Source organism: Scyliorhinus torazame, chromosome 8, assembly GCF_047496885.1.
Source record: "Scyliorhinus torazame isolate Kashiwa2021f chromosome 8, sScyTor2.1, whole genome shotgun sequence".
NCBI lineage: Eukaryota > Metazoa > Chordata > Chondrichthyes > Carcharhiniformes > Scyliorhinidae > Scyliorhinus > Scyliorhinus torazame.
The window spans coordinates 74,463,000-74,607,178 of NC_092714.1; the positions used below are offsets into that span (position 1 = coordinate 74,463,000).

General features: G+C 49.1%; 1 protein-coding gene across 1 annotated transcript; it reads left to right on the forward strand.

Annotated features, from left to right (window-relative positions):
• Positions 1–69,291: 69,291 nt before the first annotated feature.
• Positions 69,292–119,381, forward strand: dipk2b (divergent protein kinase domain 2B). Its single transcript, XM_072513831.1, has 5 exons — positions 69,292–69,645; positions 83,918–84,182; positions 86,131–86,304; positions 102,844–103,132; positions 119,028–119,381. Exons 1-5 carry the CDS (start codon positions 69,449–69,451, stop codon positions 119,372–119,374), a joined length of 1,272 nt encoding a protein of 423 aa, XP_072369932.1. The 5' UTR covers positions 69,292–69,448; the 3' UTR covers positions 119,375–119,381.
• The last annotated feature ends 24,798 nt before the right edge of the window (positions 119,382–144,179 follow it).

The following is a 144,179-nucleotide window of genomic DNA, read 5'->3' on the forward strand; positions in this document are numbered from 1 at the left end:
AGGGAAGGGCCCTGGAACTGGCTGGCGGACCTGAGGACCGGGAGGTTGCTGACGCAGAGGTCGGGGGCCCACCAGCAAGTGAGCCACCGACAGCCCGTCCCCATATCCCCCCTCCCCCATATCCCCCCTCCCCCATATCCCCTCTCCCCCATATCACCTGATCACTGCCTGCGTGTCTAACCATGCATGCTTCATTGTGTATCGCAGGAGTAAACGTCGAGGCACCAATCCCCGCAGATGCAGACCGCCCGCATGATGCCCCTCGGAGACCACGGGAGACGGAGAGACCCGGACCCTCTGGCATGCGATGCCCGCACGATGCCCCTCGGAGACCACGGGAGACGGAGAGACCTGGAGCAACAGGGAGACGGCGCCCCCGTCTCATGCGGGTGCGGCGACGCAGGCGTGTGCCACCCAGCGACGAGAGGGGCAGCCACAGGCCCCCGTCACAGCCGAGCCACGAAACCACAATTCAGGACACCCCTACCCAGGAAACTGAAATACAGGACAGTGACACAGATTGGATGGGCGGAGACGAACCGCCACCCCAAAGTGCCATGGACTCAGAGTCGGACGATGCGCACGACACAACGCCACTGCTGTCACCAACACCCTCCACCATCGCAGAGACGCTCACCTCGGTTGGGCACTTTAGTGATGAGGCGTTTGGTACACTCACTGGTGCGCACAACACAGCCGTCCCGGTACAGCAGGTGGAGGTAGGAGCAGCAGAGGGGCCGGGCGGTCGGAGGGCAGCCCAGCCCAAGCGAACATCTGCCGCCCAGATGGATCCCGGGTTCCTGGAGTTACCACACCCACACATAGATCCGATGCAACCACCGACCCGGAGACGAGCGAAGAGGGTGACGGGCGGCTTGCGGCGGCTGCAGTCGCAGGTGGAGGAGTTCACCCGCGTCCAGGAGCTGGGAGTGGTGCCGGTCATACGTGCCACCCAGGCCGACACCGCATGGGTGGCGTCCGCGGTGGAGGCAATGGGTGCGATGGTGTCAGACATGGGGAGCGGTTTGCGAGGCCTGGGGCTTTCCGTGCAGGCGGCGTCTGTGGCCCAGGACATGGCTGCCCTCTCACAGGAGGCCATGAGCCAGCGCCAGTGGCAGATGGCAGAGGGGCTCAACTCCGTGGCACAGTCTCTGCAGGCCATGGCCCAGTCTCAGCAGGCCATGGCCCAGTCTCAGCAGGCCATGGCCCAGTCTCAGCAGGCCATCGCTGAGGGCATCGGCACCATTGCCCATGTGCTAGCCGGCGTCGCACAGTCACAGACAGGGGTGGCCAACTCCCTCAGCTCCATGGCTGCAAACCTGCAGACCCTTGTCGATACCAGCACGGGCCTCCAGGACTGGCAGCGCCAGATGTCGGGGGGGCGTCGGGTGGCCAGTCCGTTCGCATCCCCCACCCATGTAGAGGCCTGGGGGCCATCGGGCACCCCGAGGGAGGAGGAGGTGCTGGGGCCTGTACGGGTCCCATTGTAGGGGAGGTCCCGGAACACCTCAACACCTCGGGCTCCCCCCCTTCCGTCCCAGGTGCATCGGGTGGGCAACGGGCAGGACAGGCTGGCAGCTCGCCATCCCAGTCGCCCGGGCCGCAGCCTGGCCCATCTAGGCCAGGACGCCCCAGGAAACGGCCGCCAAAGGGATCCCGTGTCAGAGGGCAGGAATCACAGGAGTCCACCTCCAGTTCTGCTCTACCGTCTGGGGAACCACCTAGGCGTAGTCAAAGGGCCCGTAAGGCCAAACAATTAGACACTGAGTAAGTTGGCACGGGTGCAGGGCACAGATGAGTTTTAGGGGCTAGGACACGTGCATGAACTCCTTTCATTATCAAAGTCAATGTTACACCTACAGAAGCTGCCTTTGTGCTCTGTCCAAAGCGTGCGGGGGTGTCATGTATGTTGAGCGCAAGTCTGTGTGTGAGGGGTGGTCTTACCTCAGCCCCAGGTGAGTCTGCCCCCTTCCCCCTGGGCCGCCATCAACATCCCCCCGGGCAGAGGACGGGACCGTGCGCTGCAGTGTCACAGCCGCATGCAGGGATGGTCCGGGTGGATGGTGGTACTGTGGCCATGGGTCAGACATAGTCCGACGATGTGGAGCCAGGAGCTCATCGCAGGGCGGGTTGTCATCATCCTCCATGGCCTGAAATAGACACGCGTCCACCGGCAACTGTGTGAGCCCGGCCGTTGTGCCGCAGGTGGATCGGCAATGGGGGGGTGGTGTGCACGCGGGTGGGGTGGGTGGGGGAGGGGGGTGAGGGTGCTGGGTGGGTGGATGGGTGGGGGGTGTGGGTGGTCGGGTGTTGCCATGGTGTGCGGTCTGTGGCCATACTACACGATTCCCACGCCCATCGAGTCAGTGAAGTGGGCGGCTATCAGCCTGTCCCGTGACCGCTGGCCCAGCCGGTAATGGTGGACAGCCACCCGCCCATGTCTAGCCCATCTGCCCTGACCATTGCCCCCATCCCCCTCATCTGGGGAGGACTGCGCCTCTTCCTGCTGCTCCTCCACTCCGCCCTCCTCTGCCTGCGGCACATTGCCCCTCTGCTGGGCTATGTTGTGCAGGACGCAGCACACCACAATGATGCGGCCGACCCTATCTGACCGATACTGGAGGGCGCCCCCAGAGAGGTCCAGGCACCTGAAACGCATCTTCAGCACGCCAAAGCACCTCTCTATCACTCCCCTTGTCGCTACATGGGCATCATTGTAGCAGTTCTCCACCTCATTGCGTGGCCTCCGTATAGGCGTCATCAGCCACGATCGCAATGAGTAGCCCCTGTCGCCCAGCAACCAGCCCCTCAGCCGGGGATGGCGTCCCTCATACATGCTGGGGATGTATGACCGTGACAACACGTATGAGTCGTGTACACTGCCCGGGTAACGGGCGCAGACGTGCAGGATCATCATGCGGTGGTCGTAGACCACCTGTATGTTCATCGAATAGGTCCCCTTCCTATTGGCAAACACGGCCGTTATCTGCAGGTGGCCGCATGGCGACGTGCATCCCATCAATCGCGCCCTGGACCATGGGGAACCCGGCCACGGCAGAGAAGCCCACGGCCCGGGCATCTTGGCTGGTCCGGTCCACAGGGAAGCAGATGTAGCGGTGCGCAATGGCATATAGGGCGTCTGTTACTGCCCGGATGCACCGGTGCACCGATGTCTGCGATATGCCGGACAGGTCTCCACTCGGTGCCTGGAATGACCCCGTTGCATAAAAGTTCAGGGCCACCGTAACCTTGACGGACACGGGGAGAGGGTGTCCCCCGCCAGTGCCACGCGGTGACAGGTGCGCCAGCAGGTGGCAGATGTGTGCCACAGTTTCCCGGCTCATCCGGAGTCTCCTCCTGCATTCCCGGTCCGTGAGGTCCTGGTATGACTGCCGGGGCCGGTACACATGGGGCGCCCTCGGGTGCCTCCGTTGCCGTGGGGCCGCTACGTCCTCCTCCCCCTCCTCGTCCTGTCGGTCAGGTGTCCCTCCAGCCTTGTCGGCTGCCGCCTGACCCTCTGCGGCAGCCTGCGCCGCCTCTCTGGCACGCTCCTCCTCCTCCTCCTCCTCATCCAGGGCAACATGGACATTAGCGGCTGCCGCCACGGCGGCCAACACGCTGGCTGACCGGAAAGCATGACGGCCTGTGCGGGGGGTGGGGGGGGGGCACGTGTCATCATTGCCCATAACCCCTCCTCCCCCCAGCCAGGTGGCATGGACCGCATGGGTCCGGCTGTTGGAGGCTGGCACCTGGCCAGGTGGACCAACTCGCTTGCCCTCGCACCCCCCCCCCCCCTCCCCGGCACGGACCCTGTTCCCCGTCCCCGGCACGGACCCCCCCGTCCCCCTCCCCAGCACGGACACCCCCCCTCCCTCCCCGGCACAGACCCCGTCACCCCCCCCGTCCCCCTCCCCGTCACGGACCCCGTCCCCCTCCCCGGCATGGACCCCCATGCCCCACTCCCCGGCACGGACCCCCCCCCCGTCCCCCTCCCCGGCACAGACCCCCCCCCGTCCTCCTCCACGGCACGGACCCCCGTCCCCCTCCCCGGCACGGACCCCGTCCCCCATCCCCCTCCCCGGCACGGACCCCGTCTCCCATCCCACTCCCCGGCATGGACCCCCCCCCCCCGCCCCACTCCCCGGCACGGACCCCCCCCGTCCCCCTCCCCGGCACGGACCCCCCCCCCGTCCTCCTCCCCGGCACGGACCCCCCGTCCCCCTCCCCGGCACGGACACCCCCCGTCTCCCTCCCCGGCACGGACCCCGTCCCCCCGTCCCCCTCCCCGGCATGGACCCCCCCGACCCCCTCCCTGGCAGTCATCCTCCCGTCCCCGGCACTCACCCCCCCTCCCGGCCCTCCCCCGGAGCCCAGCCCCCTCTCACCACCCACCCCCCGCCGCACACACACACACACAACCCTACACACACCTCTCCCCCGCACATACAGACTGCGGCCACGCCATCGCCTCTCCAGCGGCCAACCCCCCAGGCCGTCACTCACCTCCACGCTGGTCGGCGTCAACCATGAGCACTGGTTGACGCCAATTAATAGGTGGTCGACTTTTCTCCCTTCGGAGAATTCGGCGGGCGACGGGGGCGGGATTCACGACGGCCCACGGCGATTCTCCGACCCGGTGGGGGGTCGGAGAATCTCGCCCCATGTGCGCATGCGCAAGGATGACGTCAGCAGACGCTGACGCTCCCACGCATGCGTGGACCCGCGCCAGCCGGCAGAGTCCCTTCGGCCCCGGCTGCCGCGGCGCCAAAGGCCTTCCACGCCGACCGGCGGGGCGCAGACCGCTCTGGCGTCGCCCTAGCCCCTGAAGGTGCGGAGGATTCCGCACATTTGGGGCGGCCCGACGCCGGAGTGGTTCCCGCTACTCCACTGCGCCGTTTCTGCCCGCCCCGCCGATTCCCGGAGAATCCCACCCAGTGTCTGTGTTTAACCATTCATGTGCTAATTGCAAAGAAACAAGTCTGATAGACTTTATTGAAGTTTAAAATAAAAAGAGCTTTGTTTTCATTAAGTTAAAAACCCACCCAGGTAATGATAGCAAAATACTTAAAAAGGTAATCCCACATGAAGGGCAGCACGGTAGCACAAGTGGTTAGAACTGTGGCTTCACAGCACCAGAGTCCCAGGTTTGATTCCCCGCTGGGTCACTGTCTGTGCGGAGTCTGCATATTCTCTCCGTGTGTGCGTGGGTTTCCTCCGGGTGCTCCGGTTTCCTCCCACAGCCCAAAGATGTGCAGGTTAGGTAGATTGGCCATGATAAATTGCCCTTAGTGACCAAAAAGGTTAGGAGGGGTTATTGGATGACAGGGTTAGGGTGGAAGTGAGGGCTTAAGTGGGTTGGTGCAGACTCGATGGGCCGAATGGCCTCCTTCTATACTGTATGTTCTATGTTCTTTAACCTTTCGTAACCCACATACATGCAAGCAAGCAAAATTTACAAGTTATACTGTAGACAGTTACTTTCATAGCCAAATTAAATTTCAATGCTGAAACAAAATTGCGAATTCACTGTTTCTGAGTTGTTTGCTGGTGACAATGGCTGCGGGAGAAGTATTTTCAAGTTTGCCTTTAGGTTTCAGGAGTTGAGTTGATGCCCGAGTAACTGAAATTGCTGGAGACAATTTAATTTTAAAACGTAACCTATCTTTTCCAAAAAGCTGATAATTCTTGCACCTGAGATTTCTTTTGATGGAAATTCATTATCTCTGTGCTAGATTTTTAAACTAGAAAGATGGAACCTTAACTTGGGAGAGGAGAGAAGGGGCCTCCTTATTGCTTCACTGGCACCTTTTCCAAACTATTTACTTCTTCTTAGCAGCTTGCCTGCTGTATCAAAGAGCTTTGAAAATGTTTACTTCAGTCACATGACCCCACAGACTAGGGGCGAAATTCTCCTACGCGCCCCGCCACATTTCTGCGCTGACCGGCCGGCGGGAGTCTCCGTAACACCGGCCGGTCAATGGGGTTTCCCATTGTGGGGCAGCCCCATGCCGTCGGGAAACCCCCGGGCGCCGGCAGAACGGAGACTCCCGCCGGCGGAGAATGACGCCCAAGATGTCAGGGGTGGAATTCTCCAGTAATGGGGCTATGTCCCCACTCCCGCGAAACAACACGCGCAAATCACTCTGAACTTACCTGGGGTAAGTCCAGGGTGATTCTGCGATTTCCAGGGGCCTAGCAGGGCCCTGGAGTACTCCTCACAGCTCAGATGCCGATACGGGGCCCTGCACTTCCGGTCGGGGGTCCGCGAATATGCATGGCTGCAGCCTTGGTCGGCCGCGCTGTGCAACATGGCCGGCCCACACCGCGCACCGGCACCAACAACATAGACCCCCCCCCCCCCCCAGATCGCGTGCGCCTGCTGATCGGAGGCCCCCGATCGGAACCCTGGGCATCCTGGAGGCCAACCCCGGTGTAGGATCCCCCCCGCCCCCCACCAGGGTGGCGCAGACTGTGTCCACAGCCGCCACGCCGAGTGCCCGCCGGGTGGAACCATGAGAGTGCCCGCCGGGTGGAACCATGCCGTTGTGTCAGTATGCGTAGAGCGTTGTTTGAGAGGGAATTCCAGGATGTTGACCCAGTAAGGGAACGGCAATGTAGTTCCTACTCAGAATGGTATGTGACTTGGAAAGGAATGTGGAGTGTGACTTGGTGAGGTTCCCATGCATCTGCAGCTCTTGTTCTCCAAGGTGGTCGCTGGCTTTGAAGATGCTGTCAAAGGAACCATGTGAGGTTACTGCAGTGCATCTTGTAGGTGGTACACACTTCAGCCACTGTGCACTGGTGGTGGAGAGCGTGAATGTTTAAGATGGTGGATGGTGTGCCAATCAAGCGGCTGCTTCGTCGTGGATGGATCCAGTTTCCTGAGTGTTGTTGGAGCTGCACTCATCCATGCAAGTGGAGAGTATTCCATTATCCCGCACACGTTTCTTGTGAAACATCTTTTCTTGCTTTAAAAAAATCCTTTTCATACAGTTCTGACTTTCTGGTGTCAGGAGGTGAGCTGGTTGTCACAGAAGCCACTATATCTAAATGGCTGGTCCAATGGTAACCCTTGGGATGTTGATGGTGGTGCAGTTTGTGGAATTTAAAAATTCCTGCACTGACCTTTACCCTTTGTGTGAGATCACTGAACACCTTCGGACACAGCATCAAAGGCCTTGGGACTAGACCTTGGCATTGACCATCACCTGCTTCCACTGCCTTTGCACAGTTGGATGGCGTACCTCCCAGCCCCCTCTGTATAGAGCACCTCTCTCCTCCTGCTCCCCTATGCAGCACAGTGTTAAAGCAGCTTCAAAGAACCTTTCAACCATTCTCTCTGTCCTGTTGCAGCATTATTCAATGTTCTTTTTGATGACACTGTCTTTTGTAACCAATTGCAGTACCTACTCTAGTCAGAGTACACCTTCCCTTTACAAGGGACAGGCTGGCTTTAAGTAGTGCTAGCGTCATGCAAACTGATGTACACAGCCGCTCAGCAGCAGGTTCAATATTGGTTCCACAAAGTTTGTGTGCCGCCTGTGTCGGAAGCAACGGGCACAGGTTAATTGAACATTGTTGCACTTGCACTCATTTTCCAAACCTGGTCAATTTTGTGGTCAAGGCCTCCTGGGATTCACACTGTTGAGATCCAGGCTGTTAGTCATTGCACTAGGCCCCACCCCGAGGTAAATCAAGAGCAATGGTCTCTTCTTCAAGCTGGTAAGACATTATACAGTCCTTCAGATCATAAGAAATAGGAACAGGAGCAGGCTGTTCGGCCCCTTGAGCCTGCTCCGCCATTCAATAGGATCAAGGCTCATCTGACATTCCTCACGTCCACTTTCCTGCCCTGTCCCAGTAATCCTTGATTCCCTTACTGATCAAGAATCTATCCCAGCCTTGAATATACATCAGCACTCTGCGCCGACTGCTCTCTGCAGCAAGAGGTTCCAAAGAACTCCCTCCTCATCTCAGTCTTAAATGGCACCCCTTTATTCTGAGACCATGACCTCTGGTCCTATACACTCCCATGAGGGGAAACATCCACTCAGCATTTAAGTGTTAAACCCCTTAAGAATTCTGGATGTTTCACTGAGATCACCTTTCCTTTTTTCTCCCCTCCAAAATCCCTTGCATTTAATCGTATATTTCCTTCTTTTTCTTCACCCCTTAATCATTAGGAGCAATCTGCTTCCATCTGCTCTGTATCAAAGGCTTCATAATTTGAAACACCCACTGTCAAATCACCTTTTCATCCCCTCTGCGTTAACAAAAGCAGACGTAAAAAACTTGCTGCTTTACTAATGTGCTTCAAAATGGTCCTGTTTGTACCTGACAGAAACCGTCAATCCACCCAGCAAAAAATACCTGCCAATATGGGACAACAATCTGTGTTTTTAACCTCATGCTGTGCTACAAACTATTTAATAACGATACAATGTTCTTGCAGATAAACACATCACAGAGTAAAACATTGGTTAAAAAGCATTGATAAAGGGAGAGTTTACTGATTAATATTTACAGTTTCAGAGGACAATGGTTTACTTTAAAATATTATTTAAAACAATACGCACAGAATCTCCAAAATAACATCAATGAGATGACACAGGTGAAAGATCAGTTTTACCATTAGATAGCAACTTCAAACTGACAGCAAACCCATTTATTTTCTTCTAGGGGCTGGTTTAGCACACTGGGCTAAATCGCTGGCTTTTAAAGCAGACCAAGACAGGCCAGCAGCACAGTTCCATTCCTGTACCAGCCTCCCCGAACAGGTGCCGGAATGTGGCGACTAGGGGATTTTCACAGTAACTTCATTGAAGCCTACTTGTGACAATAAGCGATTTTCATTTTCATTTCATTTTTTCATACCCATGTCCCCTTCCCAATTCATCACTTCCCCCTCTGCTCCTAATTGTTTCATGCTGAGGTTCCCGGGACACCAGCAGTTCTCCAGTACTTCAATCAGCCTTCTGTGCAGTGAATATTGGTCTCAGCTGTGACTCAGTGGTAGCACCCCAGCCTCTGAGTCAGACTGATGTAAGTTCAAGTCCCACTGTACAGGGAACTGAAATCCAAGCCGTGCCTCACGGCAGTACTGAGGGAGTGCTGCCCTGTTCAAAGTGCCAGCTTCAGGTTGAGATAGTAAATTGAAATTTATCTTCCATCTCAGATTAATGCAAAAAGATCTCATGGCACTATTTGAAGAAGAGGAAGGAAATTCTCCTGATTAAAATGTGACTCTCAGGCATAACTTAAAAAGAAAAAACAGTTATCCAGTCATGATGTCAGTTCTGTTTGTGGGAGCTTGCTGTGTGCAAATCCCCTGCTACATTCCCTACAACAGTGTGTTACGAAAACCAGATTTTATCAGATTTTAAACTTCTTTAACTCAAGGTAAAGTGGAATCAATTGGCGAGGGAGATGTGACCTTCCATGAAATTTGCCCAGACAGGCCCACGTGACCTGGTTGCCAAGGGAACAGAGGCCCAGTCAAAACGTACTGAACACAGGGTGCAAGTGAGACACAAAGGAAGAGGCACCCGATTTTGCTGTACATAGCCTCGCAGACGCCAGGAGTCAATCAGACAGGTAGATCTGGAGATAAAACCCTCAACAGGTGCAAGAAAAAAGGAATGTTTTTGGGTAAATTACCAAACAGAGTGTTGGTGAGGGTGAATCCTCTGTTTGAAGAAATGAGACTTGTGAAGATTTAAAAACCAAAGAATCGCTAGTGGGTGCCTTGCTACTTGAAGCCAAGTGGATTATGCTTAGAATATCAAATGGAGGGAATATGTTTAAAAGAACACTGGAAAATTTACCGTGGTGATGCAGGGAGAAGATATTCTGTTAGAACTGAGAGGATTTTAAACACAAAACTACAGGTGGAATCTTGTAGTGGCATTAGGGATTTCACGTACCAGCTGGAGGGCTGCCACGTGCTGCCTCTTTTTAAAAGAAAATCCAATTAAGGGGCAATTTAGCGTTCCCAATCCGCCCACACTGCACATCTTTGGGTTGTGGGGGTTGATGCACGATCAATGACCCCTAAAGCGAGGTTGTAGTCCAACTGAAGGCTTTAATAAGCTAGATGTTTCCCCCAGCAGCTCAGGTACAGAATGAGGGCTGCTGGGGTGGCACGGGTTCTTATACCCCACCTATCAGGGCGGAGCTATCATACGCTCTAGCCAATAGAAAGCATACAGTTTCCACCAATGGTGCTTTAGCCTATCAGGTACCGTAATACCTATAATACCACCTTCACCCCCTGTTAAAAAAAAGAGTCCGGCGGGGGTGGTGGCCAGAAACTACAAAACATAGCAACATGGTATAATTAGTATGGAAGTACCTAAATACCTCCATTCAGTGTTTAGTAACTATTTACAGGTCTGGTAGCTATGTACATTTGATGGTTTATATTTACAGATTACAGTTAAAATGAAGCAATCAGTCGATCGGGGGCCCTGGTCGACCTTTGTGATCGTCGGAGCTTCGGTGGTGACTCTGGTGGAGGCTCGGGCGTCTGTGACTCCGGGCGCATGGCTTCGATCTCCATGGCAGCTTCGTCACCCCTAGACGGCGCTGGTGGGGAAAACGGCTGACCTGGGAAGGGAGCACCTGCGGGGGACGTCGGCGGGTGGGGGGGCCTAGACAGGGGCGGCGGAAGGACCGATCCTCCTGTAAGGTGCTGCGGTGGAGGGGTGGGTGGGACTGGTGGCTGGAATGTGCGTGGCGGTCCGGCGGGCGCCAGGTCCCGTAGGGAGACCGTATCTTGTCGGCTGTCGGGGTATGCCACACAGGGGGTTAGCATGGAGCAGATGGACCCTCTCGACCAACGGGTCCGACTTGTGCTCCCGCACATGTTTTCGGAGCAGGATGGGTCCGGGTGCTGCCAGCCAGGTCAGGAGCTAGGTCCCCGGGGAGGACTTCCTAGGGAAGACAATGAGACGTTTGTGAGGTGCCTGATTGGTGGTCGTACAAAGCAGTGACCGGATGGAGTGGAGGGCATCCGGGAGGACTTCGTGCCAGCGGGAGACTGGGAGGTTCCTGGACCGTAGGTCCAGTAGGACGGTCTTCCAGACCGTTCCATTCTCCCTCTCTACCTGTCCGTTACCCCGGGGGTTATAACTGGTCATCTGCTCGAGGCGATGCCCTTGCTGAGCAGGAATTGACGCAGTTCGTCGTTCATAAAGGAGGACCCCCTATCACTGTGTATGTAAGCAGGGAACCTGAACAGTGTAAAGATGCTATGGAGGGCCTTGATGACGGTGGTTGCGGTCATGTCGGGGCAGGGGATGGCGAATGGGAACCGGGAGTACTCGTCAATCACGTTCAGGAAATACGTGTTGCGGTCGGTGGAGGGGAGGGGGCCTTTGAAGTCCATGCTAAGGCGTTCAAAGGGACAAGAAGACTTTATCAGGTGCGCTTTCTCTGGCCGGTAGAAGTGCGGTTTGCACTCCGCGCGGATTTGGCAGTCCCTGGTGGCTGTCCCGACCTCCTCGATGGTGTAGGGCAGGTTGCGGGTCTTGATGAAGTGGAAAAATCGAGTGACCCCCGGGTGGCAGAAGTCCTCGTGGAGGGCTCAGAGGCGGTCCACTTGTGCGGTGGCACATGTGCCCCGGGACAGGGCATCAGGAGGCTCGTTTAGCTTCCTGGGACGATACAAGATCTCATGGTTGTGGGTGGAGAGTTTGATCGTCCACCGCAAGATCTTGTCGTTTTTTATCTTGCCCCGCTGTGCATTATCGAACATGAAAGCCACCGACCGTTGGTCAGTGAGGAGGAGAGTGCTGGCCAGGTAATGCCTCCAATGTCGCACAGCTTCTACTCTGGGCTGGGCCTCCTTTTCGACTGAGGAGTGGCGGATTTCGGAAGCATGGAGGGTACGAGAGAAGAAGGCCACGGGTCTGCCCGTTTGGTTGAGGGTGGCCTCTATCGAGTGGGGCAAAACTGTGGATTGGATCAGGGGACGGGCCTTGTCCGCGTAGTTGGGGACCCACTGAGCGTAGTAACTGAAAAACCCTAGGCAGCGTTTCAGGGCCTTGGAGCAGTGAGGGAGGGAGAACTCCATAAGGGGGCACATGCGTTCAGGGTCGGGGCCTTTCACTCCATTTCGCACTACATAGCCGAGAGTGCCGAGACGGTTGGTGCTAAACACGCATTTATCCTGGTTGTATGTAAGGTTAAGGATCTTTGCGGTCTGGAGACATTTTCGGAGGTTGGTGTCGTGGTCCTGCTGGTCGTGGCCGCAGGTGGTGACATTATCGAGATACGGGAATGTTGCCCGTAAACCGTACCGGTCAACCATTCGGTCCATCTCGCGCTGGAAGACCCAGACCCCGTTGGTGACACCGAAGGGAACCCTTAAGAAGTGGTAGAGCCGCACATTTGCCTCGAAGGCAGTGTATTTGCGGTCACTAGTACGGATGGGGAGCTGGTGGTAGGCGGACTTGAGATCCACTGTGGAGAAGACCTTATAATGCGCGATCGGTCGGATATGCGGGGGAGAAGGTAAGCGTCCAGCTGCGTAAACCTGTTGATGGTCTGACTGTAGTCGATGACCATCCTATGCTTCTCCCCGGTCTTTATCACCACTACTTGAGCTCTCCAGGGGCTGTTACTGGCTTCAATGACCCCTTCCCTCAGTAGCCTTTGGACCTCTGACCTAATAAAGATTCGGTCCTGGGCACTGTAGCGTCTGCCCCTGGTGGCGACGGGTTTGCAATCCGGGGTGAGGTTCACAAACAAGGAAGGCGAGTCGACCTTAAGGGTTGCGAGGCCGCAGACAGTAAGGGGGGGTATAGGGCCGCCGAACTGGAAGGTCAGACTTTGAAGGTTACACTGGAAGTCTAAACCCAGGAGTGCAGCCGCGCAGAGGTGGGGAAGGACGTAGAGATGGAGGTTTTTGAATTCCCTTCCCTGGACTGTGAGGTTTGCTACACAAAACCCCTTTATCTCCACTGAGTGTGAACCGGAGACCAGAGAGATTTTTTTGATTAAAGGGGTGGATGAGGAGGGAACAGCGCCTTACGGTGTTGGGGTGTATGAAGCTCTCCGTGCTCCCAGAGTCGATTAGGCAGGACGTCTCGTGCCCGTTGATGAGTACGGTCGTCGTAGCGGTTGAGAGCGTTCAAGGCCGAGACTGATCCAGAGTCACCGAGGCTAGTCGCAGCAGTTGAGAGTTCTGTTCGGGCAGTGTGTGGTCAGCCGAGCTGGGGTCCTGGGGGTTCATCCAAGATGGCATCTCTCATTGGTCGCACATGGCTGGGGGTGCACAAAATGGCGGCGGCCATCCCTCCAACGTGGCGTCCGCGGAACAAGATGGCAGCACCCGGGGTCCGCACGTGGCCCTGGGATATGGAGGTGGCAGTGACCGCTGGCCGCACGGGGCCCGTAGAGAAGTTTGTGGTTGCGGTCCGCATTCGCCGCTGGAGACCGCGGCAACCGCCTGGGCCTGGCATACCCCCACGAAATGGCCCTTTTTGCCGCATCTGTTGCAGGTGGATCCGCGGGCCGGGCAGCGCTGGCGGGGGTGCTTGGCCTTCCCGCAAAAGTAGCAGCGGGGCCGCTCGGGGTTGCCAGGCCGCCTTGCAGCGCAGGCCTGTGGGGGAATGGGGGAAGTCTCGGGGTCGGCAGGGGAGGGTTTCCATGCTGCCCAGGGAGCTGCCTCACGGTCGGGAAGGTAAGCGCGGGCTTTCCTGGAGGCCATGTCCAGGGAGCCTGCAAGGGCCCGTGCCTCCCTGAGACCCAGGGTGTCCTTTTCTAACAGACGCTGGCGGATTTGTGACGATAGCATACCTGCCACGAAAGCGTCCCGGACTAAGAGTTCCGTGTGTTCGCTAGCTGAAACTTGCGGGCAGCCGCAGCTTCTGCCCAACACCAGGAGTGCACGGTAGAATTCCTCCAGCGATTGCCACAGGGGTTTATCGCCTTGTTGCAGGCAGGTGCCGGGTGTAGACCTGCTTTACCGGGCGAATATAGTGTCCTTTTAGCAGCTCTATTGCTGCGTCGAAGTCTTCCGTTTCCTCGATGAGGGTGTAAATCCCCGGGCTCTCCCTTGAGTGCAGGACGTGCAGTTTCTGCTCTCCCGTGGGTGTGTTTTCGGCCGTCTCGAGATACCCTTTAAAGCATGCCAGCCAGTGCTTAAAGATTGCCACTGAGTTCGCCGCGTGGGGGCTAAGTTGCAGACACTCCGGCTTGATTCGGAGCTCCATCCTTTCTTCTTAAAAAAACTAGCTTATTACATTGATGCACGATCAATGACCACTAAAGCGAGATTGTAGTCCAACTGAAGGCTTTAATAAGCTAGATGTTTCCCCCCAGCAGCTCAGGTACAGAATGAGGGCTGCTGGGGCGGCACGGGTTCTTATACCCCGCCTATCAGGGCGGAGCTATCATACACTCTAGCCAATAGAAGGCATACAGTTTCCACCAATGGTGCTTTAGCCTATCAGGTACCGTAATACCTATAATACCACAGGGGTGAGACCTACACAAACATGGGGAGAATGTGCAAACTCCACACTGACAGTGACCCAGGGCCGGGATTCGCTGCCTCTTTTCAAGTCGGTCTGTCGACCCACAAGTCAAACAGGCAGTGGTGAGGCCACTAGCAGGCCTTCCACTGGGATCAAGATCCCGGGGTAAGATGAGCCAACTGTCGAGAGCTGCCTGCCATTCAGACACTGCTGAGAAGGCCATCGCCAATGCCGGAAGGGCACCTCTTGGAGTCCTAAGATTGTGGAGGACCTAGGCTACAGGTAAGTAATGTGGGGGAGGAGGGCAGTTTCGCATGGTGTGATCATGGGGGAAGCAGGCAGGGGATTCAGAAGCAAGGGCAGCCAAGTAGACCTCAGCAGACACCCCTGTTCCCAATGTCCTGTCCCTCAATCACAATGCTCTGCACAGATTCACTTGTTACGCACATCGAATGGTGACAAGCTTGCTTGTAGTTGGGTCAACCCCAGCAATTAAAGGATGAGACCATTAAGAGGTCATTAATTAACCACTGAAGGGCCTCAGTTGACAGTGGAGTAGGAAGGCCTTCCAGCCCAGAATTGAATTCTGGTGGAAGCTAATAGCAGGAAGGGTTCAGGTGTACCACTACCCAACCCCAGTAAATGGCCCTCCCACCTCCAAACTTGCCACCAGTAAGAGCAGAATATTCCTCTCTTCATTTCTACTGAAAGTGAAGTGTAATGAATAAACATGGCATGGGGTTTTCAGTTGTGTTCATGAGTTAATAGGGAATAATCTGTAATTTAGTGTATTATTTGCCTATTAAGTAATGTTTAGTCGCTTTGATTTTAGTTAATTTGTTGCAGTAAAAGTCTTAAAATGTGACATTCTGTCACGTGATTCATTGCACTGATCACTTGGAAATTCTCTTTCGAAAAATTATCATAGAATCCCTGCAGTGCAGAAGGATGAAATTTGGCCCTTTGAGTCTGCACCAAGCCCCCGAAAGAGCACCCTACCGAGGCCCACGCCCTATCCTCATAACCCCAGTTAACATTTTGGACACTAGGAGGCAATTTAGCATTGTCAATCCACCTAACCTGCACATCTTTGGTCTGTGAGAGGAAACCGGAGCACCCGAACGAAACTCACGCAGGCACAGAGAGAATGTGCAAACTCTACACCGACATTCACCCAAGACCGGAACTGAACCCAATTACCTGGCACTGTGAGGCACTGTGAGGCACTGTGAGGCACTGTGAGGCACTGTGAGGCACTGTGAGGCACTGTGAGGCACTGTGAGGCACTGTGAGGCACTGTGAGGCACTGTGAGGCACTGTGAGGCACTGTGAGGCACTGTGCCACCGTGCCGCCCGGTCTCAACAGAATCATAACAGGTGACTACACTGCAAAAGCACTTCATTGCCTGGGTGGGGGGGTTTCTGAGGTCGTGAAAAGTGCTACATAAATGCAAACCTTTTCCCCTCTCTTTATAGACTTCCATAGATAGAATTTACAGAGCAGAAGGAGGCCATTCGGCCCATCGAGTCTGCACCGGCTCTTGGAAAGAGCACCCTACCCAAGGTCAACACCGCCACCCTATCCCCATAACCCAGTAACCCCTCCCAACACTAAGGGCAATTTTGGACAGTAAGGGCAATTTATCATGGCCAATCCACCTAACCCGCACATCTTTGGACTGTGGGAGGAAACCGGAGCACCCGGAGGAAACCCACGCACACACGGGGAGGATGTGCAGACTCCGCACAGACAGTGACCCAAGCCAGAATCGAACCTGGGACCCTGGAGCTGTGAAGCAATTGTGCTATCCACAAGGCTACCGTGCTGCCCCACTTATATAGGAAGAGTCCAACCCAATCAAATTCCACAAGTACCATCTGATCTTTTTCTCCCTATTTCAGGCGTGCTGAGAAAACCGTAGCAGCCTTACTGCTCCCACTTCTCAAACTGGAGATGGAACCCGGGATTTTTTTGCCAATTGTGTGGTGTAATAATCCACTGGGAAATTCATTCTTTAGCTTTTGATGAACATTTTTGTTTACATTTTTGGGGGAACTCTTTATCTTGAATTCATTATAATGGAAAGTGAAAAAAAAATTAATTCAAAATCCCATGGTTTTGTTTAGTGTTCTTTGTGTGGAAAAAAAATCTCATTAAATCTCCAGTGAGTCAGATTCACATCATCCGAATGGATTTTAGTGTTCCAGGAAGTGGGACTTCCTTTAAATTACTTGGTCCATTAAAACAGAGTGGAAAACCACAGGAAAGGGCTGCAGATTTTAACTTTCGAGGAAGTGACATTAACTCTGGGTGTACATGATAAATAATGAAGATTGGGATCTAGTTAACACTGATTCATGTAAAAGAAATGTTAGCTGTCATTAAGGCACAATTGATGATCACAGGGAAAAATAAAACTTTTTGTCTGTGATTATTTATTTGATACTTTTACAATGGAAGCCGAACATAGTTTCTGCAGCCTGTACATCACCCAGACGAGCTATATACACATAAAAGGATCAATACAAATATATTCTTCAGCAAGGTCCTGATATTCATCAGGTGATGCTGCCATTGTACTTGCATAATGATCCATCAAATAGACCACATCAAAAGTCAATGGTCCATGCCCTAGAATGACTGAATCACTGCAGTGCAGAAGGGGGGGCCTTCAGCCCATTGAGTATACACTGACCCTCCGAAAGAGCACCCTACCCAGGCCCACTCCCCTGCCCTATCCCCATAATCCCACCTAACCTGTACATCTTTGGAAACTAAGGGGCAATTTAGCATGGCCAATCCACCTAACCTGCATATCTTTTGACGGTGGGAGGAAACCGGAGCACCCGGAGGAAACCCACGCAGACACGGTGAGAAAGTGCAAACTCCACGCAGACAGTCACCCAAGGCCTGACTCAAACCTGGGTCCCTGTAGCTGTGAGGCATCAGTGCTAACCACTGTGCCACCGTGCCCTTCTATATTTAAATATAGGCATCCTGTCGGGGCTTTTCACAGTATTTTACCCCCACCTGCCTGCAGAAACTGTTTGAAGTTGGACAGTTGAAGTTGCTTAGGCTATCTACCTGCTAGGAAACCACCCGAAATTGGTCATAGTGCATTTTCACCTGCTTCAACGAGCCCAAAGCTGGAGAGGAGCTTTTTTACCAATAGGTGTCAGGTCCTGATGATATTATCAGACTCCAACCACAATTTTAACTAGTGGTCTAAATCGGTGTGGCTTTCTGCAAGATGAAACAGCAAGAGGAGGAGTCAGACCAAGAGGCAAAAATAGGTATATCTTTTTTTGATTGTGGGAGTAACTGGAGCATTAGGAAAGCATAGGCCTCACTTTGCCGGATTCTCACCCTACACGCCCCACGGCGCAGCACGGTGGCATAGTGGTTAGCACAGTTCCTTCACAGCACCAGGGTCCCAGGTTCGATTCCCCGCTTGGATCACTGTCTGTGCGGAGTCTGCACGTTCTCCCCGTGTGTGCGTGGGTTTCCTCCGGGTGCTCCCAGTCCAAAGATGTGCAGGTTAGGTGGATTGGCCATTCTAAATTGCCCTTAGTGTCCAAAAAGGTTAGGTGGGGTTACTGGGTTACGGGGATAAAGGGTATAGGGTGGAGGCATGGGGCTTAAGTAGGGTGCTCTTTCCAAGGGCCGATGCAGACTCGATGGGCCGAATGGCCTCCTTCTGCACTGTAAATGCTATGATTCTATGATTCCAGGTTGTGAGTGGTTTACAAGCTATATTTCCCAGTCAGCTGACAAGATCTAAATGTAACCCATGCCTCAATCCAGGACCAGGGTATTAAGCCAGTGCTAAAATCAAGACTATGGGTGGAATCTTGTGGAGGCAATGGGGTGTTAGCTATCGGTTGGAGAGCCTGTAAGATCCCCACGTCACCTCTTTATGGGAAGACCCATTGCATCTTGTGCCAGGCCAGTAGTAGGCCTTCGCCCAGAATCAAGGACTCTGGGGGTGGAACTCCTGCCCTCTGAGAGCTGCCATCCAATCACAGGCCTGCAGCTTTTCTGTACTCAGCAGCGCCACCAGGGAGGCGGTGGCTGCTGCTATTATGACATCCAGCTGAAGCGTCAGATCTCAGATCGAGGGGGAACCCAGGCATGGGTGAGTGATGGCAGAAGCGGGGCGTGGTGGGGGTCAGCTGCAAAGCAGGGGGTGAGTCTCAGCAGGCCCCTCTTCCTGATGCTGGGCCCCTGGATCAGGCACTGAGTTTGAACAAACACACCAGGGAAGGCGATGAGATTCCCCACCTGTCAACCTCCTGCCCAATTAAATGACACCCGGTCATCAAACTCATCATGCGGGAAGATTCTGCCCTATGCTATTGTTGGCAGCTTTGGGCAACAGCCATCTGTGTAATGTCTGGCTAGTTCATTAGCTATTACAGATGCTAGGCCTGATTTCAGTCTGCTGAACCGTCAGGTCTTCCTATGTTTGAGGTAGGCAGTGGAAGAAAATGCTCATGACCCCAGCATGCTGGGTCTGTTCCCTTGCCCAAAGGTTCTGGGGCATCCCCAAGGGGACAAATCACTTGTGCCTGTAATAAGTGCAAGTGCTGGGTGGCCATGTGAATGAGGTGGAAGGGCTTACTCGGCAGGCCTTCCAGATCATTTCTTTTCACACCTATTGGGAAAACATCATTTCAGAGAGGCACCATAAGGAATTGGAGGTTGCTCTTGTTCCTGATCCCAGCAGATCAGAGAATGAGAAGCAGCAGCAAAATAGGGTTGCCCTCAAAAGGTAAATCAATTTTTCCCTCATAGATCCTAAGGTTTATTTATTATGGAAGCCTTTTGCCTGCTTTTATTAAACAGTACTCAGCGGGTCTGTACACAGAAACCATAACAATTTCACAACAGTTGGATTTCAATCCCCAATTCTGGGTGAAGTCCTCTGCCAATGAACAAATCTACACTTGGAGCCCAAAGATGTGCAGGTTAGGTGGATTTACCATACTGAATTGCCCTTTAGTGTCCAAAGATATGCAGGTTACATGGGGTTATGAGGTTACAGGGATAGGGCAGGGGAGTGAGCCTAAGTAGGGTGCTCTTTTGGAGGTTTGGTGCAGCCTCAGTGGGCTGAATGGCCTCCTTCTGCACTGAAGGGATTCTATGAAAAATCAGGTTAACTAACACAAATAACATGAAACCAGAAACCCAGTCCGGTCAGGTTAGGTCATGTCAACTGGAGCTCACCTCAGTTGCTATTTGTTGAACCTGTTTCCAATTAGAACATAAGAAGGAAAACACGGGTCGCTATTTGTTTGTCTTGTCAAATAAATTTGGAACTGTATCGTGGGTAGTACTGCATAAAGAGAGCATCAGACAGAAGCCAACAAAGGCAAGGGACTAGTTAGAAGATTCAATGAAATTGAATAGTCGTGTTAAGAAATAGGGAAAATGTTTCAACAGTTTGATTTCTGTTGAGAGTTATCACAAGGGATGTATTGAAAAGCAAGGGTGAAGAGTGTATTTATTGTTTTCATTCAGTGTTACTCATTGGACTGTTTAATGCTCGATTCATTTGTCAAATGAATTATACCCTGAACCATGTTTTGACAGCGAACATCTTCCACACCTGCCAAAGCTGAAAAGATCACGTGACAACACAGGCGGAATTCTCCGGTCATCGGGATTCGCTTTTCCCACTGGCAGCGCACACCCGCCCATGGGTTTCCTGGCGGCATGGGGTGACTTCAATGGGAAATCCCATTGACAAGTGATGAGAGAAGAGAAGCCCTCCGCCAGCGAACGGCAAAACGCCAAGAAACACGCAGCTGGGAGAGCGGAGAATCCAGCCCCATGGGCGGCACGGTAGCACAGCGCTTAGCACTGTTGCTTCACAGCGCCAGGGTCCCAGGTTCGATTCCCAGCTTGGGTCATTGTCTGTGTGGAGTCTGCACGTTCTCCCCATGTCTGAATGGGTTTCCTCCAGGCGCTCCGGTTTCCTCCCACAAGTCGCGAAAGAAGTGCTTGTTCGGTGAATTGGACATTCTGAATTCTCCCTCAGTGTACCTGAACAGGTGCCGGAGTGTGGCGACTAGGGGATTTTCACAGTAACTTCATTGCAGTATTAATGTAAGCCTACTTGTGACACGAATAAAGATTATTAATGTACTCCAGTAAGCTAGAGTGCAATGACAAAGCTTCTCTATTTGATTCTGGGTCTCACGGTTCACTTAGATCCTGGACAGGTAAAGGCAAACTCTGGTTCATGGGAGATGTAAGATCCATTTGCTGGAATGGTCAGTAATTCTAAATTCAAGGAGTTAAAAACCCAAAAACAAATGATCATCATGGAGAAATGCTTAGCACTTTGTCCATTTATTCCGGATTATAAACATGTGAGATATTTCCAGTAATGATTTATATTTGGTTAACAGTCTGTGTGCATTTCTGCCATTCCAAACCTTTACAGTAATTGGTGAACCAAAGTATATTTACCAACTATGCTCTCTGATTTTCCTCACCTCTATGTTTTCGCTATCTCCTTTTCACTGCTCTCTCTCTCTGTCCATTTGCTTGTCCCTGATAGCATGGTCTTTTGCAGTTGATATTTCCTCTTACAATTTTTCCTTACGTGTTTCGCTCTCGCACCACTTGTGCATCTTCTCTATCATCTGTTTGTTATCTGTTTCATTGTCCTCTTTCTTTTCTACTGAGTTATCTGTGCTCACTGTTGTCAGTCAAAACCTAATCTATAAATAAATAAATGCACACAGAGAGCCTGATGTTCTGCAAATTCCTGCAGAATGCCTCACCGACATACTAAAGCAAAAGTCATTTCCCCCTTTCCACGAAAAGGACAATGATTTATAAAAGAAAGCATACACCTGAATAAATAAGTGTGTATTTTTGGTTCAGATGTTGATCTATGAAGGGTTACAGTAAACAAACCACTCATCATACAGCCAACATAGTTCACACATTTGCAATCCGTTCTCTATTTAGTGGTTTGTTGTCCACCATGTCCTGATGGACTAATCTTTTACTTTCTCATTTCAGGACAATATTCTAGTCTCCACTCATTGGGGTTGTCTGCAGCTGAGCTCGAGTCCTTCACCTTCTGTCTCAGAGATGGGAATACTGCACTAAACCAGAGGCTCGCTTCCATCTCTTTATAAAGATCACTGGTGGATGAGAATGACATCTTGCATTTAAATAATGTCTCTCAATCCTCCACAGGCAGATCTAAAGACACAAAACAATACTAGGAGAATAGTTGGGGAGACTGAACCATGAAGTAGGGAGGAGGAATCTACCACAAATCTATCTTGAAGTAAGTGAGATTGCAGCAGAGAATGTCGGAAAATATTGACAGGTGAGATCTATCTCTGGCTGACTGTGGGCACAATTTAATGGCCTCGTCGCACCCGACTTGGTGACGCAAAAAGGCCATTGAATCTTGTAAGAGGCCTCTCACGAGATTTGTGCGCTTGAAACACCTCATGAGATTTAGCGAGATCCCCTGCGCGTCACTGAGCTCATCAGTGCAAGAAATGAGTTCCGCGCCAAGACCCCCCCAAAATGGCAAAGTTCCATTAAATAGCGGTGTTAAACACGCACAAAACGGGACATTGTTTTTGTCCCATTAAATCAGGTCCTGCTCTTCCTTCTTGCCAGAACAGTCATAGCCCAATTCTTCCCCTCCAAAGACATGTAAATGGCACAGGTGCAAGGCCTAGGTTTCTAAGGGATCTCCCTGCAATCCACATTACTATCACTTACCAGGCTAGAAGCCATTTCCCGTCTTCAATAATAAATAACAATAAAAGTTTGAGTCTGGTTCATAAAACTCATATTTATTTTAAAAAAGCAAAGGAGGCACTAAGCCCCAAAAGTAGAGGTAAATATCTAAATGATGGGAGAGAGAGCCTTGACGCAGACACCGCTCTACCATGTGACTTCAAAGACTACCTGCTGAAGGTCTCCGCTGAGGCCTCCCTCGCTCCAATTATCAGGATGGTTTTGCCCCTTTAGGCCTCAAGTCAGGTTTTGAGTGTTGTGGCAGCATGCCTGAGGCCAGACTGCTGGAATGTTCTGACTGGTACTGGTTGGCTCCCTCATGATGGCAGGAATTGTGCCAGAAGCCCAATTCACACGTGTAACAAGCCCTCATCCAGAAGAATGGATTACGATTAGAGCAGACGGAGAGGAGTGAGCAGTTATATCGCTCCTGACTCAGGCAGTTCAATAATCATGTGATTAAATATTAATATCACAGAATAGAATCATAGAATCCCTGCAGTGCATAAGCAGACCATTCAGCCCATCGAGTCTGCACCGGCCTTTGGAAAGAGCACCCTACTTAAGCTTAAGCCAACGCCTCCACCCCATCCCCATAACACAGTAACCCTACCTAACCTTTTGGCCACTAAGGGCAATTTAGCATGGACAATCAACCTAAACTGCACATCTTTAGACTGTGGGAGGAAACCGGAGCACCCGAAGGAAACCCACGCAGACACAGGGAGAAATTGCAAACTCCACACAGATAGTCACCCGAGGCCAGAATTGAACCCGGGTCCCTGGACCTGTGAGGCAGCAATGCTCACCACTCTGTCACCGTGCTGGCCATATGTTGGTTACTTCACTTTTTGGTTTTACCATCCACTGGGCATGGCGTACAAATCACAGTAACCCCAACATCTTCGATGAATAGTGGGGACTGCAGTAGTTACTTTCATTTTTAATAGCATTTACTTATTTTTTATCTGAAGTCTAGGAAACTCTTTGGTTAAAGTCAATTTTCTGATGAGCTAGCAGCCAACGTACAGCCATTTCAGGCTCCACAAAGCATTATGTACTATTGGGAAGAAAAATGCCTCTCAAAAATAAATTCATAGAATCGCGACAAAGGTTCATAACAGTAGCCAATATGAAAAAAACTGGAAAACAGATCATTAAAAAAACTCCATTCCCTCATGAATTTTCCTTCCAGCTTACCAGAGATGTGCAAAGAGAACATCCAGCATTATTCCATTCCAAGCAGACAATAGATTCCACTGGAATTCATTTAAATCCATTGTAATATAGTAATGAAGTTGAGGCCTCATTTTGGTGAGTATATCTGAGGGCTATCTTAAAGGTGTGCCAGAAACTATACTCAACAGTGAAGTGACACCAATCTGCCTGGCTATGTAGATCTGAATCTTTCTTCTAGTCTGTACAACCAAACCTATTTCTGTGTGGCTCCAGTCGAGGCCAGCTTTGGCACATGTTAATTTTTATCTTTCATCAGCCATTTCATATGTAAATGCAGTAGCACTAAGGAAGCACACCAGAACGTTACCCATGCTTTCCTACAAAGATGCAGGGATTCAGGCAACAATATACAGCTCATTGTGAAATAAGCCACTGGCTCACACAATGGTTTTCGCCCTCTGAACAGGTCACAACAATTGCACCCCGAATGCAATTTACTTTTCGATATTTAGCACAGAAAATGGTCAAATGTGCTTCAGTGTCTCCCTGCAATGCTGAACTTTTCCCTAATTTCTATGATTCACTCCTATTCATTCATGAGGAATGCTCGCTTTAAACATCCAAGAGTAAAACATTTTAGAAAAATGAGTGGTGCTTTCATCTGTTAAAAATTCTCCTTAACCACACTTCTGACACATTGCACGTGTCTCTGCCACAGGACATGCTTTTGTGTTTCAAATTGAAATCATAAGCCTGGGATATACAGCTGTGCCAAGGTTGTCATAAAATTATACATTAGACAGCAATGGAGATTATCAACCATGTTAAATTCTAGCTTCAGGCAGATCACAGCTCTAAGAAGCAAAGTCCAACTCCATTGGATTTTCACGCTCTGAACAGTATGTTTTTCACATGTACCTCAAGTAGATATCTATATTTTCACATTGTGCATTATTCAGGAAGTTGTACATAGTTACTGAAGTACAGAATTGTGTAAATCATATTGAAACACCGGTTCAGGTTGCCTTGAAATCACGTTGCTTTGAAATAGACACAAGTCTCACGGTCCGTGTGGAGTTTGCACATTCTCCCCGTGTTTGCGTGGGTTTCGCCCCCACAACCCAAAAGATGTGCAGGGTAGGTGGATTGGCCACGCTAAATTGCCCCTTAATTGGAAAAAATTAATCGGGTACTCTAAATTTATTTTTAAAAAGAAATAGACACAATATGCATTAAAATACTTCACTCTGATTACTCCAGGGATATCTGGTGCCAATGTCACCAATGTCAGATTTTAGTAATCTGAACGCCAGTTTTTTATCACACATGGCTAAAATAAATTGACTTGACTGGCATTTGTATAATTTCCCACAGACAGAACAAGAGTTATTTCTAAATTAAATTACTAAATACAATAGTGACTATTAGCTGTGATGTCGGAAGCAATTCATCAACTGTAAACCCCATGGGAACATCTAGCATTGTGAAAGGTGCTATATAAGTCCCTTCCTTTAAATATGTTGTTAATATTTGCAACCTATGGACCCGCTGGGGGGATTAGAGGGATTATGGGGATCCAAGAGGAATTTGGCAGGTTTTCGGGTTTTAAATTGAATATGGGAAAAAGCGAGGCCTTTCCGATCCAAGTGTGGGGGCAGGAGAAGAGGCTGGGAGAGATGCCGTTCAAGGTGGTGGGATGGAGCTTTCGGAATTTGGGCAATCAGGTGGTACGGGAGTGGGAGCAGCTGCACAAGTTGAATCTGGCTCGGCTGATGAAGGGGAACTTTAGAAGGTGGGATATGCTCCCGTTGTCACTGGCGGGGAGGGTGCAGACGGTGAAGATGATGGTTCTCCCGCGGTCTCTGTTCATATTTCACAGCCTTCCTATTTTTATCCCCAAGGCTTTCTTCAAGAAGGTGAATGTGGTGATTTCTGGTTTTGTGGGCGGGTACAACCCCGCGGGTGAAGAAGGTGCTGCTGGAGCGGGGTCGAGGGGGTGGCGGCTGGTTGTACTGAACTTTGTGAATTATTACTGGGCGGCGAATATAGCAATGGTCAGGAAGTGGGTAGTGGAGGATGAGTCGGTGTGGGAGCGGGTGGAGGCGACCTCATGTAGGGGCACAAGTTTAGCGGCACTGTTAACGGCACCTCTGCTGTTCTCACCGGCTCGGTACTCTACAAGCCCGGTAGGAGTGGCTGCCCTGAGGGTGTGGGGACAGTGGTGGAAGCCTATGGGAGTGGAGCACCAATTTGTGGCAATCACCGGTTTGCGCCGGGGGGGGGGCTATATGGGGGATTTCGGGGATGGCAGCGGACTGGGATCGAGCGGTTTGGGGATTTGTTTATAGATGGGGTTTCTGATTTAGAGGAATTGGAGGAGGAATTTGAGCTGCTAGGTGGGAATGGGTTACGTTACTTGCAGGTGAGGGACTTGGTGCGGAGGCAGCTTTCGACATTTCCGCACCTGCCACCCCAGGGGGTACAGGACAAGGTAGTGTCGAAAACGGGAGTGGGGAGGGGAAGGTATCAGAGATTTAGAAAGAGCTCATGAATTGGGAGGGAGCCCCGACAGGGGACGTGAAGCGAAAGTGGGAGGAAGAACTGGGCAGGGAGTTGGAGGTCAGGTTGTGGGAGGATGCCCTGTGTAAAGTCAACGCGTCCTCATCATGTGCCAGGCTTAGCCTGATACAATTTAAGGTGGTCCACAGGGCACACATGACTGTGACCCGGATGAGCAGGTTCTTTGAAGGGGTGGAGGGTAGGTGTGGGCCGTGTACAGGTGGGCCTGCGAACGATGTCCATATGTTTTGGGCATGTCCGAGGCTTAGGGGATTTTGGCAGAGATTTGCTGACGTCATGTCGAAGGTATTGAAGTTAGGGTGGTTCCGAGTCCAGAGGTAGCAGTTTTTGGTGTGTCGGAAGACCCGGGAGTCCAGGGGGTGAGAGAGGCTGATGTTTTGGCCTTTGCCTCCCTGGTAGCCCGGCATCGGATCTTATAGGCGTGGAGGAACTTGGACCCCCAAAATCAGGTGTATGGGTTAGTGACATGGCTGGGTTTCTCAGGCTTGAGAAGATCAAGTTCGCCCTGAGAGGATCAATGCTAAGGTTTGCCCGGAGGTGGCAGCTGTTTATCGACTGCTTTGGGGAAAACAATGCTCCAATGTATATAAATACAAATGAGTCATAAATTTACATCTATTTAGCAGGCCCTGCGCCCTATGCTCCGTCCCCCCGTTATTCTCCTGCCCCCGCAGCTGGGAATTACGTGGGCGAGGTTCACTTGTGGTTGCCCCCTTGGGCCACTGCGCGACCCACCACACCAGGGCCAGGATGGTAGAAACTATCCAAAGGCCAACCCCACCCCGCACAGCTACCCCCAACCCCTTGATTGCCTGGATGCTCCCCCTACCCCAGGTACGGGGGTGACTCCCCCTCCCCCCAATCCAGGGCCTCGCACAGGGATCCCTGTGGTAGGGGAACCTCCCACAGAGACCCCTGAGATAGGAGGAATCCTCCACAGGGACTCTTGTGATAGGGAGATCACCCCACTGGGTCTGCTGATTAAAGTGACCTCCTCGGGACCCCCTCACTAACAGAATCCCCCCATGGACCTTCTGACTAAAGGGACCCCTGCCCCAGGGACCTCCTGAGTAAGTGAAGCCCTCCACAGACACCCCCATCCAGAAAAGAGACCCCTGCCTGGAAGCTAGAGAGCAATCCAGACAGGGGCTGTGGGAAGCATTATAGCAGCTCCACATGTCCATTTCTGGAAGGAGAGCAGCTGTGCCTGCATCTGGTTCCCACAGACCTACTATCTGCAAGCCATTCATAGCTTTCGAGTAGTGGTCTGTGAGTGACACTTCATAAAAAACATCTGCTGCTTTGATCCATTCTTATCCTTCTCACTTCAGGTATCTAAGTAGTGAAACCAATATATTGGTAAACATTGACCACATCAAAGAGATGTAAGTGCACTAAATACATTCCATCACTTCCGCGTATGATTTCACTGCACTTACCTCTCTTTGATGTGGTCACTGTTTACAAACATTGGGGTTTCACTACTTAGATTACTGAAGTGCGAAGGGATGTGAATGAATCAAAGATGCAGATGTTTTTTTTAAAATATATTTTATTGAAATTTTTTTCCCTGAGCAACATTTTTCCCGCTTACAAAACAAGCGAAACGATAACAGTAACAAAACAGAAATTTTTAAACTTTTTAACAATAATAATAATAGTAGTAATAATATACAAGTAACAAAACCTCGTACTCTATTGACCTATACTCAACTGCCTCCCCCCCTCCCCCCCCCCGCCTCCCCCCTGGGTTGCTGCTGCTGGTCATCCGTCTTCCCTCTAACGTTCCCCTAGGTAGTCGAGAAATGGCTGCCACCGCCTGGTGAACCCTTGAGCCGATCCTCTCAGGGCAAACTTTATCTGCTCCAGTTTAATAAACCCCGCCATATCGTTTACCCAGGCCTCCAGTCCGGGGGGTTTCGCCTCCTTCCACATGAGTAGGATCCTGCGCCGGGCTACGAGGGACGCGAAGGCCACGACATCGGCCTCTTTCGCCTCCTGCACTCCCGGCTCTTCCGCAACTCCAAATAGAGCTAACCCCCAGCTTGGTTTGACCCGGGCCTTCACCACCTGCGAAATCACTCCCGTCACTCCCTTCCAATACCCTTCCAGTGCCGGGCACGCCCAAAACATATGTGCGTGGTTTGCCGGGCTCCCGCCACACCTCCCACATTTGTCCTCCTCTCCAAAGAACCTGCTCAATCTTGACCCGTTATGTGTGCTCTATGTAGCACCTTAAATTGAATCAGGCTAAGCCTGGCGCATGAGGAAGAGGAATTTACCCTGCTTAGGGCATCAGCCCACATACCCTCCTCTATCTCTTCCCCTAATTCTTCTTCCCACTTTCTTTTTAGTTCGCCCACCGACTCCTCCCCCTCTTCCCTCATCTCTCTATAAATCTCTGACACCTTGCCCTCTCCGACCCACACCCCTGAAAGCACTCTGTCCTGTATCCCCTGTGTCAGGAGCCGCGGAAATTCCCTCACCTGTTGTCTAGTAAACGCCCTCACCTGCATATATCTCAAGAAATTCCCCCGGGGTAACTTATACTTTTCCTCCAGTGCTCCCAAGCTCGCAAAAATCCCATCTATGAATAAATCTCCCACCTTCCTAATTCCCAACTGGTACCAGCTCTGAAATCCTCCATCCATTCTTCCTGGGGCGAACCTATGGTTGTTCCTGATAGGGGACCCCACCAGGGCTCCCCGCACCCCTCTCTGTCGCCTCCACTGTCCCTATATGTTCAGTGTTGCCGCCACCACCGGGTTCGTGGTGTACTTTTTCGGTGAGAACGGTAGCGGCGCCGTCACCAGCGCCTCTAGACTCGTACCTTTACAGGACCTTCTCTCCAGCCTTTTCCACGCCGCTCCCTCACCCTCCATCATCCATCTACGTATCATTGCCACATTGGCGGCCCAATAATAATCTCCCAAATTCGGTAGTGCCAGTCCTCCTCTGTCCCTACTGCGCTGCAGGAACCCCCTCCTTACTCTCGGAACTTTCCCTGCCCACACAAAGCTCGTAATGCTCCTATCTATTTTATTAAAAAAGGTCCTGGTGATTAAAATAGGGAGACATTGAAATACAAATAAGAACCTCGGGACGACCATCATCTTAATTGCCTGCACCCTGCCCGCCAGCGATAAAGGCTGCATGTCCCACCTCTTAAAGTCCTCCTCCATTTGTTCTACCAGCCGTGTCAGATTAAGTCTGTGCAAGGTTCCCCAGCTCCTAGCGATCTGAACCCCAAGTATCGGAAGTTTCTTTCCACTTTCCTTAGCGGTAAGCCTTCTATCTCTCTACTCTGGTCCCCTGGATGTATCACATATAATTCACTCTTCCCCATGTTTAACCTATACCCCGAAAATTCCCCGAACCTCCTCAAGATTCGCATAACCTCTATCATCCCCCCCGCTGGGTCCGACACGTATAGCAATAGGTCATCCGCGTATAACGAGACTCGGTGTTCTTCTCCCCCTCTAGTCACCCCTCGCCATTTCCTGGAGTCTCTCAGCGCCATGGCCAGAGGTTCAATTGCCAGCGCAAACAACAATGGAGACAGCGGGCATCCCTGTCTTGTTCCCCTATATAATCGGAAATACTCCGATCTATGTCGACCTGTAACTACGCTTGCCGTTGGTGCCCCATAAAGTTGTCTAACCCAGCGAATAAATCCGTTCCCAAACCCAAACCTCCTTAACACTTCCCATAAATACCCCCACTCCACCCTATCAAATGCCTTCTCTGCGTCCATTGCCGCCACTATCTCTGCCTCCCCCTCCACTGAGGGCATCATTATCACCCCTAATAGCCGTCGCACGTTAACATTCAATTGTCTCCCTTTTATGAACCCTGTCTGGTCTTCGTGCACCACCCCTGGGACACAGTCCTCTATCCTCGATGCCAGCACCTTTGCTAGCAGTTTGGCGTCCACGTTCAATAGTGAAATAGGTCTATAGGACCCACACTGCATCGGATCTTTGTCCCTCTTCAAAATTAGCGATATCGTCGCCTCCGACATTGTCGGGGGTAGTGTCCCCCCTTCCCTGGCCTCATTGAACGTCCTTGCCAACAACGGGGCCAACAAGTCCACATATTTTCTGTAGAATTCCACCGGGAACCCGTCTGGCCCCGGGGCCTTCCCTGCTTGCATGCTTCCCAGTCCCTTAATAACCTCGTCCACCTCAATCGGCGCCCCCAGGCCTGCCACCGCCTGCTCCTCCACTTTCGGGAACCTCAACTGGTCCAGGAACTGCCGCATCCCCTCCTCTCCCTCTGGAAAGATGCAGATGTTTTTTACGAGCTGTCAATCGCTGACCACTACTCAGAAGCTATGAATGATTTGCAGATAGTGGATCTGTGGGAACCAGAGGCAGGCATAGTTGCTCTCTCTCAAGGAATGGACACTTGGAGCTGCAAGGTAAGTATTACAGCTATAATGCTTCCCACAGCCTCTGTCTGGATTTTTCTCCAGCTTCCAGACAGGGCTCACTTTTCGGGGTGGGGGGGGTGGAGGGGGGAATCTGTGTGTGGGGGGGGAGGGGTTCTTTGGAAGCAGTTTTTTTGAGGCAAAGGTCTGGTTGGGGGGGGTCCCAGGATTAAAAGGGTCGCTGTGGAGCCCCCCTATTACAGGGATCCCTCTAGGAGCCCCGTATTATGGGGGGGGGGGGGGGGTCCCTGGGGGTTTCCCCTTTACATGAGTTTCTGGGGGGGGGGGGGTCCCTCTAAACTGGTTTAGCTCAGTGGTCTAGACAGCTGGTCTGTAATTGAGAACAATGCCAGCAGCATGGGTTCAATTCCCATACCAGCTTACCCGAACAGGCACCAGAATGTGGCGACTGGGGGCTTTTCACAGTAACTTCACACTTGTGACAATAAGAGATTATATTATATATATATAAAAAATTGGAAAGCAGGTTATGGGCTGGGTGATAATAAAGTCCTGGAACCTCGTGTTCAGTGTGCTGAGTCGCCCAAGTGTGTGGTTATGCTGGTTGGTGGTGCTGTAGTCTTTCTCTGACTGGTATCCTTTAGTGTGAGCGATCCGGAACATTCCATCAATGTGCTGTGCTTGTGCAGGGCTCACTGTGATGGTCTCTGGAACATTCTGTATGTTCACTGGTGTAGGGGGCCTGTTTCATCAGCCACATGACTGAAGATTTGTGTCACGCGCTGGTGCTGGTTCCAATATCAGCTGGAGGTGACGGCAGCTGTGTATATAGTGGCCACCCTCTGAGGCAATCGCAAATTGTTCAGTTGCAGGATGTGGCTGTGTGCCACTGCCAACTGGTCATGGCAGCATGTGGACTGGATCCAGACCATTTGACCAGATGCTAAGGGGCTGGGTCTGTGGGCATCTCGATTATAGTGTGTTTTCCTTCTCAATCTGTGTTGCAGGAGGGCATCCTTTATATTGGTCTGCCGCAAAGCCATAGAAGTAGGAATCGCAGCCCTGGTACACGTGGAAACGAGTCGTGCAGATGAGGGCAGGTCCTATCGTGGTAGTTTTTGCAGGCTGAGGAGTGCAGCGTAGTAATCTGTTTGATCCATAAACATTTCTCTAGAAGATGCTTGGCTGAGTGAACCAGCTGTTCCGCCAGAATATTTGACTGTGGGTATAGGGGACTATTTGTGATTTGCTAAAAGTCCCATGTGTGTGCAAAGTTGTGACATTCCATAGAGACAAATTGGTCAGCGCTGTCTGTCATGAGTCTCTGAGGCAAAGTGACTCCTGATTTAGATGATGACTGTGGTACTCATCGTATCAGGCAGACAGTCGGGTTTAAACCACCCAGAATACAAATCAACTAAAATTAATGCTGTTTACAATTCCATCCGAAGATATTAACTCCTGTGAATGACCATTGGAGATCCAGGACCTCATGCAAATGCAGTGGTCCTTTAGCTGATGCAGCTTGAATGCATTGCATGGTGCACATCTAGAAACATCCCTTTCCACATCTGCGTACATGGAATGCCAATATAGGGATTCCTTGGCACTGTATTTGGTTGCTTCCAAACTGGGATTCCCTTGTTGAAGTTGTTGGGTGTACTATCGCTGAAGAGCACTAGGGTTGATGAAATGATGTCCATGCAGTATCAGTCTATCCTGTACTATTAATTCATCTCTGATGATGAAGAATGTGCAGAGATCGTGGGGAAGCTCAGTTGCAGACTCCGCCCAGCCATTCGTGATGGCATAGTGAATTGTCTGCATATGTTGTCCACTTGCAAAGTGTGTTTGAGTTCCTGAATTCGACAAGAGGACAGCATCTCTGATGTCATGCTCTCTATGTTTTCCTCATTATCTGCATGGTCTGTGGTGGGCAGGAGGGCTCTGGAGAGGGCATCAGCCAGGTACAGCTCCTTACCACGTTTGTAGACAACACTGGAATTGTAACTTTAGTATCATGCATTGCAGCCATGCAGATGCACTGTAGGGAGGCTTTTTCAGATAATTATGAGCAGCTGATGATCGATTTCAATAGTTGTAGGCGACCATAATGAAGTCATGACATTTCTGACAGGCAAATATTACAGTAAGAGATTCTTTTTCAATCTGTGCATAAGGAGTCTCAGTGTCAGTGAGGGCCCTTGAAGCAAAGACTATTGGTCTGCCATTCAGGGTGCAGACTGTGCAACGCCTTGTGGGGAGGCATCTGCAGATATAAGTGCAGGTGATCATAGAATTTACAGTGCAGAAGGAGGCCATTCGGCCCATCGAGTCTGCACCGGCTCTTGGAAAGAGCACCCCGCCCAAGGTCAACACCTCCACCCTATCCCCATAACCCAGTAACCCCACCCAACACTAAGGGCAATTTTGGACACTAATGGCAATTTATCATGGCCAATCCACCTAACCTGCACATCTTTGGACTGTGGGAGGAAACCGGAGCACCCGGAGGAAACCCACGCACACACAGGGAGGATGTGCAGACTCCGCACAGACAGTGACCCAAGCCGGAATCGAACCTGGGACCCTGGAGCTGTGAAGCAATTGTGCTAACCACTATGCTACCGTGCTGCCCCAAACGTCAAAGTATTTTAGCACCAGTGAGGCTGTGAATGGCTGTTTGAGTCAGTTGAAGACTGCTGTGTGGTGCTCTTGCCAACACCATTCGGCGTCGGGGTGCAGAAGTTAATGAAGAGGTCCAATGACCTCACAATAAAATGGGATAAACTTAGAAAGGTAAACTGTCATACCAAGAAAGAGCTGTAAAGTGTGCTTATCCACGGGAATGGGCCATCTGTAATATAGTTATTGTCTAGATCGGGCTTTACATCATCGGCTGTGAGTAAATGGCCCACATATGGAACCTGGTTGAACCTGATCTGCATTTCACAGGGTTAAGCTTTAATTGGATGGTCCTGATTCTGTCAAGGATGAGACAAAGATGTGTATGTTGCAGAGCACACCCAAACAAGAATGTCATCAACAATGATCTTGCAAGGTTGGCCTACAGAGTTGCTCCATGCACTGCTGGAAAACCTCACTGCAAGTAGGGATCACATAGGGCATACGAAGAAAATGATATGTACCTACTGCAGATATGAATGTGGTTAGTTTCAAGAATTCATTTAACTGAATATGCCAGAACCAGCATTATGCATGTATGACATCACCTATTCTATTGTCTTCATGGGGTGATGTCGCCTGAACAGTGCTTTGATCACGTGCACTGGGTCAATACATATCCTGACTGTGCAATGCAGTCGCCACTGCTGAAACCTAATCTATGGCCTAGTCTACAAAAGTTACATCTAGTGCTGTCATCCGATACAGCTCATTGATTACTTTCTGCTTCATGGCTTTCGGTACTCTTCTAAGAGCACAGAAAGTTGGTGGCACCGAGACATCTAGTCTCATGTGGTATACAACTGGCAGTTTACCAATGATGACACAGTTGAAGAGGTCTCTATACGCTGTCATCTCTGGGGCTTGGTATTATAATGCATGCACTTCTGGATCAAGTTGAATGACTAGAATACAAGAGCAGGGATGTAATTCTGAGGCTGGATAAGGCTCTGGTAAGACCCCATTTGGAGTATTGTGAGCAGTTTTGGGCCCCATATCTAAGGAGGGATGTGCTGGCCTTGGAAAGGTTCCAGAGGAAGTTCACAAGAATGATCCCTGGAATGACGAGCTTGTCATATGAGGAGTGATTGAGGACTCTGGGTCTGTACTCGTTGGAGTTTAGAAGGATGAGGGGGGATCTTATTGAAACTTACAGGATACTGCGAAGCCTGGTTAGAGTGGACGTGGAGAGAATGTTTCCACTAGTAGGAAAAACTAGAACCAGAGGGCACAATCTCAGACTGAAGGGGCGATCCTTTAAAACAGAGATGAGGAGGAATTTCTTCAGCCAGAGGTGGTGAATCTGTGGAAACCTTTGCCGCAGAAGGCTGTGGATGCCAAATCGTTAAGTGTCTTTAAGACCGAGAGAGATAGGTTCTTGATTAATAAGGGGATTGGGGGTTATTGGAAGAAAGCAGGAGAATGGGGATGAGAAAATATCAGCCAAGATTGAAACGTGGAGCAGACCCGATGGGCTAAGTGACCGAATTCTGCTCCTGTGTCTTATGGTCTTATGACCCCAATGTAATGCAGTTCATTACACTACGAAGACCTGGTAGTGGCTTTACATTCTGGTTAACTGTATGAAACTTAAAATTGCCCTGTGTGTCGTGGAAACTTAAAATTGCCCTGTCTGTAGCTACACCTTCAGCACAGATGTTTGTCCACCATAAGCCACAAGTTCCAGCTGGGTGCTGCATATGGGTCTAGTTCCCGTAACATTTGGCTGGGTAGTAGGTTATACTTTGCTCCAGTGTCAATCTTTGCCTTCAGTCTTGGATTACTGCCAATTATGTCGAGGGTGGTCAGGATCTCACCCTTTTCTGTAGTGGTGTCAACACTCTTGCAATAGAGTGCTGTTGGGGGCTCTTTAGCTTCACTGCTTTGGTTGAGCTCCAATCCATTCACCTTACTGACAATCTCCCCCATGTAGGACCGACAAGCTGCCTTGTTGCTGGTGACAGAGGAGGGCTGGGTTGCTATGGTTTCGATCTGCAGCATTTAGCAAAGTGATTCAATTCCCCACATTTGTTATATCTTTTACCATATGCAATGCAAACTGTTCTGTTCATAGGGTGCTGGCCACTGCAGTTGGAGCAGGATACCCCTGTATTACGAATACTTTTGTTTCCTGTCTAAAATCTTTGCTTTTTTTCAGATTTTTCATTTAACATACATATGCTAATGACAGCTTGTAATGTTAGATCTTTCTCTCACAGTAGCTGCTTGTGGACTACAGCACTCTGAATTCCACAAACTATTCGATCCCTGATTACTTCATTAGTGGGAGTTCCAAATGCACATTTCTTTGGCAATATTTTTAGGGTGTAATATTGTATTGATTCATCTGCTCTTTTGTTTGTTTAATTGAATGCATATCTGTCGAGGATTATGTTTTTCACCAGGAGATATTCTCGAACCTTTTTATATTTATTTCAGGGTCCTTTTTCCTCCTCCGTATGGAAAACAAATGACTCGAAATTCTTGACGGTCTTGGGACCCGCTAAGTCCGATATAGCTTAAACCTGTATCTATTTCAACCTTTTTCAGAGAGTGCAGCACTGCAGTAAATATGACACTCCTTCTCAAACTTTTCCCAAGTATTTGCAATATTTTCATCAAAGACGATGGTGGGTCAATTTTACTACACTGCCAACTTCTGGCACAATGTAAGTGTGTTGGGTTTCCAAATCACTGACAGCAAGGACTTTCAACAATTTACTAGCTTAGCGGTTACTTCAACACTTGTGCTCTACCCGGACTCATGGGGATAACTCCCGCGATCCTTCCACATGACCTCTTTTATAGCCACAAAATCAGATGACTGATCAGTCCACAATAACTATCTGTGAGCTTGGGGGAGGTGGTGTCATAGTGGTATTATCACTGGACTAATAATCCAGAGACCCAGGGTAAATCTCTGGGGTCCCAGGTTCGAATCCCACCACGGGATCTGAATCAGCATTCAGATGCTGAAATTTTAATTCAATACAAATTCTGGAATTAAATGTCCAATGATGACCATGAAACCATTGTCGATTGTTGTAGAAACCTATCTGGTTCACTAATGTCCTTTAGGGAAGGAAATCTGCCGTCTTTACCTGGTCTGGCCTACATGTGACTCCAGACCCACAGCAATGTGGTTGACTCTTAACTGCCACTCAGTTCGAGGACAACAAATTCTGGTCTTTCCAGCGATGCCCACAGCACATTAAAGAATAAAGAAAAAAAATGATTGGTGGTTGCGACAGAGTGGAACTGATGGGGATCAAGTGTTAGTGGCATTTCTACTATGCTTCCTGACTTCACTTGTAAATTGCCCAGCTCTAATTTAAAGAATATGTGCCCTGGTTCTGATTTGTCCTACCAGAGGAAATAATTTATTTGTATCTACCTTATTGAACCCCTTTACCATTTTAAACAACTCAATTTGATCTGACCTCAATCCTCAAGGAAATGCAAAATAAGTTTATACAATCTGTCTTCAATCACTTCCTCGTATTCAAACCTTGTATGAGAAAGGGCAGCACGGTAGCATAGTGGATAGCACAAATGCTTCACAGCTCCAGGGTCCCAGGTTCGATTCCCTGTCTGTCTGTGCGGAGTCTGCACGTTCTCCCCGTGTGTGCGTGGGTTTTCTCCGGGTGCTCCGGTTTCCTCCCACAGTCCAAAGATGTGCAGGTTAGTTGGATTGGCCATGTTAAATTGCCCTTAGTGTCCAAATTGCCCGTAGTGTTAGGTGTGTTTACTGGGTTATGGGGATAGGGTGGCGGTGTGGGCTTGGGTAGGGTGCTCTTTCCAAGAGCTGGTGCAGACTCGAGGGGCCGAATGGCCTCCTTCTGCACTGTAAATTCTATGAAAGGCTGACATTCCATTCTCCTTGGTCTTCGAGAAATATGAAAAGAAACAATTTACTATTATTAGCCAAATAAGTACTTTTGTTGTGTGATCACTATTCTAATGTAGGAAACACAGCAACCAATTTTTGTAGAGGAGAGCCCCACAGTGGTGAGGAAGCTGATCAGGTAGCTTGTACTGGTGGAGATAGTTTGGGAATGGATATTGTTGGACACTGACAGAACTCCCTTCCTCATCTTCATATAGTGCCCTGGGAGCTTTTAAATCCACCAGAGACGGGAGATGGATTTCAATTTATTGTTTCATCTGAAAGATGGGACCTGACTGCCCAGCATGAAAGGTGGGCAGCTGCCCGTTTTACCTGCTGCCAGAGATGGACAGATACCAGAATGTGCCCAGAGTGACGCCAACACCCCTTGGGCCCATGTCAATCAAGTCTCATCCCATTGACTCTTAAAATGCTGAAGAACATCAACAGGGTTCATGTGGCAAAACTGGCAGCTTCAAGTCACAGGCATGTTTAGACTATTTCTACTAATTTAAAACATAAGAAGAGAGTAACACCAAAATTCAGTGCATTTATTAAGTACTATCAGAGTGCTTTAAACTGATGGGCCCTTTATTGGATAACTCTGCCGACAAGATGAAGCTTTCTGCTTTGTATATGGGTCAGTATAGTAACACATCATTAGAAGTGATTGGAAAAGATGAGTTTATTTGTATGTGTGGTGGCTCTAGACATACACTGGAGGCTTCCATTAATTAACAAAGTGGTTTATTGATAAAAGGCAAAGGCAGTTAAGTAACAGGCACAGAACACTACACAACAGGTCTTAACGCTTCAGCTCCCTGGTCCACACTGCCTGGGGTCTTGCTCCCAGGACCCCGCACAAACTGGCCATTGGCCGGGGTTTGCACGCTCATGTGCGATTGGCCCCGAGTCAGTCACGTGGTCCATGGTGCCTGCCCCCTTAAAAGGGCTGCACTACCACCGTATGTTATTAATAATTTTTCATTGCTTTGGGGTGACAGGTCAGAAGGTCAGGTAGGCATTTTTGGTAAAATAACAGCTACTTCATTCCATTGGCTGGTGTAAGCTTGACGGGTGATTATTTTCAGCATCTGGAACTTCACAAGTACAGTGACTATACGAGGCAGTGGGTTAAAATGGAGTTTGATTTACACCTTCAAGTCTCAGTCAACTGTTGCAAATGGTGTTTGAATAGTTAATTGACTGGTTTCAATTCATTGACATAATTATTCATAATTGCATGCTCATCAAGTTAAAGGAATGGAGACCAGTAAAACGGATTGTCACAACCAGGGGCCAAAAATTCAACAAGCTTTTGAGTTTAATAATCAAGTCCCACATCTCATGTGCCCAACTTGCCATGTGTGACTTTTGGGAGTTCAAAAGTGGCAAAGACAAAGCGACTTTTTAAAGTACTGAAGTGAGATGGCAGGCTGAATCTTGTAAATTAGACAAAGCTCCAGCCCTAACATTCACCTCACTCAGATCGATGGATGTACAGCTTCACAACACATCTGACCTTATTTGGAATCACTTTCAAAGCCAGGTAAATGCTGTTTAAGATTTCATTCTCAATAAGCATCTGCCTACATCTCATAAACAACCTGTATTTTTCGTCCTGTGCATTTATGTCCTTTTGTTCAAGTCTTAATGTTGTAAGCAACACTCTCCTGCCACCTAGGTGATCGCTCGAGCATTTCAAGTTGCAACTACTATAGTTAGGAGGCTGACACTTTCCACAGTGGAATGAGAACAATGTTATGAGGGAGCAACATCTATAGGTTCAATGGTACCTCAGGCAATTTGATTTTTCCCATTAATGCACAAGGTAATATTACTGGACTGAGCTGCTAGCGAAATCGGCTCCTCAGTGGTAGCAAAGATTCAAAACATTGTTCCCTTCACGACCTTATTTACAGACAATGCTAATCCTACCTGTAGTTCATTTCCTGATCTATCCAGGTTTTGGAAGCAGCATCCTAGAAATTCAGATGTGCTTGAAAATGACCGCACAAGGGAGGAATGTTTTGAAAGAGTAAAATATGTAATTCTTCACAAATTTGCGTGTCATCCTTGTAACTTCTCTGTATCGGACCAACGTTAGCACTTGTACTGTCAGGAGGGTGCACTCTGTACACACTGGTTCATGTGATCACAGTGACCACAAGAAATTGTACTGGGACCTCAAATGAAATGTGATACAAGCATTCTGCCACTACAATGGTGCTTATTGGCTAGACGCAGGAAATTGGGTGTCCCAGTCCCCACTTAAGACAGCCAGCACCTCTTAAAGGGAAGGTGTATTGTTACAGTAAGCATAAGGGCAATATTCTCAAAGGGATAAGGTAGCTGGAAAAGATGCAGAGAGTAGATCATGCTCACTAATGTAGTGGTTCCAGACGGTTGGCAAATTAAGGGTGATCCAGGTCCCCAGGGGCAGAATGTTTGATATCAACCTTACCTTCCAGACAAAAATAGGCAAAATAGTGGGAAGAGATGTTTAAAGACTTGAATGCAAGGGGCTCAGTTCCCAGGCCATAGCTGCAATGCTGCAAAATGGTTACGGACCCCAGCAGAGTTGGCAAAGTTAGAATCTTACCTCTTGCTTCAATCTCTTTCTGCTCACACCTGTAGATCCAGCACTTACAGCCCTCTCCTTCCCTGCTCCCATTCCTTCCCCTACTAATGTATGGCAGATTTCACTCCATTTCATTCCCAGATGCACCTCCTGCTCTCAGTACTCTTGCAACAAAGGACAAGGATGAGGTATAAAAAGATAACAGGTTGAATATGCAAATATGCAAATATATGACGTAGATGATGATGTACCACTGATGTCAATCAGTCATGTGTTAGACTCTCTCTCTCTTGCGAGAGAGAGAGCGGAAGAGTAAGAGTTTTGAATCTTGCCGAGGGACGCTGCAAGTGTCAGGAAACATGCAGCCAAACGCGCTCGCTCTGGGACTTTGTTCCCTTTTGGGAAGATAGTGCCCAATGTTTCGAGTTTGTGTGACCCTTCTGTTCTGGAGAAGGCCATAAGGTCTCAAAACATTAACTCTGTTTCTCTCTCTACAGATGCTGCCAGCACTTCTGGGTTTATCCAGCACATTCTGTTTTTATTTAAATTTTCCAGCATTCGCAGTATTTTGTTTTTATTTGAGCACTTTTATTCCTCTGGGTTCTCCGGTTTCCTCCCACAGGTCCCGAAAGACATGCTGTTAGGTAATTTGGGCATTAATGCTCCCTCTGTGTACCCGAACAGGCGCCAGAATGTGGTGACTAGGGGCTTTTCACAGTAACTTCATTGCAGTGTTAATGTAAGCCTACTTGTGACACTAAAGATTATTATTATTATTATTACAGTGCAAGTTCAAGGTTTCAATATTTCAATACCATTTTAAAGTTGATACTGCAGTTGCAGTGAACACATTAGCAGATGATCTTGACTGGCTTCAGCCAATGACTCTTCATCCATCAGACATCAGGGGCGGGATTCTCCGCAATCGGCACGATGTCCGCCGACCAGCGCCAAAAACGGCGCGAATCAGTCCGGCATCACGCCACCCGAAAGGTGCGGAATTCTCTGCATCTTGAGGGGCCGAGCCCTCACCTTGAGGGTCTAGGCCCGCGCCGGACTGATTTCCGCCCCGCCAGCTGGCGGGAAAGGCCTTTGCTGCCCCGTCAGCTGGCGCGGAAATGACTTTGCCGTGCGGCGCATGCGTGGGAGCGTCAGCGGCCGCTCATGGCATCCCCGCGCATGCGCAGTGGAGGGGGTCTCTTCCGCCTCCGCCATAGTGGAGACCATGGCGAAGACGGAAGGAAAAGAGTGCCCCCACGGCACAGGCCTGCCCGCGGATCGGTGGGCCCCGATCGCGGGCCAGGCCACCGCGGGAGCACCCCCCGGGGCCAGATCGCACCGCGCCCTCCCCAGGACCCCGGAACCCGCCCGCACCGCCTTGGCCCGCCGGTAAGAGAGGTGGTTTGATTCTCGCCGGCGGGACAGGCATTCCAGCAGCGGGACTTTGGCCCATCGCGGGCCGGAGAATCGCCGGGGGGGGGGGGGGGGGGGGGGACCCGCCAACCGGCGCGCCGCGATTCCCACCCCCGCCGAATATCCGGTGCCGGAGAATTCGGCAACCGGCGGGGGAGGAATTCACGCCAGCCCCCGGCGATGTTCCGACCCGGCGGGGGGTCGGAGATCCCGCCCCAGATTACAAAGTCCAGGTGACACAGAATTTCCAATGAAGGGGGATTTTCACAGTAACCTCATTGCAGTGTTAATGTAAGCCTACTTGTGATACTAATAAAAAATTATTATTATTATAGATTCTCTCTATGCTCTTCACAATCACTAGCTATCCCTATTGAGACGTGATATTGGCATATTTCTAGGAAGCCTTGGCAAACCAGATGATACTCGCCATTTGAATGACTCACTGTCTTTCACACAACAATCTTCAACCTTTTATACATAAGTGGAAGTTCGACCTTCAGAAGCTGAGGAGGTTGCACTTAGCAGTAAGCTCCTTTCTTACACAGAGACACCATCCACTAGACCTTTGGTGCAGATTGAAGTTATGAATCTCTCAGTTCTTCATGAAATAAAGTTGGAGGTGGCGGACACAGAAGGCACAGCAGCAGACAGTGAGCAGCCCCATGAAGACCTACTGGACCTGAATTAGTTCCTCCGAGAATAAAGTGATGAGGAAAAAACCCTTTCAGCACTGAGTGCGTGTTGGAGGTTAATGTCCAAGAGGATGATTTGCATTTTCAGTTGATAAATGTATCGTACAAAGTCTCTGTTGTCTTTTTGGAGGAGTCATCTGTGTTTCTAGTGGCTGAGCAACATTCAGACCTTCGTTCTACTGAACATACCAATGTGTTGCTTAGTCTATCTCCTATTGTCCATGAAGAAACCTATAGACAGAATTCTTTGCCTGAGTCCAGGTCAGAGTCCAGAGTAGATCACATTGCTAAAGAGCTGGTACCTTCCCAGGGTGAAAGACAATTGACACCCATAATTCAGTCCCAGCTGAAAGTCTTCTTCCCTCCAGTCTGGAGGTCAGCACAGAAGTTGTGGCAGAATCCTTTGCATTTCTGAAGCCAATACTCATTTGCCGGTACAGAACTTGAGTATTGCTGAAAAAAAGAAACATATTTTGTCAAAGCTTTTCATCTTGCACTCATCGGGACAATTTGTAAGAATGCCAAATGTAAAGGGAACAAGAACTCACACTGCATGAGAAGGGAGTGCTGACTGACCAGCAAGTGAATTACGATTGGTAGAGACTTGCCATGGAGAATGCAGCAGTTGATGGTGATTGACAGTTAACTGCCAAACACTTTTTGCGCACCTCAGGCCAAGTGCAGTTATACGGCAGGGCGTAAATTAATAATCCTATTACCAATCTGTTCAATCTAATCTTCCATAAACACTTACTCCATTGATACATTTGGAAATGAAATTAACGTACAACCTTGGGTTTAATACCCTCCTGGACAAATTCAAGAAGCAGCTTACCTGTTCTTAACTGATCCGTATGTCGAAGTATGTATTTGTAATCCCAAATTTTGTCTTTGTTGCACCTCTGTCTCAGGTATACAGAGCATTGTTTGGTAGGACAGAAGTTGAGCATTACTGAAAAGAAAATACATTTTTGTCAAAGCTTAGAACAGATTGGTAACAGGGTTACTAATTTATGCTGTGCCCTACACTCTGATTGGTCTGAGGTGTGCAAACAATGCATTCTGTATGGCAACACTTTTACCAATTCCGGAGTCCACTTGCTGGCTGGTCAGCACTCTCCCCTCATGCCAACTTCCTTTCCTGACTGTCTTACAGGAAGTTGGTCATTTTCCATTTTGTTATTTAAGTTTATTAGAATCTCAGATCGTCAATGCCTTTTCAATCATCAATACAGCAGTGGATGGTACAGCTGTGACGGTCTTCTCTGGAGTTGAAGATCATTCCTCTGCTGAAGCTCTTTCCTGCTGCAAGGGAGCAGCAAGTTCCTCTGAAAGTCCTGAGTTCTCTTCTAATCCCAGAGGGTCCCAAGGTCGTGTTTCTCCAGTCTTCTCTCTTGGATCAGACTTTTGTTGAAAAGTCCCTGTTGTTCTTGCAGTTCAGTCACTGTGCAAGCTATATTCTGCTTCACAGCAATGCTGGCAGCAATGATGCTGAAGTGCTGACCCATTCTGCAAGTGATGATGTCCTACCAAATGCAGAAGAAAGCTCGCATATATCCAAGGCATCTTCCCTAAGGGCTCAGAATATTGTGGGAGAAAATCCCCCAGGACTGTCACTCAGGAAGGGGAAGAGGAGGGGTTGGAGTCGGGTAGAATCTGTTAAAAGGGAAATGTAATGTAAATAGTTAAAGATAAAGATTCATGTTGTTGTTGAAACGAGGATAGTATACTTGGGAGGAGATGTGGTACAATGGGTTAACAGATGGAATATGATGTCAGTCATGTGTTAGGCTAGAGAGAGAGAGAGGTTGGAACATCATGCCTAGGAGCAACATGCCTACTCCGTAACCTGTTTAGATGTTGTACTAATAAATAAATGCTAAGCAGATCAAGAGTATATCCAGTCTGTCTAAGATCAAGTTCTTACCTGGAGTCTAAGAGAGAAGGACCATCTAAGAACAAAGGGCAGAACCCACTGGTTGACAAACATGTCTGCTTGTTCGAGCTTTAGAACTCACAGTTGTGGATGGAAGTTGAGAGGCATTCACAAGGAGGATTATAAAAGTTCTCCATGAATTATCTCAGATCTTTGACAATCTGGTATCATAAAGGCAAGTAACAGAACCTTTTATGTTTCTCAACTGATCCTTTGTTCTTCAGAATCTCCGTACATTGTGCGACAGATTTTATCACCTCCCTCCGATCTCACTGAGAAAAAAAACAACAACCATCTACAGTCTTCCATTTGAATTTATTCTTTCCCAGGATCTCAAAATTATGGAACTCCTTCCCACCCTCATCTGTGCTACAGCCTGTTAAGACCTAAGTTTAGCTCAAATCATTCCTAACTGTTAACATAACCAAGATTCACTCTGAGTCTTTTCATTGCTGATAGTATCCTTACTGTGAACGTCAGTTTCTCAACACAAGGGTTTTAGAATGGTGACCCTTTGTCAGGTAGTTAAGAGAATAGAAATGGCAAATACGACCATCAGAAATGTACTCAGAGGTTCTCCCCACTGACTGTCATAATTTAGCAGAAACCCATCAGAATCCTTGTTCATGTCATTTATCTGGAGTTTTCCAATCTTTTGTCCAATGATGCAATTTTCTTTGCCTCTTGTGCATCATAACTGGATGAGCAACTGGGAACTCCTATTTATGAGGTTGCTGCCGATTTGGGGATCGCCGGTGAAATTCCTGTCAGGACTCTTAATTCAAGTTAAATTAACTTGAATGGGAGGGGATGTGATTAACACATGAAATATGATTCCTAATAGGATAGTAAAGGTTATAATAATGACCTCAGAAACAATTTTGAGAAAGCTGCCAATTGGCTGCCAGTGGGAAAGGTCGGAAAAACCCGCCCATGGTTTCTGATGGGCTTTGGAGTATATATTTTATTTATTTATTTATTCGTTCTTGGGATGTGGGCGTCGCTGGCTGGGCCAGCATTTGTTGCCCCTCCCTAATTGCCTTTGAACTGAGTGGCTTGCCAGGCCATTTCAATGGGGGGCAGAGTCAACCTGTGTGGGTCTGGAGTCACATGTAGGCCAGACCGGGTAAGATTTCCTCTGCTGAAGGACATTAGTGAACCAGATGGGTTTTTACGACAATAGTGTCATGGTCATCATTAGACTTTTTAATTCCAGATTTTTGTTGAATTCAAATTTCACCATCTGCCATAGTGGGATTCGAACCTGGGACCCCAGAGCATTTCCCTGGATTTCTGGATTATTAGTCCAGTGATAATCCCACTACTCCACCACCTCCCCAAAATTGTGATGCACAATTTGGATGACCAGTGTGTCCTTTCCTCTTCATCACTGCTCGTATGTTTATATGTTTGTGTAGAGTGGCACTCAGAATGGCGACAACTTGTCCACTAAACTGCATTCTGCTTTGAGTTCGAACATCTTAATGATGAGGCAGAGCCGTGACAGAGAAGGAAAGAAAAGGAAGCAAATCTGTACTCCAGAACTCAGTACCTTGTGGGACATTCTGCCCTATGTGCCGGTTCATGAATAACCTCAGCCACTATGGGAATTGAACCCACGCTGCTGGCCTTGACTCTGCATTAGAAACCAACTGGCTAGACAAGTGAGCTAAACTAGCCCCCTCTTTTAACCAAAGCATTGCGAACTGCCACCTTGAAATGGCAGCTTCCTGTTTTGCATGCTCCATGACATCGGGCCTCACGTTTGATGAAATTTATATTGTTGAACTTCAAAAAATCTGCAAAGAAAAGACTTGCATTTAATCATGGCCTCAAGATGTTCCAAAGCACTTTACAGCCCATGAAGGATTTGTGAAGCGTAGTCTAGACTGTAACTATAGGAAACATGGCAGCCAATTTGCACACAAGGTCCCACAATCAGCAATGAGATAACGGGCAGATAATCTTCATCAGAAAGGCCATCAGCCCAAAGGGTTAAGTCTGCTTCTCTCTCCACAGCTGCTGCCTGACTTGTTGAGTATTTCCTGCACTTTCTGTTATTATTTCAGATGTTCAGCAGCTGCAATTTTATGCTCATGTAGGAGTTTTCTATCTACGTATTCCATTAATTGACATATATACTGTTTAATACTGAGGGTAGTAACAGCACAGACTGGACCCAAGTTTTTTCATGACTCTCAAAGAATCTTCACTTTTTCCTCTTAACTTTACCATTTGTTTTTTCCTGGATTGTTTTCCCTCCCCAGTGTCCAATTCTGTGGCTGTAAAATCCTTCGGATGACCTTTCTATTGGCCCCTCGCCTGCTTGGACCTCTCCACAATTTTACAGTGGGACAGGCAAGGCCTAGGCCAGCTTGCCCGCCCTTGCCCCAATTGAGGCCCTTAAGCAGCCAATTAATGACCACTTAAGGGCCATCGCCCACACACCCTCCATTTTCAGGCTCTCAGGAGAAGTTCAATGGCAGGCAGGAAAGTGGAGGGTAGACCTCCTATCAAAATCACATTCGTCTCCCCTCCCCCCAAAGCTCACAAGACCTGGCCGCTACGGGTGCTCCTCCGCTCCCCCACGTCTCCACAAATACCCCTACCCACCTCCCTGGACCCCCCCCCTCACATTGAGACCCCCCCACACTTCACTGGTCCTGGAATCCCGGGGCCTGGACTCTAAGGGGCCTACATGTAGTGCCAGTCCTGACCACTGTAGCTTCTGGTGCTGTTGGACTAGAGAGCTGCCAACCAATCAGATTGGCCAGCAGCTCTTTGAGGCACAACTTCCTCCCAAAAAAGGGGCAAAATTCCCATCTGCAGGCCATTAACATTTGTTGGAGTGTCAAATGGCTGTAGGGCAGCCAGTATCAGCGATAATCCACTCGCCACCAACTCCTTGGATGGCAGGAAGAAAAACTCCGACATCTGAAAAATCCTGGCCCATATCTCTTTAATAGCACATAAATATTATGGATGAAAACATTCACACCATTCAGACATTCAAAAAACAGGAAACATATAAAATTCCCTGATCTCAAAGACAGATGAAGCACAGTATAGATTAACCAGCAGTAAACAGGGCATTCCTGAAATGCTGGTCATTGCCTAAGCTCCAGTGCTGCACTCCACACGATTGCTCACATGTGTTCATTTACATGCAGAATAATAGGGCGAATCTGAACACACAGTTCTCTATGACATTTATTATGAAAGTCGGATCTACTGAATGGTATTTATTTTAATGCAAGGAGTCTGACAAACAAGGCAGATGAGTTGAGGGCACATATTAAAACATGGGGCTATGATGTCATTGCTGTTACTGCGACATGTTTGAGAGAGGGGCAGGATTGGCAGCTCAAGGGCAACATGGTAGCACAGTGTTTAGCATTACAGTCTCACGGCGCCGAGATCCCAGGTTCGATCCCGGCTCTGGGTCACTGCCTGTGTGAAGTTTGCACCTTCTCCCTGTGTTTGTGTGGGTTTCGCCCCCACAACACAAAGATATGCAAGGTAGGTGGATTGGATATGCTAAATTGCCACTTAATTGGAAAAAAATAATTGGGTACTCTAAATTTATAATAAAAAGGATTGGCAGCTCAATATTTCAGGACACAGAATCTTCAGGTGAGATAGGGGAGGAGGTAAAAGAGGAGGTGGTGTCACAATTTTGACAACGGGCTGGATTCTCCAATCGCCGACGCCAAAATTGTGTTCGACGATCGGCCGGAGAATGCATTTTTACGCTGGAATCGGGGGCGGCACTGTTTTCCAAAGCTCCGCCCTCTCAAAAACGACATACTTGAGGAGTACGCCACACATCATCGGGACGGCCTCAGGACATTACCTGAGGCCATCCCCTGATGCTCCGCCCCCAATGGGCCAAGTCCCCGACGGCATGGGACACGTGTCCTCACAACTTTCGGGGACCTCGCGTGGCACCTGCGGACTGTGAACAGCGCTGCCACAGTTGGGGTGGGGGGGGGGATCCACTCCGCTGGCAGGGTGGGGGCTTTGGCGGAGGCTGGGGTGACTGGTGGGGGGGTGGTCCGCGGTGGCGAGGGGGGTTACAGGTGGGCAGTTTTTGGAAAGCCCGGTCCACGCGCGGCTGGCACCATGTTGTACAGCGGGGCCGCTGCAGGCCGCCACCGTGCGCATGCGCTGCCTCGGACCCGGCCATTCTGTGTCCTTAAAGCTGGCTTTACGCTAGCCCCCCACTGGGCGGAGGATCTACCCATATGGCTTCAGTTAAAGAGCTTACTAAGATGCTGGACTGGATTCTCCGATTCTGCGGCTCTGTCCGCAGGATCCGTCTGGTCTTTTGGTCACCAGAGTGGATTGGTAGACTGTTAGGTAAATCTGTGACAGAACAGTGGGACATATTCAAGAAGGAAATAGGGGGAATGCAGGGCCAAAATGTTCAATCAAAAAAAAGGGTAGGACCAACAAATCCAGTGAACCTTGGATGTACAGCATTGGATAAGGAGAAAAAGAGAGGCTTATGACGTATATCAAGTGCTCAAAACAGAAGCATATAGAATGTACAGGAGAGGAAAAGGAAATTAGGAGAGCAAAAAGGGGACATGAAAGGATACTCGTAGGTAAAATACAGGAAAATCCTAAGCTGTTTTACAAGTACCTTAAGGGTAAAAGGATAACTAGGGAAAAAATAGGGCCATTAAGGATCACAGTGATAATTTGTGTGTGGAGCCGGAGGACGTAAATAGGGTTCTAAATGAATACTTTGCGCAGTGTTCATTTGCGAGAGGGACAGTGTGGATATAGAAATCAGGAAGAACTGTGATAAAATGAAAGATATTAACATAGACAGAGAGGAGGTTCTGAGTGGTCTGGCATATCTCATGTGAGGCAAGGGAGGAAATAGCAGGGGCGCTGGCAACAATTTCAAATTCCTCTCTGACCACAAGAGAGCTGCCGGAGGACTGGAGCAGAGCCAATGTGGTACCATTATTCAAGAAGGGAGGAAGGGATAAACTAGGAAACTACAGGTCAGTCAGTCTAACCTCAATGGTGGGGAAATGATTGGAAGAAATTCTGAGAGCAAGAATTAATCTGCATTTGGAGAGGCAGGGATTAATCAAAAACAGTCAGCATGGTTTTGTTAAGGGGGTGTCACGTCTGACCAACTTGATTGAGTTTTTTTGAAGAGCTGACCAGGTGTGTAGCTGAAGGAAATGCATTTGACGTAGTCCAATTGGACTTCAGCATGGCTTTTGATTAGGTCCCATGTGGGAGACTGATAGCAAAGCTAAGAGCCCATGCGATCCAAGGAAATGTAGCAAATTGGATCCAGAATTGGCTGAGTGGTAGGAAGCAGAGGGTGATGGTCAAGAGGTGTTTTTCCGACTGGAAGCCTGTGTCCGGTAGGGTTCCGCCGTGTTGGGGCCTTTGTGGGTTATGGTTTATACAAATGATTTAGACATGAATGGAGGAGAGTGATCAGTACATTCGTGGATGATATGAAAATTGGTGAGTAGTAAATAGTAAGGAGATTAGTCTTAGATTGAGGTGGTGCACAGGGTGCATATGACTCGGGCGAGAATGAGTGGGTTCTTCCAGTGGGTAGCAGATGAGTGTGAGAGGTGTGGGGTGGGCCAGCAAATCATGTGCACATGTTTTGGTGTTGTGAAAAATTGGGAAGATTCTGGGCAGGAGTGTTCGCGGTCTTAGCCAGGATAGTGGAGGAGGAGGTGGACCCGGACCCTTTGGTGGCGAGACTTGGGGTTTCAGAGAAGCCAGAGCTCATGGAGAGGAGGTCTTCGCCTCTCTGATTGCACGGCGGCGAATTTGACTGGAATGGTGGTTGGCATTGCCACTGGGGGTAGAGGCTTGGTTGGGTGACCTGCATGACTTCCTGCGGTTGCAGAAGATAAAATATCAATGAAGGGGCTCAGCAGGGGAGTTTGAGAAAAGGTGGGGGAATGTTTGTGACCGTGTTTTTTTTTAAAATATTTTTTATTCTCCTCCTTTTACGCATTTTCTCCCACATTTACACCCACCAACAATAAACAATAATCAGTAACAAATATGTCAATCCTCATATCAATAACAACGATCCCATCCTCCCACCAAACCCCAAACATTAGCCCGCACATTCACATAAACAAATGACAAAAAGGAATCAGGAATCACCCAAAGTCACCATTAACACACACCGCCCCCTCCCCCAACCCTCCCACCCACCCCCCTCAACTAATGTTCGATGTTATCCAGTTCTTGAAAGTGCATAATGAATAATGCCCATGAATTGTAGAACCCCCCCCATCCTTCCCCTCAGTTCAAACTTAACCTTCTCAAGAGTCCAGAATTCCAACAGGTCCCCCCGCCACGCCAGGGCACAGGGTGGAGAGGCTGCTCTCCATCCCATCAGGATCCGCCTTTGGGCGATCAACGAGGCGAAGGCTACAACATCTGCCTCCGCACCCGTTTCCAACCCTGGCTGGTCTGACATCCCGAATATGGCCTCCCGGGTGCCCGGGTCCAGTTTCACGTGCACCATTTTAGAAATTACCCTAAAAACCTCCTTCCAGTAATCCTCTAGCTTTGGACAGGACCAAAACATATGAACGTGAATAGCGCCCCCCCCCCCCCCCGCCCCGCCCCCCCCCCCCCCCCCCCCCCCACGGCAGACGTTCACACACATCTTGTACTCCTTCAAAGAATAAGCTCATCCTCACCCTCGTGAGGTGTGCTCTGTATATCACCTTCAGCTGTGTCAGCCCCAACCTTGCGCACAAGATGGAGGCATTCACTCTCCGGAGCACCTCACACCAGAACCCTTCCTCCATATCCTCTCCCAACTCTTCCTCCCACTTTGCTTTGATCCCTTCCAGTGGGGCCTTCTCCTCTTCCAAAATAGCCCCGTAAACCGCTGACACTACCCCCTTCTCCAGTCCCCCTGTCGTTAGCACCTCCTCCAGCAATGTGGAGGCCGGCTCCACCAGGAAGCCCTGTATCTCCTTTCTGGCAAAATCCCGAACCTACATGTATCTAAACATCTCCCCCTGCCCCAGCCCATACTTCGCTTCCAGCTCCTTCAGTCCTGCAAACCGACCCCTAAGAAACAAATCTTTTAGTATCTTAATCCCCTTCTCCTCCCATTTCTGACATTTTCCATCCCATCTCCCTGGCTCAAATCTATGGTTCCCCCGAACCAGCATTTCCCTTGAACCTGCCTCCAACCCGAAGTGTTGGCGAAACTGCCTCCAAATTCTCAATGAAGCTATTATTACCGGATTCCCTGAGTATTTCCCCGGGGCTATCGGGAGCGGCGCTGTTGCTAGTGCTTTCAATCCCGACCCCTTGCACCAACTCTCCTCCATTCTGACCCACTGGGAATTAACCATTCTGATCCTGCTCCACACCTTCTCCACATTCGCCGCCCAGTAGTAATACATCAGGTTTGGAATACCCAAATCCCCTGCCTGCCTTCCCCTCTGTAGCAGCACCTTTCTAACTCTGGCCACCTTCCCTCCCCTTATGAACGACGTAATCCTTCCCTCAATCTCTCTGAAAAAAGCCTTTGGCCGGAAAATGGTCAGGCATTGAAAAATAAACAGAAATCGCAGCAACACGTTCATTTTAACCGCCTGTACCTGACCCGCAGTGACAGAGGGAGACCATCCCACCTTGCCAGATCAGCTTTCACTCTCCTCACCAAACTAGAAATGTTGTACCTGCGGAGTGTAGCCACCTGGGTTGGCCAACTCCCGATGTAAAATGGAGAACAGCAAAGGCTGAAGGGAAATTCAGCCATTACAGGCAGAAACTAGCAGGTGCAAGTTACTGTGTATTAAACTCTGCAAAAGCCCAGACAGCATCGATACAAGCAGCCAAGTGCATAATAATGTACCGACCATCTACATACTAATGAGCGATCCCCAGGAACAATCGCAACATTTGGGTTAAACAAAGCTAAGCCAGACTCCCCGGCGTCAGCAGGAGCCAACACAAAAGAGGATAACGGACACCTCAAGACCATCCATCGATCAGGGAACCGCTCCAGTATTGGAGAAATCGAAGTCCAATCACTTGGAATCAGGTACAGGGTCCGCCCCGAAAGGCGGGAAGCCCCTGGGGATTATAAAGTTAAGCCCCCAAGTTCAAATTGTTCTTCTTGACCGGGTCACTGAGCAACACGAACCAACCCTTGACAGTGACCGGTGCAGCTGCCGCCGAGACCCAGTAAGTCTTAAGTCAACGCTCGCTACGAGATAGGCGCTCCTTGCTACCAGTCCGTACCAACTTCGAATCCCGCAGACTCAGAACCCGAACGAAAGGCCATTTGTTCCCCTGACCTGGTGGGCCAGTCCGAAGCTAAGTATAGGCCTGTTAGTTGTAGAAGTAGCTTAGACGTAGAAATTGTGCATGAGTAGCAATTACTGTGTATAATAAATGTGCTTTGATTTGAATCTTACTAATTGGTGTATTGAGTTATTGATCATTACTTGAACTTGAACCTCGTGGCGGTATCATAAAGATACCTGGCGACTCGAGAGCAAAGGTTATAAAACAGAGCCAATTGAACCAACCAAAAGTTAGCAACATATTACTGCCGACATCTGATGGGACCCGAACTAGAAGTGGCTTAACCACTCCGGGAGAACCCAAAAATTTGAATTAGAGATCCAATTGGGAACAGAAAACCACAAGTGTTCAAGTAGTTCTGATCAATCCTCAAAATTCGGAAGTGTGTTAAATGCATGCGTAACTAACAGGGCTATAAGGTAATACTGATCGATCTTTTTGTTGCGACAAAACTGTCGGGAGTTTGTATTTCGGAAATTAGCGAAAGCTGTACCCGTAACTACAGCACCGCCTTAGTCCCTCTGTTCCAAATTTAAAAGAAGCACTCAGATAAGAAAGATGGCAATGCAGGCAATGCAACGCCTCATGAACCCAGAAGAATTTGCGGTCGCAACGACCAGCAGCAGTAGAGTAGGACAGTGTCCCGTTTGGGAAGAAGAAATCAGGAAGTACCTCAAAGGGAAAGGATGGCCCCTTTGGAGCGAATTCTGTAGCAATGAGGAAACAGGTCCCGGGAGTACAAGGCATACTTGGTGGGAGAACCTGAGCGAGATTCACAAGAAGTGCTTAGGAAAAGCTCGCAAGCCGATGGCAATCGTGTCCTGCTTGGCACAATTGCGAGGCACAGAGGAGGTCGTTAGGACGCTCCGGAAAGAGATAGAAGGCATACATCGAATGAGCAAGCTCGATGTCAGTGAGGTAGAAAGAGAGAACGTAGAGTTAAGGAGGAAGTTGGCAGCAAAAGAAGGAGAGGTAGATGATGCCAAGAGCGGCACAACAGTCTTGTTTGGCGCACTTAAGCAGCTTCCAGTCCCAGTATGAAAAGGCCTATCAGGACACGCAACGTGCAGTCCTGGTATGAGAGGAAACCAAGAAGCAGGTAGAGGCATTGCAGAGGTAGTGTAGTGACCTGCAGGCAGCGTTAAGAGCACTCCATGCTGCCACCACGGAGCAAAGACAAAGCTCACTAGACCACGCAAAGTGCCGGAAACAGATTGCAGAGCTGCAATCTCTGCTTTCAGTTCACAAAGGATTCCAGGAAACCTTTGGAGCCAAATTAGATGAGGAAGACGGCCCTGATTGGGATGAGTTACATGAGACAGCGCAGAGATATGTTCAGGGAACATGTGTGCAGGGAAAGCCCCAAAAGAGGAAAGCGCCACAACCCCCCACAGAGCAGATAGTTCAGGCTCCAATGAACCCACCGCACAGCCACATCGGACAATACGGAATTTCTGTACACCACCCCCTTAACAGTGACCCAATTACGGGACGCGTGTGAGAAAATCACACCGTTCCTCCCACCTCAGACCCCCACCACTTCTTTGCCAGAGTAAAGCAGCAGGCGACCATGTACGGCCTGGATGAGCGAGGGCATGTAAAGCTCACAGTTTTGAGTCTAGATCCTTCGGTCGTAGCAGCCCTTCCTGACGCACAGAATGTAGGAGGAGGCACCCTTGCAGAAATGCATACCGCGGTCCTCGACGCGATTGGGTATAACCGGGGTGACCCCGTAGATGGCCTCAATAAATGCAGGCAAAAGAAAACCGAGCACCCCACAGCGTTTGCTGGACGCCTATGGATCCACTTTGCAGCAGTTTTGGAGGCTTAGACCGCGCCCATTTGTCCCCAGACAACATGGCCAAATGGACCCGCACCCTTATCTCCCATGCCACAGAAACAGGACAAAAAGCTTGCGCGAGTTATGATCCCTCAGAGGAGGCTCATAATGAGAAATGGGTCGTAAAAAGATTGTCCCGTGCCTGGGAGCAGTCTGTACAAAACAAACCCGCAGTTAAAAATCCCGAAGAACAGCAGGCAGAAGCAGACATACAAGCAGTTAAAACACACCAGAACCCCGCATGGGTAAATTAAGGCATGAACAGCCCCCCCACAAAAGTCACAGGAGTATTACAACTGTGGACAGTTGGGACACTTTGCAAGAGAGTGCAATGCCCCACGAAAGCCACAGAGAGCCCAGCAGATGGGCACTCTAAGTAAGAATAAGACAGAGCCCATTAATAGTGTGAGCACCCGTTCAGATCAGACGGACCTGAACGGAACGGACTGACGGTGTTCGGGCTGCCCCAGTTGGATCTGCGACACCCTTTGGGATAGGTCCGGACGACCGGTAGTCGCAGCAAAGATACGGGGACAGCCCATCGAGTTTCTCTGGGACACAGGAGGTTCCCGCACCACAATTAATTCCTCCACCATGTTCCAAAATCACACGTGGCCCACTACAGCCACTATCACCCTCAGCGGCTTTACAGGCCACTCACAGCAGGGACACATCACAGCCCCTGTACTCATTCAAATCGGCAACACCACCACCAAGCACCCCATAGTCTTAATCGACCTGCCCCACACAGCAGAACACATTCTGGGCATAGACTTTATGAATTCCCACAGTCATTCAATCCACTCAACCAATGTGTCTGGAAAATGGCAAAATCTGCAAGAGCCCCCGCAACGCTCACAATAGGAGAATACGCCAACAAAATTAGCGCAGTAGGCGAATTTTGGTTTAACCCGACGACAATTAGCACAGACAAGCAGGTTAGGGCAGTGTTACAAAAGAACAGGACAGCATTCGCGACCCACAAACACGCTGTAACCGGATTACTGGTTCAGTACAAATCACAGGACCTGACCCGAGACCCCAAAAGCAATATAGATTTCCCCAAGAGGCAGAGGGAGAAATCGCAAAAGTAATCGACAGCTTATTAGAGCAGGGCGTACTTAGATCAGTAGCCTCCACTAATAATGCCCCAATTTGGCAAGTGAGAAAGCCCAATGGATCATGGCGACTGACCATCGATTACCGGGAACTCAACAAAATCACCCCCGCAGCAGCCCCCACAGTAGCAACAAGTCCCGAGACCATGCTCAAGCAGGGACTCAATTCCCGATACTTTACGGTTTTGGATATCAGTAATGGATTCTGGTCCATTCCATTGGCAAAGGCGTGCCAGTACAAATTTGCCTTCACCTTTAAAAATCAACAGTACACGTGGACATGCCTGCCACAAGGCTTCCACAACTCCCCCTCCATTTCCCACCGACAGCTGGCAAATGGTTTAGCCAAATGTTCTCGCCCCGAATGTCTGGTCCAGTACGTAGACGACCTACTACTGCAGACAGACACCAAGGAAGAGCACATCGTGCTTCTGTCCGAACTCCTGGAACTCCTACAAGCAATTGGATGTAAAGTAAACCCCAAAAAGGCCCAGATTTTGGAAACTAAGGTGATATATTTGGGTACAATTATCACACATGGTAAATGTGAGATCGAGCATAAAAGGATTGACTCAATTGCTAAATTGCCCCTTCCCCAGAATGTTTCAGCCCTCCGGTCGTTTTTAGGACTGGTTGGCTACTGCCGAAACCACATTGACGGTTACGCCAGCAAGGCAGCACCCCTCTCAGACCTCCTAAAGAAAGGAGATCCCTGCGAATGGCTTCCGCAGCATACGGATGCTGTGGACTCTTTGAAACAAGCACTCATAGCAGCCCCCGCACTACAAGTTCCAGACCCGCTTTCCCCCTATGCGATAGAAGTAACAAGCATAGACCACACCCTTTCGGCTGTGCTCCTTCAGGAACGGCACGAACAGTTAAGGCCCGTGGCTTATGCCTCCAGAGTTTTAGATGCTGTGGAGCAGGGATTTGCAGCCTGTGAAAGGCACCTGCTCGCAGTTTTTTGGGCAGTACAGTATTTTTCGTACATAACCGGACTAAACCCCATCACAATCCTCACAGAACACACCCCCACCCAACTTTTACTGGACGGACGACTCAAGGACGGTACAGTTAGTCAGATAAGAGCAGCCAGATGGACCCTTCTTTTGCAGGGACGGGACATCACTGTTAAAAGGTCAAAGACCCACACTTATTTAGCCGACAACCTACAGTACCCCGGAACCCCCCATGAATGTGAAATTATCTCTCCACACCACAACACAGGCCCCTTTATTGCTAAAACATCCCCCAGAAAGTTAGGTAGTTCAACCCAGAGCCCCAAGCACACAGACACGTGCGAACTCATAAAGATATATGTGGATGGATCTTCCACAATATTAGAAGGGAAGCACATAACAGGATGCAGTATTTATGTCGAGGACGCGCAGGGACGCGCCCTAGAAGAAATAGCAATAAAACTTCCAGGACACTTAGCAGGCAGCAGAACATGCGGCCATCGCATACATAGTGGAACACCCAGATTCCTTCCCCAGCCCAGCAGACATATACTCGGACAGCCTCTATGTCTGCAACAGCCTTACGGAATTCCTACCCCTGTGGAAAGCAAGAGGATTTGTTTCCGCAGACGGAAAACCCCTCCCCTCAGCCCCATTGCTCCGCCACATTTTGGAGAGAGCACAGAACAGGACTTTTGGAATAGTCAAAGTTCGAAGTCACCATCGTTCCTCCCCCCCTGGAAATGTAAAAGCCGATGCACTGGCTAAAGCAGGTTCCAGGCACGGATATTTTTGGACACCCCCCGAAAGCGCACCAGTGAATGCTGTTTAGGTCTCGCAGACTAATAGCGAAGATTTAGTGCAGGCCCAGAAGCAGGACAGCAATCTCAGGGAGATTTTAAAAGGAAACTATCCAGCCCCCTACGATAGGTTCAAAAACGCTCTGACCACACATGACGGTGTGGTGTTAAAAGACACCCTTTATGTGGTTCCTGAACAGGACAGGAATCAACTAATTTGTTTATTCCATGACAGTCATGGACATCAGGGAATTGATCCCACTACAGCCCACCTCAGGCAGCTCTGTTGGTGGCCGAGTTTGAAAGAAGATGTAACTCACTATATGGAGAATTGCCTTATCTGTGCCCAGAACAACCCGGATAGATACGCCAAAAAGGCTCAGCTCATTCACACCCGACCTGTTAATGGCCCCTGGACTAACCTCCAGATTGATTATATTGGGCCATTGCCCCCTTGCAGGAATGGTTATAAATATGTACTTGTGGTGATAGACACGTTTACAAAATGGGTGGAAGCATTCCCATCCAGAACGAACACGGCAAAGACCACAGCCAAGATTTTATCCCACCACATCTTTACGAGATGGGGACTCCCCCGCAGCATTGAATCCGACCAAGGTTCCCATTTTATGGGACGTGTCATGAAGAACATCCTCACAATATTTGGCATTACCCAAAAATTCCACATCGCATACCACCCCCAGTCAAGTGGTATCGTGGAGCGCATGAATCAGACCCTAAAATCCACCCTCAGAAAAATGGTCCAGCAAAACAACACCACTTGGGACTCAGTCCTCCCCTTTGCACTGATGTTTTTGCGAAACACGGTTTCCACATCCACAGGTTACACTCCACACACCCTCATGATCGGACGCCCCATGAAAGGCACAGAATTTTTACTAGGATTAGATTTGTCCAGCCCCGAAGTGACGGCCCTCATACACGAGAAAGCAGTAGAGCAATTAGTGGAGAATGTTAAAATGGTTCAGCTAGCAGCCGCAGCGAAATTGGGCACAAGAAAGAAACAGAGCAAGGCTTGTTTCGATAAGACAGTGCATGCGACTGAGTTCAGTGTAGGACAGCAAGTCATGCTCTCCGTATACAACCCCAGCACATTCCTGTCACCTAAGTATTCGGGTCCGTACTCCATTGTGGACAAGTAAGCCCTTCCGTCTACAAAATAAAGTACCCCAATGGAAAGACTGCGTGGTTCCATATCAACCAGATGAAGGCGTATGGAACACAGTCTAACTACGCACACCACGTCATGCTCGACGCAGCAGACCACGCCCCGCCCACAGCCAACGTAACCCTACCCTCCCCCAACACGTTCAGCCCAGCCACGGACTCAATCTCGACTCCACCCCCAAAATATAGACTCCGCCCCAGAACGCCCACAGACATCAGCAGCAGCGACAGCGACTGTGACTCGGACAATAGCCATAGCACACCTCCCTACTATCCCCATGCAACAGGACCGACACCCAGCGAATCTGACCACGATTCGAGTGATCCCTTCACGATCACTTTCCTAAACAGACCCCACCACCGACCACGGACCTACAATGACGACCCCCACTCCATCCCCACAGAACTAGACACCACCTTTTGGCACCAAGATAATTCGTACAGACCCGTCCGGAACGACGAGAGCGATCCAAAATCACACCATGCAGTCCTATTCGCCCTGATACACTTGAGAGTTTGGCATCCGGGAGAAGATGACGACTTTGAGTCTGACTCCCAAAACGAGAACCCCTTTGCGACCCTGTTCGCAACCGATAACTGAGGTGTCCAGATGATGTTTTAAAAGGAACCGCTTGGGAGAAACGGTGTCCTTTCTGATGGAACCTGCCGCATGTTTTATGTTAGTTGTAGTGTTTTGTTAAATGTTGTATGTTAGACCGGAAAAAAAATTTCCACGGCCCCACGCCACCACCCTTCTGACGCCCACTGGCAGTCAGAGAAACTAGTTTGGCCAGACGCTAGTTCAGCGGAACTAGTTTGTCGGCAGAGACTTGTTAATGTCCCAGATGCCAGTTCAGCGGAACTCGTTTGTCGACAGCTACACAGACCCCCGTTCGTAACTGCCCTTCTGGTTCGAAGGAAGAACCAATACGGCAGCCCCCCATGATGACTACATTTCTTGCCCGTTCTTGTCGGTTGTTCAGGCAGTGGAGAAATGGCATTGGGACCTGCCCTGCCTGGGGACCCCCCTTTGGTCAGCTACGTTCGGGTAGGGCACACACGGCATTGGTCGCCGTCCTACCCGGGGACTCCATCCAAATCGTTCCCGGCACGGCCCATACGCACCTCATTTCGGCAAGTTTTGTTCAAAAAAACTTTCTTTCTTTTTCAGGTGACCCTTAGGTTTCCAACCTTATGCTATTTATATCCTCAGACATTTGGATGGTAACTCGCACAGTCTGCGAGACGGCTCGCACTGGTTCATTATTTGTTAGTGTGTCTTGTCCTGAAATTCGGTTTTTGAGAAAAAAAAATGAGGGAGTCACACATAGTGACCAATTATAAAAGGGAGTAATTGGCACTAAAGGACAGACAGGCTATCATACGAGATATTAAACCAAGATAGTAACAGACACTATGTTTGATCCCACAGAACTCCAGAAGCTCCAGGACCAGAGAAGAGAAGAGAAGAGAAGAAAAGAGTGAAAGAAGAAGAACCATGAAGACATCCTCCGCGTGGTTCATAACCCTAATGGACATTTGGTTGCGCGCAAACGCGAACCCCCTGACCTCAACTCCCCCAGCCATTAATGATTCACTTCCCCACAGTATCCAGAGCCCAGTCAGAAGCGACACCGCACCATCTTAGTGTGACAGGTTTATAACCTGGTACTCCCTGTCCTACTTGATAGAATCCCTATTGGTATTGGCGATACTCTGCTGCATCGTGCAGACTATTCGTCTGAGAAAATGGAGAAGGAGAGCCTACCACGCTCGCACCCCGGTATATAGGATAAGATCCCCTATTTTCGGATATGACCAGACCCCCGACCCCCGCGATCTATAATAAAGAGCATTTGTTTGCGTTTTTATTGTGAATAAAGAAATGTTTCATGAGCAATTGTACAATCCTGAGCTTGACTGCCAAGCCAGAAAATGTGGATAATACTGCTATGATTTTGTAAAATTTTTTGCATAGTTATGGTCAGTGTAGTGGCCATAGAAGAGTGCTCGTGGGTCAGGGAATGAAAAACACAGTTATGTGATCCTTCACGCTTCGCGTTGTTGTTAACTTTGCCTTAGTTCAATTGCTCTATTTTATTACCTTTGTTCTTGAGTCGCCAGGTATCTTTATGATACCGCCACGTCGTTCAAGTCCGAGTAATGATCAATAATCCAATACACTGATTAGTAAGATTTAAATCAAAGCACATTTATTATACACAGTAATCACTACTCATGCATAAATTCTACGTCTAAGGTACTTCTTACAACTAACAGGCCTATACTTAACTTGGAACTGGCCCACCAGGTCAGGGAAACAAATGGCCTTTCGTTCGGGTTCTGAGCCTGCGGGATTCGAAGTTGATACGGATTGGTAGCTAGGAGCGCCTATCTCGTAGCGAGCATTGAAGTAAGACTTACTGGATATCGGCGGCGGCTGAACCGGTCACTGTCAAGGGTTGGTTCGCGTTGCCGAGTGACCCGGTCAAGAAGAATGATTTGAACTTGGGGCTTAATTCTTATAGTCCCCAGGGGCTTCCAGCCTTTCGGGGCGGACCCTGTACCTGGTTCCAAGTGATTGGACTTTGTCCCAATCACTTGATTCGATTTTCTCCAATGCTGAAAAGTATCTTGAGCTGAAGTTGTTTGTGCGGACACTCGCCCTCGGCTCCTTATATAGTAGCTTTACCCAGTTCAGAAATCTTGATCCAACCCCAAACCGCTCCAGAACTGCCATCAAGTACCCCCATTCTACCCGGTCAAACGCCTTCTCAGCGTCCAATGCCACAACCACCTCTGTTTCCTTCCCATATGCCGCTGCCATAACGACGTTCAATAACCTTCTAACGTTTGAAAAGAGCTGCCTCCCTCTCACGAACCCCGTCTGATCTTCACCTATCACCTTCGGGAGGTACTCCTACAGCCTACCCACCAGTACCTTCACCAATACTTTTGCGCCCACATTCAGAAGCGATATGGGCCGATACGATCCACACTCTGTCGGATCCTTATCTTTTTTTAGCAACAGGGAAATCGATGCCTGCCCCAAAGTTTGTGGCAACACCCCCTTCCCTATCGCCTCTTCAATCATCCCCACCATCAGGGGTGACAGCTTATCCTTGAATTTTTTATAATATTCCACCGGAAACCCATTCGGCCCCGCCACCTTCCCCCACTGCATCCTCCCAATCGCAACCTTTATCTCCTGCTCCTCTATCACTCCTTCTAATGTAGCCCTGTCCCCTCCCCTAACCTCGGGTACTCCAACCCATCTAGAAATTCCTGCATCTCACGGTCTCCCCCAGGTGGCTCTGACTTGTACAACCTCTCATAAAATTCCTCAAGAACCTTGTTAATCAGATCCGGAGCCACCACCAACTTCCCTGCCCTATCCCTCACCAGAACAATTTCCCTTGCCGCTGCTTCCCTCCGGAGCTGACCTGCTAACCCGTCTCCATGTTCGTAAACTGCACCCCTTGCTCGTCTCAGTTGGCACACCGCCTTCCTGGTAGATAGTCGGTCAAACTTGCCTGTAGTTCATTCCTCTTTTCCAGCTTTGCTGGGTCCCCATCTTCTGCATAACTCCTATCTACCTCCAACATCTCATCTATTACCCTCTGCCGCTCCAACCTCTCCTCTTTGTCCACCTTTTGTCCACCCTGTCCTTAAACAAAATCACCTCCCCCCTCACCACTGCCTTTAGAGCCTCCCAGACAACTGCCTTTGTCACCTCACCCGTACAGTTGAAACCTACATATTCCTTAATTACCTTTTCAATTTTGTCACAGAACACTTGGTCGCCCAAAAGTCCCACATCTAATTTCCACCCTGGCCTCTGCGCTACCCCCTTCTCCAGCACCATATCCACCCAGTGCGGAGCATGATCTGACACTGCAATTGCCGAGTAATCCGACCCCTTAAACTCAGCCAGCAAAGCCTTCCCACCAGGAAAAATTCGATCCGCGAGTATACCTTATGGACTGTTGAGAAAAACGAGTACTCCCACTCCCTCGGGTGCAGAAACCTCCAAGGGTCCACCCCTCCCAATTCCACCATTAGCCCAGCCAATGCCTTCGGCCCCCCCCCCTGATGGGACCAGCGAGCGCAGCCGTGACCTGTCCAACCTTGACTCCTGCACCAAGTTCCAGTCCCTCCCCACTATCAGTTTGTGTGTGTCCAAGTCGGGGATGGCCCCGAACACCTTCTTTGCGAATCCCACATCGTCCCAATTGGGGCCGTATACACTTAACAGTGCCACTAACCTCCCCTCCAGCGCCCCTGTCACAATCACATACCTACCCCCCTGATCTGCCACCACCTTCTCCATCTGGAAGCGTACTCTTTTGCTGGACATTACCGCTACCCCTCGAGCCCTTCCGTCAAGTCCAGAGTGAAACACCTGACTAACCCAGCCCTTTTTAAGTCTCACCTGGTCCTTCACCCTCAAATGAGTCTCCTGCAGCATTGCTACATCGGCTTACAAACTTTTAAGATGTGCAAGCACTCTTGACCTCTTGACCGGACCTCCTAACCCCCTCACGTTCCACGTGACTATCCTAACTGGGGGTCTCTCACCCCCTCCACCCTTCTTATCCACCATCATCATACCACCGGGCCCTGCCACATGAGTCTGACATGCCCCTATCCATTATTAACATCGAACCCCTTCCCCCCCCCTCCAAACCCCCCCCCCCTACATTTTCTCTCGAAAAAACATCTCCCAACATCAATCCCTTCCCCCCCCTCGCTCGCCTCGTAGGCCCATCGAAACCTGCTAACCAGGCTCCAATGTCCGCAGCCCTCCTCTCACCTCACCTCTGTTCACTAGCCGACTTTAGTTAGCTAGCACGGGTGGCTCCCCCCCGTCAAGATATACCGTCCCCTCCCACCCAGTCCCAGAGAAAGAAACACCAAAAACAACAATCCAACCCATACAATTCACTAAACTAAGATATAACCGTGGCAACACAGAATGCCAATCAACCCAACCAATAACTTGAACTCTGTAACAAAGTGAAGAGAAGTAAATTACAATACACGTCAGTAAAAGGAAAGTTATAGCATTTATACATTTTCCAGCTCCCCAATCACAGTCCACGGTCTCTCTTCCAGCTCTGCTCCTCACGTCTGTCCCAAGCCTTCTGCCCTCACGAACGCCTCAGCCGCCTCCGCTGTCTCGAAATAAAAGACTTTGGCATCATACGTCACCCTCAGCTTCGCCGGGTATACCATACCAAATCGCACCCACTTTTTGTACAGTGCCGCCTTCACTCGCCCGAACGCCGCTCGTCTTTTTGCCAATTCCACCGTCAAGTCCTGGTAGATCCGAACTCCAGCACCATCCCACTGCACCTCGCGCTTCTGCTTCGCCCAACTTAACACCTTCTCCTTCATGCAGTACTTATGGAAGCAGATAATTACTGCTCTTGGCGGCTCATTCACTTTGGGCTTTGGCCTTAATGATCAATGAGCTCGGTCCAGCTCGTTCCGAGGGGTTCTCACCCTCCCCCATCAGCTCCGCCAACTTCTTAGCAAAGTATTCTGTTGGCCTTGGGCCCTCTGTCCCTTCAGGCAAGCCCACAATTCTCAGATTGTGCCACCTCGAGCAGTTCTCCAAGCCCTCGAGCTTTGCTCGGAGTCCTCTGTTGACCTCCACCACCCTCCACAGCTCGTCCCCCATCAAGGTAAACTGGTCGCTGTGCTGCGACATGGCCTCCTCCACTTCCTTCATCTTCTTGCCCTGCTCTCTCACCTCGGCCAATGTCTTTGCCACAGATACTCTTACCGGGGCAATTGCCTCCTCCACCAATGACTTCAATGCGACCACCGTCTCCTTCCTCACAGCCTCCATGTGCCTTGTAAACTGCTTTTCCAGCTCCACTGCCATCACCTCGGTTAACTTCTCCACCGTAAGTGGTGCAGCCCCACCATGTGGTCCGGCATCCGCCATCTTGTCAGCACTTTTGCTCGTCCTCTCATTCAACGGCGAGCCCGCGTTTCCTCCCTTTCTCGACGCTGCTTTTCGCATCCTTTAACGGCTTCTTATTTTTCCTTTTTCTTATTTTTCACCCTTCCCTCCTTCTTCAATCTCTTTTTTTTTTAATAGAAAAAACATTTTAAAAAATGTTCTTCCTTCAAAAAAAAAAGGCGAAAAAAGAACTTTCACCAGATTTCTTTAAAACTTCTTTCTCTTCTTTTTTTGTATTCCTCCAGAATTGCCCTGAGACCGGGCTTCAGTCTTCCTACCACATTCTAGGCGGGAGCCATCCGATGTGGGACATCTCACCTACATCGCGCCCTGGCTTCGGGCCTGCCGCCTTGGCCTCTGTTTGGCTCCGCCCCGCTGCTCCTTTCAAATTTTCAGGAGAGAGAGAGAAAAAACAAAATTCTCTCCGTGCTCTTTGAGCTCTTCAGCATTCAGGTTGTTTCTTAGGAAACAAAGTCGCGATCCCCGCTCCTCCTCCACGTGCAGCCGCTCCACCGAACCCATCGGGACCAGTCTTTCCTCTTCCGTCCTTCCAACCCTCCAGCTCTGTGAAATTTTGTTTGTGACCGTGTTTAAGGAGTTGTTTGTCACAGGGGGGTGGGAGGTGGGCGGTGTGGGGAGGGGGAAGGGTGAAAAAGGGGAAAACTCTGTACAGACTGTATAGTTGATTGTTGGGAAGTGTGTTTCCCGGGGTGTTTATTGGCTGTAACCGGTTGTGATACATGTTTGTAATAAAATACACTTTTTAAAAAAATTATATGGGGCATTGATAAAGTAGACAGGAAGAAATCTTTCCTCTTGGTGGAGGGATCATTCACCAAGGGGCAGAGATTTACGGTAAGAGGCAGAAGGTTGGAGTCTGAAACACACTGCCAGAAAGGGTGGTGGAGGCAGAGACCCTCATAACATTCAAGAAGTACTTAGATGTGCACTTGCGATCCCATGGCACACGTGGCTATGGGCCAAGTGTTGAAAAATGGATTTAGAATAGTTAGGTGATTGTTTTTGATGGTGGAGACACGGCCGAAGAGCCGTTTCTATGCTGTACACTCTATGACTCCACTGGTTCAAAGACACTCAGGACATTATGATTTGCAATCATATATGGCGGAATTTAATGTGTCGTCACCCCCTCTCTTTTGGATGTGGATTGGTGGGTGGGGGGGTACGTATGATCTGTTGGGCAGGTGCGAGGTGGAGATTCGCTGCCCTCCTGCCTCCCTCTGTTCAAATCCAGGGAGGGAGGTCTCGCAGGCAACCTTTCTACCCGGGGGGCAAATTGAGGCCCTTAAGTGGCCAATTAAGGGCCTCAGCCACCCCACTGTCACCGATATGCACATAGCGGCAGGCATGGGTCCCCCAGGGTCTCCCACAGGTTTTCCAACTGATGAGTGAGATTCCTGTTGCCCTTTTAATGTCTTTCATTTTGCTAAATTAGACAAAATTTGGTGAATTTGAAGAAATTGTCTTTTTAATTTTTAAGGTTTTTAACAAATGTTCTCTCCTTTGTTCTCTCCTTTTCCCATGTCATGTAGAATCCGTGGCTGAGAGTGCAACTGGGCAGAAAATTTGCTTCCAGTTCTCAGCCAAAATCATCCTGAATCTGGTGACTGGGAAATAGGGTGTGGGGCCAATCTTGCATCAGTTTCCCTCACTCTCTCTCTATGTCAAGCCTCCACTGGTGTGATCAAGAATTCCACATTTAAAGGTCACGGTCACTAGCTATGTTCCACAAATCGCCTGCCTCCAATTAGAAACTATACACTTTCCAATTTTAATGTTGGAAATGTCTTTGAGCCAGTTTCTGAGAGCTTCATTCAGCGATTCCTCCCATCCCAACAATGCTCCATTCTTATTGTCAACCGTTCAGTTGCAAGGGATATTGCTGCAGCAAACCCATACACAGTTTCAAACTATAAAAAATGTAAAATAGGAAAGAGGCGTTGGGAACACAATGCAGTGTCTGAGTTTCGGACATGGTAGGGTTAATAATGCAGTCCTGGTGCAGTGTCACTGGCTGGTTGCTCTTTGGGCATCTGTATTCTTGCACAAAAATGAACTGATTGTGTGCCAAGATATGTGACATCCATTAATTTAAATATTTCCGTGGCCCTCCTAATGCGCAGTCCATAATTTGAGAGCACAGTTGTGGTTAGGAACAGGAATAGTGGGTCTAGAATGATGGATACTATCAGCTATGAAAGGCTGTTCATTGCCATCATTCCTTGTTTCCATGCAGGATCTGGCCAGTGAAAGCCTACAATGGTAACAAGAAAGGGTGGACCTATGTCCAGAAGATGGTACCAGGGGCAAAATGTTTTACTTCACCCAATGTGTCCAATCTAGAGAGATGCTGAGCTCTGCAGCTTGGATGCTCCAAGTGAGGGGGAGCCCCTCAATTCACTTCATCTTCCACCTGGAAAATCAGAGGGGACGTGTCCTCAATTTCCTACTATCTACTTCAATAGATGAGGAGGCTTTTCTGATACAATTGGATAGAACTGAAGGAGGAATCACAAGGTGAAACTGGAGAAGCATCCAACCAAACAGAGCTGAGAAAGGAACTGGACAGTCATAGAATCCCTATAGTGCCAAAGGAGGCCATTCGGCCCATCACGTCTGCACCGACCCTCTGAAAGAGTGCCCTACCTAAGCCCACCCCAGCCCCATCCCTGTAACCTCACCCAACCCACACATCTTTTGGACACTAAGGGGAAATTTTACCATGGCCAATTCACCTAACCTGCACCTCTTTGGATTGTGGGAGGAAACCAGAGGGCCTGGAGGAAACCCATGAGGACAGTGGGAGAATGTGCAAACTCCACACAGACAGTGACCCAAGCCCAGAATTAAACCTGCTGTAAAGGCAGCAGTGCTAACCACTGTGCACTCTGTCGCCCCGGTGAATAATAAGGTCACGAGTAATAAGGCCTCGTCTCAATCGCCTAAGAGGGTTGTCGAGGAATTTCCTAGGTTTCTTTTCTCAAATCAGCCTGGTATTTTTATCCATTTTTTGGGGCCTCATCCAGGAGATCATGTAGTTCCTGGTGGGATGGAGTGTATTGTGATGCACAAAATATCACAATCATGTGGGGCAGGCTGGATAAACCGAGAGGCCTTTTTCTATCTGTTATTATTCAAATGTCCAGAAATCCAGACTAAGGGCTAAACCAACATAAAACCAATCTATCCTTCAACAAGAAGGAATTATCTTCACTTTAGATATTAAGCAGCGTAACAAGAGCATTGTGCAGTGCTTTAGTTCACCTATTGCATGCTGGGGTCTGTTTTACTGATGCACAAAATCCTACCAGGAAGGTTTTGCCCGCAATCTGTGAGTTATAAAAAAATATTAAAATGGAACTCTCTGGAAAACATTATGAAATAAATGTAAACAAAGAGCTTTTTTTCCCGCGGAAATAGTTTGAAATAAAACTTCTGAAAATGTTGGAAACTTTGAAATGCTACTGGTACATTTTCCACGTGTTTAATAGCTCCTTGTTTTATAGCACAAAACTGCTATGGCCACAGATTTGCTATGTGCTGGAGCGCCAGCACATACCTTTGCAGCTCTGAGGGAGAGATGCTCTAAAAGCATCTTTCAAAGATCAAATGTGACAACCCTGCTCAGCTCTGATATCACTCTGGCAACTGACAGCTGTGTTACCATGTTTTGCACTACAAAGGGAAAGATTTTAGGTCCACAATAGCAGCAAGTCACTGTGATGCCAGTAACGAGACATTTTAATTAAGAGTCGTGAAGTTAATGCTATGTTACTGATTCTATCAATGAATTGGTTAAAACAGGAAACCATCATAGAGTCATACTGCTGGCTTTGCCACTCAGCACCATCTGGTCAGCAGAAGGTCTGTTCAAATGTGAAATAAGGAAGTACTGTTTTTTAAAGCTCCACCTCTTGTTTGCTTTACAAGTTTGGCACAGAAGCATTACGAGATTTCCTCCCAGCACACACAAGCAGCCAGTCAACTTATCCAACGTCTTGTTGGTATCCAAAATGTGGCCAGTGTCTTTGACAGCTTTCCAAAAGTATTGGAAGATTCTGCTATTCTCCTGTGCATAATCTCTCAGTGTTAAAACATCTGGCAAATTAGTCCTTAGCTACTTGAGAAATCTATGGTTATCAAAGCAGTCCATTGTATTGAGGGTAAATCTCAAAAGTCCCATTCACAGAATGGAACATTGTATTATGCTGTGGTTCAGCATTACTGCAAAAAAGGTTAGTGTTCAGATTAACAGTTATTTGCTCTTTTTGGACAGCTTGAAAACACTCGAGTTTAAAGATTTAACAGTCAGAAAGGTTTCTGATAAGATAGTCCCAATATTTAATGAGTATTTTTACTGATGTACTTAATCCTAAACTTTCTTCTCCACCTGAAACTAGGGTTTTCAATAAAGACAACAAATCTGCATTGAAATACTAATCATAGAACATACAGTACAGAAGGAGGCCATTCGGCCCATCGAGTCTGCACCGACCCACTTCCACCCTATCCCCGTAACCCAATAACCCCTCCTAACCTTTTTTTTGGTCACTAAGGGCAGTTTATCATGGCCAATCCACCTAACCTGCACGTCTTTGGACTGTGGGAGGAAACCGGAAACCCCGAGGAAACCCACGCAGACACGGGGAGAACGTGCAAACTCCGCACAGACAGTGACCCAACGGGGAATCGAACCTGGGACCCTGGCGCTGTGAAGCCACAGTGCTATCCACTTGTGCTACCGTGTTACCCCAAATCTTTGTGTGGTATTTAATCAACTCACTCTTATTCACAGAAGGATCAACAAGGTATAAATTCAACAATGTTGTACCTGATTCCGAGATGTACAATAGTCACCACTATGACCAATTTAGCAGGGAAAAAGCTTACTCCCCATCTGCATCGATGTACAGGCAACCAGGGCCTTTCTGCAGGCAACCAGGGCCTTTCTACTGGCAACCAACATGAGGGCAAACTTTATTTCAATATTGAAATTAGGCTTCTGCACGCATTTACGACCTGTAATGTGCAAACGGTGTCTTGTATCTAACCAGCAGTCCTCAAGGGAAGCACTGTGGGCCACTCAAACAATTGCCCCAAAACTTTGTGAAATTCCATTATTTGTGCCATCGGAAGGAATAGGAGTGCCCTTCTTGATTTCACAAAATGACTGCTGCGGCCTGCACGCACAAAGAGAAGTTATTGCTCTGCTTAAAAAGCTTCCACATAATTTCTGAGTGAAAAAGCCAGGATATCCTACCATTATCTATGCAGAGCAGATGAATATGTTGAAGTTATTGTGCTGTGTGGAGATAGGAAAGCAGATGATGTGGCCTATCACATTCCTGCACTGGCGAATGTGGGGAAGTACTACCATAGCAACCAAATTATCAGCATGCTCCATACTTCCTCCAAGAACAATCAACTCACGGATAGAGGCTGGTGGACTGACGAATACGTCACTCCTGTTGTTGTATCTACCTCAAAAATACTTCATGCTCCATTTGCAGAAGTTAGAATTAACTTTCTGGAGAATTGTTGCTGCACGGTTAGTAAATGTGTATGAAGCAATTTCGACTGAGTGTTAAAAGATCTGTGAGGAGAACTTAGCAGATATGTGGAGCTGTGTCATCTTGGCCTTGACGTCTCTAGCACCTATGGCATTAAGCTTGAATACAAGAGCTAAAACCATTGCTAACATAACAAGGTTGAAACCGGTCTACAACTTTGGCAGGAGCTTTCTGGGTTTGGACAAATGCAACGCCTGTATAGGGACATCTCTGTGCAGGAAGTTCTTCAAAGAAGAAATCAGGTGAGATTAGAGGAATAGTTGATTTCAAAGGAACCATATTGGCTGACTATAAACTCCATCAGGTATGAGAGCTAAATATATTCTGAATACCATAAATCCTAAGTATAAAGTCTAGACCTTTTAAAATTTGTTCACATTGAAAATGAAAAGTACGGCAATGTTCATATCGTTTCCAGGACAGGATGAGGTGTTTTGTGTGAGTGCAGGAAAATATTGAAACTGTTCTCTACAAATTTGTACAAAAAAGTGGAGGTGCAGCCCTACTTTGGGATTTTGAATTTATTGTCTTCAGCTGAACATAGAAGCATAGAAAATAAGAGCAGTAGACCATTCGGCCCTTTGAGCCTGCTCCACCATTCATTATGATCATGGCTGATCATCCAACTCAGTAACTTGTTCCTACTTTCCTCCCATATCCTTTGATCTCTTTTGCCCCAAGAGCTATGTCCAACTCTTTCTTGAAAACATGCAATATTTTGGCCTCAACTACTATCTGTGGTAGCAAATTCCACAGACTCACCACTCTCTGGGAGAAGAAATTTCTCCACATCTCAGTCCCAAATGGTTTACCCCGTGTCCTTAGACTGGGCCCCGGTTCTGGATTCCCCCCATCGGGAACATCCTTCTTGCATCTATCCTGTCTAGTCTTGGTAAAATTTAATAATTTTCTATGAGATCCCCCCTAATTTTTCATAACTCCAGTGAATATAATCCTAACTGACTCAATCTCTCCTCATACAACAGTCCTGCCATCCCAGAAATCAGTCTGGTAAACCTTTGCTGCATTCCCTCTTTAGCCAGAACATCATTGCTCAGGTAAGCAGACCAAAACTGCACACAATATTCCCGTTGTGGTCTCACCAAGGCACTGTATAATTACAACAATGCTGCTCCTGTACTCAAAACTCTCGCTATGAAGGCCAAAATACCAGTTACCTTTCTTTGCCACCATTTTCAGCAACTGGTGTAGAAGGAAACCCAGGTCTCGCTGCATATTCCCCTCTCTCAATCTAGCCAGCATATTCCCCTCTTTCAACCTAGCCATTCAGATAATAATCTGCCTTCCTGTTTTGCCTTCAAATTGCACTTTGGCACATTTATCCATGTTATACTGCATCTGCCGTGCAGTTGCCCATTCACTCAACTTGTCCAAATCTATGCTGCAGCATCTCTGCATCCTCCTCACAGTCCGCCCTCCAACCCAGCTTTATGTCATCTGCAAATTAGGAGATGTTCCACTTGAATCGTAAAATTCAGAAGCATTTGGAAGGAGATAAGAAACATCCTTGGAGTGAAGAAGTGACAGGTGGGACTACCCCCTTTGGGCTCTCCCCATCTTGCTCAATAGTTCAGGTTGGAACCTCTCCTCAAGATTAGAGAAATGTTGGGTGGTGGGGGGCACGGGGGCACAGTGGTGGCAGCACTGGGCAAATCAAAGGATAGGGCAAAGAACTGGATTTTTGCCCCCTCTTTTATTCCTTTGATACAACACTTTATTTGATACTATGGCCAGGGTGGATATCGGCCCACTATTGGTGGTTTCTCTTTTTAGTTTACTACCTGATGTGATATAAATTAAATTGAAACTTTATTTATCAAAAAAGTTCTGAAATATTCCAGAAAGACTGAGCATAAACCAGAGTCTATCTTTTCGCTCTAAATGCATTAAGTAAATGACAGAATAGTTGTTTCCTGATCCTTTCAGAATGAGAATTGTTTCCAGATCTGTTTTAACCCCTCCTCAACAAATCCGTTTTGTTTTAGCTTCCTCACCAATACTCCACACTAATCATGAGATTAAAAAGAACTATGATGCTGGAAATCCGATAATTAGTCATAATTAATTGGGGGTGAAATTAATCTATGCCAGTACCTCAAAGTGGGCTCAGAGTGCATCAGCTATTTTCTTGTATAAAACAACTGCTGATTGGCTATGAACGTAGTTCACACTACTGGCACAGATCATTTTCCCCCTCCCAGAGGAAGTTACCCTCCTTGCCTGCCCACTTCTCAAACTGAGTAGACAGTGATGCAGGCAATATTGAAAAAGTAGGAAGGTTTTCAATTAAAATAGAGAGAGGGAGAAAAAAGGACATTTCCATGGTAATGGATGTGTAATGTCCACAGGGAGAGATAATGAATGATGCCCATTTCCTACCAGCTAATCATGCACCACATTTTTTTCTGTTTTGAGCAACTATTGCTTGGTCTCCCTTGTGCATCAGGTCAAGAACATTGATGAGAAAGGGGTGTCTCATAGTATGAACACACAAAGAATATCAAAAAAAGTGAAAAAATTCCAATTTGGCCTCCTCAAGCCCATTCCTTTCATAAGATCAGGTATATCTTTGTGATGCTTTTAAAGGATAGGCTTGCAGACACGAAGGCACAAACAAACACAAGCTTTATTGGAAAGGTGTTTACTCTACAGGCTGTTAGGTAATACACCCCATTTGCCTACACAAATACCCGATGATGCCATATGATCATATGATCAGACTCTTAATGTGTTCCAACAATTTGAATACACAACACTTTCCTCACCCTTTACATTAGAGATTCCTGCAATGAAACACATAGGGCGCTATTTAATGGCACCGCTGCGACCGAAAAGCAGCTCGCCGCAGCGCAGCTTGGCCAAAAGAAGCATGGAGACCCTTCTCCCAGGATCTACCTGGCTCGCAACGCCTTGCGAGATCTAGTGAGATGTTGTGATGTGAATCCTGCCCATTATGGGCGGAATGACTTTTTAGCAAATCTGCATATTAAAGCGAAACAGCTAGTTCACTTTAATGTGCAGATTCCTGAGTTACCCAAGGCACGGAATCAATCTCCCTCGTATCGGAGACCTTGGGTAAGCACTGTTCAGTACTGGTCTCCACAAATGTGGAGCAAGCTGGCACTGCTAAGGTGCCCAGGTGGCACTGCCAGCTTGCATAGGCAGTTCCAGGGTGTGAGGTTGGTGCTGCCAAGGTGCCAAGCTGTCATTTTGTACATGGGGCTGGTTGGGCAGGGGTTGCCCTGTGCAGGTGTTGGAGTGAGTGCAGGGGAGTCCGGGGACCCTCCCATAGTTCATTAAAGCTTGGGGGGTGTTGGGGTCACTTTGGGGGCCTCAGAGATCGGAGCGTCCCAAACTCGCTGGAAGAGTTCCAGCGAGCAGAGCTCTCCTCAGTGCAGAAAATGGGGCTGTGCGCAACCTCGGCCACGCATTCCCTGTTGAGGCCATTTATCAAACGTGAATCATGTTTTATAGCCTTGTGTTTCTTGGCACTGCGAGCTAAACGAGCTCGCTATGGGACTTAGTTAAATTGCACCCAATATAATGTTAACAATCAAAATTTACAATATGAACAATTTTTTAATTAAAAAAAATAAATTTAGAATACCCAATTCTTTTTGTTTTCTAATTAAGGGGCAATTTAGCGTGCCCAATCCACCTACCCTGCACACCTTTGGGTTGTGGGGATGAGACCCACGCTGACATGGAAAGAATGTGCAAACTCCAGACGGACAGTGACCCGGGGCTGGGATCGATCCCAGATCCTCAGCGCGTGAGACGACAGTGCTAACCACTGCACCACACTGCTGCCCCACAATATAAACAATTCATAAACACCACAGTCAATGAGTTAGATGTTTCAGAGGACACAATTTCTGTGTCCTTGCCGGCGAACCTAAGGCATCTACTTTTTGAGTTGACTGCACCCTCTGGTATATTTGGTTTAGTTTGGATGTCACCTGTACTTGTCTCAACCGTAGTCGACGTAGTGTTCGGAGGTTGACTTGCTGTTGAAGTGTCTTTAACCGGGTACTGTCTTCCACAGTTCTTTCTGATATAGTCAGGTTCTCGGGAATGTCTAGATCTTCACTCGGCACAGTTTGTTATAGACTCTCGGTTGACTCTGTCTCTTGCAACCTTGTTCTTATTGCTAAAAGTTGGTCAGCGTGTCTTCTCCATACTACATCATCCTGAGTTTGAACGGTGTAGGAGATCGGTCCTGTCTGTGCTAAGATGATGGCAGGATCCACTTCTCACCAGTGGTATGGTTCCCTGCCAATACTTCCTGTCCTTTCTGAAAAACACAGCATTTAGCCATGTTCTCACGTCACAAAACCTGGCTTTGCTCTTTCCTCTCAACAATTTCCCTTACCTTAGGTGGCTTCAGCAAATCAAACTCTGTGCACAACTAATGTTTTACTATGAATAATGTCGGAGAACTTTGGGCTGTCGAATATGTTGTATTCCTGTATGTCCATCAGGAATTGGCTTTGTGATTTTGACAATGATCCTTGCTCCCCCGTCACCTTCAATGAATGCTTCATTGTCTGAACAAATCTTTCAGCCAGACCATTGTGGCAGGATAATAAGGAGGGGATCAGATGTGTTGGATGCCATTCTCCTTTAGATAAGTTGATTTCTTGCAAAATTAATTGTGGCCCACTGTCGCCAACAGGTTGTTCAGGATAACCGAATCTTGCAAAAATCTCACTCAGTCTTTCTATTGTTCTCTCCAAAGCCGCAGTCTTCATAATGGTGGTTTCAGGCCATTCCGAATGTGCGTCTACCGCAATGAATGGTCCAGCATAATCAAAACGAACTCTAACCCATGGCCCATCTGGCCATTGCCATGGGTGCAATGGCATTAGTGGTGACAGGTTTCAAACCTTTGCACAAGCTGATGTCATGTGAGAGTACCTTTAAGAAATGGGTGTTTATAAATGGGTGTGTATATAGATATCTGTAGTGAGTGTACCTATAAGAACTGGGTGTTTATTACTGCAGTGATGTCAGAGTGTGGGTGAAGCTGGGCTGTCTGTCAGCTTTTTACTTTCGATTTAGGCTGTTTGCTGCAGGGTGTGTTTTAGTTTCGTTTTCAGAGCTGGATAGCTGCAGTCACAGCCAGAAGGTGTATGAGTCTCTCTCTCTGTAATCTAAAAACTGTAAATCGATTCTTTGGTGATTTAAAACTAATAACTGCTCTCAGTAGTGACTTTAACCTGATGTGCTTCTGTTAAAGGTTATGTTTTTAAGTCTTCTGGATGTGAAAATGAAAGCTTAAAGGGTTACTTGGTGTTGTATTCTTTGGGGGTTGTATTTGAATTAATGGTTGCTAAGATGTTCACTGTATGTTTTTAAAAAGGTTAACTTGTGTTCATAGAATAAAAATTGTTTTGCTTTAAAAAATGCTTTTCCATTTCTGCTCTAGCACACCTGTAGAGTGGGCTGTGTGCTCCCCATATCACAATCTATTAAAAGTTGTGGGTGAGGTGAACTCCATGATACCCTTTGGGGTTCTCTAATCCCTGGCCTATAACAAATTGGGGGCTCGAGGGGGACAAAAGTCAATCTATTGGATTGGCTTAGTGAACTTAAAGACAGTGAGGGGTGAGCATATTGTGGTTGCTTTTCAGGTGTGGTATTTTAGTTTAAGTAGGGAGTGTGTTGTGGACAATGGCTCTTTCAGAGGCTCTGATGTTTTTGGGGGTGGAGACAGTCACACGCAGTACCTTATGAACAGAGACTAAAAGCAAAAACATTTCAGTTAACATTACCTGACAAAATGCAAAAAGATTAGGTAATTATGGCGGGCGCTAAGCATTTAAAGTTGCCTGAGATACAGTTTGACTCATTAGAAATGGCAAAGATCTAGTTGCAGATTAAGCAACTTGAACATGAAAAAAAATTAAAGCAGCTTGAATATGCAATGAGAGAAAAAGAAAGAGAAAGGGCGATACAGATCAAGGAAAAAGAAAAGGAGAGAGAAGAAAGAAACAAAGAAAGAGATAGAGAGGAAAGGGAAAAAGAGAGAGAGTTTGTACTTCAGAAAATGGCTATGAAACATGACAATCAGTTAAAATTGGCAGACGTAAAGGGAAACGTACAGTTGGAGGATAGAGATGAGGATAGTGAAAAAGAGTGTCATAGTCGAAGGCTTGGTGGGGATCTATTTAAATATGTCCAAGCATTGCCAAAGTTTGACAAGAAGGAGGTGGAAGCCTTTTTCATTTCATTTGAGAAGGTAGCTAAACAAAGAAATGGCCACAGGACTTGTGGGTATTACTGATTCAAACAAAGTTGGTAGGTAGAGCTAGTGAAGTATTTGCATCACAACCGGAGGAGGTATCTGGGACGTACGAGGAGATGAAAAAATCCATCTTAGGTGCATATGAGCTAGTGCCTGAAGCCTAAAGACAAAGACTTAGAAATTTAAAGAGAGAATTTGGTCAAACATACATGGAGTTTGAAAGGCTCAAACAGAGCAATTTTGATAGGTGGATAAGGGCTTTGAAAATAGGCCAAACGTATGAAGCTCTCAGAGAAATTATACTTTTGGAGGAGTTTAAAAATTCAATTCCTGATGTATTGAGAACCCATGTGGAAGAGCAGAGAGTTAAAACTGTGAGATTAGCAGCAGAAATGGCAGATGATTATGAATTAGTTCATAAATCAAAGTTTGGTTTCCGACATCAGTTTCAGCCTGTGAGGGAGAGTGTACCTTAGATTTAAAAAGAAATCCAGGGGGGTGGGAGAGACATGAACAGTTTCAAATGTTTTCACTGTAATAAACTAGGCCATGTAAAGTCACAGTGTTGGTGGTTGAAGAAAAGCACTGTGAAGGCTGATGTGGTAAAACAGGATAAGACAGTGGGGTTTGTTAAAGTGGTAAAGGAAATCCCAAGTGAAGTGAAGGCGGTGCAAAAGATTGTACATCCTGATCAAGAGGTGATTGATAAGAAGGTGCCAGATCTCTTTAAAGAATTTACTTGTGTGGGTAAAGTTTACTCATGTGTATCAGGAGTCACAATTTTAAGAGATACGGGAGCTAGTCAATCTTTGATGGTAAGAGGAGGAGTTATGTAGTTTGGGAAGAATATTGCCAGAAAAGGTGGTAATATGTGGATTCAGGGAGAGAGGAGTCGTGTTCCATTATATAAGGTAAGGTTGGAAAGTCCAGTGAAGTGGTAGTAGGAGTAATAGAGAAACTATCTTGTCCAGGAATACAGTTTATCTTGGGTAATGATAGAGCTGGAGCGCAGATGGGAGGTGGTTGATAAGCCAGTGGAAAATCAGACACCTGAAGTGTTGAAGGACGAATATCCTGGGATTTTTCCGGATTGTGTAGTAACAAGGTCGCAAAGTCACAGGTTAAGACTAGAGGAGAAATCAAAGAGTGAAGATGAAGTTGAAGTGCAATTATCAGAAACGATTTTTAATCAAATGGTTGAAAAAGAACAAGAACAGGTGGAGGATGAGGCGGATATTTTTAGTTCAGGAAAACTGGCAGAGTTGCAACAGAAAGATGTAGAAATAAAACGGATGTATCAGAAAGCATACACGGAAGAGGAATCTGAGAGTATACCAGAGTGTTATTACCGTAAAAGTAATGTCTTGATGAGACAATGGAGACCTTTATATATGCAGGCGGATGAAAAGTGGGCAGAAGTTCATCAAGTAGTATCGCCAGTAGGGTATAGAAATGAGGTGTTGCAAGTTGCACATGAGGTACCAGTGGGAGGTCATTTGGGAATAAGGAAAACTCAAGCTAAAATCCAAAAACATTTTTATTGGCCTGGACTACATAAAGATGTAGTAAAATTTTGTCAGTCATGTCACAAATGTCAAGTGACAGGGAAACCTCAAGCAGTGATAAAATCAGTGCCCTTAATACCCATTCCAGCAGTTGAGGAACCTTTTACAAGGGTCCTAATTGATTGCGTAGGACCGCTTCCTAAAACAAAAAGTGGGAATCAATATCTTTTGATGTGTCTACTAGGTAGACACTAGATGGATGTGTCTACTAGGTTTCCAGAGGCCATTCCAGTACGTAATGTTACACCTAAAAAGATTGTGGAGGAATTACTTAAATTCTTTACCAGATATGGACTACCCACAGAAATACAATTGGATCAAGGATCATATTTTACCTCAAGGATATTCAAAGAAGGTATGGAAAGCTTAGGGATAAAACAATTTAAATCAACTGCGTACCATCCAGAATCGCAGGGAGCGTTAGAAAGGTGGCATCAGACATTAAAGACAATGTTGAGGGCTTATTGTCACGATTATCCAGAGGATTGGGATAAAGGAATTCCCTTTGTACTGTTTGCAATTATGGATGCACCTAATGAGTCAACCAAATTCAGTCCTTTTGAACTAATTTTTGGTCATGAGGTAAGAGGACCACTTAAATTGATTAAGGAAAAATTGGTGAGTGAGAAATCGGAAATTACATTATTGGATAATGTGTCAAATTTTAGGGAACGATTAAATAGAGCAGGTGAATTAACTAGACAATATTTAAAAGTTGCACAAAATGTGATGAAACGGGTCGCGGACAAGAAATCCAAAGTTTGTAGTTTTGCCGGTGGAGATAAATGTTTAAGTGTTGCTACCAGTGGTAGCTGAGCCTTTAAAAGCTAGGTTTTGTGGGCCTTTTCAGATTGAAAGGAAATTAAGTGAGGTGAATTATGTGGTAAAAACACCAGGTAGAAGGAAGACTCACCGAGTGTGTTATGTGAATATGCTTAAAAGGTACTTTGAAAGGGAAGGAGAGAAAAAGGAGGAAGTTTTAATGATTCTAACTCAAAGTGACGAACCAAATCCAGATGACTGTGAATTTGACAAACCTCAAATTAAATTGGAAAACGAAGATGTTCTTAAAAATTGGGATAAATTGTTGAGTTACCTTCCAGAGGAAAAACGAACTGACTTGAAGGAGTGAATGATATCTACATGATGTAGATGTGGGAAATGCTGTTCCTATCAAACAACATCCATACAGACTTAACCCTTTAAAATTGGCACAGGTTAACAAAGATTGAGAGTATGCTTAAAAATGGCATAATTGAAGTGGGTTGCAGCCAATGGAGCTCACCCATAATGATGGTACCAAAACCGGACGTTTTTTAAGTCTACTGGATGTTAAAAGGAAAGCTTTAAGGGTTATTTAGTATTGTATTCTTTGGGGGTTGTATTTGAATTAATGGTTGCTAAGATGTTCACTATGTTTTAAAAAGGTTAACTTCAGTTCATAGAATAAAAATTGTTTTGCTTTAAAAAATACTTTTCCATTTCTGCTGTACCACACCTTTAGAGTGGGCCGTGTGCTCCCCATATCACAATCTATTAAAAGTTGTGGGTCAGGTGAACTCCATAATACCCTTTGGGGTTGTCTAATCCCTGGCCCATAACACTGAACACATGCCTACCTTCCCCATCAATTTCACTATCAAGCTCTGGCCACCAAAAGTAGCTTCTGGCTATCTCCTTTATTCTTAATACCCCACAATGACCTTCATGAAGTTGTCTTAGGACATGTTTCCTGAACAATGGCGGAGCAATGACCCTCATTCCCAGAGGCGAAAGCCTGCCTGTACAGATTGTTTGAGTCTTCGGGTAACATAGGGCAGCACGGTAGCATTGTGGATAGCATAATTGCTTCACAGCTCCAGGGTCCCAGGTTCGATTCCGGCTTGGGTCCCTGTCTGTGCGGAGTCTGCACATCCTCCCCGTGTCTGCGTGGGTTTCCTCCGGGTGCTCCGGTTTCCTCCCACAGTCCAAAGATGTGCAGGTTAGGTGGATTGGCCGTGATAAATTGCTCTTAGTGTCCAAAATTGCCCTTAGTATTGGGTGGGGTTACTGGGTTATGGGGATAGGATGGAGGCGTTGACCTTGGGTAGGGTGCTCTTTCCAAGAGCCGTTGCAGACTCGATGGGCCGAATGGCCTCCTTCTGCACTGTAAATTCTATGATAATCTATGATACGGCTTCAATCTGGGTTTGCTCCCACTGTCTTGTCACAAAGTGCTATGTCCACAACTTCTGACAGTGGTAGATTATTTCAGGTATAGTTCTTAACTTGTCCTGCGGTTACAGGGGTGTTATCGACTTCTTCGAAAATGAAAATTTTTTTTTTTAAAGTATTTTTATTCCAAATTTTCAACATTTTTACAATTTACAAATTACAGCAAATACAAAATCGTCCCCCACACCCACCTACCTCCCCCTCCCTCCCTCCCACCCACAAGCAGTCAACGGTAGCCAACTCTCCAAAGTAAAAAATGAACATACTATTGCAGAACCCACTCCCCCCCCCCCCCCCCCCCCCTCCCCCAGAGCAAATTTCACTTTCTCCAGATCTTAAAGCTCCAACAGGTCCCCCCGCCATGCCGAGGCACAAGGTGGAGAAGCTGACTTCCACCCCAACAAGACCCGCCTTGGAACAATCAGCGAGGTGACGGCTAAGACACCTGCAACGCACTCGTCTGCAACTCTGGCCAATCTGACACTCCGAATATGGCTTATAGGGAACCATGCTCCACATCCACATGCAGAACCCCCGAAATGGTGTTGAAAACCGCCCTCCAAAACCCTTCCAGCTTCGGACATGCACATAATAGATGTATAAGGTTTGCAGGGTCCCTCCCACATCGCTCACAGAGATCCTCTACCCCTCGATCAGCTGGCTCATCCTAGACTTTGTCAGGAGCGTCCTGTACACAACCTTCAACTGTATCAGCCCCAGCCTCGCACACAAAGTCGAGGCGTTTACCCTGTGCAGCGTGTCACACCACAATCCCTCCTAAATCGTTGCCCCCAGCTCTTCCCCCCACTTTGCCTTAACCCCCTCCATGGACACCCCATCCTCCTCCAAAACCCTCCTGTAAATCGGCGAGACGACCCCCCCTCTCCAACCCCATCCCCACCCCTGTCCCCGTCCCCTGTCCCTCTCCCCGCTGACAGAATTTCCTCCAATAGTGAGGAGGCAGACATGCCTCGTAAAGTCCTGCACTTGCATATCCCGGAAACATTCGCCCCGTGCCAAAGGAAACTTCTTGCTCAGCTCCTCCAAGCTCACATGCCTCCCTCCCAGAAACAGATCCTTCATCTCCTTAATCCCCTTTTCTACCCATCCCCAAAACCTTGCATTCATCCCACTGGCTAAAACCCATGATTCGCCCGAATTGGCATCCCCCGACCACAACCTAAAATGCTGCCAAAACTGCCTCTCGATCTCCACCGTGGCCACCACCACTGGACTCACCGAGTACTTCCCTGGGGCCATCGGGAGCGGTGCCGTTGTCAGCACCCGCAAACCCGATCCCCTACATGAGCCTGCCTCCATCCTCATCCACAAAGCCTCTCTATTCCATCCCTGAACCTTCTCTGCATTCGCTGCCCAGTAAAAATACATCAAATCCGGGAAATACATCAAATCCGGGATGCCTAGCCCCCCCCCCCACCTCCTGCTGTCCCCTCTGCAATATCACCTTCATTATCCTCACCACCTTCCCCAGCCAGACAAATGAGGAGACCAGCCTGTCCATACCCTGAAAAATGCCTTGGGCAAAAAGACTGGCAGGCATTGAAACAAAAACAAGAATCGTGATAGAATATTCATCTTCACTGCCTGTACCCGGCCCGCCAATGACAGAGGAAGATTATCCTACCTCAACAAATCAGCCTTCACACTCTCCACAAAGCTAGTAAAATTGAACTTTCGGAGACTGTCCAGTTCTGGGCTACATGCATCCCCAGATACCTAAAGTGAGATACTGCCAGGCAGAATTTTGGTGAGGCCACTGCTGGAGTACTGTGCAATACTGGTCGCCACATTACAGGAAGAATGTGATAACATTGGAGGGGGTGCAGAGGAGATTCACCAGGATGTTGCCTGGGATGGAACATTTGAGTTATGAAGAGAGGTTGGATAGGCTTGGGTTGTTTTCATTGGAACAGAGAAGACTGAGGGGCAACCTGATCGAAGTGTACAAGACTATTAGGGGAATGAACCCCTCAATTGAAAGGTCAGTCATGAGGGGACATAAGCTCAAGGTGAGGGGCAGGAGATTTAGGGGCGATATGAGGAAAATCATTTTTACTCAGAGGTTGGTGATGGTCTGGAATGCACTGCCTCGGAGGGTGGTAGAAACGGGTTGCCTCACATCCTTTATGAAGTACCTGGATGAGCACTTGACACATTATAACATTCAAGGCTATGGGCTGGCAAATGGTATTAGGTAGGTCTGCCAGGTGCTTGTCATGTGTCGATGTAGACTTGATGGGCCGAAGGGCCGAACCTGCACTGTGTGATGCTGTGAGCATGCCTGGTCCACGTTTGTGGAAACCAGTACTAACCAGTGCCCTGTTGAGACCTCACAGGAGCCGTTGACTCCCGGGCGCCGGCTGAATGCGGCGTCAGTATATTTAGAACATAGAACATAGAACATTACAGCGCAGTACAGGCCCTTCGGCCCTCGATGTTGCGCCGACCTGTGAAACCACTCTAAAGCCCATCTACACTATTCCCTTATCATCCATATGTCTATCCAGTGACCATTTGAATGCCCTTAGTTTTGGCGAGTCCACTACTGTTGCAGGCAGGGCATTCCACGCCCTTTACTACTCTCTGAGTAAAGAACCTACCTATCTGTCCTATATCTATCTCCCCTCAATTTAAAGCTATGTCCCCTCGTGCTAGCCATCACCATCCGAGGAAAAAGGCTCTCACTGTCCATCCTATCTAATCCTCTGATCATCTTGTATGCCTCAATTAAGTCACCTCTTAACCTTCTTCTCGCTAACGAAAACAGCCTTAAGTCCCTCAGCCTTTCCTCATAAGATCTTCCCTCCATACAAGGCAACATTCTGGTAAATCTCCTCTGCACCCTTTCCAATGCTTCCACATCCTTCCTATAATGCGGCGACCAGAATTGCACGCAATACTCCAAATGCGGCCGCACCAGAGTTTTGTACAGCTGCAACATGACCTCATGGCTCCGAAACTCAATCCCTCTACCAATAGAAGCTAACACACAGTACGCCTTCTTATCAACCCTCTCAACCTGGGTGGCAACTTTCAGGGATCTATGTACATGGACACCGAGATATCTCTGCTCATCCACATGAGCAGTGCTGGCACCACATCTTAGTCAGGGTACATTAGCCTCGGAGGAAGCACAGTGCAGATTTACTTGAACGAAACCTGGCCTCCCAACTATGAGGCGAGATTGAACAAATAAAGAACAAAGAAAAGTACAGTACGAAGTCTTACAACACCAGGTTAAAGTCCAACAGGTTTGTTTCAAATCACTAGCTTTCGGAGCGCTGCTCCTTCCTCAGGTGAATGAAGGAGCCTGAGGAAGGAGCAGCGCTCCGAAAGCTAGTGACATCAAAACAAACCTGTTGGACTTTAACCTGGTGTTGTAAGACTTCGTACTGTGCTCACCCCAGTCCAACGCCGGCATCTCCACATCAAAGAAAAGTACAGCACAGGAACAGGCCCTTCGGTCCTCCAGGGCCTTTTAGCCCCCTGTACGTCAGAAGGTCCCCTGTGATGTGTCCAAAGCTTAAGATATTAAGGTAATTAATTTAAATTAACCTCATGTATCATTTAAATAACATTACCTGGATCACGTTGACGCTGAGCGTGATCCAGATCGTGCCGGGTGTAGCGAGTCAGGTGACTCGGGATTGGAGAGACATCAGGCACAAAGCCGATTTGGGGCTCTCCCGGGATTCACCTGTCATGCGTATCGCAGTGTCTGAATCACACCCTGTATGTTTTCAAGCAGGAGTTAGATATTGCTCTTGGTGCTAAAGGGATCAAAGGATATGGGGGAAAACAGGAATTGGCTACTGAGTTGGATGATCAGCCATGATCATATTGAATGGCCGAGCAGGCTCCAAGGGCCAAATGGCCTATTCTTCCTCCTATTTCCTATGTTTCTATGTGGCAGTGAGGTAGAGCTAAGTGGTGTCAACGTACATGTTGATACCAATACCAAAGGTGGAATTCTCCCACCCACACAACGGGTTTGGTGGCGGGTGTGAGCGGAGAACCTGGCAGGAGCTAAAATGTCTGAAACCACCCCCCCCACCGGCGTAAAGTAACATTGTAATTCTCCCAATGGCGGGTTAATGATGGGTCAGTCTTATCGCTGGCAGGTGGTGGCTGTTTGGTGCTGTGGCAGGGGCTGGAAACTTATTTGAGGGATGAAACATTGTGTTCAGTTTCAAAATCAGCTTTTCCTCAGCAATTCAAAGAAAACTACTTCATTGAAAAATGAAACTTTAACCTTTGTGAAGAACAATTGAGTTTTGCACCTAAGACAACTAGTTTGCTTGATGATGTCATCAGTAAACACACTAACACTGAAGGAATAAAGATTTGTGGCGGATTAAAGCAGTGTGTTCCTATATGATGTAGAGTAGTTTGTACTCCATTCCCATGTTTCTACATCTTTGGTGCAAATTAATCTACTTCTTGCAGATTTGAGAATTGGCTGTCTGCAGGCTTAAAGCTCCCTCCCAGCAACAAGAAGATGTATTTTGCAAATTACACCGCTGATACTGTGAGCTGGAAGCCAGTCGTCATCTCTCGGTTACAAAGCAAGTATCAGAATGAACTTTCTGATCGGAAAATTTGCATCTCAGCATCAAAGAAAGTTACATGCAGCATTGAAAATGTTCTGAGAGGCACTGAACGTTTCCAGAAATGGCTGACAGCTGATCGGCTCACTGCTGAGCTAGTTCAGGTACGTTACTGGATCACTCACTGCAGAATATATGACTAAATCTCTCTGATTATACTAAACTAAAATGGTCGAGTTCCCTGTTTCATATCTGTAGGAAAACAGATGATGGCCAGTCTCAACTGTGAGTTATAGAAATTACCAGCTATGACTGGGACATCTTAAAAACAATTTAAATAAAAATACAATACTCGCAAATATTCAGAATGCCATGTTCTGCATAAAGTTGATAGCCATCAGCAAGACATATATTTTCTTACATTTCCCTTAATTGTATGAATGTTGCTAACCCCCATTGAAGCATGTAGGGTTAATACATTTCTGGAGATGCTGATCAGTGTGGTAGGTTGGTGGTTAATGCCGGGGGGTTGGGGTGGCAGAGAAACTTTGTGTAAATGTTTTCTTTTGAAATAGTCAATTGTGAAAAAATTTACTCCACCCCTCATACCTGTTAGATGTTATATTTGTCACCTGACTATTGGCCTTCAACCACATTGCATATTATAATATCGGACCTGCAGAAACACACAATGAAACATGAAAGTTCCTGGAACTAACATTTGATGATGTTACAGCACAAAATTTACTGTGATTGAGAGATGTATAAGTAAACCTATGGGTGCACAGATTAGTAATAATCACATTTAAAGTGAAATAGTTGCCTAATTTTGAACTTAAGATTCAATTTTATTGGGAATCATTTCGGGTCAGAGGAACAACATAATATAATATATAATAATCTTTATTGTCACAAGTAGGCTTACATTAACACTGCAATGAAATTACTGTGAAAATCCCCTAGTCGCCACATTCCGGCACCTGTTCGGGTACACAGAGGGAGAATTCAGAATGTCCAAATTACCTAACAGCACGTCTTTCAGGACTTGTGGGAGGAAACCGGAGCACCCGGAGGAAACCCACGTAGACACAGGGAGAACTTGCAGACTTCGTACAGACAGTGACTGACCTAAGCCGGGAATCGAACCTGGGAATCTAACTTGGGATCCTGGTGCTGTAAAGCAACAGTGCTAACATTCTTCTTGCTACTTCCTGTTTACATCTAAAAATTAAACCGTAATGGGATCAAATCTGCACAGATGATTAACCTCCTTGATATACCACTGTTTGTCTGCTAGTTTCTACTTTACAGCACACTTTGATTTAAGGAGCTGGGGTTCCTCACAGAAATAGGCATGGACCTCATCCAAAGTCTGGACTTTACAGTAGTAATGATGGGGTCTACTGCCAGCAATCACTGTCATTCCTCCTCTGAAGCTGAGGAGTGTGCAATTAATTGTGGAAATCCAGAAATTGTTCTCAGTGATTCTTTGCTTATGTTGCACTGTTGAAGATCCCTCAACCAATTAGAAATCACTAAACCGATGAGAACGTCTGCTTTTACGCTATTAGCCTCACCCTAAACCCCTGGAAAAAGTTACACCTTGTTAGATGAGATGAAAGTGGATTCTGAACAATGTATTAACTTCATAATTGCTTCTGGTCCTGAGAAAATAATTTTATATTTGTGGATTGTCATATTTCTCCAATACCAATAAAAATTGGATATTTGAAAAAAACATTTTTAAGAGTTTGTTTCTGATATTTCCGTTTCTGTCTTAATCCCATGTGAATGTTTCAGTGAGCTCTTTTGCTTTTTGTAAAATTTAAATTAATGTGAAGGAAAATGAGTGCATTTACTTGGTTTGACGTCTGCCAGGCGACTTGGCTGCTGCCTGAGAAATCTGAGCCAAAATGATTCAGCATGAGGTCCACCATTAGATAGGATAGGATTTTACCACCTATTGGTTGTACAACATAAGTATAAATATTAACACAAACAGAATTGAAACTGGATACATGAGTGATTTTAGTTTGAATTAATATTGCCTCATTCTTGTGTACTTATCATGGAGGTTCTTCTGTATTGCCATGTGTTTTTTTTAAATCACAGAGTCTCCCTAGCCCTTTACTGAGATGTCCATCCCAACGATTGTTGGACCGGATTGTTCGACGTTACGCTGAAGTGAGGGATTCAGGAAGTGTCCTAATGCGACAGTTCTCTGATCGGGATAAACTGCGCCTGCTCTATACCCTGTCTGTCAACACCCACCCCATTGTCCTACAGGTACTATTCCTTAGAGTTACAGCTGAATTTTAATGTTACTGCTCTCTCTCTGAGTGAGGCACAAGTTTTACTCTGGAATCAAACTTTATAATAAAAAAACTTATTAAAATATTTGATTAGAATCTATGTTTTGTCTTTAAGACAGAGCAGAAATAATATAAATTATCCGATACGATTTCAGATATTGAAGTGTACTTTCAAGAATTTATATATCGGTGTCTGCCTGTTCACTTGGTAACGTTAAAGTAATAATAATAATAATTGTTTATTGTCACAAGTAGGCTTCAATGAAGTTACTGTGAAAAGCCCCTAGTCGCCACATTCCGGTGCCTGTTCGGGGACGCCGGTACGGGAATTGAACCCGTGCTGCTGGCCTTGTTCTGCATTACAAGTCAACTGTTTAGCCCACTGTGCTAAACCAGCCCTATTCAGTAATCAAAACTTCATTATCCCTTTACATCTTTATTGCCTTAAAAACACTGAGCTTAATGAAGACAATAAACAATGTGGGGAACCAGGTGAGAGTGAAGAAATTAAAGTAATTAACCCTGCCAAAGAAAAAAGTACACATTAAATTTGTTAAACTAATAGCTATCAACCTGATGGCCCACATCCTTGGGTTTTAAAGGAGATGGCTGCAGAGATAGTTGAAGCATTGAACATAACAACATAAGTAATAGGCCATTCAGCCCCTGATGCCTGCTCTGTCACCCAAAAAGATTACGGTTAATCTTCTACCTCAACTTTTCTTTCCTGCCCTCTCCCCATGTCCTTCGATTCCCTGAGTCTCCAAAAATACATCAATTTCTGACTTGAATATACAAAATGATTGAGTGTCCATGGTCATCTGGGTTCGAGAGTTTATAATGATCATAACCCATTGAGTGAAAAAATTGTCCATTGTCTAATGCTAAGTGGCTGACTCCTTATACTGAAACTTTGACCCATAATTTTAGACTCCCCAGTCTAGGAAAACATCCCAGCATCTACCCAAACAAGCTCCTTAAAAATATGTTTCAATGAGATTACCTCTCATTCTTTAACATCCAGGGAATACAGGTCTAGCCTACTCATCCTCTCATCAAGGAACATCCCCTCATCCTTGGATTTAGTCTGGTGATCCTTCATTGCTCTCGCTCTCTCTAGAACTATGATGTGGATTCACCTGAGGAAGGAGCAGTGCTCTGAAAGCTAGTGATTTGAAACAAACTTGTTGGACTTTAACCTGGTGTTGTAAGACTTCTTACACTGCTCTCTGGAATGAGTGTAGGTGGAATCCCATGGTGGGTTTGGTGGCGTGAGGAGTGGGGGGGTGGAGGTGGTGGGGGGGGGGGGCTGGTGGTGCTGTGGTGGGGGGCTTGTTGAATCACGTAGTCAGAAACCCATAAAATCACCAAAAAGTCAGAAACCCATAAAATCACGTAGCAATTCTCTCAATGGTGGGTTTATGGCTGGTCACTCTTTCAGCCGCGCCCATGGTGATCTTGCGGCGGGCATGGCCGAAAAATCCAGCCTTCATTAAAAAATCTGTCCACCAACATCTTGCCAGGCCTTTGAACCTTCCATCATGCCAGCAGGAAATCACGTCAGGCTAAAACCTGATTGATAAAGAGTGACAATCACAAGGTGGTCCTCAGTTCATCAGAGACTTCAGGATGAGTGAAGCACTGCCATGGTGCTGCACTGCTCCTGATGCGCTGCTCATTACTCTGCCAGGGCAGACCGGTTCCTGCCCTCCATCTCCATGCCGAGCAGGACTTCAGGGACATCACCGTGCTACTGGACCCATGGCCCCTCCTGTGTCACTCTCGGACAGTACGGCGCTTGAGGCTGGGGGGGTGGCGCCTGGGTGAGTATAGGGGTCTCCTTCTCCCTCTGGTGCCATATGGCAGTGTCTATCTGGACAGTACTGTGCTGTAAGACTCTAACAGCCACCACAACAAAGATCCGAAAGCGACCAGAGGTAAGGTGCAAGGTGAGGGCCGGAGGAGGGAGGTGGCCTGACAAAGTGAAGGGAAGGGGGGAGAGCGGGGATGTGTGAGGGCTCATGATATCTAGTTGTAGGCAACAAGGTGGATGAAGATGAACAATGGAAGGTGGAGGGAAGACCGAGGGGAGGGAAGCTGGACCCCTACAAGGCTTCATGAAAAGCTCATAAGCACGGGGGTCAAAGGAATACCAAAGTGGATACTGTAAGGGGATGCATGAGAACTCCAGATGGGGTGGGTAGAGATGCAAGTGCAGGTGATGGGCTCGGGATGAGGGTGAATGTATCGAGGAACAAGCTTCTTTTTGAGGCCGCTAGCCTCTTCCCACGTGGAGTGGATCATCTCCGTCTGGGACTGTACCACATCACGCTGCGGCTGCCACCACCCTGTGGGCCTGTGCCACATCAGGCAGTGACTGGGCCACCTCCCTCTGGGACTGGGCCACCTCCCTCTGCATCTGCGCCATACTGGTCAGCACCTGGGCAATGCCGCCGTTCCCAGACATGGCCTGCTGTGACTGGGCAACGCTGAGCGCCGCTGCAATTTCCAGGTGGCTCTGGCACATGGCTGCCTGTGAGAGGGCCGCCCTGTCCTGGGCCTCGGCTACCACCTACACAGAATGCCCCAGGCCTAGGATTCATAGCCGGAACCATCGTCCCAATGCCTCCACTGCTGATGCCACCGTGTGGTGTCAGCCTGGGTGGCACTCATGACCGGCACCACACCCTGCTGCTGCATGCAAAGGACTCCTCCACCTGCACCCGCAGGTGCTGGATGCTCAACATCATCCCCCCTTGTGGTCCCTGACTGTCTGACTGCATCTGCACTGTGGCTGAGACTGGATGTTCCAGAAGCCTGGGACCCGTCTGGGCAGCAGCTGGTTCCTGGGGTCGGCCTGCCCTCCGACCGTCCGGCCCCTCGGCTGCTCCTACCTCCACCTGCTGTACCGGATGCGATGTGTGGTGCTTACCAGATAGTGTCCCAGGAGCTTCTTCACTAATGTGCCCAATCAAGGTGATAGTCTCTGAGATAGTGGAGGGTGTTGGAGACAGCTGTGAGGGAAAGTCAGTGTCTCCTCCGACCCGAGCTCCGGGGTGTCCTGAGTCTCGGGCGGAGGGGCTGGTGTTCGGGCTGCTCTCCCAGTCAGTGCCTGGCTGTCGGGAGCACCGGATCTGGCACTGGCTAGGAGCGGGGTCACTGGATGGACTGGCCCCATGTTCGGCAGGTCCTGTAAGACACAAGACGACATGTTTCATTAGACAATGGGCCAGGGGAGGTTGGGGGGGGCTGCTCGAGGGGGTGAGGGGGTTGACAAGGTGGGAGGTGAGGGGGATGCGGGGGTGTCCACACACGTATCCTGGGCAACCGTTACTCAGCGGGGTCTCATTTTCTCGCCCGTGACAACCCTCCAGCCCGGCAACATCCCTTTCCTCCGGGCTGCTGTCTACGCCCAGTGCCCTCTGCTCGGGGATGGTGAGGGGCCGCAGTTCTGCTGGTCCCCCTCCGGTCTTCTCCCGCTCCCGGCGGTTGTGCATGCCTTTCTCCTTGGGGGGGAGGGGCACAAACACAAACAACAACACCGTTAGATGGTCCAATGCATGTAGCCCAGGGGTTGGGTAGATGGTGGCCTCAGTGGCCAGGGCACCCAGCCATGGCAGATCGCATGGGTGCTGGCATGTGGGGCAGAGTGGGGGTATGGCCGTCCCCCAGGGGGGAGGGGCCGGGTTACGGGTGTGGGGAGGGGCGGGGTTAGTGCCAGGGGCACGGAGCAGCCAACTCACCCTGACCACCCTGAGAAAGTCGTGGAGTTTCCCACGGCGCTGACCGCCTCTCCCACCTATGCCCAAGCACGGCAAAAGCCGATGCCCAGCGGTCTTCCTCCTGGACCGACGTATAGGGTGATCGGTTTCTCCTCCACGGTGTCCATGAGGGTGTCCAGCTCAGCGTCCCTGAACTGTGGCTATGCTCTCCTTCCAGCCATCTTGTTGACTGGGACGGAGTGTGTGGGCGGGATGGATCGTTTAAGTGCGGCTGCCGCGTTTGAGCCTCATCAGCGCCAACCACAGACCAGGCGAATCCGGCACCGTTTTCCATGGAATTGATTGCGTTCCACTTGGCAAAGGTACTGGCCCATTTAAAGTAGCTGAATGGGTGCAGGTGTTGCACCAATTTTGATGTCGTAAACGCCACACATCCTCTGCTGGCGACAACACTTCGCCTCAGACACAGAAAATCCAGCCCTCAAGTTTTCTATTTCTCCTACTGAAGTGTACCTTCCACCTTCTTTCCCAATCAATTAACATGTCTAAATCCAATTGCACATTCTTTATGTTCTCCTTATCATTCCCACCTAGCCAGCAAAATTGGATGGATGCCATTCATATTCCTTATCTAATCGATACGGATTGTTAATAGCTGATGCCCAAGCATTGACACTATTGGTACACCACTAGTTACAGCCTGCCATCCTGAAAATTACTCATTTATTCCTACTTTCCGTTTTCTGTCCATTAACCAATCCTCAATTAATGCTAATACACCCGCAACCTTGCGAGCACTGATTTTGTATAATAACTGCTTATGCATCACCTTATTGAATGCTCTCTGAATATCCAAATATCGACATCATCAAAAAACTCTAATAGATTTGTCAAACATGATTTCCCTTTCATAAATCCATGTTGACTCTGCCCAATAGTATTCTGCTTTTCTAAGAGTCCTGCAAAAGCTGCCTCAGTGTCCTTGCACTGTGTGGAGATTTTGGAAAGCTACAAAACATGAAACAGCCCTTCAGCCCTCATCGCCTCCTACACTCCACATGCACCATCCATGATAACCCCTGACCTCAACCCACCCTTGACCCCTCATTCTTCCCATGACAACCTATGGCCCTACCCCTCTCCTGTGGCTCTTTATACAAACAGATAAATTAAGAGGAGGAGTCAGCCATTTGAGCCTGGTCTACCATTTAATAAGATCATGGCTGATCTGACTGAGGTCTCAAAACCACATTACACCTACCTACCCCCAATAACCTTTGACTCTCTTGTTATTCAATAATACATCTACCTCTGTCTTAAAGATATTCTATGACCCTGCTTTCAGCACTGTCTGGGGAAGAGTTCCAAAGGCCTATGATATAAGAACATGAACTAGGAGCAGGAGTAGACCATCTGGCCCCTCGAGCCTGCTCCGCCATTCAATGAGATCATGGCTGATCTGTTGTGGACTCAGCTCCACTTTCCGGCCCGAACACCATAACCCTTAATCCCTTTATCCTTCAAAACACTATCTATCTTTATCTTAAAAACATTTAATGAAGGAGCCTCAACTGCTTCACTGGGCAAGGAATTCCATAGATTCACAACCCTTTAGGTGAAGACGTTCCTCCTAAACTCAGTCCTAAATCTACTTCCCCTTATTTTGAGGCTATGCCCCCTAGTTCTGCTTTCACCCGCCAATGGAAACAACCTGCCCGCATCTATCCTATCTATTCCTTTCATAATTTTATGTTTCTATAAGATCCCCCCTCATCCTTCTAAATTCCAACGAGTACAGTCCCAGTCTACTCAACCTCTCCTCGTAATCCAACCCCTTCAGCTCTGGGATTAACCGAGTGAATCTCCTCTGTATACCCTCCAGCGCCAGTACGTCCTTTCTCAGATAAGGAGACCAAAACTGAACACAATACTCCAGATGTGGCCTCACTAACACCTTATACAATTGCAGCATAACCTCCCTAGTCTTAAACTCCATCCCTCTAGCAATGAAGGACAAAATTCCATTTGCCTTCTTAATCACTTGTTGCACCTGTAAACCAACTTTCTGCGACTCATGCACTAGCACACCCAGGTCTCTCGGCACAGCAGCATGTTTTAATATTTTATCATTTAAATAATAACCCCTTTTGCTGTTATTCCTACCAAAATGGATAACCTCACATTTGTCAACATTGTATTCTATTTGCCAGACCCTAGCCCATTCACTTAACCTATCCAAATCCTTCTGCAGACTTCCGGTGTCCTCTGCACTTTTTGCTTTACCACTCACCTTAGTATCGTCTGCAAACTTCAACACATTGCCCTTGGTCCCCAACTCCAAATCATCTATGTAAATTGTGAACAATTGTGGGCCCAACACTGATCCCTGAGGGACACCGCTAGCTACTGATTGCCAACCAGAGAAACACCCATTAATCCCCACTCTTTGCTTTCTATTAATTAACCAATCCTCTATCCATGCTACTTAATGCCATGCACCTTTATTTTATGCAGCAACCTTTTGTGTGGCACCTTGTCAAAGGCTTTCTGGAAATCCAGATATACCACATCAATTGGCTCCCCGTTATCTACCGCACTGGTAATGTCCTCAAAAAATTCCACTAAATTAGTTAGGCACGACCTGCCCTTTATGAACCCATGCTGCGTCAGCCCAATGGGACAATTTCCATTCAGATGGCTCGCTATTTCTTCCTTGATGATAGATTCCAGCATCTTCCCTACTACCGAAGTTAAGCTAACTGGCCTATAATTACCCGCTTTCTGCCTACCTCCTTTTTTAAACAGTGGTGTCACGTTTGCTAATTTCCAATCCACCGGAACCATCCCAGAGTCTAGTGAACTTTGGTAAATTATCACTAGTGCATTTGCAATTTCCCTAGCCATCTCTTTTAGCACTCTGGGATGCATTCCATCAGAGCCAGGAGACCCATTAGTTTGCCCATCACTACCTCCTTAGTGATAACAATCATCTCAAGGTCCCCACCTGTCATTGCCTCATTTCCATCAGTCACTGGCATGTTATTTGTGTCTTCCGCTGTGAAGACCGACCCAAAAAACCTGTTCAGTTCCTCAGCCACTTCCTCATCTCCCATTATTAAATCTCCCTTCTCATCCTCTAAAGGACCAATATTTACCTTAGCCACTCTTTTTTGTTTTATATATTTGTAGAAACTTTTACTATCTGTTTTTATAATCTGAGCAAGTTTACTCTCATAATCTATCTTACTCTTCTTTATAGCTTTTTTAGTCGCTTTCTGTGGCCCCCTAAAGATTTACCAGTCCTCTAGTCTCCCACTAATCTTTGCCATTTTGTATGCTTTTTCCTTCAATTTGATACTCTCCCTTATTTCCCTAGGTATCCACGGTCGATTTTCCCTCTTTCTACCGTCCTTCCTTTTTGTTGGTATAAACCTTTGCTGAGCACTGTGAAAAATCGCTTGGAAGATTCTCCACTGTTCCTCAACTGTTTCACCATAAAGTCTTTGCTCCCAGTCTACCTTAGCTAGCTCTTCTCTCATCCCATTGTAATCCCCTTTGTTTAAGCACAAAACACTAGTGTTTGATATTACCTTCTCACCCTCCGTCTGTATTTTAAATTCCACCATATTATGATCGCTCATTCCGAGAGGATCCCTATCTATGAGATCATTAATCAATCCTGTCTCATTACACAGGACCAGATCTAGGACCCTCCGAGAGGAACCATTTCTTCTCATCCCTGCATGAACTTGGAGACTCCTAAAGTGTGTCTCCTAGTTCTAGTCTCTCCCATATAGGGAAACACCCTTTCAGCATCCATCCAGTCAAGTCTCCTTAGGATCTTTGACAAAGAGTCATCCAGACTCGAAACATTAGCTCCCTTCTCTCTCCGCAAATGCTGCTCAGATTGCCCAATGTTTTCTGTTTTTGTTTCAGATTCCAGCATTCGCAGTAATTTGTTTTTATTTCCCCCTCAGGATCTTGTATGTTTTAATAAAGTCAATTCTCATTCTTCTAAACTCCAATGGATACAAGCCCATAACATAATCCCTTCATCCCAGCAATCAGTTGAGTGAACCTTCTCTGGGCTGCTTCTAAGGCATTTATATCCTTTCTTGAATTTAACAACCATACCTTCAGTCCTTCATCCAAGTTATTTATATAAATGTTAAAAATTAGATGTCCCAGCACTGATCCCTGTGGCACACCATTCAACACATCTAGCCAACCTGAAAGGGACCTACCTATGCCTACTCTCTGTTTCCTGTTGATTAGCCAATCCTTTATCCATGCTAATATGTTACCTACTACATCATGAGCCTTTGATGTTGCACCCTGTCAAATGTCTTCTGGCAATCTAAGTACAGCACATCTACAGGTTCTCTTTATCCCCGCGTTGCTTGTTACTTCCTCAAAGAACTCCCAATAAATTAGTCAAACATGGATTTTCCTCTTAAAAAAAAGTAAGCTGAATCTACCTGATTGCATTAGATTATCTAAGTGCCTCGCCATACCTCCTTAATAATATATTCCAGCAATTTCCTTATGACAGACGTTAGGCTAACTGGCCTGTAATTTCCTGCTTTCACTTTCCCTCCTTTCTGGAATAGAAGAGTTATGTTCGCTATCAATCTCATGGGATTTTCAAGATTCTAAGTTTGGAAAACTAAAACCAATGCATCCACTATATCAGCATCCTAGAATGCATGACGTCAGGGCAGGGGGACTTGTCAGCCTTTAATTTTAATAACTTTCTCACTACCCTTTCCCTGCTGATTGTAATTGTTTTAAATTCCTCCTTTTCACCTCCTGATTCAATAATTACTGGAATATTATTTGTATCCTCTACAGTGAAGACAAATATAAAATATCTGTTCAATTCATCCACCATTCCTTAGTTTCCATTATTAACTCCCTAGACTCACTCTTTAGAGCACCAACTTTAATTACTCTTTTCCTTTTTAAATGCCTGCAGTAACTTTTATGTTTCTAGCTAGCTTCATGGGCAGCATTGTAGCACAGTGGCTAGCACAGTTGCTTCACAGCTCCAGGGTCCCAGGTTCGATTCCCGGCTTGGGTCACTGTCTGTGCGGAATCTGCACGTTCTCCCCGTGTCGGCGTGGGTTTCCTCCGGGTGCCCCGGTTTCGTCCCACAATCCAAAGATATGCTGTCAGGTGGATTGGCTATGATACATTGCCCTTAGTGTCCAATTGGGTTTCGGGGATAGGGTGGAGGCGTGGACTTAAGTAGGGTGCTCTTTCCTAAGGGCCGGTGCAGACTCAAAGGGCCAAATTGCCTCCTTCTGCACTGTAAGTTCTATGATTCTATGATTCTTCTCATCCTCTATTTTCTCTGTCCTATTAATTGTTTAGTCATTCTTTGCTGTTAACCATAAGAACATTAGTAAGAACAGGAGTGGGCCATTCGGCCCCTCGAGCCTGCTTCGCCATTCAATGGGATCATGGCTGATCCAACATTCCTCATGTCCACTTCCCTGCCTTTTCCCTGTAATCCTTGATTCCCTTACTCATCAAGAATCTGTCTCAGCCTTAAATATACACAAGGATTCTCCTCCCACAGCTCACTGTGACAAGGAGTCCCAAAGACACAACCCTCTGAGAGAAAAAATCTTCCTCATCTCAGTCTTAAATTGGCACGTCTTTATTCTGAGACCATGCCCTCTGGTCCTAGTCTCTCCCATGGGGGGAAACATCCTCTCACCATTTACCATGTCAAGTCCCTTAAGAATCCTATATGTTTCGATGAGATCACCTCTCATTCTTCTAAATTCCAATGTTTAACCTTTGCTCATAAGATAACCCCTCCATACCAGGGATCATCGTAGTGAACATTCTCTGAACTGCCTCCAATGCAATATCTGTCCTTGCATAAAGGGACCAAACCTTTCCTCAGTACTCCAGAAGTGGTCTCACCGGTACCCTCTACAGCTGCAGTAAGACTTCCCTACTCTTACACCAACCTCCTTGAAATAAGGTAAACATTCCATTTGCCTTCCTGATTATCTGCTGCACCTGTGTGCTTTATTTTTGTTTTATGCACAAGTACCCCCCCTTCCCGAGTCCCTTTGTGTTGCAGCTTTCTGCCGTTTTTCTCCATTTAAATAATATTCCGTGTGGTGGTATGTATTAGGGGTAATACGGTACACCACGTGTCAACAGGCTATTGGTGGAGGGATGCCAGGTCCTGATAGGATCTGCCACCTACTGGACTCCACCCAGAAATGCCGGTATAAGAACCCAGTTTTTCCCTCCATTTCCCTCAGCAGTTGCATTCTGTAACCACGCTGCTGGGGATAAAGTTCTGCTTAATAAAGCCTTCAATTGACATTACCTCAACCTGCCTCGCGTCATATTGACGGTGCTACACTCTGTTCTTTTGTTCTCCCTTCCAAAATTAACAACTTCACATTTTCCACATTATACTCCACTTGCCAACTTTTGCCCACTTACTTAACCTATCAATATCTCTTTACAAACTGTTTGTAACCCTCTCGCAACTTGCCTTTCCACCTATTTTTGTGTCAGCTGCATATTTAACTACAGTACATTTGCTTCCTTCCATTAATATATATAATATATATATATGTTCTTTATATTCCATCCAATGTTCTAACCTGCCGCTCACCTTTGCGGAATTATACGCTTTTTCTTTGATACTATCATTGACTTCCATAGTGAGCGATAAATGATGTTTCTTCCCTACAGTTTTCTTTCTCAATTCATCATAGAATTTACAGTGCAGAATCTGCATCGAGTCTGCACCGGCTCTTGGAAAGAGCAGCCTGCCCAAGGTCAACACCTCCACCCTATCCCCATAACCCAGTAACCCCACCCAACACTAAGGGCAATTTTGGACACTAAGGGCAATTTATCATGGCCAATCCACCTAACCTGCACATCTTTGGACTGTGGGATGAAACCGGAGCACCCGGAGGAAACCCCGCAGACACGGGGAGGATGTGCAGACTCTGCACAGACAGTGACCCAAGCCGGAATCGAACCTGGGACCCTGGAGCTGTGAAGCAATTGTGCTATCCACAATGCTACCGTGCTGCCCCACAATTGAATGTGTTTTTTCTGAGTATTCTGAAACATCTCCAGAAATGTCTGACACTGCATTTCTACTGACCCATTCCTGAACCTAGTTTAGTCAGCTCTGCTCTCGTCCTCATAATTGCCCTTATTTAAGTTTGATTCACTAGTCTTAGATCTTCTCTTCCTCAAATAGAATGTGAAATTCAATCGTACTATGATCATTGCTACCAAAGGACGCTTTCACTATAAGGTCATTAATTGATCCTGCCTCATTGCATATCTTGCATTGCCTGCTCTCTAGCTGGCTCTAGAAAGTGCTGCTCTAAGAAACTGTCCAGTAAACACTCTGATCTCATCAAACAGGTTACCTTTGCCAATCTGATTTATCCAATCTATATGTAGATTAAAATCACCATGATTATCACCATACCTTTCTCACAAGCCCCCATTATCTCTTCCTGCAAACTTCATGTGGTTATTGCCCGGGGGCCAATAAACTAACCCCACAATTGACTTCTTACCTCTACTATTTCTCATCTCTACCCAAAGAGTTTCTACATCTTGGGCGTCATTCTCCGACCCCCCAGATGGCACGGGTCTGTGCAAGGCAGCCGATTTTCGGCCTGCCAATATTCTCCCTTCCGGATGGGCCGAAGTCCCGTCGACATGATGACCGTTCACGTCGACGTAAATTAAACCTCCTTTTCATCGGCGTGACCCCGTGCTCCAGGTTCACGCCGACCAGCGTGGAGGAGAGTGACGGCCTGGGGGGTTGGCTCTGGGCAGGCAATGGCGTGGCCACAGTCTGAATGTGTGAGGAGAGGTGTGTCTCGGGTTGTGTGTGTGTGTGTGTGCGGCGGGGGGGGTGGGTGGTTAGAGTGGGCTGGGCTCCGGGGGAGTGCCGGGAGGGGGTCCATGCCGGGGAGAGGGATGGGGGGTCCGAGCCGGGGTGGAGGTTGGTGGGGGTCCGTGCCGGGGAGGGGGATGGGGGTCCGTGCCGGGGTGGAGGTTGGGGGGGGGGGTCCGTGCCGGGGAGGTTGGGGTCCATGCCGGGGTGGAGGTTGGGGGGGGGGGTCCGTGCCAGGGAGGGGGAGGGGGGTCCGTGCCGGGGTGGAGGTTGGGGGGGGGGTCCGTGCCGGGGAGGGGGATGGGGGGTCCGTGCCGGGGTGGAGGTTAGGGGGGGGTCCGTGCCGGGGAGGGGGATGGAGGGTCCGTGCAGGGGTGGAGGTTGGGGGGGGTCCGTGCCGGGGAGGGGGATGGGGGGGTCCGTGCCGGGGTGGAGGTTGGGGGGAGGTCCGTGCCGGGGAGGGGGATGGGGGGTCCGTGCCGGGGTGGAGGTTGGGGGGGTGTCCGTGCCGGGGAGGGGGATGGGGGGTCCGTGCCGGTGTGGAGGTTGGGGGGGGTCCATGCCGGGGAGGAGGTTGGGGTCCGTGCCGGGGTGGAGGTTGGGGGGGGTCCGTGCCGGGGAGGGGGATGGGGGGTCCGTGCCGGGGTGGAGGTTGGGGGGGGGTCCATGCCGGGGAGGGGGATGGGGGGTCCGTGCCGGGGTGGAGGTTGAAGGGGGGGGTCCGTGCCGGGGAGGGGGATGCGGGGTCCGTGCCGGGGAGGGGGATGCGAGGGCAAGTGAGTTGGTCCACCTGGCCAGGTGCCAGCCTCCAACAGTTGGACCCATGCGGTCCATGCCACCTGGCTGGGGGGAGGAGGGGATATGGGCAATGATGTCATGTCGTCGTTCCCCTCCCCCCCCACCAGGCCGTCATGTTTTCCGATCATCCAGCGATGTTGGCCGCCGTGGCGGCAGCCGCTCATGTCTATGTTGCCCTGGATGAGGAGGAGGAGGAGGAGCGTGCCAGAGAGGTGGCGCAGGCTGCCGCAGAGGGACAGGCGGCAGCCGCCCAGGCTGGAGGGACACCTGACCGACAGGACGAGGAGGGGGAGGAGGACGTCGCGGCCCCACGGCAACGGAGGCACCTGAGGGCGCCCCGTGTGTACCGGCCCCGGCAGTCATACCAGGACCTCACGGACCGGGAATGCAGAAGGAGACTCCGGATGAGGCGGGAAACCGTGGCACACATCTGCCACCTGCTGGCACACCTGTCACCGCGTGGCACTGGCGGGGGACACCCTCTCCCCGTGTCCGTCAAGGTTACGGTGGCCCTGAAGTTTTATGCAACGGGGTCATTCCAGGCACCGAGTGGGGACCTGTCCAGCATATCGCAGACATCGGTGCATCCGGGCAGTGACAGATGCCCTATATGCCATGGCGCGCCGCTACATCCGCTTCCCCGTGGACCGGGCCAGCCAAGATGCCCGGGCCGTGGGCTTCTCTGCCGTGGCCGGGTTCTCCATGGTCCAGGGCGCGATCGATGGGATGCACGTCGCCGTGCGGCCACCTGCAGAGAACAGGGCCGTGTTCACCAATAGGAAGGGGACCTATTCGATGAACATACAGGTGGTCTGCGACCACCGCATGATGATCCTGCACGTCTGCGCCCGTTACCCAGGCAGTGTACACGACTCATATGTGTTGTCGCGGTCATCCATCCCCGGCATGTACGAGGGACGCCATCCCCGGCTGAGGGGCTGGTTGCTGGGCGACAGGGGCTACCCATTGCGATCGTGGCTGATGACACCTGATGAGGCCATGCAATGAGGCGGAGAACCGCTACAATGATGCCCATGGAAGGGGGGATATGGGGAGGGGGATATGGGGGAAGGGGGACATGGGGGAGGGGGAGATATGGGGGAGGGGGGATATGGGGGAGGGGGGATATGGGGGAAGGGGGATATGGGGGAGGGGGCTCTGGGGGAAGGGGGGATATGGGAGAGGGGGGATATGGGGGAGGGGGGATATGGGGAGGGGGGGATATGGGGGAAGGGGGGATATGGGGGAGGGGGGATATAGGGGAGGGGGATGTGGGGAGGGGGGATATGGGGGAGGGGGATATGGGGGAGGGGGGATATGGGGGAGGGGGGATATGGGGGAGGCTCACCCTGCCTGCTCTGACGAGGTCGTTCACCTTCTTGTGGCACTGGGTGCCTGTCCGTGGTGTCAGGGCCGCAGCGGTGACGGCCCCTGCCACTTCCCTCCACAGACGCCGGCTGTGGCGTGGGGCAACTTTGCGGCCGTGCCCGGGATACAGGGCGTCCCTCCTCTGCTCCACCGCGTCCAGGAGCGCCTCCACATCGCGTGACTCGAACCTCGGGGCTGAGCGACGGCCGGCCATCCAGTCGGGTGTTCCGGTCGGGTGTTCCGGTCGGGTGGGGGGGAGCAGCGCGGCCTTATGAGCCGTCACGCCGTGCGGCGCGTATGATGCTGCACGACGTGAACCACTGCGCAAGCGCGGATTCCGTTACGTCGTTGCTAGCCCATTTTGGGCCGGAGACTTTCGACCCATTTTTCCGACGTGACGCAAGTCGGATTTGCTCCATTTTTTGCGCCGATCGGCGGACTTTCCGCCGATAACGGAGAATTTCGCCCCTTGATCTGCAGAACTAAGGTTGTCTCTCTCTACTGTACTAATGCCATCCTTAATTAACAGAGCTACCTCTCCACCTTTTAGAACATAGACCATTACAGCGCAGTACAGGCCCTTCGGCCCTCGATGTTGCGCCGACCTGTGAAACCACTCTAAAGCCCATCTACACTATTCCCTTATCGTCCATATGTCTATCCAATGACCATTTGTATGCCCTTAGTGTTGGCGAGTCCACTACTGTTGCAGGCAGGGCATTCCACACCCTTACTACTCTCTGAGTAAATAACCTACCTCTGACATCTGTCCTATATCTATCTTGCCTCAATTTAACACTATGTCCCCTTGTGCTAGACATCACCATCCGAGGAAAAAGGCTTTCACTGTCCACCCTATCTCATCCTCTGATCATCTTGTATGCCTCAATTAAGTCACCTCTTAACCTTCATCTCTCTAACAAAAACAGCCTCAAGTCCCTCAGCTTCCCTCATAAGATCTTCCCTCCATACCAGGCAACATTCTGGTAAATCTCCTCTGCACCCTTTCCAATACTTCCATATCCTTCCTATAATGCGGCGACCAGAATTGCACGCAATACTCCAAATGCGGCCGCAATAGAGTTTTGTACAGCTGCAACATGATCTCATGGCTCCGAAACTCAATCCCTCTACCAATAAAAGCTAACACACCGTACGCCTTCTTAACAACCCTCTCAACCTGGGTGGCAACTTTCAGGGATCTATGTACATGGACATCGAGATCTCTCTGCTCATCCACATTACCAAGAATCTTACCATTCACCCAGTACTCTGTCTTCCTGTTATTCCTTCCAAAACGAATCACCTCACACTTTTCTGCATTAAACTCCATTTGCCACCTCTCAGCCCAGCACTGCAGCTTATCTCTGTCCCTCTGTAACTTGTAACATCCTTCCGCACAGTCCACAACTCCACCGACTTTAGTGTCATCTGCAAATTTACTCACCCATCCTTCTACGCCCTCCTCCAGGTCATTTATAAAAATGACAAACAGCAGTGGCCCCAAAACAAATCCTTGTGGTACACCACTAATAACTGGACTCCAGTCTGAACATTTCCCATCAACCACCACCCTCTGTCTTCTTCCAGCTAGCCAATTTCTGATCCAAACTGCTAAATCACCCTGAATCCCATGCCTCCGTATTTTCTGCAGTAGCCTACCATGGGGAACCTTATCAAACGCTTTACTGAAATCCATATACACCACATCAACTGCTTTACCCTCATCCACCTGTTTGCTCACCTTCTCAAAGAACACAATAAGGCTTGTGAGGCACGACCTACCCTTCACAAAACCGTGTTGACTATCTCTAATCAAATTATTCCTTTCCAGATGATTATACATCCTATCTCTTATAAACCTTTCCAAGACTTTGCCCACAACAGAAGTAAGGCTCACTGGTCTATAGTTACCGGGGTTGTCTCTACTCCTCTTCTTGAACAAGGGGACATTTGCTATCCTCTTTTCTAGCTTCCTGTCCTCCATAAATGTAATGCACCTTTGAATATTCAGGTTTTAGTCTTTGTTATCCTGTAGCCATGTTTTGCATTCCTACCTTCCTGTTCCCAACCGCTGACTAGAATGACTTCTGGATCAGTGTTCAGGTAACTTCTTGCCCCGCCCTGATGCCCCACAACACCTGCACCTCAGAGTCCAGCTCAACAACTTTGAACTGTAGTTCCTTGAGTTTCAGAAACTATAGATGTGGGTGGCTGGAATTGCAGTGCTGTCCACATGCTGCAAGTAGCACTGAGGGAAGAGGCAGGGTGGTAGGACAAGATTTGTTGTTCTTGCTGAGAGCACCAACACAGTAAGCCGAATGGCATCCCTCTGTGTCACAACTGTTCTATGTTTATATAATTTCTGTGTCCTTATACACGCATAATGGGGAATTAACATGCAGTTATAGAAAAGGGCAGAGAAAACCCCTAGGCCAATAAATAAACAAAACTTCCTTTCCAATTATCAAAACCAGTCCAGAAAATCACATGGACCATAAAGTCTTTACATGATTCAATCTCTGGTGCAGTCAAGAACCAGTCCATCTCACTCTTGAAGACAAAATGGCAGCACTGACTGCAGCAGCTATCCATTATTAACATCCTTTAATTACTCCACCTTGTTTGTAAGGGACAGAACTTCTTAACAATTCTTTAAATTAATTAGAATTACAAAATGCCCCACTACTGTCCTGCAAAATTGACACTGGTACCATTTCAGCTTTTTCCAGGGACAGAAGGATGGCCATTTGTGCGCTACTTTGGATCTTGTGGTCGAGTAATTGTGACTTCGTGGATGAATCCAATCAAAAAATTTTACAATGCATCTCTGGAGGTTACTGCAGACATCGCCTACCAGCTGCTGAAAATTACTCACTCTCTGAGAAACAATGATTTGAATTATTTCTTCTACTATACCAGTGTCCATGATAACATGTTTGGCAGTTTTGAGGATGGACGTCTTTACATCACAGATGCCAGCGGAATAGGTATCATCGATAAACAGGAAAGTAGGTATTCTTGCTGTGGCTTTTTTAAGTTAATAGGCCATGTTACCATCCATTATCATTAAATACTGCCAAAACTTTGTAACGTTTTTGTACAATTCACTTCTGTTACTCCATTCCCTCTCTGGCAACCTCTGACGGTGAACCGTCCTATTCACAATCGTGAATAATTGACTCTGAGATGAGCTTCCAATCAAAAATCCACACTAGGATCACTTACCTCCATCTCCTAATTCCACCCCTGCTTCAGCTCAACTGCTGCTGAAACATTCATCCAGGCCTTTGTTACCTCCAGACTCCATTCTCAGTCAGGCTCCTATCGTCTACCCTCCAGAAACCTAAGCTCATCCAAAACTTTCCTGCGTCTTTCCTAACTCACATCAAGTCTTGTTCACCTATTATCTTTTTTTAAAAATATATTTTATTCAAATTTTTCGGTCAAACAAATACAGTACAAAATTTTCCCCTTTTGCAACTTTAAAACAATATAAATAATGATGATGACCGTTTTTTTTAAGAATAAATAATATATTAACTAGACGGCAACTGCCAGCAACAAAAATAAAAACTAGCCAATATCCAAAATAATAAAGTCACAAAAACCAATATAAATAACTCATATACAAACACCTGTACAAAACCCCTGATGGCCCGAATGGGCCCCTCCCCCCCCTCCCTCCCCCCCTCCCCCCTGGGTTGCTGCTGCTACCTTTCCCATTTCCCTTCTCGTTCTGCGAGATAGTCGAGGAACGGTTGCCACCGCCTGGTGAACCCTTGAGCCGAACCTCTTAGTGCGTACTTTATCCGCTCCAATTTTATAAACCCTGCAATGTCGTTTATCCAGGCCTCCACGCTCGGGGGTTTAGCTTCATTCCACATAAGTAATATCCTTCGCCGGGCTACTAGGAACGCAAAGGCTAAAACATCAGCCTCTCTCGCATCCTGCACTCACGGCTCGTCCGCAACCCCAAATATCGCCAACCCCCAGCCTGGCTCGACCCGGACCCCCACCACCCTTGAAAGCACATTCGCCACTCCCACCCCGAACCCATGCAGTACCGGGCATGACCAAAACATGTGGGTGTGGTTCGCTGGGCTTCCCGCGCATCTCCCGCACCTATCCTCCACTCCAAAAATTCTACTTGCTCCAGTCATGTGTGCCCTATGTAGAACCTTGAATTGTATCAGGCTGAGCCTGGTGCATGAGGACGAAGAGTTTACCCTACTTAAGGCATCTGGCCACAGCCCCTCCTCAATCTCTTCCCCTAGCTCCTCTTCCCATTTTCCCTTCAGCTCCTCCACCATCGTCTCCCCCTCGTCTCTCATTTCTCTGTATAAATCTGACACCCTACCATCCCCCACCCATGCCCCTGAAATCACTCTGTCCTGGATCTCTTGCGCCGGGAGCCGCGGAAATTCCCTCACCTGTTGCCTCGCAAAAGCCCTCAGTTGCATATATCGAAATGCATTCCCCGGTGGCAACCCATATTTTTCTGTCAGTGCTCCCAGACTCGCGAACGTCCCGTCTAAGAACAAGTCCTTCAATTTCACAATCCCTGCTCTCTGCCAAGCTTTAAATCCCCCATCTATCTTCCCCGGGACAAACCTGTGGTTGTTCCTTATCGGGGACCTCACCGAGGCACCCGTCACTCCCTTATGCCGTCTCCACTGCCCCCAAATTTTCAGCGTTGCCACCACCACTGGACTTGTGGTGTATTTCTTCGGGGAGAACGGTAAAGGCGCCGTCGCTAATGCTTTTAGGCTAGTTCCCCTACAGGACGCCATCTCTAGTCTTTTCCACGCCGCTCCCTCCCCTTCCCCCATCCACTTGCATACCATTGATATGTTGGCGGCCCAATAATAGTCACTTAAACTCGGCAGTGCCAGTCCCCCCCTATCCCTACTACGCTGCAGGAACCCCCTCTTCACTCTTGGGGTCTTCCCAGCCCACACAAAACTCATAATGCTCTTATCCACTTTCTTGAAAAAGGCCTTTGTAATCATCACAGGGAGGCACTGGAACACAAAAAGAAATTGCGGAAGTACCACCATTTTAACCGCCTGCACCCTACCCGCCAGTGACAGGGGCACCATGTCCCATCTCCTAAAGTCCTCTTCCATCTGCTCCACCAATCTTACTAAATTAAGCTTATGCAAGGTTCCCCAGTTCCTGGCCATCTGGATCCCTAGGTACCGAAAATCCCTTGTTACTCTCCTCAACGGCAAATCATCTATTCCCCTGCCCTGTTCCCCAGGGTGCATCACAAACAGCTCACTCTTTCCCATATTCAATTTATATCCTGAAAATTCCCCAAACTCCCTGAGTGTCTGCATTATCTCAGACATCCCCTCCACTGGGTCTGCGACATACAACAGCAAATCATCCACGTATAGTGACACCTGGTGCTCTTCTCCTCCCCTAAGTACTCCCCTCCACTTCCTAGAGCCCCTCAACGCTATGGCCAGTGGCTCAATTGCCAACGCAAACAGTAAATGGGACAGAGGACATCCCTGTCTTGTCTCTCTGTATAGACGGAAGTGGTCAGATCTCTGCCTATTTGTAATCACACTTGCCACCGGGGCCCTGTATAGAAGCTGAACCCATCCAATAAACCCCTCTCCAAATCCAAATCTCCTCAACACTTCCCACAAGTAATCCCACTCCACTCTGTCGAATGCTTTCTCTGCATCCATCACCACCACTATCTCCGCCTCCCCCTCCGGCGGGGGCATCATCATCACACCCAGCAGCCTCCGTATGTTAGTGTTCAATTGTCTCCCCTTAACAAACCCCGTTTGATCCTCGTGAACCACCCCCAGGACACAATCCTCCATCCTCATCGCCATCACCTTGGCCAAAAGCATTCAGGAGGGAAATAGGCCTGTAAGACCTGCACTGCAGCGGGTCTTTGTCCCTTTTCAAGAGCAGCGATATCGTCGCCTCCGACATCGTCAGGGGCAACGTCCCCCTTTCCCTGGCCTCATTAAAGGTTCTCGTCAGAAGCGGGGCCAGCAGGTCCAGGTATTTCCTATAAAATTCCACCGGGAACCCATCCGGTCCCGGGGCCTCCCCTGCCTGCATGCTCCCAATCGCTTTTACCACCTCCTCCACCTCAATCTGTGCTCCCAGTCCTGTCCTCTCCTGCTCCTCAACCTTCGGGAATTCCAACTGGTCTAGGAAGTGCATCATTCCCTCCTTCCCTTCCAGGGGCTGAGCCTTATACAGCCTCTCATAAAATGCCTTAAACACCCCGTTCACCCTCTCCGCTCCCCGTTCCATCTTTCCCTCCTCGTCCCTAACCCCTCCAATCTCCCTCGCCGCCCCCCTCTTCCTCAGTTGTTGGGCCAGTAACCAGCTCGCCTTCTCTCCGTACTCATACTGCACTCCCTGTGCCTTCCTCCATTGTGCCTCCGCCTTGCCCGTGGGCAACAAATCAAATTCCGTGTGCAACCTTCGTCTTTCCCTGTATAGTCCTTCATCCGGAGCCACCGCATACTGCCTATCCACCCTCAAAATTTCTCTCAACAATCTCTCCCTCTCTTTGCTCTCTTGTTTCCCCTTATGGGCCCTTATGGAAATCAGTTCCCCTCTGACCACCACCTTCAGTGCTTCCCAGACCACTCCCACCTGAACCTCTCCGTCGTCATTAATCTCCAGATACCTTTCGATACATCTCCTTACCCTTACACACACACTCCCGCCCGCCAACAATCCCATATCTAATCTCCACAGTGGGTGCTGTTCCTTTTCCTCTCCTACTTCCAGATCTACCCAATGTGGGGCATGGTCCGAAATGGCTATAGCCGAGTACTCCGTCCCGGCCACCTTCGGGATCAGCGCCCTTCCCAGGACAAAGAAGTCTATCCGAGAATACACCTTGGGGACATGGGAGAAGAAGGAGAACTCTTTACTCCTAGGCCTAGTAAATCTCCAGGGATCCACTCCTCCCATCTGCTCCATGAAGTCCTTAAGCACCTTGGCCGCTGCCAGCCTCCTCCTAGACCTGGACCGCCAGCCCTGGATCCACACCGTGTTGAAGTCTCCCCCCATTACCAACTTTCCCGCCTCCAGGTCCGGGATACGCCCCAGCATACGCTTCATGAAGTTGGCATAATCCCAGTTCGGGGCATATACGTTCACCAGTACCACCGCCTCACCTTGCAATCTGCCACTCACCATCACGTATCTACCCCCACTGTCCGCCACTATGGTCCACGCCTCAAACAATACCCGTTTCCCCACTAATATTGCCACCCCTCTATTTTTCGCATCCAAGCCCGAGTGAAATACCTGTCCCACCCATCCTTTTCGTAATCTGACCTGATCCGCCAGTTTCAGATGCGTCTCCTGAAGCATGACCACATCTGCCTTTAATTTCTTTAGGTGCGCAAGTACCCTTGCCCTCTTAATCGGCCCATTCAGCCCTCTCACGTTCCACGTGATCAACCAGGTTGGGGGGCTCTTTACCCCGCCCCCCCCCCCTCATCGACTAGCCATCCCCTTTTTTAGACCAGCTCCTCACCCGGGTCCCACGCACCCACTTGTCCCCCCAACGGTGTCCTCCCGTCCCGACCATCCCATCCCGTAGCAGCTCCCCCTTCCCCTTAACAGCAGCAACCCAGTTACCCCCCCCCCCGCTAGATCCCCCTCTAGCGTGATTGCTCCCCCCATGTTGCTTGCAGAAGTCAGCAAAATCTGGCTGACCTCGGCTTCCCCCATTTATCCTCAGCCTCCCATTGTGTAAGGCCCCCTCCTTCCTGTGCCCCCTTTTCCCGCCACAAATACCATAGCGCGGGAGCAAAGCCTGCGCTTCCCACTCGGCCCCGCCCCTAATGGTGCAGCTCCCTCTCTCCTTCCCCCTCTCCTTCCCCACCGGCGCCCACAGTTCACCATACCCCCCCCCCCCCATCGAGGGGAAAGAGAAAATTTTCCCCCCCCATCCGATTCCCAGTCCCATGCAATCACACCACTACTTTGTTACAAAAGTTCTTTCTCTCTCCAGTCTAGTCCAGCTTCTCCTCTTCAATGAATGTCCACGTCTCTTCTGCCGTCTCGAAGTAGTGGTGTTTCCCTTGATGTGTAACCCACAGTCTCGCCGGCTGCAGCATACCAAATTTAACTTTCTTTCTATGGAGCACCGCCTTGGCCCGATTGAAACTCGCCCTCCTTCTCGTCACCTCCGCACTCCAATCCTGGTACACGCGGATCACCGCGTTCTCCCACCTGCAGCTCCGTGTCTTTTTCGCCCATTTCAGGACCATCTCCCTGTCTTTATAGCGGTGAAACCTCACCACTATAGCTCGAGGTATTTCTCCCGCCTTCGGTCTTCTCGCAAGGACTCGATATGCTCCCTCCACTTCCAAGGGGCCCGTCGGGGCCTCCGGTCCCATTAAGGAATGAAGCATCGTGCTCACAAATGCCCCGACGTCCGCTCCCTCTGCACCTTCGGGAAGACCCAAAACTCTTAGGTTCTTCCTCCTCGAGCTATTTTCCAGGGCTTCCAGCCTCTCCATACACCTCTTATGCAGTGCTTCGTGTGTCTCTGTCTTCACCACCAGGCCCTGTATTTCATCCTCATTTTTGGCAGCCTTTGCCTTCACGCCACGAAGCTCCAATTCTTGGGTCTTCTGCGCCTCCTTTAGCCCCTCAATCGCCTGCAGCATCGGGGCCAGCACCTCCTTCTTTAGCTCCTCAACACATTTCCGAAGGAACTCTTGCTGTTCCGGGCCCCATACCAAACGGCCTCTCTCCGCCGCCATCTTGCTTCATGCTTCCCTTCCTTGCCGCTGCTCTAGAGGATCCTCTGCAATCCGGCCACTATTATCTCCTTTCTCCATGTACATCCGGGGGGGATTCCCTTCTGTTTCACCGCACAATGGGTTTAGCCGTCAAAAATTGCCGTTGGGGCTCCCAATAAGAGCCCAAAAGTCCGTTCAAACGGGAGGTGCCGAAACGTGCGACCTAGCTGGTCATCGCCGCACCCGGAAGTCGTTCACCTATTATCTATCGGCCCACTGAGCTACACTGTCTCCCAGTTAAGCAATGCCTCAACTTTCAAATTCTCATCCTCATTCTCAAATCCCAACATGGCCCCTATTCTTCCTACATCTGTAATCTCCGCCGGCTCCACTGTCCTCCAAGGTAATTATGCTACTCTAATTCCAGCCTCTTACACATCCCAGATTTTAACTGCCCCACCATTGGTGAGCAAGCTTTCTGAAATTTCCTCCTCAACCTCTCCACCTATCTGCCTCTCTTTCCTCCCTTAAGACACTCCTCAAAATGTTACACTTTGACTAAGTATTTTGGTCATCTGCTCTATTATCTCCTTCTGTGGCTCAGTGTCAAATTTTGTTTGTTAACACTCTTCTGAAGCACCGTGGGATGTTATATGATGTGACACTATAACCATAGTTTTTATATCAATTATGTTTTATTTAAAGTTTACATGATTTATATATATTTTGAATTGCTGATGCATTTTAATGAGTTGTTTTCTAGCAATCATCACTCCTCAGTTGCACAACCGGTCCCTGCACAACGGAACCATTCCACTCTTTAATTATCCTTACTTCTACTTGAATACATCTTAAGACCTAAGGTGACTCCTCTTTAAGAACATAATGTAGCACAAAAATATTGGGCGCCGTCTAACGAAAAAGTTTCTGGGCGCGCTGTACCCGAATGCGAACAGAGTCCGGTAGCGAGCACGTTTAGCCGGGTGTTTTCCTGTGCTCGGAGCGCCAAGAAATGCCACGCTATTGAACGCCCATTCAGATAGATAAGGGGCCTCAGCGGGGAATGCCCCGACAAGGCCGCACTTAATCCCGTTTTCTGCGCTGAGGAGTTCCACAAGCCAGAATTCATCAGTGCAGAAGGACATCGGTGCGCCATTTTTAAATGCCGTCCGGATTTCGCGACACTCCAATGCAACCCCCAAACCCCAACCCCCCCACCCCTCAATGCCCCAACTCACCTATAAAGGGGTCCTCAGGTCCCCACACAAACCCTGCATCCACGCAGGGTACCCACTGGCCCGAGGACTTGATGTGAGTTAGGAGAGATGCAGCAGAGTTTCCGATGAGCTTGGATTTCTGGAGGGTAGACGATAGGAGCCTGACTGAGAATGGAGTCTGGAGGTAACAAAGGCCTGGATGAAGGTTTCAGCAGTGTGATTTAACACAGCCTCGTCGCATTGCCTCGCGCTACATCAAATGCCGAGCGTGTTTTGTGCACAACTATTTATGTAGGGGTTTCAAAGCTTTGACAAAGGGTCATCTGGAGTAGAAACGTTAGCTCTTTTCTCTCCCTACAGATGCTATCAGACCTGCTGAGATTTTCCATCATTTTCTCTTTTGGTTTTAATCAACTAGGTTGTTGACAGTGCTCCAATTCAATTTCATCCTTTCCAGCCGAGAGCGGCCAGAGAGAGCTGGAAAACATCCTCACACTATGGGATTGGTAACTCTGCGGTTTCTCCACTTAGCTCAACCTCGACTGTGAATAACCTCTCAGCGGTATTATCTCTTTAATATAGCTCCTCAAGATCACTTCTGCTGGTTTTAAAGGCAGTTGGTTAAATTTCTGTTCTGAGGTGGTCTCAGGAATTAGGGAGGCGGCAGTCCCTGTATCAATCTCCATTTTCATATGTTGCCCATTCAACTTTGGCACTACCCAAAACGGTGGGTGAAATTCAACTGAAACAAAGTGTCATTTTGGGCGAGTTTGGTGGGGTTTCTCAATGGCGTTTTGGGTGAAATTCACACCTCTACTCAACAACACATTTTTGGAGCCTTGGGGAGTATCTCTCCAGTTAGAATTTTTTTATCACTCGGGAGCTGAACTCGCCGGCTAGACCGGCTCGTCAGATATCGGGCCGGCATTTTGAAAGGGTGCCCTGATCGATAATTGAGTTCAAGGGTCGCCCACAACCCCCAAGTGTGGACACCCTGCTATGGGGTCACTGAAAGCCCTCTTTTCAGGCATCTGCACCCCCTCCCCCCCCCCCCTTTTTGGGCCACCCCTTTCAGGACTCCCACCCTTCATCTCCCCAACCTTTATGAGGCCCTTTCATACCCGCCCTTCACTTCCCACCCTTCATAATCCCCCTCCTCTCCCCTTTCATGAGCATGGCCCCCTCAGGTCGCTACCCTTGGCAGTGCCACTTTGGCACCCGGGCACCCCAGCACTGCCACCCTAGCACCTTGGCAGTGCGCCTGACAGTGCCACCTGTGAACCCTGGCAGCATCAGTGTGGCAGTGCCATGGTGTCTGGCTGGCAGTGCCAGAAGTAGAGCCAGGGGGCCAATCTGCCCTGATCACCCAGGGGTCCCCAATAGCCTTGGAAACGCCACAGGTGCCGTTATGCCTGGTTCACATTTGTATGGATCAGTACTAAACGGTGCCTGGTCAAAACCTCACTGGGGTGCCATTAGTTCTCAGGCGCCGGGAGAATCCGATGCAGACATATTTAAATGAGCCGTACGAGGGTGAGATCCAGCTTGAGATGACTCGCGAGGTTGGGTTGAATCTCACGAGGCATCTCAAGCCTCGCGAATCTCGCGAGCGGCCTCTATCTCGATTCAATGATCTCATCACATCAAGTCAGTGCGATGAGGTCGGCAAACCACACCCTGTGTGACTCACCCTGAACTGATAACATGTTCGACTTTACTTCTTCATCGGAATGAAGTGTTTTAGTTTCATTGTGGTCCTTATTCTCTTCTTGCACATTGTGAATTTTCTTAACTGAATCTGGTGTGTTTCTTCTTTTGAATGAGTTCTGCATTAGCTTTTGAGTGTTCTTCTCCAGAGAAGTTATTTTATTCCAGCAAGCTCTTGCCAGTTCTGCCACAGTTTTTACATTGGCTGTCCTTGCTCCAGAAATCAGCCTTTGAAGGCTCCAGTGTGCACAGCGAGGACACGGCTGTTGCTGGGTAGACTCCTTCTGGGCGGCAGCCACTTTAAGGATCCTCGTGCTTGCTTCGGGATGAGAAGCCCCCTTAACCATGAACTCCATTGAAACGGCATCAAATGCAGGGTGCAATGTACCCGCCGCGTTGTGTCCGAAAGGCAGCGTGGCCGGTTGATGCCAAGAGATCCCTCTTCCGGGATCTACTCAGCTCGCCATGCATCACGCGATCTAATGCGATGGCGCATAATGTTACGATCTGAATCCCGCCCATTTTGGGTTAAATCACTATTTTGCAATTCTGCATATTAGAGCGAGGCAGAAGCAAATAGGTTTGATGCAAGATTACTGGAGGTTTATTAGCCGATGGCAGCACACATGTCATGTAACTCCGATTCTAAAGAGACATTGCACACAACTGCAATAACTCACATATATAACACTCTGGCGCAGTGCCTTTCATTGAGTAATTATCAAATCTGTGCAATAATACATCTAGTACCTCTTCTCTGGATTATTTTAAAAGATGTGAAAGGAATTCATCCAAAGTAGGGGATTTGACCTCAGAGTTTGATTAGTTTACTCAATACAACCCCTTTTTAAAAATGTAAATGAATTTCTCGATTTTCAGATCATCATTCAATGCCTTGTCCACCTTTTCTATTTCCCTGGTAAAATCCGGAAGAAAAATAATTATTTAATAATCTCTCTATCATTACCTGCAAGAGTTTAGACCAAACTTTGAGGTACTGGAACTTTAAGAAAATGTGTGGCCATGTCATTTCTAAATCTACTATTAATAATAATAATCTTTATTGTCACAAGAAGGCTTACAATGAAGTTACTGTGAAAAGCCCCTAGTCACCATATTCCAGGGCCTGTTTGGGTACACAGAGGGAGAATTCAGAATGTCCAATTCACCTAACAGCACATCTTTCAGGACTTGTGGGAGGAAACCGGAGCGCCCGGAGGAAACCCCCGCAGACACAGGGAGGACGTGCAGACTCCGCACAGACAGTGACCCAAGCCGGGAATCGAACCTGGGACCCTGGAGCTGTGAAGCAATTGTGCTATCCACTGTGCTACCGTGCTGCCCTTTCACTGTTTTCCGATCTATTAATCGGTTGTGTCCCCAAATGCCAGTAAAAATATTAATGCCAGAAGGCATTTTATTTTGAATCATGCGGTATTTTAAAACATTAGTCTTTAACATAGCTAGAATTTAATTATGCAACAGTTTAATTATTTAATACAAGCCTATTAAAACATGAATTATAGTAAACCTTACTTACTGCTGACTGGGTGTTGATATCTAGAGTGATCACTGCTTTTCTTGATTTATATTTATTACCTAGACCTGGGTGCATCAGGCACTGTTTCAATATTTGGAGTAGGTGCAAGACTTGGAAGCATTGTTAGCTGTGAGGATGGGGGTAGTGATAGACCTCTAGAGAATATAGATAGGCTGGTGGAATGGACAGACATATGGCAGGTGAAATTGAATGTACAGAAGTGTGAAATGATACATTTTGGTCAGAATAACGAAGAGGTGATTTAAAACAAAAAGGTGCAGAGAGACCTGTGTGTATCTGTTCATAAATCACTGAAGGTGGCAGGACAGGTTGAGAAAGCAGTTAATAGGAACTTCCGGTGGCGCCCTCGAGGAAGCAGGTCGCAGGTCGGATCGCTCCCGCCCGCGATGGGCAAACGGACCTGTTTCACAGGATTTCTTCGGGACCTGACGACCTGAATCGGTGGAGGAGATGAAAGGAAGAGGTTTTCCCCCCGGGGTATGGACAGTTGGACCAGAAGTGGTCGAGTGGAGCGGCAAAGATCGAAGCAGGAGCAGCGGGGACCCCAGACCGGGCGGCGAAGCATGGCGGACGGCAGGGACCAGGGAGCAGAGGCTCACTGGCCAAGGGAGCAACAGATGGAGTTTTTTAGGAACTGCTTCACCGAACTGAAGAGGCACACTTTGGACCCGATAAGGGCGGTGATGGACCGAATGGTCGAGGCGCAGGCGGTACAAGAGAAGGCGCTAAGGGAAGTCGAGGTGAAGCTCTCCAGCCAGGCGGACACGGTAACGGAGCTGGAGCACGAAGTGGAGGAGCTGAACTCCCGCCAGAGGAGGATGCAGGAGCAGCTTGAAGAGCTGGGGAACAGAGCCAGGAGGCAGAACTTGAGGATCGTTGGCCTCCCCGAGGGCTGTGAGGAATCGGATGCGGGTGCATACGCGATGGGTATGCTCGGGGCACTGATGGGACCGGAGGCCTACCCTCGACCCCTGGAGCTGGATGGGGCGCATAGAGCCCCCGCAAGCCTTGGTAGTTCGCTTTCACCGGCTTGCCGACAGGGATCATGTGCTGCGATGGGCCAAGGCTGAGAGGAGCAGCAGATGGGAGAACTGCGAGGTGCGCATCTACCAGAACTTGGGTACGGAGCTGGCCAAGAGGCATGCAGGATTCATCAAGGTAAAGGCAGCCCTCTGCAAAAAGCAGGTGGGGTTTGGAATGCTGTATCCTGCGAAGCTTTGGGTTACGTTTGAGGAACTCCATCACTACTTTGAGACACCAGAACAGGTTTGGGCCTTCATTAAAGAGAAGAAGCTGGACTTCAGTGCTCTACAGTGGCGGCGGTCTTTAACCTAGCTTGCTTTGACTAGGAATGGACTTTTATTAAAAGAAGAAGCTGGACTTGAACTTAAGGACTCTGGGCTCTCAGAGCTTTTGTGTGGCGGCGGTCTGTTAAATTATCCTGTACTGTAATGTTCTATCTAAGATTGTTTTCAGCCGGGACAGAGAGCGGGGGCTGGAGGACGCACTGCTTCGGGTGATTTTGGGAGATTGCAACAAGGGGGTGGGGGGGGCGCCTGCACTTGGTATCTTTTGGCGGGAGATCGGGGCCTCTGCTGGGGGGATGGGCTAGGGGCTGGTTAAGGGACTTGAAAGGACACGGGGAGATACAATCAGGTTAATGGGTCCTTGGTGTGTGGGGGGAGGGCCCGAGCACTTGGGCGGGAGACAGTCAGGCGTCAAGGGCAGGGGTCAGCGTCGCTAGCGTAGGTCAGGGGGCACCAGGGAGAGTAGGAAAAAGGGCGGGCTAGGGCCAAGCGCAGGGCGGACCTGGCAGGTTAAGCCTCGGGGGGGTGGGCGGGGGGGCAGCCGGGAAGGAGAGCAGAGTAGACTTAAGTGGGCGGGGGGGGGGGGGGGGGGGGGTGATCAGGGATCCCCCGGGGGAGAAAGTCGTTGCAGGGAACAGCGTAGGAAACCGACAGCAGCAGCACCCGGGGGGAGGGTTAGAGCCACATTAGCTTAGTTGAACACGTGGGGCATGGGCAAACAGCTGATAGGGGAAGTGCCTTATTAATATGTTTATTCTTTCCCACTGTTCGTTTTCAATACGTTAAGGCTTTTGTATATGGCCTTCTTTTTTCTCTGTAAATGTTACAAATCTGTTTTAAATAAAAAATTTCCCAAAAAAGAGAAAGCGGTTAATAAATTCTCCTGAATCCTGAGTTTCAGGGAATAAAATACAAAAACAAGTAAGTTATGAACTTTCCTAAAACGTTGATTCAGCCTCACCAGGAACATTTTAGAAAGGATGCAGAATTGCTGAGGACCTGGGTTCGAATCCCGGCCCCGGGCCACTATCTGTGTGGTGTTTGCACATTCCCCCCGTGTCTGCATGGGTCTCACCCCCACAACCCATTCCCCCCGTGTCTGCGTGGGTCTCACCCCCACAACCCATTCCCCCCGTGTCTGCGTGGGTCTCACCCCCACAACCCATTCCCCCCGTGTCTGCGTGGGTCTCACCCCCACAACCCATTCCCCCCATGTCTGCGTGGGTTTCACCCCCACAACCCAAAGATGCGCAGGTTAGGTGGATTGGCCATGCTAAATTGCCCCTTAATTGGAAAAAAATAATTGGGTACTCTAAATTTATTTACAAAAAAGAAAGAATACAGAAAAGATTTACAAGAATACAAACATACGAATTAGGAGCAGGAGTGGGGCCTCTCAGCCATTGGGTATGCGCCGCCACTCAATGAGATTATGGCAGATCTGATTGGAACCCCAACTCCTCATTTCTGTTTATCCCTGATAAACTTTCATCCCCTTGCTTACCAAGATCTATCCGCCTCTACCTTAAAAATATTCAAAGACTGCTTACATTTCATAGAACATAGAACATACAGAGCAAAAGGAGGCCATTCGGTCCATTGAGTCTGCACCGACCCACTTCCACCCTATCCCCATAACCCAATAACCCGATCTAACCTTTTTGGACACTAAGGCCAATTTATCATGGCCAATCCACCTAACCTGCACGTCTTTGGACTGTGGGAGGAAACCGGAGCACCCGGAGGAAACGCACGCAGACACGGGGAGAACATGCAGACTCCGCACAGTTTTCCTTTTCAGGGGGAGAGTTCCAAAGACTCTCAACATTCTGAGAGACAAAATCTCTGTTCTAAATGGGTGATCCCTTATTTTCAAACAATAGCTCTAAGTAATGAATTCTTCCACAAGTGGAAATATCCTCTACACATTGAATCCAGTTAAGACCCCTCAGGATCTTATATGTTGAATGGTTCCAAGGATGAGAGACTTAAGCTATATTGTCAGATTGGCAAAGCTGGGGCAGTTCCCCTTGGAGAAGAGAACGTTGAGAGGAGGCTTGTTAGACGTTTTCAAAATCATGAGGGTCTGGATAGAGTAAATGGAGAGAAACTGTTTCCATTGGCAGAAGGTCAAGAATGCTACGGCGATAACAAGAGAATCAGAGGCAGCATGAGGAAAACTTCTTAATGCCACAAGTGGTTGGATCTGGAATACACTGCCTGAAATTGTGGTAGCGACAGATTCAATTATGGTTTTCAAAGGGGAACTGGATAATTATCTGAAGAGAAAAGATTTTACTGAGCCTACAGGGAAAAGGGTGAGGAGTGGGACAAGCTGAGACAATATGTTGAATAGACTCCTTCTGTGCTGTAACCATTCAATGATTCTAGTTTTGACACACTCAAGGAAGTTGATAAACATATGAGGAAGGAAGAAGCTGGAGGTTACCCTGGTAGTGTGATCAAGAATGGTGGGAGGAGGCTTCTGTGGACTATAAATGCCAACATAGATGGGATGGGCCAAATGGCCTGTCTCTGTGCTGTAGATTCAATGTAAATCTGCCAGCAGGGTACATAAAAACTCTGCTGCATTTCACATCTTGAGGCCACCTCAGCTAAGGAATTATTGTTCAGTGGGCAAATGCCCATTATTTTCTCCAATCTATTAGCCTGATTTTCATCATTCTTATGTCCTTCTCTATCACCATCTCAAATCTCATGATATTATGTGACCACTGTTGCCTATATTTTCCCTACTTTTATTTCTCTTGTGTCTTGGTTCATTGCGCATTATTAGATCCAATACAAAATCTTCCCTTGTTAGGCTTTGTACATATGAGTCATGCACACATTATAGCAAGTATACAATGCGTTTGTCAAATAAACAAAAGCTGAGGGTACCAATCATTGCCCAGTTCATTCCACAAGGCAATGCCTTGACCAATTAAAGTCGACCTGCCCGGTTTGAATTTGAATAAAACAGGGCAGTTAACTCTTCCATGCTGTATTCTCCACGGCAATCCTCCACCAATCAGAGTCCACTTGCCAACCAATCAGCATTCTAAACTCATGCAGTATGAGTTGTTGTTTCCCTTGTTACGGTTGGAAAAGTCTTGTCAAGTATCCTGATGAGTGCAACTTGAAAAGTTTTGATAGCATGTCTCTGTTTTCATCAAAACTCCAGTCCTTTATCCCCTCCACCTACCTCCTCTCTCCAATTAATATCACAGAAATATGTTTTACTCAATTCTACAATTTGTCTGTGTACATTTTTTCCTCTATCTCCCTTCCACTGTTGGGTGGTCTGTAGACTTCACCTGTTAATGTGATTGATCTTTTATTATCTTTTATCTCTATCCATATTTTTGTCATGCTGATAGCTGAACCCTTTGCTATACAGACATTTTGATACCATTACTAAGCTCAGTTATGGCAACTCTCTTTTATCCTTCCTATTTTTTCTGAATATGTTATATTCTGCAATATTTAGTTCCCTGTCTGATTTTCCATAACCATGTCTCAGTAATGTCTTTAATGTGTGGTCCCTCGAACTACATGGTTGTCACCAGCTCCCCGGTTATATTACAGGCACCGGCAGCGAAATTGGAGGGTCGGCTTCTTGCTCAAAGACCAATGGTAATATTTAAGTGGCCATTTAAGGGCCTCTTACCACAATTGCTGGCATATTAACAATGGAGGGTGGGCCTTTCACCAGGAATCATCTGATGAGCATTGATGGCTTCCTTACAGGCTTTGGAGAGGTTTGGGAGAGGTTGCACCTCCAATTGGGCACCTTGTGACTCACGGAAGGGTCCCTGACAGCAATGGTGGTCCACGCAACACTCCTTTGCCCTCACCAACCACCCCACCCTGATCCAGAGTTTGCCTGACTGGCCCCAATGACCTCCGATCCCATTTACCTTGCTGCGAGAGCAGGGTCAAATATGCTGCTCTGAGTTGGGTGCTGCCCCAGCAATGAGCACCTGGTGGCACTGCTGAGACTGAAGATCCATGGCCCTCCAATTGTTTGGCATCTTTTGGAGGCGGTCTCTCGATCCGCAAAGGGATGTGAATCACAATGGCAGCTCATTAGCTGTTAGATTGACAGAAAACGCAGAGGGGGCATCCCCAAACGGCCAAGTCGGGGTTGCCCTTATCTTTCTGACCGAAAGTCAATGAAAATACTGCCTTGAAAAAATCCTGGTCACTGTGTGGATTGTTGTACAAACATTTCAACTCATTCAAGTCATTTACTGCAGCACATTTACAGATTGGAATCAAATTGATTGTTCTTTCAATATCAGGCTAGTTTTGTGTTTGTGTATTTTAAATCACACATTATGATTCCTTGTGCTCTATTTCTGCAGATAAGGAATTTGTACATGATATGCCTGGAAAAAAAGATGTCTTCTCCTGTTTGGCGTCAGACTGTAAGACAGGCCTTTCCCCCTGCGGGAAGGTCAGTGAGGCACAGAACTTCATAAAGATTTGCAAGGACATCCTCTCTCACTTACTCGCAGGCAAATTCAGTTCATCTCCATCGCTCCAAAAGAAAATAGACAGATTTCTGGAGCTCTGCAGTAATGAGATGCTCTCAACCAAGGTTATCCTTGAGGCAGCTGGCTGGCTTATGGAGTTGTTAAGGTCCCAGCGATCTTGTGATCCTCGTTTTGAATACAGATATCCAGAATGTAAATATATTAAAGGTTATTGATACCCAATACGCTGTTATATGTGATTTGCTTTTAGAAGGTTGGACTGATCCTACAAGGATTTATGAGTTTGTTTGAACTGAAATGAATAAATGGCATTGGTAATAATTGTATTCTAATATGGATGCCACGGACTCCAGTACTGCTGTGGTTATGTTATTTAATTGGTAATCCAATGGTCTGGGCTAATAATCCAGAGAATGTGAGTTCAATTTCCACCATGATAGTTTGTCAATTTGCATTCAGTTTTTTTTTAAAATCTGAAAATAAAAAACTGGCGTCAGTAAAGTCACCATAAAGCTGACAACTCAGAGTAGGATCTGGTTAGGGTGGAGGGCTCCGCAACCGCAAAGGGCAGCAAGGTGAGTGAGCGACCTGCTGGAACTCTTACACCCTGAGAAGGTAATGTTTGCCATTAGGGGGTTGGAGGAGGGGTTCTACTCGAAGTGGAGGTTGTTCATCTCCTTCTTAATAATTATAATAATAATAATCTTTATTAGTGTCACAAGTAAGGGTAGCACCGTGGGTAGCACTGTTGCTTCACAGCGTCAGGATCCAAGATTCGATTCCCAGCTTGGGTCACTGTCTGTGCGGAGTCTGTACGTTCTCCCCGTGTCTGCGTCGGTTTCCTGCGGGTGCTCCGGTTTCCTCCCACAGTCCAAAGACGTGCTGTTAGGTAATTTGGACATTACGAATTCTCCCTCCGTGTACCCGAGCAGGCAGCCGGAATGTGGCGACTGGGGGCTTTTCACAGTAACTCCATTGCAGTGTTAATGTAAGCCTACTTGTGACTTCCGGTTGCGGCTATGCGGAGCTAAGCCGTAAGATTCGGCAGCTCCCGCTATCACGGATTTTCGGGCTCTTTAGAGGAGCCCCAACGGGAATTGTTTTCACGACGATCCGTGGGGAAGGGAAGAGCAAGGTCCCCCTTCACCTTTTATGGACCAGACCAGAAGTGAAACGGCCAAAAAAACGGCACTGGAGCAGCGGGAGAAGCGAGGGAAAAAAATCAAAATGGCGGCGGCCGGGGACAAAGCGGAATGCGGGCCGGAGCTGCAGGAGTTCATCAAACGCTGCTTCGAGGAGCTGCGCAAGGAGGTGCTGGCGCCTATGCTGGCGGTAATTGAAGGACTAGGGATGACCCAGAAGGCCCACGAGGTGAAGATCCAGGAGGTGCAGAAAAGAGTCAGTGAGAATGAGGACGAGACCTTAGGCCTGGCGGTGAGAGTGGAGGAGCACGAGGCGCTACACAAGAGGTGGGCGGGAAGATTCGAAGACGTGGAGAACAGGTCGAGGAGAAAGAACTTGCAGATCCTGGGTCTCCCTGAGGGAGTGGAGGGGGCTGATGCCGGGGCATATGCGAGCATGATGCTCGAGGCGATGATGGGAGCGGAGGCCCCTTCGAGGCCTCTGAAGCTGGATGGGGCACACCAGGTGCTGGCGAGGAGGCCCAAGGCTAACGAGCCGCCAAGGGCGATTGTCGTGAGGTTTCACTGTTTCACGGACAGAGAGGGTCTTGAAATGGGCCAAGAAGGAGCGGAGCAGCAGATGGGACAATGCGGAGATCCGCATATACCCGGACTGGAGCACGGAGGTTGCAAAGAGGAGAGCGGGTTTCAACCGGGCCAAGGCGGTGTTGCACCGGAAAGGAGTGAGATTTGGAATGCTGCAGCCAGCGCGATTGTGGGTCACATACAAGGATCAGCACCATTATTTTGAAACGCCTGAAGAGTGGACTCAAACTGAGGGTTTGTGAGGGTGGGGGGGATGTTTGGGGGCAATCCGGCTGATAACGTGGAATGTGAGGGGCCTGAACAGGCCGGTAAAGAGGGTTCGAGTGTTCGCGCACTTAAAGGGACTGAAGGCAGACGTGGTCATACTCCAAGAGACACATTTGAAGGTGGCGGATCAGGTCAGGCTAAGAAAGGGGTGGGTAGGACAGGTATTCCATTCGGGCTAGACGCAAAGAATAGAGGGGTGGCAATATTGGTGGGGAAGCGGGTGTCGTTTGAGACCAACAATATCGTAGTGGACAACGGAGGGCGATATGTGATGGTGAGCAGTAAGTTGCAGGGGACGTGGGTGGTATTGGTGAATGTAAACACCCCGAACTGGGATGATGCCGGATTCATGAAGCGCATGTTGGGGCGCATCCCAGACCTGGAGGTAGGAGGCCTGATAATGGGTGGGGATTTCAATACAGTGTTGGATCCAGCACTGGACCGCTCCAGATCGAGGACTGGAAAGAGGCCGGCAGCGGCCAAGGTGCTCAGGGGGTTTATGGATCAGATGGGCGGAGTGGACCCGTGGAGGTTTGCCAGGCCGCAGGCCAGGGAATTTTCTTTTTTCTCCCACATCCACAAAGCCTATTCCCGGATAGACTTTTTTTGTTCTGGGCAGGGCGCTGATCCCGAAAGTGGAGGGAACGGAGTATTCGTCCATAGCCATTTCAGATCACGCCCCGCACTGGGTGGAACTGGAGTTGGGAGAGGAGAGGGACCAACGCCCGCTGTGGCGGCTGGATGTGGGACTGCTGGCTGATGAGGTGGTGTGTGGGAGGGTGAGGGGGTGCATAGAAAGGTACTTGGAGGTCAACGACAACGGGGAGGTGCGGGTGGGGGTGGTATGGGAGGCGCTGAAGGCGGTGATCAGGGGAGAGCTAATCTCCATTAGGGCTCATAGGGAGAAGATAGAGGGCATGGAAAGGGAGAGGTTAGTGGGGGAGATTTTAAGAGTGGACAGGAGATACGCAGAGGCCTCTGAGGAAGGATTACTTGGGGAAAGGCGACGTCTCCAGACGGAGTTTGATCTGTTGACCACTGGGAAGGCAGAGGCACAGTGGAGGAAGGCGCAGGGGGTGACCTACGAGTATGGGGAGAAGGTGAGTCGGATGCTGGCACACCAGCTCCGTAAGAGGATGGCAGCGAGGCAAATAGGGGGAGTCAAGGATGGAAGGGGAGCCACAGTGCGGAGTGCGACGAAAATAAATGAAGCATTCAAGGCCTTCTCTGAGGAGCTGTACAGATCCCAGCCCCCAGCGGGGGAAGAGGGGATGAGACGATTCCTAGACCAACTGAGATTCCCGAGGGTGGAGGAGCAAGAAGTGGCTGGTTTGGGGGCACCAATTGGGTTGGAGGAGCTGAGCAAGGGTTTGGGGAGTATGCAGGCGGGGAAGGCCCCGGAACTGGATGGGTTCCCGGTGGTGTTCTACAGGAAGTACGTAGACCTGTTGGCCCCGCTACTACTGAGGACGTTTAATGAGGCAAGGGAGGAAGGGGCCCTGCCCCCGACAATGGCAGAGGCGACGATCTGTCTGATCCTAAAGCGGGACAAGGACCCACAGCAATGTCGATCGTACAGGCCGGTCTCGCTCCTCAACGTGGATGCTAAGTTGCTGGCAAAAGTGCTGGCCACGAGGATCGAGGACTGTGTCCCGGGGTAATCCACGAGGACCAGACGGGATTTGTAAAGGGCAGGCAACTAAACACCAATGTGCGGCGGCTCTTAAACGTGATAATGATGCCATCGGAGGAGGGAGAGGCGGAGATAGTGGCAGCTATGGACGCGGAGAAGGCCTTTGACCGAGTAGAGTGGGAGTACCTCTGGGAAGTGCTGCGTAGGTTTGGGTTCGGGGGAGGGTTTATCAGTTGGGTTAAGCTCCTTTACAGAGCCCCGGTGGCGAGTGTAGTGACGAACCGGCGGAGGTCGGAGTACTTTCGGCTGCACCGAGGGACGAGGCAGGGGTGCCCCCTGTCCCCCCTGTTGTTCGCATTGGTGATTGAACCCTTGGCCATATCATTGAGGGAGTCTAAGAAATGGAGGGGGGTGGTCCGAGGGGGAGAAGAGCATCGAGTGTCGCTTTATGCGGATGACCTGTTGCTGTACGTGGCGGATCCAGTGGAGGGGATGGTGGAGGTCATGCAGACTTTAAGGGAGTTTGGGGAGTTTTCGGGCTATAAGCTCAATGTAGAGAAGAGTGAGCTCTTTGTATTACAGGCAGCGGACCAAGAAAGGGGGATTGGCGAGCTACCGCTGAGGAGGGCGGAGGGGAGCTTTCGGTAGCTGGGGATCCAGATAGCCAGGAGTTGGGGGGCCCTACATAAACTGAATCTGTCGAGGTTGGTGGAGCAAATGGAGGAGGACTTCAAAAGATGGGACATGTTACCGCTCTCGCTAGCGGGTAGAGTGCAGTCGGTCAAAATGGTGGTCCTTCTGAGGTTTCTTTTTGTGTTTCAGTGCCTTCCCATCGTGATCACTAAGGCCTTTTTTAAGAGAGTAGGCAGGAGTATTATGGGGTTTGTGTGGGCGAATAGGACCCCGAGGGTAAGGAGAGGGTTTCTGGAACGCAGTAGGGACCGAGGAGGGTTGGTGCTGCCGAACCTAGGGAGCTACTACTGGGCAGCAAATGTGGCGAAGATCCGCAAGTGGGTGATGGAGGGAGAAGGGGCAGCATGGAAGAGGTTGGAGATGGCGTCCTGTAAAGGAACGAGCCTGGGGGCGTTGGTGACGGCACCGCTGCTGCTCTCGCCGTCAAAGTACACCACGAGTCCGGTGGTGGCGGCAATGCTAAAGATCTGGGGCCAGTGGAGACGGCACAGGGGTGCAATGGGAGCCTCGGTGTGGTCCCCGATCAGGGGTAACCACCGGTTTGTCCCGGGGAAGATGGACAGGGGGTTCCAGAGCTGGCATCGGGCGGGGATTAGAAGAATGGGGGACCTGTTCATTGATGGGACGTTTGCGAGCCTAGGGGCACTAGAGGAGAAGTTTGAGATACCCCCGGGAAATGCTTTTAGATACATGCAGGTGAGGGCGTTTGTGAGGCGGCAGGTGAGGGAATTCCCGTTGCTCCCGGCACAAGAAATTCAAGACAGGGTGATCTCGGGTGTATGGGTCGGGGAGGGCAAGGCGTCGGCAATATACCAGGAGATGAAAAAAGAGGGGGAAGCGCTTGTAGAGGAGCTGAAGGGTAAATGGGAGGAGGAGCTGGGGGAGGAGATTGAGGAGGGGTTATGGGCTGATGCCCGAGGTAGGGTTAATTCCTCCTACTCGTGTGCCAGGCTCAGTCTGATACAATTTAAGGTGGTTCACAGAGCGCACTTGACGGGGACGAGGTTGAGTAGGTTTTTTGGGGTAGAGGACAGATGTGGAATGTGCTCAGGGAGTCCGGCGAACCATGTCCATATGTTTTGGTCATGCCCGGCACTGGAGGGGTTCTGGAGAGGAGTGGCGGGAGCAATATCTCAGGTGGTGAAAGTCCGGGTCAAGCCAAGCTGGGGGCTAGCAATATTTGGAGTAGTGGACGAGCCGGGAGTGCAGGAGGCGAAAGAGGCCGGCATTCTGGCCTTTGCGTCCCTAGTAGCCCGGCGACGGATCTTACTAATGTGGAAGGAGGCGAAGCCCCCCAGCGTGGAGGCCTGGATAAATGACATGGCTGGGTTCATTAAGCTGGAGAGGATAAAGTTTGCCTTGAGAGGGTCTGCGCAGGGGTTCTCAGGCGGTGGCAACCGTTCCTAGACTATCTCGCGGAGCGTTAGAGGAAGGTCGGTCAGCAGCAGCAGCAACTCGTGGGGGGGGGGGGGGGGGGTTGCCTAGGGGATGTTTGAGCAAGAGAACACATGAAAGATTTGGGAAACTGGCATGTACGGGAGGGAGCCAGTGTACAAAGCTCTGTAACATATCGTTTTACCATGTATATATCTTGCTATGTGCGTTTTCTTTCTATTTTGTTACAGGGGGGGGGGGTTTATTGTTTGTAAGGGTGAAAAATTGTGTTAAAAACTTTAATAAACATTTTTTAAAAAAAAAATGTAAGCCTACTTGTGACAATACAGATTATTATTTTAAAAATTAAGGTTACATCAGACGATACAGCAGGAGTGGAGGTGGCCTGCTGTGAGTCCTGCCCTGTGACCTCGGACCCCGTTCGCGAGCGTCTTCTGGGGCTGCCAGGCCTGGATGGGCCCCGCTGCTGCTCGGGTGTCCCAGGTGGCACTGTTCTGGTGTCTCCCTGTTCTGCCGATGCCCAGCAGATGGGCCAGGGACAGGAGCGGGGAGTCCAAGGTGCTGCAGTGATACAATCACTTATTTATCTTCAAATAAGAGTCACAGGTCCAGTTGACTGGAGGTGTCCAAAAAGACAACTTCATTGCCATTCATTCACCTCGACTCTCTTACATAAACATTAATATCAAAGCTTAGATCAAATAATACATCAAAACATCAGAAAGAGAGTGAAACAAAAACATATGAAAATATTAGAAAATCAATAGATGGTTCAGCATTTCTTAAAGCATAGGTTCAGAACAAAAACTTTAATTATGAAGCCTTATCCTTGAATAAATTCTTATTACCCTTTCACTCTCATTGGTTTCTAATTCTCAACTGAAGTTTCCTGATTTATTCAAAAAGTTGTCTGTCACTTAGAACATGACTTGTTATTTAAGCTTTGGTCATTACTTAAAATTCACTAATGCCCATCAAATTAATTAAATGTCTACGTGCACCTGCCATTCCTGCAAAGATTAGGGGCTGGAATCCCCGTTTGGGCCGAAATCGGGGGCGGCGCTGCTTTTGCGATGCTCCGCTCCCTCGAGTACACCACACGCCATCGGGACGCCCTCACGATGTCACCTGAGGCCCTCCCCCGATGCTCCAGCCCCGATGGGCCGCGTTCCCGACAGATTGGAACACTTATCCTATTTATTTTTTTGAACCCGGCGTGCCGGCTGCGGACTGAGTCCTGCGCCGCCACAGTCGGGTGGGAGCCGTTCCGTGGGCAGCGGGGGCTTTGGCGGGGCCTGGGGGCACTGGTGGGTGGTGGTCCGGGGCTGGCGTAAATCGCCACTGCTCCCACGCTGGCGTCAGCACAGTCTTCAAATCGGAGAATCCAGCCCAAGATGCTTGCATTAACCTTGCTGTTGATACATTTTTGTGACTAAATGTTGCTGTTGCTAAGGCTGTTGCTAGGTTGTTGCTAGGCTGTGATCCATTTTAAGCATTACAAGGGACTTTTATTTAACTTTTCATGAAACAATAGTAGATTCCTACATATATTAAATTTCTGCATAGCAACTCCTATTTTTTATCTTCTCACCTTGTAGATTCTGCCTATGCAATGAATTGTAAAATGTACTGCATCAATTCTTTACTGTACCAAACAAATCAATGAAGCCATAAATCAGTAAATCAATAAATCTGTAATCTATCATGCAGTGTTCCGGCACCTCCCCAGCGGGAGTCACCATCTCAGGCCCCATCACCTCCTCCTCCCTGGGGTGCCCAATGGCCCTCGGGCTACTCCATGGGAGGGGGGCACGAGCGGAGCTATCTCCTGAGGCTCCCCCGCCACCTGACACCGACAGTCCTGGAGGCCCGTTCTGGTCTCGGCCAGGGTCTGCATGCTCGCAGCAGCCACAGAGCACAGGGAGTGAACCATCTCCATCTGGGATTGTGCCACATCGCCCATTGATTGTGCCGCCACCTTCTGGGTCTGTGTCACATCAGCCAGTGACTGCGCCACCTCCCTCTGTGTCTGAGCCACGTCGGCCGGTGCCTAGGCAATGCCGCCGACATTCCCAGCCATGGCCTACTGTGATTGGGCCATGCTGAGGAGCGCCGCTGCGATGTCCAGGTGGCTCTCACAAATGGTTGCCTGTGAGGTGGCAACCTTGTCCTGGGCCTCGGCCAGCGCCTGCACAGAATGCCTCAGGCCCTGGACACGCTAATCCATAGCCACAACACCTCGCCCCAGGCCTCCACCGCATACGCCACCCATGCGGTGTTGGCCTGGGCGGCATGCATGATCAGCACCACCTTCTGCTCCTGCACACGGTTGGTCTCCTCCAACTGCACCTGCAGGTGATGGATGCTCGCCGACAACCCCTCATGTAGTCTCTAGCTCTGCGACTGCTTCTCCACAATCGATGGGACTGTCCGTTCCAGAAGCCCGAAACCAGTCTGGATGGCTGCTAGTCCCTGGGGACAGCCCACCCTGCGACCGTCCACCCCCTCGGGTGTTCCTACCTCCTCCACCTGATGTACCGGATAAGCTGTGTGGTGTGTTGTGTCATGCTTCTTCACGTAGTATAAGCTGCTTCCTTGATGTATGCTCTGACAAAGGAAGGTTCAGACTTGGAGATAGGTTTTACACATTTATTGAACAGTTAACAATTCTCCTACTTGGGTTTGACTCTCCTGCTAATCTTATTATAGTAACTCAATCTAACTAACCAGTCTGCTCTAATCCATGTGGTGGGTGTGATGCTTCCTGATCTGCCCCTGTCTCTCTGAGTGTTGCCTATGGAAAGAGAAAGAGCATGTGTGCCCTGTCCTTTTATGTGGGTAGCCCCCTTGTGGTAGTGTCACCTCTGGGTGTGACTTGACTGCCCATTGGTCGTGTCCTATCTTACTGGCCTATTGGTTGAATGCCTGTGTGTCAAGATGTCTCTGGTGCTCCCTCTAGTGTTTATTTAGTCCCAGTGTATTTACATTAACCCCTTGTGAATTTACAGTGATGCATATCACCACATCCCCCCTTTTTTCGTGTTACATATTTTCTGTACAGTGTTAAAGAAAATTGATCAAAATAGGTAGATAAGTGATGACAAGTACAAATCATGATGTGCAAATCTGTGCAGGCGCTGGCCGAGGCCCAGGACAAGGTTGCCACCTCACAGGCAACCATTTGTGAGAGCCACCTGGACATGGGGCAGCACGGTAGCATAGTGGATAGCACAATTGCTTCACAGCTCCAGGGTCCCAGGTTCGATTCCCGGCTTGGGTCACTGTCTGTGCGGAGTCTGCACGTCCTCCCCGTGTGTGCGTGGGTTTCCTCCGGGTGCTCCGGTTTCCTCCCACAGTCCAAAGATGTGCAGGTTAGGTGGATTGGCCATGTTAAATTGTCCTTAGTGTCCAAAATTGCCCTTAGTGTTGGGTGGGGTTACTGGGTTATGGGGATAGGGTGGAGGTGTGGGCTTGGGTAGGGTGCTCTTTCCAAGAGCCGGTGCAGACTCGATGGGCCGAATGGCCTCCTTCTGCACTGTAAATTCTATGTAAATTCTATGTAAATTCTATGATGACAGTGATTATCAAACAATAAGTCCAAATCATATGTATGAGTCCAAAGTTTATGAATTAATATGGTCGAGTGGCTTTCTTGTTTGGTTGGTGAGTTGGTGATGTTGATGGTGGCATGTCCTTGTAAACGCCGTCAGTGTCCCTGTGCTTAAGGAACCAAGAAGTGGTCAAATCACTTTGTTGACTCTTTTTTTTCTTTCATCGCTTGTCGTAGCGATGTATGCAATCTGCGTCGTCCTGCCATGGTATGTCATTGTACTGAGCTGAGCAGTAACAGTGTCCCGCATTTGCAGAGTTGTACCATGTTGTACCAGTTGTAGTTCTATTGTTGTTGTTTTGGTCGTGCTTGTTGTCGACGTTGTTACCTTTGGTACGCTTCTTGCTATTGTCTTTGATGTTGTTGTTGTGGTTGGTTTTGTTGCCGTGTTTGCTGCGCTCAAGGACCACGCTCTGTGGATAATACGAGTCCTTCACACAGTTACTCATGTCAGCGTCCTTTGTGGCATCTGCTGTTTCCTTGAGCGTGCCGTCACTGAGTCCGCGGCGCTCCCCGTCTGGAGTCATGTCCGGCTTACTTGAATCAGCTGAGGTTTCTTGATGCTCCCCGTCCGGATTCATTTCAGGTTCACTTGAGTCAGCTGAGGTTTGAATTAACGTGGTGTCACCGGATTCACTATTAACCTCACTGTGAGTGTCGAGTGCCTCTGTACACACCAGCTGAGGTCTGTCACGTTGCACATCTGGTATGGGAAGTGGGATGCCGTCGTCACTTGTCTCACATACAGTGGGTAGAGCCTCAGTGTCTTCTTGTCTTTCATTTGAGGTTGCTAGACCTTCATGGTCTTGTTCATGCAAGGACTGCGCTCTGGAGTCTTGCGTTGCCTCCATCGTGGAGTCTGTCCATGAGCTCGCTGTGGGGGTTTGTGTCACTCCCTCTGTGGAGTCTTGCAGCGTTCCCTGTGTGGAATCGTGCATTGGTCTCGCTGTGGAGACTGTCATCACTTCTTGTGTGGAGGCTGGGACCCTTTGTGGTGCGTAGACCACCCTCTGTGTGGCAGCAGGCCGCTTTCTGTGGGCTCGTACCGCTCTCTGTCTCTTGGCGTCAGGCCGCAGCATAATCCTGTCGGGTTGTCATATATGCTGGGCTGAGGATTCCCCAATCCGAAGAACTCGTCGGCAGAGTCTTCAATGTACAACACCTCTAGTTGAGGTTCGGATTTGGTACTGGGGTCGCCACGTCCAATGATGAAATCTTCGTCTGAGTTGTCGTCTTCAAGGACCATATCATCTTCTAGGGCGCTGCTAACTGCTTGTTGCAGGGTTCTGAGGAGGTTACTTTCAGCTACTGGTCGAAGTTCAGGCATTGTGCTGTCGTTCCAGGTGAAAGAATTGTGTTTTCCGGCTTGTTTTGGGACATTTCCCCTTTAAGTGGGTGTGGTCCGGGGCCTCTGACGTCATGGCGCTTGTGACGTAGGGCGTAGGAAGCAATTGCGCATGTGCAGATCGCTGTTCCTCTACTTGGAGTCTTTTTCGCAACTGCGCATGCACGGCTTCTCGCACATGTGCAAATGGACCTTCCTTTTCTGTGCGCTCCTTGCGCAACTGCGCATGTGCGGCTCCTTTCCCAAGATGGCTGCAAATCTAAACTTCCGTTTTCTGCATTTGCAGACCTACCTTCGCCTCATGGTGCATATTGGCGCCTCTTTTACCGTTCTCTCTTGTGTTTTCCTCGCAGAATTCTTGAAACTTGTCCAGGACTGCCTGGAAGTCGCTCTTTTCTTGACCTCTGGAGTACTTGAAGGTCTCGAAGATTTCTGCTGCTCTTGCACCCGCGATGGTGAGCAGAAGCTTTATTTTCTCTTCATCCGACACGCCATCTAGGTCGGACGCTACCAGGTAGATCTCAAATCTCTGCCTGAACGCACGCCAGTTTGCCGTGGTACCTGAACTGCTGAGGAACCGGAATCTCGAACATCATGCCTGGGTGCTGTTGCTGGTAGTCACAGATTTGTTGAGTTGAACTATGTAGATTTAACAAAGCACTCCTGGAACCATGTTGTGTTATGCTTCTTCACGTAGGCTGCTTCCTTGAATTTTACTCTGACAAAGGATGGTTCAGACTTGGAAATAGGTTTAACACATTTATTGAACAGTTAACAATTCTCCTACTTGGGTTTGACTCTCCTGCTAATCTTACTATAGTACCTCAATTTAACTAACCAGTCTGCTCTAATCTATGTGGTGGGTGTGATGCTTCCTGATCTGCCCCTGTCTCTCTGAGTGTCGCCAATGGAAAGAGAAAGAGCATGTGTGCCCTGTCCTTTTATATGGATAGCCCCCTTGTGGTAGTGTCACCTCTGGGTGTGTCTTGACTGCCCATTTGTCGTGTCCTATCTTACTGAGCTATTGGTTGAATGTCTGTGTGTCACAATGCCTCTGGTGCTCCGTCTAGTGTTTATTTAGTCCCAGTGTATTTACATTAACCCCTTGTGTATTTACAGTGATGCATAATCACCTCATGATGCGCACCAGAGTCCCAGGAGCCTCTTCATTAAAGTGCCCAATCGAGGTGAGTGTCTCTGGGATGGTGGAGGGTGTTGGTGTTAGCTGTGACGGGGAGTCACTGTCATCCTCCGACCCGCGCTCCGGGTGTCCTGGGTCTCGGGCAGAGGGCTGCCGTCCGAGCTGCTCTCACCGTCACTGCTCGGCTCAGGGACGCTCCAGCTGTGGCACTGGCTGGGGGCGGGGCTAACACCAGATGGACCCACCCCATAACCAGCAGTTCCTGCAAGACACAAGACAAGTCACATGATTAGACCCCAAGCCGAGGGCGATGGGGGCGAAGCTGGTGTGGGTGTGAGGGTTGGTGGTGTAGGGGTGAGGGTGGGGGTGAGGGGCTCATAAGGGTGAGGGTCATGAGGGGGTGAAGGTGGGAGTGAGGGGTAATGACAGTGAGGTGATTTGGGGTATGTTGGGGGTGGGGTTGACACACGTGTCACAGAGAACCGCAACTCAGCGGGGTCTCACTTACTCACCTGCAGCTGAACTCCACCCCGGTGACTCCCTTTCCTCTGGGCCGCTGATCATGTCCAGGACCCCTGCTCAGCCATGGTGGGGGACCTTTTCCTGTGGGGGAGGGGGGGGAGGGTCGGCTGCCCTTCGGGTTGATGTGGGGCATGGAGGGGATTAGGGTTATGGATGTGTGGGACAAGGTTAGTGCCAGGTGCAGTGTTGCCTATTCACCCCGGTCGCCCTAAGGTCGTGTAGTATTTTTCGGCACTGCTGGCTGGTTCGGACAGTGTTGCTGACTGGGATGGTGTGTGTGGGGAGTGAAGTGTGTATCTGCGGTTGCAGCTTGTCAGCCTCCTGAGTGTCAATCTCGAACCTGGTGAATCCGACCCCGTTTCGCATCAGGATCGATTGTGTTCCACGTGGCGCCAGTGCTAGCCCCTTAGCAGTAGCTGAATCAGTCCAGTGCGAGCCCCTTAGCAGTAGCTGAATCAGTCCAGTGCGAGCCCCTTAGCAGTAGCTGAATCAGTCCAGTGCGAGGCCCTTAGCAGTAGCTGAATCAGTCCAGTGCGAGGCCCTTAGCAGTAGCTGAATCAGTCCAGTGCGAGCTCCTTAGCAGTAGCTGAATCGGTCCAGTGCAAGCCCCTTAGCAGTAGCTGAATCGGTCCAGTGCGAGCTCCTTAGCAGTAGCTGAATCGGTCCAGTGCGAGCTCCTTAGCAGTAGCTGAATCGGTCTAGTGCGAGCCCCTTAGCAGTAGCTGAATCGGTCCAGAGCGAGCCCCTTAGCAGTAGCTGAATCGGTCCAGAGCGAGCCCCTTAGCAGTAGCTGAATCAGTCCAGTGCGAGCCCCTTCGCAGTAGCTGAATCAGTCCAGTGCGAGCCCCTTAGCAGTAGCTGAATCAGTCCAGTGCGAGCCCCTTAGCAGCAGCTGAATCGGTCCAGTGTGAGCCCCTTAGCAGTAGCTGAATCAGTCCAGTGCGAGCTCCTTAGCAGTAGCTGAATCAGTCCAGTGCGAGCCCCTTAGCAGTAGCTGAATCGGTCCAGTGCGAGCCCCTTAGCAGTAGCTGAATCGGTTCAGTGCGAGCCCTTTAGCAGTAGCTGAATCAGTCCAGTGCGAGCTCCTTAGCAGTAGCTGAATCGGTCCAGGGCGAGCCCCTTAGCAGTAGCTGGATCGGTCCAGTGCGGGCCCGTTAGCAGTAGCTGAATCAGTCCAGTGCGAGCCCCTTAGCAGTAGCTGAATCGGTCCAGTGCGAGCACCTTAGCAGTAGCTGAATCGGTCCAGTGCTAGCCCCTTAGCAGCAGCTGAATCAGTCCAGTGCCAGCCCCTTAGGAGTAGCTGAATCAGTCCAGTGCGAGCTCCCTAGCAGTAGCTGAATCAGTCCAGTGCTAGCCCCTTAGCAGTCGCTGAATCAGTCAAGTGCGAGCCCCTTAGCAGTAGCTGAATCAGTCCAGTGCGAGCCCCTTAGTGTAGCTGAGTCTGTCCAGTGCGAGCCCCTTAGCAGTAGCTGAATCAGTCCAGTGCTAGCCCCTTAGCAGTAGCTGAATCGGTCCAGTGCGAACCGCTTAGCAGTAGCTGAATCAGTCCAGTGCGAGCCCCTTAGCAGTAGCTGAATCAGTCCAGTGCGAGCCCATTAGCAGTAGCTGAATCGGTCCAGTGCAAGGCCCTTAGCAGTAGCTGAATCAGTCCAGTGCGGGCCCCTTAGCAGTAGCTGAATCAGTCCAGTGCGAGCCCCTTAGCAGTAGCTGAATCGGTCCAGTGCAAGCACCTTAGCAGTAGCTGAATCGGTCCAGTGCTAGCCCCTTAGCAGGAGCTGAATCAGTCCAGTGCGAGCCCCTTAGCAGCAGCTGAATCGGTCCAGTGCGAGCACCTTAGCAGTAGCTGAATCGGTCCAGTGCGAGCCCCTTAGCAGTAGCTGAATCAGTCCAGTGCGAGCTCCCTAGCAGTAGCTGAATCGGTCCAGAGCGATTCCCTTAGCAGTAGCTGAATCAGTCCAGTGTGTGCCCCTTCGCAGTAGCTGAATCAGTCCAGTGCGAGCCCCTTAGCAGTAGCTGAATCAGTCCAGTGCGAGCCCCTTAGCAGCAGCTGAATCGGTCCAGTGTGAGCCCCTTAGCAGTAGCTGAATCAGTCCAGTGCGAGCTCCTTAGCAGTAGCTGAATCAGTCCAGTGCGAGCCCCTTAGCAGTAGCTGAATCGGTCCAGGGCGAGCCCCTTAGCAGCAGCTGGATCGGTCCAGTGCGGGCCCATTAGCAGTAGCTGAATCAGTCCAGTGCGAGCCCCTTAGCAGTAGCTGAATCGGTCCAGTGCGAGCACCTTAGCAGTAGCTGAATCGGTCCAGTGCTAGCCCCTTAGCAGTAGCTGAATCAGTCCAGTGCTAGCCCCTTAGCAGTAGCTGAATCAGTCCAGTGCGAGCTCCCTAGCAGTAGCTGAATCAGGCCAGTGCTAGCCCCTTAGCAGTAGCTGAATCAGTCAAGTGCGAGCCCCTTAGCAGTAGCTGAATCAGTCCTGTGCGAGCCCCTTAGCAGTAGCTGAATCTGTCCAGTGCGAGCCCCTTAGCAGTAGCTGAATCAGTCCAGTGCTAGCCCCTTAGCAGTAGCTGAATCGGTCCAGTGCGAACCGCTTAGCAGTAGCTGAATCAGTCCAGTGCGAGGCCCTTAGCAGTAGCTGAATCAGTCCAGTGCGGGCCCCTTAGCAGTAGCTGAATCAGTCCAGTGCGAGCCCCTTAGCAGTAGCTGAATCGGTCCAGTGCGAGCACCTTAGCAGTAGCTGAATCGGTCCAGTGCTAGCCCCTTAGCAGTAGCTGAATCAGTCCAGTGCTAGCCCCTTAGCAGTAGCTGAATCAGTCCAGTGCGAGCTCCCTAGCAGTAGCTGAATCAGTCCAGTGCTTGCCCCTTAGCAGTAGCTGAATCAGTCAAGTGCGAGCCCCTTAGCAGTAGCTGAATCGGTCCAATGCGAGGCCCTTAGCAGTAGCTGAATCAGTCCAGTGCCAGCCCCTTAGCAGTAGCTGAATCGGTCCAGTGCGAGCCCCTTAGCAGTAACTGAATCAGTCCAGTGTGAGCTCCTTAGCAGCAGCTGAATCGGTCCAGTGCGAGACCCTTAGCAGTAGCTGAATCGGTCCAATGCGAGCTCCTTAGCAGGAGCTTTATCAGTCCAGTGCGAGGCCCTTAGCAGTAGTTGAATCAGTCCAGTGCGAGCCCCTTAGCAGTAGCTGAATCGGTCCAGTGCCAGCCCCTTCGCAGTTGCTGAATCAGTCCAGTACGAGCCCCTTAGCAGTAGCTGAATCTGTCCAGTGCGAGCCCCTTAGCAGTAGCTGAATCAGTCCAGTGCGAGCTCCTTCGCAGTAGCTGCATCAGTCCAGTGCGAGCTCCTTAGCAGTAGCTGAATCAGTCCAGTGCGAGCTCCTTAGCAGTAGCTGAATCAGTCCAGTGCGAGCCCCTTAGCAGTAGCTGAATCAGTCCAGAGCGAGCTCCTTAGCAGTAGCTGAATCGGTCCAGTGCGAGCCCCTTAGCAGTAGCTGAATTAGTCCAGTGCGAGCTCCCTAGCAGTAGCTGAATCAGGCCAGTGCTAGCCCCTTAGCAGTAGCTGAATCAGTCAAGTGCGAGCCCCTTAGCAGTAGCTGAATCAGTCCTGTGCGAGCCCCTTAGCAGTAGCTGAATCAGTCCAGTGCTAGCCCCTTAGCAGTAGCTGAATCGGTCCAGTGCGAACCGCTTAGCAGTAGCTGAATCAGTCCAGTGCGAGGCCCTTAGCAGTAGCTGAATCAGTCCAGTGCGGGCCCCTTAGCAGTAGCTGAATCAGTCCAGTGCGAGCCCCTTAGCAGTAGCTGAATCGGTCCAGTGCGAGCACCTTAGCAGTAGCTGAATCGGTCCAGTGCTAGCCCCTTAGCAGTAGCTGAATCAGTCCAGTGCTAGCCCCTTAGCAGTAGCTGAATCAGTCCAGTGCGAGCTCCCTAGCAGTAGCTGAATCAGTCCAGTGCTTGCCCCTTAGCAGTAGCTGAATCAGTCAAGTGCGAGCCCCTTAGCAGTAGCTGAATCGGTCCAATGCGAGGCCCTTAGCAGTAGCTGAATCAGTCCAGTGCCAGCCCCTTAGCAGTAGCTGAATCGGTCCAGTGCGAGCCCCTTAGCAGTAACTGAATCAGTCCAGTGTGAGCTCCTTAGCAGCAGCTGAATCGGTCCAGTGCGAGACCCTTAGCAGTAGCTGAATCGGTCCAATGCGAGCTCCTTAGCAGTAGCTGAATCAGTCCAGTGCGAGGCCCTTAGCAGTAGTTGAATCAGTCCAGTGCGAGCCCCTTAGCAGTAGCTGAATCGGTCCAGTGCCAGCCCCTTCGCAGTTGCTGAATCAGTCCAGTACGAGCCCCTTAGCAGTAGCTGAATCTGTCCAGTGCGAGCCCCTTAGCAGTAGCTGAATCAGTCCAGTGCGAGCTCCTTCGCAGTAGCTGCATCAGTCCAGTGCGAGCTCCTTAGCAGTAGCTGAATCAGTCCAGTGCGAGCTCCTTAGCAGTAGCTGAATCAGTCCAGTGCGAGCCCCTTAGCAGTAGCTGAATCAGTCCAGAGCGAGCTCCTTAGCAGTAGCTGAATCGGTCCAGTGCGAGCCCCTTAGCAGTAGCTGAATCAGTCCAGTGCGAGGCCCTTAGCAGTAGCTGAATCAGTCCAGTGTGAGGCCCTTAGCAGTAGATGAATCGGTCCAGTGCGAGCCCCTTAGCAGTAGCTGAATCAGTCCAGTGCGAGCTCCTTAGTAGTAGCTGAATCGGTCCAGTGCGAGCCCCTTAGCAGTAGCTGAATCAGTCCAGTGCGAGGCCCTTAGCAGTAGCTGAATCAGTCCAGTGTGAGCCCCTTAGCAGTAGCTGAATCGGTCCCGTGCGAGCCCCTTCGCAGTAGCTGAATCAGTCCAGTGCGAGCCCCTTAGCAGTAGCTGAATCGGTCCAGTGCGAGCCCCTTAGCAGTAGCTGAATCGGTCCAGTGCGAGCCCCTTAGCAGTAGCTGAATCAGTCCAGTGCGAGCCCCTTAGCAGTAGCTGAATCGGTCCAGTGCGAGCCCCTTAGCAGTAACTGAATCAGTCCAGTGCGAGCCCCTCAGCAGTAGCTGAATAAGTCCAGTGCGAGCCCCTTAGCAGTAGCTGAATCGGTCCAGTGCGAGCCCCTTAGTAGTAGCTGAATCGGTCCAGTGCGAGCCCCTTAGTAGTAGATGAATCGGTCCAGTGCGAGCCCCTTAGCAGTAGCTGAATCGGTCCAGTGCGAGCCCCTTAGCAGTAGCTGTATCAGTCCAGTCCGTGCCCCTTAGCAGTAGCTGAATTGGTCCAGTGCGAGCCCCTTAGCAGGAGCTGAATCGATCCAGTGCGAGCCCCTTAGCAGTAGCTGAATCAGTCCAGTGCTAGCCCCTTAGCAGTAGCTGAATCGGTCCAGTGCGAGCCCCTTCGCAGTAGCTGAATCAGTCCAGTGCGAGCACCTTAGCAGTAGCTGAATCAGTCCAGTGCTAGCCCCTTAGTAGTAGCTGAATCGGTCCAGTGCGAGCCCCTTAGCAGTAGCTGAATCAGTCCAGTGCGAGCCCCTTAGCAGTAGCTGAATCAGTCCAGGGCTAGCCCCTTAGCAGAATCTGAATCAGTCCAGTGCGAGCCCCTTAGCAGTAGCTGAATCGGTCCAGTGCGAGCTCCTTAGCAGTAGCTGAATCAGTCCAGTGCGAGCCCCTTAGCAGTAGCTGAATCAGTCCAGTGCGAGCCCCTTAGCAGTAGCTGAATCGGTCCAGTGCTAGCCCCTTAGCAGTAACTGAATCAGTCCAGTGCGAGCTCCTTAGCAGTAGCTGAATCAGTCCAGTGCGAGCTCCTTAGCAGTTGCTGAATCAGTCCAATGCGAGCCCCTTAGCAGTAGCTGAAACAGTCCAGTGCAAGCTCCTTAGCAGTAGCTGAATCGGTCCAATGCGAGCCCCTTAGCAGTAGCTGAATCTGACCAGTGCGAGGCCCTTAGCAGCTGAATCAGTTCAGTGCGAGCCCCTTCGCATTAGCTGAATCAGTCCAGTGCGAGGACCTTAGCAGTAGCTGAATCAGTCAGTGCGAGCTCCTTAGCAGTAGCTGAATCAGTCCAGTGCGAGCTCCTTAGCAGTAGCTGAATCGGTCCAGTGCGAGCCCCTTAGCAGTAGCTGAATCAGTCCAGTGCGAGGCCATTAGCAGTAGCTGAATCAGTCCAGTGCGAGCCCCTTAGCAGTAGCTGAATCGGTCCAGTGCGAGCCCCTTAGCAGTAGCTGAATCAGTCCAGTGCGAGCTCCTTAGCAGTAGCTGAATCGGTCCAATGCGAGCTCCTTAGCAGTAGCTGAATCAGTCCAGTGTGAGCCCCTTAGCAGTAGCTGAATCGGTCCAGTGCGAGCTCCTTAGCAGTAGCTGAATCAGTCCAGTGCGAGCCCCTTAGCAGTAGCTGAATCAGTCCAGTGCGAGCCCCTTAGCAGTAGCTGAATCGGTCCAGTGCTAGCCCCTTAGCAGTAACTGAATCGGTCCAGTGCGAGCCCCTTCGCAGTAGCTGGATCAGTCCAGTGCGAGCTCCTTAGCAGTAGCTGAATCAGTCCAGTGCTAGCCCCTTAGCAGTAGCTGAATCAGTCCAGTGCGAGGCCCTTAGCAGTAGCTGAATCAGTCCAGTGCTAGCCCCTTAGCAGTAGCTGAATCAGTCCAGTGCGAGTCCCTTAGCAGTAGCTGAATCAGTCCAATGCGAGCCCCTTAGCAGTAGCTGGATCAGTCCAGTGCGAGCTCCTTAGCAGTAGCTGAATCAGTCTAGTGCGAGTTCCTTAGCAGTAGCTGAATCAGTCCAGTGCGAGCCCCTTAGCAGTAGCTGAATCAGTCCAGTGCAAGGCCCTTAGCAGTAGCTGAATCAGTCCAGTGCGAGCTCCTTAGCAGTAGCTGAATCAGTCCAGTGCGAGCTCCTTAGCAGTTGCTGAATCAGTCCAGTGCGAGCCCCTTAGCAGTAGCTGAAACAGTCCAGTGCAAGCTCCTTAGCAGTAGCTGAATCGGTCCAGTGCGAGCCCCTTAGCAGTAGCTGAATCGGTCCAGTGCGAGCCCCTTAGCAGTAGCTGAATCAGTCCAAGCGAGCCCCTTAGCAGTAGCTGAATCTGACCAGTGCGAGGCCCTTAGCAGCTGAATCAATTCAGTGCGAGCCCCTTCGCATTAGATGAATCAGTCCAGTGCAAGGACCTTAGCAGTAGCTGAATCAGTCAGTGCGAGCTCCTTAGCAGGAGCTGAATCAGTCCAGTGCGAGCTCCTTAGCAGTAGCTGAATCGGTCCAGTGCGAGCCCCTTAGCAGTAGCTGAATCAGTCCAGTGCGAGGCCATTAGCAGTAGCTGAATCAGTCCAGTGCGAGCCCCTTAGCAGTAGCTGAATCGGTCCAGTGCGAGCCCCTTAGCAGTAGCTGAATCAGTCCAGTGCGAGCTCCTTAGCAGTAGCTGAATCGGTCCAATGCGAGCTCCTTAGCAGTAGCTGAATCAGTCCAGTGCGAGCTCCCTCGCAGTAGCTGAATCAGTCCAGTGCGAGCTCCTTAGCAGTAGCTGAATCGGTCCAGTGCGAGCCCCTTAGCAGTAGCTGAATCAGTCCAGTGCGAGCCCCTTAGCAGTAGCTGAATCGGTCCAGGGCGAGCCCCTTAGCAGTAGCTGAATCAGTCCAGTGCGAGCACCTTAGCAGTAGCTGAATCAGTCCAGTGCGAGGCCCTTAGCAGTAGCTGAATCAGTCCAGTGCGAGCCCCTTAGCAGTAGCTGAATCAGTCCAGCGCGAGCTCCTTAGCAGTAGCTGAATCTGTCCAGTGCGAGCCCCTTAGCATTAGCTGAATCAGTCAAGTGCGAGGCCCTTAGCAGTAGCTGAATCAATCCAGTGCGAGCCCCTTAGCAGTAGCTGAATCAGTCCAGTGTGAGGCCCTTAGCAGTAGCTGAATCAGGCCAGTGCGAGCCCCTTAGCAGTAGCTGAATCAGTCCAGTGCGAGGCCCTTAGCAGTAGCTGAATCGGTCCAGTGCAAGCCCCTTAGCAGTAGCTGAATCAGTCCAGTGTGAGGCCCTTAGCAGTAGCTGAATCGGTCCAGTGCGAGCCCCTTAGCAGTAGCTGAATCAGTCCAGTGTGAGGCCCTTAGCAGTAGCTGAATCGGTCCAGTGTGAGGCCCTTAGCAGTAGCTGAATCAGTCCAGTGCGAGCTCCTTAACAGTAGCTGAATCAGTCCAATGCGAGCCCCTTAGCAGTAGCTGAATCGGTCCAGTGTGAGGCCCTTAGCAGTAGCTGAATCAGTCCAGTGCGAGCTCCTTAGCAGTAGCTGAATCAGTCCAGTGCGAGCCCCTTAGCAGTAGCTGAATCAGTCCAGTGTGAGCTCCTTAGCAGTAGCTGAATCAGTCCAGTGCGAGCCCCTTAGCAGTAGCTGAATCAGTCCAGTGCGAGCCCCTTAGCAGTAGCTGAATCAGTCCAGTGCGAGCCCCTTAGCAGTAGCTGAATCAGTCCAGTGCGAGACCCTTAGCAGTAGCTGAATCAGTCCAATTCGAGCCCCTGAGCAGTAGCTGAATCGGTCCAGTGCGAGCCCCTTCGCAGTAGCTGAATCAGTCCAGTGCAAGGCCCTTAGCAGTAGCTGAATCAGTCCAATTCGAGCCCCTGAGCAGTAGCTGAATCGGTCCAGTGCGAGCCCCTTCGCAGTAGCTGAATCAATCCAGTGCGAGCCCCTTAGCAGTAGCTGAATCAGTCCAGTGTGAGGCCCTTAGCAGTAGCTGAATCAGGCCAGTGCGAGCCCCTTAGCAGTAGCTGAATCAGTCCAGTGCGAGGCCCTTAGCAGTAGCTGAATCGGTCCAGTGCAAGCCCCTTAGCAGTAGCTGAATCAGTCCAGTGCGAGCTCCTTAGCAGTAGCTGAATCTGTCCAATGCGAGCCCCTTAGCAGTAGCTGAATCGGTCCAGTGTGAGGCCCTTAGCAGTAGCTGAATCAGTCCAGTGCGAGCTCCTTAGCAGTAGCTGAATCAGTCCAGTGCGAGCCCCTTAGCAGTAGCTGAATCAGTCCAGTGCGAGACCCTTAGCAGTAGCTGAATCAGTCCAATTCGAGCCCCTGAGCAGTAGCTGAATCGGTCCAGTGCGAGCCCCTTCGCAGTAGCTGAATCAGTCCAGTGCGAGGCCATTAGCAGTAGCTGAATCGGTCCAGTGCGGCATCAACACTTAGGACTGGATTCTCCTATTTTGAGACTAAATGCCGATGCTGGTGTGGGAACCGTGGCATTTCGCAACAGAAAAAACAGCGCAACAGCTGCACCGATTCAGATACTTTAAAGGGGCTAGCACTGTCGCCACGTGGAACGCAATGAATTCCATGGAAAACGGTGCCGGATTCGACGGATTCGTGATTGGCGTTGATGAGGCCCACACGCCGCAGCCGCACTTAAATGGTCCTTCCCGCCCACACACATCGTCCCAGTCAACAAGATGGCTGTAAGAACAGCAGCGCCACGGTTCAGGGACGCTGAGCTGGACACCATCCGAGACGCTCTGGTGGAGCGGTAGATGACTCTATACCCTGGCCCGGGAGGAAGGCCGCCAGGCATCGCCATTCGCCGTGTCTGGTCGAAGGTGGCAGTAGTGGTCAGCAGTGTAGGTAATGCCGCCCGGACTGGCATGCAGTGCTGGAAGAAACTCCGCGACAAGGAATGTAATTTCTGATACATAACACCTCTCCCCCTTTATATCATTAGTGTAATGACAACACTTAACATTTAGACAACTGATCCACTATGCATTATTTCTATATATACATACAATTCAATAAGACTCTGTGGCAGACGTCTACTACTACTTGGTAGAATTTGGCATTTTTGAACATGGCTACTTGACATCCCGGAAATGTTCTCATTCCTTTCTGTAGATGGTGACGAATGTGATATAAAATAGTTACTTTAGAGTTACTAGTTAATGTATGTAGAAATAAGCCACTTTGATTCTGGCAGTTAGGGACAAAGGGGTTTGAGACCGCATGGAAAAAGCAGGAAGAGTTGTGTCTATGAGAGTGATGCTGCATTGATAGGGGCCAGAATAAGGGATTGGAAGTGAGCCAATCAGAATAGATCGAACAGGTCAGGAGGGACATAGGCTGACCTATGTCCGTCGAGTATGTGAAACTTGATACCATTTGAATTGATTTTGCAGAGATCCCTTTGTCTTTTAGTTCAGTCGTTTTCTGGGGTGTAAGAGGCTGGATGTCTCTTACGTTTCTGTAAGATGATTCAAGCTTGCAAGCTAAATAAATAACTTCTTTTTACGTGCGAATCCATCTCAACTTTTATTGAGGCCAGACTGACAGAGAAAGAAATTTGGGGATCAACATTTGGTGCCGAAAACCGGGATTTCTCTGGGCGATCCTGATCCAACTGCGAAATCAGAATTAGACTGATTATGAACAGGAGGATGGGGAACAAAGGGCCCTCAATGTAGAACTGGAAAACGACCGCTCATTGATTGTTCCCCTCTTCTTATTGTCTGATTAGTCTGGTCACTCGCGGTTGGCACAGAAAGACCGCCTCGAAGAAATCACAGGTCAGTCTGGGGATTAGCACTTTAATTGATGGGATTTCATATTGTTGTTTTGGCTTGGGTTAGGGTTTTGGGCTGATGGGACTTTAATAATGAAGGTTCAGTCTATTATATGGGTTCAGAGGCTGATGTGACTTCATTAATGAAGGTTCAGTCTATTATATGGGTTCAGAGGCTGATGTGACTTCATTAATGAAGGTTCAGTCTATTATAAGGGTTCAGAGGCTGATGTGACTTCATTAATGAAGGTTCAGTCTATTATATGGGTTCAGGGGCTGATGGGACTTCAATAGATGGAGGTTCAGTCCAGTATAACTGTTTTTAAATCTGAAGATGGTTCAACTCTATGTGTGAGTGTTTTAAATATATAGTTGATTAAGCTAAAATTGTCTCCTTGGACTGTAAAGTTCCGAGGTCTAGTTGAGATTGTGAGGAATGCTGCATATTGGTTGAAGCAGAAGTCTCTCAAAGGGTTAACAGCAGCAGGCGGAGTTGAAAACAGACAGTGCTTCTCACTCAGGCTTTGAGATAACAGCAGCAGCCGTAGTGTAATTGGATACCTTTCCTTTGAGTCAGTGAACACCAGCAAAGTTACGTTTTGAATTAATTAAAGGAAACCAGTGGGTTTCTCCACCTCTTTGATAAAAGTTATTATTTTCGAAAGCAATTGATTGAAATTGCCAGAATCTTAAGTTTTACTTACTTGAAATAAGGTTTATCTCATTTTATCTGGAGATTAATAGAAACTTAAAGAAGATCATGGACACCATTTTAAAAAGTGTCAATCTGGAGATGATAGTTGATTTTGCTAATACTTACGTGTATGTAAAAGAAAAAAAACTTGTTAAAAGAAAAATTGTTAAGATAAAGAAATAATTAAGTTGTAAATGTTATACAAATTTGTGTTAAGCAAATTGTAAATTTAGTTCTGAGTTGAGATCAGAGCTAAGCTTGCAAGTTGCAGTAATTCAATTTGAATTTTCAAACATTTTTAAGTTTTAAAAAAAAGAGAGCAAATAGAGAAAAGAAGGACACAGATCTTGAATGCGTTGAATAGCACATTTCAAAGGCCCATAAATCTTTCTGTTATCTTAGACCTAAAACCTAGGAAGATTGATGAGCCAGAGGAATTTCTGGAGCGTTTTAATGAAATCTACCGGGGGCAGTCAGGCGATTTGCTGTATCAAAATGGTCAGAATTCCCCTCAATACTGTGCTATGTTAATGCATTGCCTACCACCTTCTGTGGTTACTGCTGTGAAATGTAATAACATGAATTGGACAGAGAACGACCCTTCCCAGATGGCAAGGGCAGTCAGATTTTACTGGAAGGAGGGTGTAGGCCAAGAAGGAGGCTCAGTTACAAAGGTTAAGACTGAGTATGTAATGAAAAAGGATGATCTGCGACCCCAACAAGCGGCAGAAATGGTAGTTTACCAGCAGGAGCTCCAATATAGTGACTTTGGGTGGGTGGATCAGCGAAGAGGAGGATGAGACAACAGTGCTATATTTCTATCACCCCCCAGTGGTGGACGTTAGACGTTGAACAGTCACTGCATCACGTTACCCTGGCCTATGACAGAACTGGACGAAACAGGGAGTTGGAGGACAAATACCGGCCATTACTTGAGACCGAATGGCCAGTCAAGGTTACAGCCACAGTCACGGGAAAAGAAGGTACAGCCGATTTTGTTACAATATCACCACATTTATGGCCACAGTCAGCTTCGGTAAGCCCTCATATTACACGTCAGGTCCATGACCAGTACCATGCCAGGGATATGGGGCGAATGGTCAGCATCTTACCGCAGCTCGTCAGAATAGGTATGAGATATACCTTTTGAACAATCCACGTCTGACATTTAAACACTGTACCACTATCAATCCAGCCTGTTTTCTTAGTGGTCCCCCTGTCCATGAAGACGCACCTGGCCACGACTGTTTAGCCTTGATTCAGGAAACTACCACAATAAGGGGCGATTTGAGTGACATTTCGTCAGAACAACCTGACATGATTATGTGTGGTCAAATATCCCACAGGGGTTTAGTTAATGACCTACTGCAGGCCCTCCTTATGCCCGCGCAGATTTCCGTTATTAAATGCGCTGCCCACACGAATGGTACAACCCCAGTTGACGTTGGTAATGAACGAGCAGATCGTGCAGTGCGCACAGCCGCACAAATTCAGCAAGTGATGGTGCCTAAAATGTTAAGTCAGA

Coding starts and splice junctions, on each gene's coding strand:
- dipk2b (XM_072513831.1), top strand. CDS start 69,449: ATGTGGAGCTGTGTCATCTTGGCCTTGACGTCTCTAGCACCTATGGCA. Junction 84,183..86,130: donor TCACTGCTGAGCTAGTTCAG/GTACGTTACTGG, acceptor TTTAAATCACAG/AGTCTCCCTAGCCCTTTACT. Junction 86,305..102,843: donor CCCACCCCATTGTCCTACAG/GTACTATTCCTT, acceptor GTACCATTTCAG/CTTTTTCCAGGGACAGAAGG.